This window comes from Moschus berezovskii, chromosome 14 (assembly GCF_049115385.1).
Source record: "Moschus berezovskii isolate FMDL1 chromosome 14, NW_MosBer_1.0, whole genome shotgun sequence".
In the NCBI taxonomy this organism is placed as follows: Eukaryota; Metazoa; Chordata; class Mammalia; order Artiodactyla; family Moschidae; genus Moschus; species Moschus berezovskii.
The window spans coordinates 82,832,026-82,976,204 of record NC_142473.1 but is presented as its reverse complement, the minus strand read 5'-3'; the positions used below and the strand labels follow the sequence as shown (position 1 = coordinate 82,976,204).

At 38.6% G+C, this 144,179-nt stretch overlaps 7 protein-coding genes and 5 pseudogenes across 7 annotated transcripts; 1 reads left to right on the top strand and 11 right to left on the bottom strand.

Annotated features, from left to right (window-relative positions):
• The first annotated feature begins 9,734 nt into the window (after window positions 1-9,734).
• Window positions 9,735-10,694, top strand: LOC129554090 (olfactory receptor 8U3). The gene has a single exon (XM_055422732.1). It carries the CDS (start codon window positions 9,735-9,737, stop codon window positions 10,692-10,694), a length of 960 nt encoding a protein of 319 aa, XP_055278707.1.
• A 9,229-nt stretch (window positions 10,695-19,923) lies between these two features.
• Window positions 19,924-21,036, bottom strand: LOC129537478 (olfactory receptor 5AL1-like; annotated as a pseudogene).
• An 11,893-nt stretch (window positions 21,037-32,929) lies between these two features.
• On the bottom strand, window positions 32,930-33,871 carry LOC129537479 (olfactory receptor 5AL1-like). The gene has a single exon (XM_055396871.2). The coding sequence runs from the start codon at window positions 33,869-33,871 to the stop codon at window positions 32,930-32,932; it is 942 nt and encodes a 313-aa protein (XP_055252846.2).
• Window positions 33,872-46,443: 12,572 nt separating this feature from the next.
• On the bottom strand, window positions 46,444-47,394 carry LOC129553693 (olfactory receptor 5AL1-like; annotated as a pseudogene).
• Window positions 47,395-49,937: 2,543 nt separating this feature from the next.
• Window positions 49,938-50,897, bottom strand: LOC129554089 (olfactory receptor 8U9). The gene has a single exon (XM_055422731.2). It carries the CDS (start codon window positions 50,895-50,897, stop codon window positions 49,938-49,940), a length of 960 nt encoding a protein of 319 aa, XP_055278706.1.
• Window positions 50,898-61,248: 10,351 nt separating this feature from the next.
• LOC129554088 (olfactory receptor 8U9-like) lies at window positions 61,249-62,229 on the bottom strand. The gene has a single exon (XM_055422730.2). It carries the CDS (start codon window positions 62,227-62,229, stop codon window positions 61,249-61,251), a length of 981 nt encoding a protein of 326 aa, XP_055278705.2.
• Window positions 62,230-81,052: 18,823 nt separating this feature from the next.
• On the bottom strand, window positions 81,053-87,012 carry LOC129553692 (olfactory receptor 8J3-like; annotated as a pseudogene).
• Window positions 87,013-91,555: 4,543 nt separating this feature from the next.
• On the bottom strand, window positions 91,556-92,472 carry LOC129537480 (olfactory receptor 8J3-like; annotated as a pseudogene).
• A 5,441-nt stretch (window positions 92,473-97,913) lies between these two features.
• Window positions 97,914-98,857, bottom strand: LOC129537483 (olfactory receptor 8J3-like; annotated as a pseudogene).
• Window positions 98,858-106,036: 7,179 nt separating this feature from the next.
• Window positions 106,037-106,960, bottom strand: LOC129537482 (olfactory receptor 8J3-like). Its single transcript, XM_055396875.2, has one exon. It carries the CDS (start codon window positions 106,958-106,960, stop codon window positions 106,037-106,039), a length of 924 nt encoding a protein of 307 aa, XP_055252850.2.
• Window positions 106,961-123,497: 16,537 nt separating this feature from the next.
• Window positions 123,498-124,457, bottom strand: LOC129537484 (olfactory receptor 8K1). Its single transcript, XM_055396877.2, has one exon. It carries the CDS (start codon window positions 124,455-124,457, stop codon window positions 123,498-123,500), a length of 960 nt encoding a protein of 319 aa, XP_055252852.2.
• A 6,495-nt stretch (window positions 124,458-130,952) lies between these two features.
• LOC129537481 (olfactory receptor 8K5-like) lies at window positions 130,953-131,894 on the bottom strand. Its single transcript, XM_055396874.2, has one exon. It carries the CDS (start codon window positions 131,892-131,894, stop codon window positions 130,953-130,955), a length of 942 nt encoding a protein of 313 aa, XP_055252849.2.
• Between the last annotated feature and the right edge of the window lie 12,285 nt (window positions 131,895-144,179).

The following is a 144,179-nucleotide window of genomic DNA, read 5'->3' as shown; positions in this document are numbered from 1 at the left end:
AAAGATAATAAATCTAGACAACTTCTTAAAAAGCAGAGCCATTACTTTGTTGACAAAGGTCCGTATAATCAAAGCTATGATTTTTTCAGTAGTCATGTAAGGATGTGACAGTTGAACCATAAAGAAGGCTGACTGCTAAAGAACTGATGCCTGCAAATCATGGGGCTGCAGAAGACTCAGAGTCCCTTGGACTGCGAGAACATCAAACTGGTCAATCCTAAAGCAAATCAACACTGAGCATTCACTGGAGGGACTGATGACGAAGCTCCAAAGATTTGGCCCCCTGACGTGAAGTACTGACGCACTGGGAAAGACCCCTATGCTGGGAAAGATTGAGGGCAGGAAGAAAAAGGGGGTGACAGAGGATGAGACGATTGGATGGCAATACTGACTCAATGGACATGAGTTTGAGCAAGATCCAAGACATGATGAAAGACAGGGGACCCTGGCGTGTTGCAGTCCATGGGTTTGAAAAGAGCTAGACCTGCTTAGGGGCTGATCGACAGCTCCTTCTCCTGGGTCCACAAGTCACTTCTCTATGTCTGTGTCTCTGTTCCTGCCCTGCAGATAGGCTCATCAGCACCATTTTTCTAGATTCCATATATACACACTAATATATGATATTTATTTTTCTTTTTCTGACTTACTTCATTCTGTATAACAGGTTCTAAGTTAATCAATATCACTTCAAAAATTTTACAGGAGTCCACAGAACTGGGAATGATTAGCCTGTTTATGGCTTTATGACTACATTTATCTTAATTCTTCCCCCTCCCCCCATTCCCTTCTTTCTATATATATATTTATTTTTTAATATTTTGGGGCATGCCAGCTTGCGTGTGTGTGTTCTAGGCTCCTCTGTCCATTGGATAATCCAGGCAAGAATACTGGAGTGGGTTGTCATGCCTTCCCTCAGGGAGATCTTCCCAACCCAGGGATCAAACCCATGTCTCCTATATCTCCTGCATTGGCAAACTTGTTCTTTACCACTAGAGCCACCTGGGAGACCCCGTGGTTGCATTTGCTCCCTCTGCCTAGGATGCCTTTCTTTGACTTCTCAATCTTTCACCCCCTGGACACTTTCAAGTGTGAAATGTGAGAACAGTAGAGTTAGATTATCTAGGCCCAAATTCTGGCTTGGTTGGTATGTGCCATGACAATACTTATTTATATAATGCCTTGTGTTTTGTTTTCAACATTATGGAAATAAAAATGGACATAGTAACTGCTTCTGGTGTGGCTTTGAGGATTAAATGTGTGTGTAAACTATGCAAATATAAAGGATGTAAATAAACTGTGTAAAAGATCTAGAATCATGTCTGTGTTATCATAAATGCCACATCAGCATTAATTGCTAGTACATTACTTCTCTTCCCTAACTTACTTTTTTCCCCCCAATATCATTTATCATTATACCAAACTTTTAGTTGGTTTGTTCCTTTGTCTTCTCTGTTATGTATTATGTGGGAAGAAGTTTGGGTCTCTTATCAGTCTCTTTATATGTATTTGTTGACACAAGTTGGAGATTCAATAAAGATTCTCAACAGAGTTGTAAGAGTTTATATTTTTTTCTGCACTAACATGAATAATGGAGAAGGAAATGGCAACCCACTCCAGTGTTCTTGCCTGGAGAATCCCAGGGACGGGGGAGCCTGGTTGGCTGCCGTCTATGGGGTCACACAGAGTCGGACACGACTGAAGTGACTTAGCAGCAACATGAATAATTATATATATATATAGTTTTCACTTGCCAAGCTCATTTTAAAAAAATAATATTTTATCTTTTATGCATATTAAATCATTGTTGTTTAGTTGCTATGTCATTTCCAACTCTTTTGCAACCTCAAGGACTGTAACCCACTAGTCTCCTGTGTTCATGGGATTATCCAGATAAGAATATGGAGTGGGTTGCCATTTCCTTATGCAGAAGGTCTTCTTAACCCAGGGATTGAACTCGTGTCTCCTTCTTTGGCAGGCAGATTCTTGATCACTGAGTCACCAGGGAAGCATTAAATCTTTAGTAAATTTTATGTTAATCATTATTAAAATTTAAATTTTACTAACAATTAAATAAATAAACATAAAAGAGGAAACATCCTTTGAAAATAATGAGATTGGTATTGTTGGGAGTCAATCTGTCAAAACTTTTTGAGAAATTCATTTATTGCTCAACAATAATTTATTAAGTCCACAGTTGTGTCAGGAACTACAGATAGAGTGGCTAAAAAATGACTCCATTTAGTTATGTTTTCTTTTTTGTTGTTGTTTTTTAATTCCTAAATCAAGTTACATAAAGCTTTTTATTTTCTTTACCCAGTTTTTGGTGCTTAATTTCTAATATTAGTTTCAATCTTTCTTATTTAACTATGAAGGAGGATACAGCTATTCATTAATAATTTTTTACATATACCTTCATTTGTATTTTTATCTTTTATTTGGGCTTCCCTGGTAGCTCAGATGGTAAAGAACATACCTACAGTGTAGGAGACCCTGGTATTAAACACACCCACATACACAATTATTTCTCTGATACTTTTAAGCTGAAAATTTGACTTATTCCTTGAAGCAAGTTTTTTACTGGTTTTCACAGAGTAAGTTGATTTGAGGTCTTCCCAGGCAATGATAAAGAATCTGCCTGCCAGTGCGGGAGACGCAACAGATGCAAGTTCAATCCCTGAGCTGGGAAGATTCCCTGGACTAGGAAATGGTAACCTACTCCAGTATTCTTGCTTGGAAAAGTTTGTGGACAAAGGGCCTTGGCAGGTTACAATTCATGCAGTAACAAAGATCTGGACACAGCTGGACACCAAGCAGTGGCACTGACTGGACTTCGTCTGATAATTTCATTGTCTTGTTTCCATGGTGATGAGACTTTTGTGCCCTCTCTAATTTCTAGAAAATTATCAAACCATAAGCATGAGCATTTTTAATCATATTTTGGTTCATAATTTCTATTCTAGAGTTATGAAGAAACCAAAACTTTGTCTAATTATTGCAGCTCACACACCATCACCTAATCCAAACTCTGCACACAGGGTACATGGCATCTCACATTGGCAGTACATATATTTTACATTTGCTGTCTCCATCTGAGTTAGCTTTTACCTAGCTGACTGTTTAGGATTTAATTTTTTAATTCAGGGAAATATTAAACCCATTGGTATCCTTTAATGAATTCTAGCAGGACCTTCCCTTATGTGTTAAAAATATGAATTATGAGAAAAAAATAGTAGCAGCATTGAATTTGAAAAAAATTAATAGCCAGTCCAGGTTCGATGCATGATACAGGATGCTCGGGGCTGGTGCACTGGGATGAACCAGAGGGATGGGATGAGGAGGGAGGTGGGAGGGGGGTTCAGGATGGGGAACACATGTACACCCAGGGCGGATTCATGTCAGTGTATGGAAAAACCAATAAAATATTGTAAAGTAATTAGCCTCCAATTAAAATAAATAAATTAAAAAATTAATCAGTGATTCTATTACCAAATGATTTGGTGTTAGTGAATATGAATTATCTTTCCACAAAATTTACAAGTTCCCAAGTGCCTGTTGCTTGCCTATAATATATAATATGAAAGAAACTAGGTTAATATTTCCATTTCTAGTCAGGTTGCAAAAATTCAGAATATCTGGGAAAACTAAGAAAAATATAATTTTTTTGTAGCTATCATTTTTTACTTGTCTATTTTTATTGAATAATTGCTGATCATTAAGTAAAGAGAAACTGAAGTCAGAGTGTGCTTAAGTGCCAGTGATGAAACTGTCTCTGTGGGTCTTATTACAAAACTCTTCCCTGCAAACAAAATCCCCTACTGTAATTGCTGAAAATAGAATTACCTTTTAATCAGTTTCAAGGAGACTTATTAAAATGACGTTTCTCGGCTTTTTCTTGGGAATGTATTAACAGAAACAAATTTCAACTAATAATGTTTCAACTCAGGATTAATGAATATGGGGTGCAGTTTGAGTGTGTTGAAGTGATCATCTGATTCCTCAGGGATGAATCTGTCCTCAGCCTTGAAGCATGGTCCTTTGGGAGATCAAACTGCAGACTGCAGTGGGAAGATTAGAGGTTTTGGAGCAGGATGTAAGTTTGACTCAGGCTCATCAATTACCTCCCCACACACACTTGGGAAAGTCATAAACTCTGAGTCCCAATTAAGAAAGAAAAATACTACTTATAACACCAGGCACTTTTGATGAATAAACCTTTAACGGACAGTAAATGAATTTGCAAACTGCAAATCGATGCTGCTGTAATAATTGCAAGTAGAATAATAATAATAATGGTGATAACTGTGACTAAGATTTATTGGGTCCTAATTATGTGCCAAGCAACGTCCTAAAAAGATCTACATACTTTATATTATTATTCCTTACAAAACACAGTGAAGCTGGAAAAATATTCCCATATTTTAGATAAGAGAAACTCAGATAATTTAAATACTCTGTCTTAAGTCACAGCTGATTAAATCATTAGCTAGTATCGAGAATCAAGGTCTACCTGTAGAATGGCTGGATATATCAAAATTAATGCAATCTAAAATTCTCAGGAATGCACTATTATTGTGTCCCTTTCAGAATGTCTAACACAATTCTTGGAAACTTGTGTCATTTGTAGTAGTAGTATAAAAGATGATAGATAGACAAATACATGCTTGCATATACACATGTGTATATCACTAAATTGCTTTACATATCTCAACCAAAGAAGCTATTTTCCTTTCCTCAAATAAATATCCCACTTTGGAATCCCTTATCACACCAACATAAGCCAGAGAGCAACAAACTATGAAAGTACATCTCTAAATTCTCTTGTTTTTGAAGTACACACACATCATCTGTAATACGTATATTTTTTCACTTTGAATTCCATTTTTTTCTATCACATTCAGAGGTGACAACTCTATAGTCTGAAGGTATATATATATATATTTTTTTCTTGTGTGAAGATTTGCTGATCTGCATGATAATAGTTTTAATAAATATGTATTAGCATTTCAAACCACAAGCTGAAACAACTACTTATAGATTTTCAATGATTTTTATCTTTTTACTAAAACAATAATTATCATATAATCAGATTTTTTACTATGGAAATTTTCAAACCTATACAAAATTACAAGATTGATACAATAATTTCCTCTATGAAAACTGACAGCTTCAACATGTCTGTTCATTGTCAGATGTGTTCCATCCATACCTCTTGTTGTTCAGTGGCTCGGTTCATCTCTAGGTCCATTTATGTTGTTGCAAATGGCATTATTTCATTTTTTATTTATGGCTCAGTAGTAGTATTCTATTGTATATGTTTTAATTGTAAGGACATATAGGATGGATAAACAAGGTCCCATTGTATAGCACAGGGAACTATATTCAATATTCTGTGATAAACCATAATAGAAATGAACATGAAGAATATAAAATGCATGCTCAGTCACTCAGCCATGTCCACTTCATTGCAGCCCCACAAACTAGCCTTTCAGGCATTATATATATATATATTTATACACAGAGATATGACTCACTTTGCTCTGCAGAAGAAATTAATGTCAACTATCTTTTAATAAAAAAATTAAAAAAAGAAAATGTGGCATATACATACATAGGAATATCAGCCTTAAAAAGAAATTCTGCCATATGTGACAACATAAACGAGCCTGGAGGATATTATAAGTAAAGTAAGTCAGTTAGAGTAGGATAAATTGCTCATTATTCCACTTATATAATGTATCTAAAATAGTCCTTCAAAGAAATGATCTAATGGCGGTTGCCAGGATCTGGGAGGAGGGGTCAATAAGAGTTGTTTAGGAAAGAAAAGTGTCAGTTATACAAGATGAATAGCTCTAGAGATCTCCTGTAGAACACTTTGTCTATAGTTAACAATATCTTGGTGTGTACTTAAAAATTAAAGTGGGTAGATCTTAAGTGTCCTTACTACAGGTAAAAAAAAAAGAAAGAAAGAAACAGGGACTTCCTTGGTGGCCCAGTGGTTAAGTATCTGCCTGCTAATGCAGGGGACACAGGCTCTATCCCTGGTCTGGAAAGATCCCACATGTTGCGGAGAAACTGAGCCTGTGGACCACAAACTCACAAACTTCTGAAGCCCCTGTTCCTAGAGCCCATGCTCCACAGGAGCACAGCCACTGGAATGAGAAACCCACACACTGCAATGAAGACCAAAATGAATAAATTAAAAATGACATAAAAAAGAAACAAATCAAGGAAATCGTGGTGTCATAAATGACAAGTGAGATAATGTACAACATTTTCAAATTTCAGAGGAATCTAAGCCTTGACAAAATTTTATTGTGTTTATCGATCATATAATAATCACACAAGCTAGAAAGGACTGGTGTCAGTGCTGTGGGAAAAAAACTGGGTGGAAAGGACAAAGGTTAGGAGAAACTGGAAGCAGGGGACAACTTTTTCAGGAAGTTTGTCTACTACTGTGAGTACCATTTTCTAATTTGAAATTGGTTTAAAGTTGATTTTCTAGTTTGAAATTTGTGAAAAAAAAAGAACCTGGATTTCACCATTAATGATAACATTTCCTTTACTGTGCAGATTCACCAAGATAGAGTCTGACACTGTGTTCAAGTGGTTCCATTTTTCAGGTAGTTTTTTGGAGTAAATATGTTTATTTTTTTTAATATTCTGATTTACTTCCCTTTTTAAAGTAAATATCTTTTGAATATTCTCTATCATACAGTTTACTGAGTCTTTACATACATTAATTCATTCAATATTCATTAAAACATAAAACATGTTTTACTTGATTTTACAATTGAGGAAGCTGAGATCTAAAAAGAATACGGACATTACCCACATTCCCATAATTTACTCAGAATTTAAATGTTGTTCTCACCCTTTCACAAAACTTGAGTTCTTATTTAAATGAATGAAAGTTTATGGTCTTTGTACATTGCTATCTTTAATACAGCCTACTTTTTGCCTCTGTGGAAATTTTCTGACAGGTACACTTGAAGTATAGTTCTTCAGAAATACAGGTAATTATATATTTTTTTCAAATCCCCAGTATAATTTGTTCAGCTTATCATACTTTGAGTGAAACAGAGAAGGAGATATTACATCTTTCAGATGTCTCTAGAGGTTCAAATTTAGACTCAGAGGGATCTAGGAACTATTAAATCACCCAGACAACTTCGGAATGAGTACATTCGGAGCCAGAATCATGGCTAAGCAGGTGAGGTCATGTGAAGTTTGTAGAGAGAATAGTAAACCGTCCACCTGGAACTTAGCTTTCCACTAGAAACCTTTCTCCTTTATGAACTGCAGTATTAAATGGAATCATAATACCTTTAACATCTTAACTGCATTTCTTACTTTCATATTCTCTGCATTTCAGTCCTTTCTACAGGATATCTATTTGCACTTCAAATGCTTTTAGAAAACTTTTTAGAAGTTTGATCTCCTGAAATTTTGCTTAACTACAGTTTTCATGTTTGACTTCTCTAAACTTCTCTAAACATTAGGTTCATACCAGAGCAAAATGGACATGTCTGCCTGTGCTGTCACCCACTGGGCAGCAGAGCTTGATGGGTTAGGAATATCGGCTCTGCAGTCAAGCAAGCCCAGTAACACCCCTCCTGTACCATCTACTCTCTGCTGCTGCTGCTGTTGAGTCGCTAAGTCATGTCTGTCTCCTTTGCAACTCCATGGACTGTAGCCCACCATGCTCCTCTGTCCATGGGGTTTCCCAGTCAAGAAAACAAGAGTGGATTTCCATTTCCTTTCCTAGGGGATCTTCCCAACATAGGGATTGAACCTGCATCTCGTGCACTGGCAGGCATATTCTTTCCTGCTGAGCCACCACGGAAGTCCCTACTCTCTGTGGCCATAGCTCTAAGCCTGGGTTTTTTCCACTGCTACTCAGATATGATGGGATAGAAATTTCATCAGAGTGTGTTAGCCAGAAACCATACCACAAGTGAATTCAGGTTTTGTACTAGGTAGAGTATCTGATAAGGACAGCCCTCAACTTCAACAGATAAATAATAATAGTATTAATAAATAAAATTTGAAGTATGTAGGAGTTACACACAGTAACATCTCGAGGCTCCTTTTTTTGCTAATATTACATGGTTCTACTATGTGGGAAATAAAGACAGGATCAAAAATAAAATCCAAATAGTTTAACATTGGATTTAGAGAAACTAGTCTTATTTTTTCAGGGCTGTCAGAAATACAAGTAACTGTTCTGAAGCATTCATCAAGAACTCCTATACATGCTTTCACAAAACTTTGTTTTCAACTGAAGGTAAGTACTTTGGATATTTTAAGCACCTGAAATATATTGACACTTGTTTATAGGAAAAGGTATTTATCTATATATAGTATAGAATAAATTATCTAACAGACTACTTCATTAATGTTATCTCTCAGAAACAAACTGCAAAATGTGGTAAATTTTTGAATTGGAAAATAATCCTAAGTCTCTTTAGTTCTTATGCAAACGAAATTATATTGTCCCATAGATTTGATTAATTTCTTTTTAACTTACATAGCATCAAGTACTTATTTTACAAAAGTAAGCAAGTAAGTCATGCTAGATCATTTTTGTGTTTTAAAGCTTTGGGGATTTACAGAAAATTGACAAGCAGGGAAATATAAGTGTACTTTCGTTTATCTATTAGGTATTTTTAACTGCACTGCTACTGCTGCTGCTAAGTCGCTTCAGTCGTGTCCGACTCTGTGTGACTCCATAGACGGAAGCCCACTAGGCTCCCCCGTCCCTGGAATTCTCCACTGGAGTGGGCTGCCATTTCCTTCTCCAATGTATGAAAGTGAAAAGTGAAAGTGAAGTCGCTCAGTCGTGTCCGACCCTTAGCGACCCCACGGACTGCAGCCTACCAGGCTCCTCCATCCATGGGATTTTCTAGGCAAGAGTACTGGAGTGGTTGTTACCAAATCCAAGTTCATTCTGCTTACTGCAAGGCAAAGCAATTAACTGTGAGTTTAGGTGTTGAGGCAAGGAAAATTGACTTTATTCAGAAAGCCAGCAGACCAGGAAGATAGCAGACTGATGTCTCAAAATAATCATCTAATCGGGATCTGGATGACAGGTCCTTTTATAGCACAGAGATGAGGGGAAGGTGAAGAAGTAAATGAAAAAGGCCATTAGTTTTGCAATTATCTCCTGGAATGGCAAGCCTGGGGCAGAGGATGTGTTAATTCCTTCCCTCCTGTAGCCATCCACAGGCGGACAGGGTCCTGGACAAATGCACTTTGATTTAACATTCAGGCAGAGGGGCAGGGTTTTCCGAAGTAGACCAATGTGTATGAACAGTATCTTTCAGTGAACAAATGCAACAGAAAACAGAGGTTAAAGAAAAGAAATATATCCAACACGGAGTAAGTTATTCCCTGTAACGTATATACATGGGCACCAAAACCTGGGTGACACCCAAAACACTGGACTGTTACTATCAGTTGTCCCAAGTGCTTTCTTTCAGATACTATTTGATTTTTCATCGGCATCTTCCCATATTTTCTACATCACAAAGCAAAGAAGCGCCGCTTCTTTGTAAAGCAAAGTAAGGTTAAGAAGACTACTCTGAGAGTGATAGATTCCTTTCCCTGGGCAAGAAGCCACTGGAGAGCGGCAGCTACCTTTTGCCCACAAGGCGGTGTGACGCAGGAGTAGAAGATGCTAATGATCACCTTCCCCAGCCCTGGCAGAACAAGCTCTACCAAATCCGTCAGATTAAATGGCTGAAGTGAATCTTACTTTTGTCACTGAATTCATTCTCAAGGGAATTACAGACCGGCCAGAGCTTCAGGTCCCCTGCTTCGTGGTGTTTTTGGTCATTTATCTGGTCACGGTGCTGGGCAACCTGGGCTTGATAACCTTGATCAGAATCGATGCTCGACTCCACACGCCTATGTACTATCTCCTCAGTCACTTGGCCTTTGTTGATCTTTGCTACTCCTCTGCTATCACACCAAAGATGATGGCGAGCTTTGTTGTGGGGCACAATACTATTGCTTTCCATGCTTGTGCAACGCAACTGGGCTGTTTTCTCACCTTCATGATCACGGAGTGTTTCCTCCTGGCTTCCATGGCCTACGATCGCTATGTGGCCATCTGCAGTCCCCTGCGCTATTCCACACTGATGTCAAAGAGAGTCTGCATTCAACTAGTGGCAGTTCCATATGTGTACAGCTTTCTGGTTGCCCTGTCCCACACCATCATCACCTTCCGTCTAACTTACTGTGGCCCCAATGTTATTAACCATTTCTACTGCGATGACCTCCCTCTCTTGGCTCTGTCCTGCTCAGACACACGCGTGAAGGAAATACTGATCTTTGCCTTTGCTGGTTTTGATATGATCTGTTCGTCTTCCATTGTCCTCACCTCCTACCTCTTCATCATCACCGCCATCTTAAGGATCCGCTCCACCCAGGGGCGACGCAAGGCCATCTCTACCTGTGGCTCCCACATGGTGGCTGTTACTATTTTTTATGGCACGCTGATCTTCATGTACCTGCAACCCAAGGCAAACCACTCACTGGACACAGACAAAATGGCATCTGTGTTTTACACTGTGGTGATCCCCATGTTGAACCCACTCATCTATAGTCTAAGAAACAAAGAGGTGAAAGATGCCTCCATGAAAGTCTTGGGCAAAGGTTGTGACACTTTAAAGATATTAAAATTAAGAAAATAGCAATATTGTATTAAATACAAGAAGAAAAATAAGTCAGTCTTTCCCTTCTTGACATTGCCTGTAATTTCTTTACCAGTAAACTGAAAATGTGATTATTACTTCAACAGACCCTGATAATTACTACAAGGACCCAGGTCAATTCTGGAAAGTAAGTTTGATTCTGAGTCCTGCTCAGGACGTAGTAGCATTTAAAGACCATGAAATCATCTTCAAAAGCAAACACAAATATACTCCCAAACACATATACATGTATCCCAAACAAAGGTAGCAGCATCTTTTTCTTAGAACTCAGGACTCTAGAACCAAGACTGCATGAGGTTGAATTCTATCTTCTTCTTTTATTAGCTGTGAAACTCAGGACAATTGACCTGAATTCTGCATGACTCTCTTTCCAACTTTACAAAATAATGGGAACCAAATGGTTGATTGGTTTCAAAGGTTAAACAGGTCAATGTTTATGAAAGGCTTAGAACAGTATCCTATTAGAGTAAGTGATATGCCTTCTAAGTCACTTCAGTCCCGTTCGACTCTTTGTGCCTCCTTGGACTACAGCCTGTCAGGCTCCTCTGTTCATGGGATTTATTGGGCAAGAATACTGCAGTGGATTGCCATACCCGCCAGGGGATCTTCCTGACCCAGAAATCAAACCTGCATCTCATCTGTCTCCTGCAGGCAGATTCTTTACCACTAGTGCCACCTGGGAAGCCTATAAATACTATGTGTTGTTATATAAATGTTTTTATGTGTAACTAAAAATCAATTAGTTAAGTTCTCAAAAGTTTATCAGTCTTAAATAAGAAAGACAAAGCTTAGTTAGATTTCTACTACCTTCCAGGATTTTAATCACCTAGTTCCACTTAATCTTATATATCAAATCTACTGGAGTGTAAAGTTTCATTTCTAGGTCTCAATAATTTATGAATTGTCTAAGGTCACATAACTAATGATAGGAATATTCTAAGTTCAAATTCAAGTCTTATTTGAAGTCTGTTTTCTTAACACTTTCGATGTTAAGAGTAAAGGGAATATCTTTTTCCAGCGCTTCACTTTCAGTCTGTATGTGCCCCTCATTTCAAGGTGGGTCTCTTGTAGACAACATGTATAGGGGTCTTGTTTTTGATTCATGTCAATGTATGACAAAACCAATACAATATTGTAAAGTAATTAGCCTCCAATTAAAGTAAATAAATTAATAAAGAAAAAAGAGTAAAGGGTATTATAGATTGCACTCTAAGTCTCTCAGTCGTGTCCAATTCTTTGCAACACTTTGGACTGTACTCTATCAGGCTTCTCAGTCCATTGGATTCTCCAGGGAAGAATTCTGGAGTGGGCTGCCATTTCCTGCTCCAGGGGATCTTTCTAACCCTGGGCTTGAATTTGCCTCTCCTATGTCTCCTGCACTGCAGGCAGAATCTTTACCACTAGAGTCACCTGGGAAGCCCTAATTATAGATCATGTGTTATTGTTATTCAGTTTGCTAAGTTTCCTCAGATTCTTTGTGACCCCGTGGACTGTAGCCTACCAGTTTCCTCTGTCCATGGGATTTCCCAGGCAAGAATACTGGAGTGGGTTGTCACTTCTTTCTCCCAGGGTTCTTCCTGACCCAAGGATTGAACTCAGGTCCCCAGCATTGGCAGGCAGATCCTTTAGCACTGAGCCAGCTGGGAAACCTAATTATAGGTTATCTACTTAAATGTGTCATTATCAGATTGTTAAATATATTTGGAAGACATGGTTTATAAGAAATTATATTTTAAAAATGAATAAATTCTTATATGTTCAAATAGTAATATTCTTAGGCTACAATGTCATTTATTCAATCACCCTTATAGGATCATGACATGAAATTTAAAAATTAGTGATTCTAAGTTCTTTCACAACCAAGGTAAGAGAAACCCAAATAAGACGGTAGGTATTGCAAGGGGGCATCAGAGGGCAGACACACTGAAATCATAATCACAGGAAACTAGTTGATCTGATCACATGGACCACAGCTGAATGTGGTCCACTGGAGAAGGGAATGGCAAACCACTTCAGTATACTTGCCTTGAGAACCCCATGAACAGTATCAAAGGGCAAAATGATAGGATACTGAATGAGGAATTCCCCAGGTCGGTAGGTGCCCAGTATGCTACTGGAGATCAGTGGAGAAGTAACTCTAGAAGGAATAAACGGATGGAGCACGAACAAAACCAATACCCAGTTGTGGATGTGACCGATGATAGAAGCAAGGTCCAGTCCTGTAAAGAGCAATATTGCATAGGAACCTGGAATGTTAGGTCCATGAATCAAGGCAAATTGGAAGTGGTCAAACAGGAGATGGCAAGAGTGAACATAGACATTCTAGGAATCAGTGAACTAAAATGGACTGGAATGGGTGAATTTAACTCAGATGACCATTATATCTACTACTGTGGGCAGGAATCCCTTAGAAGAAATGGAGTAGCCATCATGGTCAACAAAAGAGTCCGAAATGCAGTACTTGGATGCAATCTTAAAAATGACAGAATGATTTCTGTTCGTTTCCAAGGCAAACCATTCAAGATTACAGTAATCCAGGCCTATGCCCCAAACAGTAATGCTGAAGAAGCCGAAGTTGAACAGTTCTATGAAGACCTACAAGACCTTTTAGAACTAACACCCAAAAAAGATGTCCTTTTCATTATAGGGGACTGGAATGCAAAAGTAGGAAGTCAAGAAACGCCTGGAGTAACAGGCAAATTGGGCCTTGGAGCACGGAATGAAGCAGGGCAAAGGCTAATAGAGTTTTGTCAAGAGAACGCACTGGTCATAGCAAACACCCTCTTCCAACAACACAAGAGAAGACTCTACACATGGACATCACCAGATGGTCAACACCAAAATCAGATTGATTATATTCTTTGCAGCCAAAGATGGGAAAGCTCTATACAGTTAGCAAAAACAAGACCAGGAGCTGACTGTGGCTCAGATCATGAACTCCTTATTGCCAAATTCAGACTTAAATTGAAGAAAGTAGGGAAAACCACTAGACCATTCAGATATGACCTAAATCAAATCCCTTACGATTATACACTGGAAGTGAGGAATAGATTTAAGGGACTAGATCTGATAGATAGAGTGCCTGATGAACTCTGGACGGAGGTTCGTGACATTGTACAGGAGACAGGGACCAAGACCATCTCCATGGAAAAGAAATGCAAAAAAGCAAAATGGCTGTCTGAGGAGGCCTTACAAATAGCTGTGGAAAGAAGAGAAGCGAAAAGCAAAGGAGAAAAGGAAAGATATAAGCATCTGAATGCAGAGTTCCAAAGAATAGCAAGGAGAGATATGAAAGCCTTCCTCAGTGATCAACGCAAAGAAATAGAGGAAAACAACAGAATAGGAAAAACAAGAGATCTCTTCAAGAAAATTAGAGATCCCAAGGAAACATTTGATGCAAAGATGGGCTCGATAAAGGACAGAAATGGTATGGACCTAACAGAAACAGAAGATATTAAGAAGAGGTGGCAAGAATACACAGAAGAACTGTACAAAAAAGATCTTCACGACCAAGATAGTCACGATAACATGATCGCTGACCTACAGCCAGACGTCTTGGAATGTGAAGTCAAGTGGGCCTTAGAAAGCATCACTAAGAACAAAGCTAGTGGTGGTGATGGAATTCCAGTTGAGCTATTTCAAATCTTGAAAGATGATGCTGTGAAACTGCTGCACTCAATATGCCAGCAAATTTGGAAAACTCAGCAGTGGCCACAGGACTGGAAAAGGTCAGTCTTCATTCGAATCCCAAAGAAAGGCAATGCCAAAGAATGCTCAAACTACCGCACAATTGCACTCATCTCACACGCTAGTAAAGTCATGCTCAAAATTCTCCAAGCCAGGCTTCAGCAATATGTGAACCATGAACTCCCAGATGTTCAAGCAGGTTTTAAAAAAGGCAGAGGCACCAGAGATCAAATTGCCAACATCCGCTGGATCATGGAGAAGCAAGAGAGTTCCAGAAAAGCATCTATTTCTGCTTCATTGACTATGCCAAAGCCTTTGACTGTGTGGATCACAATAAACTGTGGAACATTCTGAAAGAGATGGGAATCCCAGACCACCTGACCTGCCTCTTGAGAAACCTGTATGCAGGTCAGGAAGCAACTGTTAGAACTGGACATGGAACAACAGACTGGTTCCAAATAGGAAAAGGTGTACGTCAAGGTTGTATATTGTCACCTTGCTTATTTAACTTATATGCAGAGTACATCATGAGGAACGCTGGGCTGGAAGAAGCACAAGCTGGAATCAAGATTGCTGGGAGAAATTTCAATAACCTCAGATATGCAGATGACACTACCCTTATGGCAGAAAGTGAAGAGGAACTCAAAAGCCTCTTGATGAAAGTGAAAGAGGAGAGTGAAAAGGTTGGCTTGAAGCTCAACATTCAGAAAACAAAGATCATGGCATCTGGTCCCATCACTTCATGGGAAATAGATGGAAAACAGTGGAAACAGTGTCAGACTTTATTTTTTTGGGCTCCAAAATCACTGCAGATGCTGACTGCAGCCATGAAATTAAAAGACACTTACTCCTTGGAAGGAAAGTTATGACCAACCTTGATAATATATTAAAAAGCAGAGACATTACTTTGCCAAGAAATGTCCGTCTAGTCAAGGCTATGGTTTTTTCCGTGGTCATGTATGGATGTGAGAGTTGGACTGTGAAGAAAGCTGATCGCTGAAGAATTGATGCGTTTGAACTGTGGTGTTGGAGAAGACTCTTGCGAGTCCCTTGTACCGCAAGGAGATCCAACCAGTCCATTCTAAGGGAGATCGATCCTGGGTGTTCATTGGAGGGACTGATGCTAAAGCTGAAACTGCAATACTTTGGCCACCTCATGCGACGAGTTGACTCACTGGAAAAGACTCTGATGCTTGGAAAGGTTGGGGGCAGGAGGAGAAGGGGACGATGGAGAATGAGATGGCTGGATGGTATCACCGACTCTGTGGACATGAGTTTGAGTGAACTCCAGGAGTTGGTGCTGGACAGGGAGGCCTGGAGTGCTGTGATTCATGGGGTCGCGGAGAGTTGGACACGACTGAGCGACTGAACTGAACTGAAAGTTTTTTTATTATTTTGACAGTTCATAAAACTTAATTAAATTACTGATTTAATATTATCATTTTACCATTTTGGAAGGTGATTTTGGCAGTTACAGTCATTATATAAAATACAGTTTGAGGTTTATAATGTTGTTGTTGTTTATTTGCTCAGTCATGTCTGACTTTTTTGTGACCCTATGGATTCTAGCCCACCAGGCTCCTCTGTCCATAGCATTTTCCAGGTTAGAATACTATAGTGGTTTGCCCTTTCCTTTTCCAAGAGATCTTCCCAATCAGAGATCAAACCTGAGTCTCCTGCATTGGCAGCTGAATTCTTCACCCCTGAGCCAATGGGTAAGCCTTGAGGTATATTGTACAAGGGAATTTTTCTGCCTCTGCACTTAGTTTGTAAGGAACCCATGTATGTTGCCATGAGGTGTGTTTGGAACCTTGTGAGTTGAATAAATTCTCAGATTTTTAAATCAGGTTTGCCAGAGAACATGGTGCTTCAATTCGCAGCACTATGCCTTGTGAGTACATATTTATATGATGGACATTCACACATATGCTCACTTATCACATGCAAAACACATAGAAACTACACAGGAAGTTTCTCTTTCACAGGTAAAGAAGTTCACACCTAAAGAACCTTAATGCCTCACTTGAGGAACTCTGATCTTCTGGAGTTTCACTCTACCTTTTTGCTTCCAATGATCATTTACAACAGCAATGTTGAAACACTAATTGGAGTTTTCATGTCTATGCAATTTTAATCCCTTACCATTAGCAGTCATTTCATAAAGTAATCCTGACTTTTCTCAGGGAAATTCAAGAAGAAATTCACATATAATCAATAGTTATGTTATTCAGCTTCTTCCTAAACAGACACATACAATTCTGTGTGGCCTTTAAAACTGTACTGTGAAACATCATTCCCGCAGCTAAAATATCATAACCCACATTCTTAGGCAGTCTAAGGAGCAGCACTTCCCCAGGTCTATCCCAGGCCTGCACTCACTCTAGCTGAGTCAACCTGCCAAAGTTACCAGCTGCAAGCAGTAGACACAAGAGATGCATCCACACAAAGATACTCCTTCAAGACAAGGAGAGGTAGATGTTTTGCTTAATTCGTAGAAACAGAAATCAAATGTCAAACGTAATGAGGAGACAAAGGAATGAGTTCCAAACAAAAGAGCAAAATAAAACCCCAGAACAAACCCTAATGAAATGGTCTTTAGATAAGTGTTTACCTGATAAAGAGTTCAAAGAAATGATCAAAGGAGGCTCACCAAACTCAGAAAATGAATGGAGAGATTCAGTGAAAAGTATCAACAGAGACAGAAAATATAAGAAAGAACCAACAAAACTGAACACAATAACTGGAATTTTAAAAGATATATATATATATATATATATATATATATTTACATGAGAGGGAATCAATGTTAGAGAAAAATGATTTGGAAGATAGAATAGTGAAAATCACCCAATAAGAACAGCAACAAGAAGAAAAAATTTATAAAAATGAGGAACGTTTAGGGGACCTCTGTGTCAATATCAAGTATAATAAGATTCACATTAAAGGGGTCCCTGAAAGAGAAGAGAGAGAGACAGGGGCAGAAAATGTATTTGAAGAAATAATATTTACAGGTATTCTTTTCTCCATAGCTCCAGATATGTTTCTAATGAGTAATCATGTTTAAAAACAACTGGACTAGATGATGATCTCTTGTTTTACCTCGTTCGTTTCACTTTTTACATTTCATTTAATTTATGTTTTCCAATTTCTCCATCTCTTCTTCTTTTTCTTCTGTGCTTTCACATTTTGTTTATTTGGTTCTTTTTTTATATCATTTTTTTCTTTTTTTTAAACTTATTTATTTTAATTGGAGGCTAATTACTTTAAAATATTGCATTGGTTTTGCCATACATTGACATGAATCCGCCCTGGGTGAACATGTGTTCCCCATCTTGAAACCCCCTTCCACCTCCCTCCCTATAAACCTTTATCAAATGTAATAGAAAAGCTTTTCTATACACTTATATAAATAATATATATATATATAATATATGCATTTTAGAAAAATTAGAAATTTTTGCCTAACTAAAAATTGATGACATTTGATTCTACTTATTTTACTTTGAATAGAATGTTAAATTTCTAATTAAAAAATAGACATGCAACAAAGGTTTACTGTGTAGCAGGGAACTATATTCAATATCGTGTAGTAACCTATAATGGAAATACTTTCAAAAATAATATATTTGTACATATATATATTTTAAAAAGGCAGAAAAGTACCCTAACCTGAGGAAGAAAACAGACCCTTTGGTGCAGAAAACAATCTCCTCTCAATTCTTTTCAGTTTCTTGAGTGACAATTGAATGATTTTAAAAAGGACAGCACACTTTCTTTACAACTTATTTTAACATGATATATTTAAACAAAGACCATCACTCACTTATATAATTTATTTACTAGCAACAAAGAAAAAGAATAAAAATATCTGACATTTATTGAGTGCTGGCTATTCCTTCAACTGATTTTGAATTTTAGCAACTGATTTAATCCTCTTCAGTCAGTCAGTTCAGTTGCTCAGTTGTGTCTGACTCTTTGTGACCCCATGGATCGCAGCACGCCAGGCCTCCCTGTCCATCACCAACTCCCGGAGTTCACACAAACTCATGTCCATCGAGTCAGTGATACCATCCAGCCATCTCATTCTCTGTCGTCCCCTTCTCCTCCGCCCCCAATCCTTCCCAGCATCAGAATCTTTTCCGGTGGGTCAACTCTTCGCATGACGTGGCCAAGTATTGGGAATTTCAGCTTTAGCATCAGTCCTTCCAATGAACACCCAGGATTGATCTCCTTTATGATGGACTGGTTGGATCTCCTTGCAGTCCAAGGGACTCTCAAGAGTCTTCTCCAGCACCACAGTTCAAAAGCATCAATTCTTCGGGGATCAGCTTTCTTCACAGTCCAACACTCACATCCATACATGACCACGGGAAAAACCATAGCCTTGACTAGACGGACCTTTCTTGGCAAAGTAATGTCTCTGCTTTTTAATATGCTATCTAGGTTGGTCATAACTTTCCTTCCAAGGAGTAAGCGTCTTTTAATTTCATGGCTGCAATCAGCATCTGCAGTGATTTTGCTGCCCAGAAAAATAAAGAATGACACTGTTTCCACTGTTTCCCCATCTATTTCCCATGAAGCAATAGGACCAGATGCCATGATCTTCTTTTTCTGAATGTTGAGCTTCAAGCCAACCTTTTCACTCTCCTCTTTCACTTTCATCAAGAGGCTTTTGAGTTCCTCTTCACTTTCTGCCATAAGGGTGGTGTCATCTGCATATCTGAGGTTATTGATATTTCTCCCGGCAATCTTGATTCCAGCTTGTGCTTCTTCTAGCCCAGCGTTCCTCATGATGTACTCTGCATATAAGTTAAATAGGCAGGGTGACAATATACAATCCTGATGTACTCCTTTTCTTATTTGGAACCAGTCTGTTGTTCCATGTCCAGTTCTAACTGTTGCTTCCTGACCTGCATACAGGTTTCTTAAGAGGCAGGTCAGGTGGTCTGGGATTCCCATCTCTTTCAGAATGTTCCACAGTTTATTGTGATCCACACAGTCAAAGGCTTTGCCCAAGATAACAGCTATTACTTGGAAAAACTAAAATTGTTAGCCAAACTGTGTGAAGGAAGAGTTCATGTTCCTAATCACAATTGATACAGAACAAGCAAGGAGTTATATGGCAGGAAAGAGCTCCAGGGAACTAACCTGCCACAGGGTCAGGATCAGTGTCACCAAGAGCTCAATGTCAAGGTGGCTCTCTGATGCTACTCTTTGAGCTGAATGCAAGAAGAGGAGTGTTAGGAAGATTATTCAGTGTGTTGAAAAAAAATATTGCTATTAATCTTTGCCTTATTTTCCAGATTATCTATGCAGCAAACTTGAAATATAAGGTACCAAATGTTGGTCTATCGAAGTATGACCCATATGACACAGAATTCAGACAAAGTCACTATGCCTGATGTCCCATTTGTTTACTTATAAAGATGTCTTTTCAAGCAGATGAAGATATCGCCATCTCTGGTTCTCTCTCTATCTTTCCTGGTTTGTCAGTTTTTTTCCCCTTTTACAATTTAATACCTCAGAATTTACAAAATGCCTTTCGCGTGTAAATCACCAAGAACGACAGAGTGGGTAAGACATATTGAGTAAATATCAACATGGAAGTGAGGAATTTGGCTCTATCATTTATCAGCATTTGGACTCTAGATAAGCCACAACTCCAAGTCCTCTGATTCCTCCCTGTCCTTGATTGTTTCAGTAATTTGAAAGCCAAATGCAACTTTTCTATAATATATTCAGTGCATTCTTTACTTCCTGATTCCTCAGGCTATAGATCAATGGGTTTAACATGGGAATCACTACCATGTAGAACACCGAAGCAAATTCATCTGTGTTCAGAGAATGGCTTAATTGGGCAGGAGATACATAAAAATATGGTGCATAAAATATGGTGGTGGAGGTGAGAAGGGAAACACAGGTAGAAAAGGCTTTCCTTCAGCGGAACAGATCCTCAGAATGCAGAGGATGAAGATACAAGAAATGGTCACGATCAGTAGAGAGCAAAGGGTGTTGACCCCAGCAGTGGTCACCAGCATCAGCTCCTTGACGGGAGTGTCAGAGCAAGCCAGAGTGACCAGGGGAACATCATCACAGTAGAAGTGGTTGACCCTATTGGAGCCACAGAGAGACAAGAGGAATGTTGCGATTGTCTGCGCAAGACCCACAGCAAATCCATAAATATATGTGCTAGCAGTGATCCGATTCCAGGGTGTTTTAGGCATGAGGATGGCATACAGTAAAGGATTGCAAATGCAACATACCTATCATAGGCCATGATTCAGAGCAAATACTGTTCACAAACTACTAATGTGATGAAGCAGCACACCTGAATGGCACATGCATAAAGTGTTATACTTTTAACTTTACACAGAAAATTCGCCAAGGTGTTTGGGCTGACAGATGAAGTAAAAGAAAAATCAATAAAAACCAGATGGCTGAGAAAAAAATACATGGGTGTATGAAGCTGCGGGCTGACTTGTATTAGCACAAACAAACCAAGATTAGCCAGGACACTACCAAAATAGATTACTAGGAATACACCAAAGAAAGTAGCTTAAAGTTCTGAATTATCTGTGAGTCCCAAGAGGATAAACTCAGACACTGCAGAGTAATTGCCTTTTGCCGTAGTAGAGATTTAATATTTTTGGTTAACAATAAAACCCCCTAGAGCACACAATCTGAGTATTCTTGTCTCCCTTAGAGATAATCAAGCAGATGTTGGGAACTGATTTTGATCTACCCTGATTTTATGTTGGACACATTCAGAGGAGACACTCCATGCAAATTCTGGTTTCAGAATGAAGTGATTTGTTCTCTACAGAATTTCCAAAGTATGAAATTCTGTGGGGTTTGGAAAGATAGAAAGATGGCATTTTATTTAAAATCTAACATAATTGAATAATTTCTTATCTATTTTTAATAAAATAAAATAAAGACAGTGATTTGAGCACAAATAATTTTTTAAATTATTGAAATACTTTAAACAAACATGCTAATTCTTTGAAAATTGTTAATTAACAAAAAACAATAAATCAAAAAAATAATTTCAGAAGGGGTAGTATGAAAGGTAATTTTAAATTCTGACCATCTCTAGATCACCTGTTCAGGATGATTTTTATTTTATTTTGTTCTCTTACTATGATTTCTAGTTTTCTTTCAATTACTATGTAATATTTGGGAATTAAAGGGAGAAAAGCCCTTAGAAACATAGATAGTCCTGCTTTTTCTGAAATATGCATGGGATGATTCAAAATACATTAAAATAATTCAGAAAACATATTTATCAAGTGGCTCCTAACATATAAATGCAAAACAGGAGAAGAAAAAAAACTCAAGATAATTTTGTAGAACTATAAACTGGTTTCTGGCTTATTAAAAGAAACACTTTTAATGATCTTTATTTGAGCAGATATGTTTGGCTTTTTTAATTTTTCTACTACTTCATCTCAGATCATCTTTCCATCAACCCTATCAACTGGTGATAAGCTATCGTCTTCATTTTCAGATATGGAAGCTGAGAATGCGAGCTTAAACCCTCTTGCTGTTTCATGATTAGTGTGGGGTGAAGCAAAATAGCTCATGAACTAGTTCTGGACTCCCTGACCTCAATTCCTAGTTTATAGAAATGAACTCTTTTCATAGAGGCAAGAATTTCCCCGTTAATCAGAAAATTTTGGAAAGGCGATCTCTAAGTTTAAAATCTTGGAAAGGCGGTCTCTGGGTTTAAAATCTTGGAAAGGCGGTCTCTGGGTTTAAAATCTTGGAAAGGCGGTCTCTGGGTTTAAAATCTTGGAAAGGCGGTCTCTGGGTTTAAAATCTTGGAAAGGCGATCTCTGAGTTTGTCCACATTAAATACTTGAAATATTGCCTTTCATGCAGTGTGTGCTAAGTGAGCGAATTTTAGCTCTTCAAATGGGCTTCCCATGCGGCAGCACAGGAGCAAAGAATCCTGCTCCCAATGCAGGAGATGTGGGAGACAAGTGCTGGATCCCTGGGTTGGAAGATCTCCTGGAGGAGGAAATGGCAACTCACTCCAGCATTCTTACCTGGAAAATCCCATGGACAGAGGAGCCTGGCTGGCTGCAGTCCATGAGTCAGACACGACTGAGCACACACACATGGTTTTTCACTCCATTAGTATTAATAGTATTTAGATTTAGGCTTATTCTCAAAAGAAAAGACTGTGCAATCCCGTCATACCAGTGACTGTAGGTTATTCTTTTTGCAATATTTTGAGGTCTCTTTCCATTGCTTCATTGACTTGTGATCTCAGATCATTGCCTTTCCTGGCTCTTAATTTTTCTAGTACTTGTATTTCTCTGATGTGTTGGAGTCTGTGTAGGTCTTGCTCTGACATTACCAAACTCACCAATATCTTCAGTCATTTTAGTTTCTTCTCTTTAAACGGAAACTTGGATCATCCTTGAACATGTATGTCTCTCCAGGTTTCCAAAGGCTGTTCTTTCTGAAACTGTCAGCATATGTTAAACCTGTGAGGTGAAATAAGGCATTGTTCATGTTGGAACATTCTTTCCTGTCTTTTGCTATGTCTTGCACTCAGGTACACTTCCCTGACGCTTGGAGACTTGTCCCCATATTCACTGACATCACATATGCATCCAGGTCACTCCCTCTTATTCACTGAAGGCTCTGGTATTGATGCCATCATGTTTATCTTCCACAAATCTGCATCAGGATCATGAACACCACTTATTGCGTACCTTGGTTTCTTAGATCCTTGATCTTGGAATCAGGGACCCCACTGCTATTCCACTTGAGCATCCTACTCCTGTGACTCCATTTTGAAGCTTATTTTATGTGACAACTGATTAAAATCGTAGCTATCCAAAATCAAAAACTCATGACCACAACTTTCTGAACTTTCCTTTCACATCAGTTATGACACTACAAGCTTTTATGTATCCACTCAATCACTTTAACCCTAAGTATCCTTTACCTACTGTCACCTCCTTTATTCAATGCTCACCCTAAACAGCTTAGACTCTGTGATCAATTGCCACAATGACTATTCACAACATACAAATTCTCTTTCTAATATATAAACTTGTATTTTGGTTCACAAGCTGTTTTGTTCATCCCATAGGTTTATCCTCTACTTATTTATTTGATCTTCCCCATCAGTTCAAAAACAAGATACATGCTGAAATAATTACCAATGGCCTGTGACTTCTTTTCCTTTTCCTCTATCCACCAAACCCTCTCCTCTTCATTCTTTCAGTACCAAACATCCTGGAAAGTCATTTGCTTCATCTTTAGCACTTCTATATCAGCTTGCATTCAGAAATTGTTCTCACCATAATCACAATACAATTACTCATTCCAAGTTCACCAACAATCTCCTCCTTCCCGTAGGCAATGGAGACTTCTTTTGTGCTGTTGCTGTAGCTCCAGATATCCCTGACATTAGTTTTCATGAAAACCATTGTTTTGTTCTGGTTTGGTTTGAAAGTCATCAGAATCCCATCTTTCTGTCCACTTTTACTCTTCTTGGTGGCTCCACTCCCTGTGTTTATGTTTTAATTAAAGCATTACTTTATATTTCATTCCTAAGCCATCTTGAGTCATTTTTTGCACACTCTTGTGGAGCTCTCATCAAATGATCTAGGGATGGTTGTCACTTTTGTGTTGCAAAAGTCTAAATTTCTAGGCCAGATTTCACCTCTAATCTCTAGATATATATTCAAGAGATTCCCAGGCAACTTCACTTAGGTATTCCCAAAGTACCTAAGTATAGTATACTTAAAAGAGAATTCAGCAATTCAAAAACCATCCTATATTTTTCATCTGCTTTGAAGTGTGCATTTTCTAACTCAGTCAGTGGTGTCATCTTCCAGCCAGTCATTCAGGCACAAAGCCAAGAAAATATACTTCATATATCTTTCTAAACTCCACTGATAAAAATTAGATATTGAACATACTAATTATTTAACTTATTTTTTTTCAAACAAGTCTACTTATAATTTAGGCCTCTATCATAAGTTTGTATTATTGTCCAAACATTTATCTTATCCAGCCTTTCTCTGTTCATTGTAACTAGAGTGTACTTTCTAACATGCAAATCAGAGCTTGCTATATCTTGCTGACATAGGATAGAGTCCAAAAGGTTGGCTAACTTAACCTTTGATAAGCAATCCCTTCTTTTCAGACTAGACTCAGTTCTTGTGACATTTTTCATGCAATTCCCAGGCTTCAGCCATCATGAGTACTATCAGTTTCTCAGATGTGATCATGAATTTTGTACATAGTTGAAGCAGAAACCCATCCTTCTGTCTTTACAGTCTAGTTGGCTTTATCTTTCTATGTGTCCATCAGATCTCAGGTGGAATTTCACTTCTTCCTAGCGGTGTTTCATTACTTCTCAAGTGTTATGTCTAACTATTCCTTTACCTATTAATTACTTTGTAAAATAATCTAAATTTCAAATTTTTGAAAAAAACATACAGTTATTTTCCATCTTCCCCAAACCTTGTAGGAGCTAGCCCCGTTTAGAAACTTCAAATGTACTAGCAGAATAATGGAACACATAAATACAAGTTTTGTGTTACCCTAAACCCTTTTCTGGAGAAGGCAATGGCACCCCACTCCAGTACTCTTGCCTGGGAAATCCCATGGACGGAGGAGCCTGGTAGATTACGGTCCATGGGGTCACAGAGAGTCAGACACGACTGAGTGACTTCACTTTCACTTTTCCCTTTCATGCATTGGAGAAGGAAATGGCAACCCACCCCAGTGTTCTTGCCTGGAGAATCCCAGGGACGGGAGCCTGGTGGGCTGTCGTCTATGGGGTCTCACAGAGCCGGACACGACTGACGCGACTTAGCAGCAGCAGCAGCAAACCCTTTTCTACTACTTCAGTTACCTTGATTTTTCCTCGCTACCTGCTGCCTTTGAGCAACCCACAATGAAACCAAAAATGTGTCCAATATACCGTGTGGCAAACTCTGTGAATGTCAACAAAATTTGACATTACTTAACTGTAGTGGGTATATTTTGTATTATTTGTTGGTCCCTCCAGAATGTGTTCCATGTGTTGCATAATTTTAAGCAATTTCTGAACAAAACAATGCAATGATGTCTCACAAGCATAAACGATCATTATGGCTAATCTTTAGGAACTCAGTTTGCTTAACAGACAGGGCTTGATCACTTGAAATTTCAGATCATTCTGCTGAATCTAAGTAAAATAAAACATTAATAATTACTAGCAAAGATGATTTTAACATGTGGGAAAGCAACTCAGAAACATTTAACTGTTTTTATTTACTTTTTATAATTTAGTATGAGCTTTATTGGGGTTTGCAAGGGCACTAGTGGTAAAGAACTCTCCTGCCAATGCAGGAGACATAAAAACAAGGGTTCAAATCCTAGGTAGGGAAGATACCCTGTAGGAGGACATGGTAACCCACTTCAATATTCTTGCCTGGAAAATCCCTTGGACAGAGGAACCTGGTGGGCTAGAGTCCACAGGGTCACAAAGAGTCAGACATGATTGAGGTGACTTAGCACGCATACATGCACATGAGCCTTATTAAATTTTTAACTTTATAAGAAGTCAGTGCACATTAAAGCGGTAAGTTAGCTTTGCTGTTGGACTTTGCAAGGCTAACAAGTAATAGTTTATACTCCACCAAATATCCAGCCCTACATCTGCAACCCACTCAATTAACTGCTGAGTTGTAAGGATTAATAATTAAGCCATGAGTTTAGAAGCTTGGAGGTACAGTTTGTTCAGTCTCAGAAAATTGTTGTTTGAACATTCTGTTCAAAGAAGAAAATAATTTAAAATTAACTTTATTTTTTTCCTGAGGTCTAATGGAAAGCACTTAAAGGCATGCAAATCAGAGAGAAATGAACACTTCTTTTCTTCAAACTCTCTAACAAATTCGCCTCATTCCACACATGTATAGAGTGATAAATAGAGAGACATACAGATAGAAAGTTTGTAAACAATCTTATTACAAAGAAAGAAAGAACAGTTATTAAATGTGGACATTTTATCCTAGGAAGACTGTTATGATTTTTATAACACCATTTTCTCTAGTAGAATAAAAGCATAAATGATAAAGAACCTTAAACATAAATTGTACAGAAGTCATCATATTTGTTTGCATTTTATTTCTAGCCAATCTGTAATGATTTAACTCTGTGGTTTTCCTTAGAGGCTTGGTAGAAATTCAAGAAAGTTTGAAAGAGATCTATCTGCATGAACAAGGCTATGAGTGTCTCAAATACATTCCTAAATTATTTTAAGAATATATCTTAAACATTTTCCTTCTGTCAAAATCATAAAATCTATCTTCAGGATTTCTTATCAGAGTTCATTTCACTTCAAAATTTTTTTTCAATTCATTCTATGATCACTATTGCTTCAACTATCTAATTGTTTTTTTTAAAGAAAATCCCCAAGATTTAGAGACCTGAAGCAACAATGATTTTCTATCTCTTGTAATCCCGTGGGCTACGGACAATCTCTCTCCACATTGTGGTGTCAGCTGGGCAGTAGGCTGGCTCTATGGTCCATGAAGACCTCAGTCACATGGCTGATATTATCCTTGATGAAGCTAGACCTCAGTCACATGGGTGATATTATCCTTGATGAAGCTGACAGCTGGATGTTGTCCATGTGATGAGATGGACTTGAGATTCCAATGAAAACATGGTGGTTGAGTTCAAACATTTAAAATTTCCCTGGGAAAAAGTTCTAGCCTTAGAAGTTGTGCACTTTTAAGCATTATATTGACTAAAGCAGGTCACAGGGACGATAGCTCTGAGCTACATGTTGGATATTTCGAAAGATTAACAGATTTGATTTAATCTCAGGAAGAGTAGCTTCTGCAAGGAATCCAAAGATGTTGGAAATATCTGAGTTGGAAAGGAATGATATTTGAGTCTCTGGAAAACTGAAATCAGCATTACTGCACAGGCCTTGGAGAAAAGCCAGACATTCTGATGAAGAAATAAAATGGTTTTCTGTGTTCTAGTACACCCTGGTAGAAACTAAGTGCCAGATGATGACACAGCAAGTAAACATTTAGCATCTACTGTTTATTCTGTGCTGGATATTATAGCATCCACCAACTCAAATTTCAGTCCAGCCCAATAGCAATCCATCAAATGGAAGTCATTCGCTTACAACCTGGTTAAATTAGGTTGAGATGTTAGTAACAAATTATATGAACAAGGGATGCAGATTTTATATTGCCTGTCTCTGCCCCACAGACCCCCACACAGTCCATGCTACTGTTGAATAAGCTAGGGGATCCAAATTAGGAGGTCCCAAATAATATTTGGAGCTTAAGGGGGTTCAAAGAAAGAGGTTCCAAATAAGATTGGGGTGGCAAGAGTGGTAGCGAATCTGCCTGCCAACACGGGAGATGCAAGAGATGGGGGTTCAGTTCCTAGGTTGGATAGATTTCTTGGAGCAGAAAATGACAACTCATTGGAAAATTCCAAGAACAGAAGAGCTTGGAGGACTACAGTCCAAGGAGTCACAGAGTCTGACATGACTGAGCACACACGCACAAATAAGATTTGAGCCAAGAGCAAAGAAGGGCTTTTACACCATGTTGGAAATACAGGCGGCCCTGATTGATAGTGGTGAAAGCAGGTTATCTCAGTGGGTAGAACATTACCTTCTATTTCAAAGGGGGAGACTGTGGCCTGAAGATCACAGCCACTCTCTGACCCATAGATGGTGATAAATAACACTGGACACTTGTTAATGGGACTGAGGATACCAAGAACTTGGCACTTTGGAGAAGAGCACTTTAGATGAACTTGTGAAAAGCACAAAGCATGCTGATTTAATTTTTTTTTTTTTCTTTAACTACCAAGAAGTCACTGGGCTTAGCAGGTGACGCAGTGCTAAAGAATCTGCTTGCTAAGCAGGAGACAAGAGTTTGATCCTTGGATCAGGAAGACCCCCTGGAGAAGGAAATAGCAACCCACTGCAGCATTCTTGCCTGGGAAATCCCATGGACAGAGGAGCCTGGTGGGCTACAGTCTGTGTGGCCACAAAGAATAGAATATGGCTTAGTGACTAAACAGCAAGGAGTAACTATTGCGGAAGAGGTCTGCACAGATGAAAAGGATTGGAAAACCCATCACAGGCACACTCGCCACCTTCCCTCCTCCTCACAGCTCCGGGATCATCATGGACAGCATCGTCACAGCGTCGGGAATGAAAACCATGTGTGTTCCCGAAAACACGGCTCCTTCCTACTGCTGCCAGTGTGAGTGCCCAGTCTGTTAGGAGCAGAGACCTATGCCAAGTCCTGAGTGTGGCACCCCTCTTTTGCAATAAAAATCAGAAAAACATGATACAACAGTTATATCAGACCCCTTCAATGTTGGACGAGACAGCAGTTCGTCCTCACTGAAATCGATAGATTGAAAAGCAATTTTTTGTCCCAAGACCCATTATCCTAGGATGTGTCATCTTTCAATAGTTTAAAGGGTGTTTTGTTCTTTAAATAATAAGCCATAGAATATTCCCTCAGAAGGAATACAGTCACTCTACAGCAATGAAAGTTTGGCATGGCCATGGCATATAATGAATGTTCTTAACCAATTATCTCTTGTCACGACTCAGTTGGCTTGATTGGACTTATGAATTGCAATCTGACCACACAGCCAAGTCACCAGCTCAGAAAATGATTTGGCTGCATCGGTGCACTGTCCTCCATGATACACTGTAGGTAATGAACCAATGGGATTATATGTTATAGTGTCCCTAACAGCATGGGATCATAGGTCTGGAACCAAAGACGTGATAGTAGAATTTATCCTTCTCATCATTACATCCTGTGACCAATTTTCTGAATTTATGTCTCCTATTCCTATAATACTAGGCTCTCTGGATTGTAGGATGAGGATCCCAGAGGGCAAATATTTGCACCAGCAGCTCAATCAGTGTTTTAAGAAACTGGAATCTTTGACTACTTCAAACCAACAGACTGGCAGACAAGGAAGGACTCAGTGTGCCAGTTAAGATAATCAACTCGGATTTACTTAAGAAATTATGGACTTCCCTGGTGGCTCAGGCAGTAAAGCATCTGTCTACAATGCAGGAGACCTGGGTTCGATCCCTGGGTCAGGAAGATTCCTTGGAGAAGGAAATGGCAACCCACTCCAGTACTCTTGCCTAGAAAATCCAATGGAGGGAGGAGCCTGGTGTCCATAGGGTCACAAAGAGTCGGACACAACTGAGCGACTTCACTCACTTACACAATGGAGCCAGGAAAAATATATATGAAACACAGGAATTCATATGGCATCTTTAGAACTTCTGTGCCCAGTGATAATACCACGGCTAGTGGGAAACTTCACAAACTGTTAATATAAATTAACAAAGACGGGGCAATTAATTTCTCAGTAATAATGCAGAATAAAATTTATGTCACTGCACCCAGAAGTAATCAGTGGAGCTAAAGTGCAGGCTGAACATAGAAGGGAGAGTGCTTAAATGATCATGTTAAAATGTTCAGACAGGAGGATTTGGCTGTTTCATACAAAAACAAACACATTTTTTACCGTACAAATCAGCAATTTATCCAAAGAATTTGAAAACATGCATTTACATTAAAAATATGCATAAAAATATTTATGGCTGAGTTATTTATAATTGTTAAAATTTTGAAGCAACCAAGATGTCCTTCAGTAGGTGAACGGATAAATAAACTGGTACATCCAGATAAAGGAATGTTATACAAAGCTAAAAAGAAATGAGCTATTAGCTATGAAAAGACACAGTTCAGTTCAGTCACTCAGTCGTGTCTGACTCTCTGCGACCCCATGAATCACAGCACGCCAGGCCTCCCTGTCCATCACCAACTCCCGGAGTTCACTCAAACTCATGTCCATCAAGTCGGTGATGCCATCCAGCCATCTTATTCTCTGTCGTCCCTGTCTCCTCCTGCCCCCAATCCCTCCCAGCATCAGTGTCTTTTCCAGTGAGTCAACTCTTCGCATAAGGTGGCCAAAGTATTGGAGTTTCAGCTTTAGCATCAGTCCTTCCAATGAACACCCAGGATTGATCTCCTTCAGAATGGACTGGTTGGATCTCCTTGCAGTCCAAGGGACTCTCAAGAGTCTTCTCCAGCACCACAGTTCAAAAGCATCAAATCTTCAGCACTCAGCTTTCTTCACAGTCCAACTCTCACATCCATACATGACCATTGGAAAAACCATGGCCTTGACTAGATGAAAAAGACAACCAAAAAAAGCTACGTACTATATAATTGGGCTTCCCTGGTGGCTCAGAGGTTAAAGCGTCTGCCTCCAATGTGGGAGACCAGGGTTCGATCCCTAGGTCAGGAAGATCCCCTGGAGAAGGAAATGGTAACCCACTCCAGTATTCTTGCCTGGAGAATCCCATGGACTCTGGAGAAGCCTGGGAGGCTACAGTCCACGGGTCGCAAAGAGTCGGACACGACTGAGCGACTGAACAGACGGACGGACGGACTATATAATTACAACTTTATGACATTCTGGAAAAGGCAAAACATCAGAGACAATCAGAAAATCCATGTTTGCCATGGGTGAGGGCAGTGGGGATGAGATGAATAGACAGAGCAGAGAGGATCCTTAGAGCAATGAAAAATACTCTGTGCAGTAGTACAATGATGGATTAAATCATTACACATTTGACTAGAATCAGAGAATACACAATACCTAGAATGAAACCTAAGGTAAATTATGGACATTCCGTGATTAAGATACATCAATGAAGATTCGTCTATTGTAACAAGTGCACCATTTGGTGAGTGGTGTTGAAAACTGGGAGGTTATGCATGTGACAGTAAGGGGTATAAGACCAAAGCTCTGCATCTCCCTCTCCATTTTGAGGGAGGTGGGAGGGGGGTTCAAGATGGGGAACACGTATAAATATAAAACTTCTCTAAAAAATAAAGCCTTTCAAAACATGCCCAACCATATAAATGGAACACTGTAAAGATAATAAGTTCATTTTACAGACATTTTAAAACCAAAACACTTTAACCAAGCAATATATTATATTTAACTTTGATTCAACGTGGAGGAAAAAATTTACATGGTGTTTATACTATTTGTGTAGCTCATGTCTCTCAAGATAGCCAAAAAATCCTCAATATTAGAGAGAAATGAGACAAAATTATGATTTTAAAGTGCTTTATTTTTCATCTCTATTAACAAAGCATTTTATGATCAAAGAGAATGAATAGTTTCTATCTCTTTTTTAGAATTCGACGATTAAAATATTTATGAGATACCTACTACGTGTAAGTCAAAATAGGAAAATATCTGTTTTCAAGGAGGAAATAAAACATCAGCAAACTGAGTCACAAAGGACAAAGGCTACTCTGCCTGCTGATTCTGAATCACCGCACAAGCCTCAATTTAAAATGTGCTAAATCTGTACCCTGCGGAGAAGGCAATGGCACCCCACTCCAGTGTTCTTGCCTGGAGAATCCCAGGGATGGGGGAGCCTGGTAGGCTGCAGTCCATGGGGTCACGAAGAGTCGGACACGACTGAGCGACTTCACTTTCACTTTTCACTCTGATGCATTGGAGAAGGAAATGGCAACCCACTCCAGTGTTCTTGCCTGCAGAATCCCAGGGATGGGGGAGCCTGGTGGGCTGCCGTCTATGGGGTCACACAGAGTCGGACACGACTGAAGTGACTTAGCAGCAGCAGCAAACCTGTACCCTTATGGCAGAAAGTGAAGAGAAACTAAAGAGCCTCTTGATGAAAGTGAAAGAGGAGAGTGAAAAGTTGGCTTAAAGCTCAACATTCAGAAAACTAAGATCATGGCATCCAGTCCCATCTCTTCATGGCAGATAGATGGGTAAACAGTGGAAACAGTGGCTGATTTTTTTTTTTTTGAGGGGAGTGGCTCCAAAATCACTGCAGATGGTGATTGCAGCCATGAAATTAAAAAATGCTTACTCCTTGGAAGGAAAGTTATGACCAACCTAGAGAACATTTTAAAAATCATAGACATTACTTTCTCAACAAATGTCCATCTAGTCAAGGCTACGGTTTTTCCTGTAGTCATGTATGGATGTGAGAGTTGAACTATAAAGAAAGCTGAGTGCAGAAGAATTGATGCTTTTGAACTGTGGTGTTGGATAAGACTTTTGAGAGTCCCTTGGACTGCAAGGAGATCCAAACTGTCCATCCTGAGCTCCACTGGGAGCTCAGTCCCAGGTGTTCATTGGAAGGACTGATGTTGAAGCTGAGACTCCAATACTTTGGCCACCTGATGCGAAGAGCTGACTCATTGGAAAAGACCCTGATGTTGGGAAAGATTGAGGGCGGGAGGAGAAGGAGACGACAGAGGATGAGATGGTTGGATGGCATCACTGACTCAATGGACATGGGTTTGGGTAAACTCCAGGAGTTGGTGATGGATAGGGAGGCCTGTCGTGCTGTGGTTCATGGGGTCGCAAAGAGTTGGACATGCCTGAGTGCCTGAACTGAACTGAAATGTATACCCAGCATATCTTTAGTAACAACACACTTCTTATTTTTTATTCAAATATATATTTTCAATAATTTTTCTCAAAGCATTTTTTACCTCCCGATTCCTCAAGCTGTAGATCAATGGGTTTAGCATAGGAATCACCACTGTATAGAAAACTGAGGCAAATTTGTCTTTGTCTAGTGAGTGGCTTGACTTGGGCTGCAGGTACATAAAACTGAGGGTCCCATAATACATAGTAATAGAAAAAAGGTGAGAGGCACAGGTAGAAAAGGCTTTCTGTCTCCCTACAGCAGAATGGATCCTTATAATGGCAAAGACAATGAATACATAGGATATGAGAACGCTGATAAGAGAACAGAAGATGTTGAATCCTGCAATGGCTAATAACATCAGCTCTTTGACTCGCGTATCAGAGCAGGCCAGAGAGATCAAGGGAACATCATCACAGTAGAACTGGTTGATCACATTAGGGCCACAGAAAGTCATGTGGAATGTAGCCATTGCTTGTATGAATCCCACCAGGAATCCATAAATATAAGAGCTAGTGACCATTTGGATGCAGAGTTTCCTAGGCATGAGAGCTACATAGAATAAAGGGTGGCATATGGCCACATACCGATCATAAGCCATGACAGACAGCATTAATAATTCCCAAACTGAAAATGTGATAAAGCCACATACTTGAGTGGCACATGCATAAAGTGAAACGCTTTTAATTTCACGAAAAGTGTTTACAAGGGTGTTTGGTGTGATGGTGGAGGAACCATACAAATCCACAAAAGCCAGATGACAGAGGAAAAAATACATGGGTGTGTGAAGTTGAGGACTCACTTGTATTAGCACAATCAAACCAAGATTACCCAAGGCAGTAACCAAGTAGATCAACAATAAAACACAAAAGAAAATGAGCTGAAGCTCTGGGTTATCTGTGAGGCCCAAGAGGATGAACTCAGTAACTGCTGAATGATTGCTTTCTGCCATGAAATAAGCAATTCTACAGTAAATTCCACCAGAGCACACACTCTGAATAATCTTGACTCCGTAAGGAATGATTAAGTGTGAGAAGGTATCCCTGGCTCTCCAGGATGTTCTACTAAATTCAGTTAAAGTAGAGTCTTGATAAGGACTCTGAATTATGTGTAGATTTACTTGTGAATTTACTGTAAAAAAATCTGGTCCAGGCGGAAATTCTACTAAGAAGCTGTAAAAGAAGAAGGGGAGAATTTCAATTAAAATTTTATAATCAATACAATAGCAAAACCTGTGCTGTACTTGTCTTTAAAGAAAAAAAAAAAGCATTCAGGATATAAAGTTGCTTTAATAGCAAATACATTAACATAATTTCTTAAGTTGCAAATTTCCTTCACAGAACTCATTTTATCATTTTATAAGAATATTAAAAATTAGCTAAATCAAGCATGGAAAGTGTAAGTCAAAAATCAAAATACTAACAGTATGTATCCTTAGGGAACCAGTTCGGTATAATATTAAAATTTTCTTCATTTTGTTTATCTTCATATTCAATTTTTTCAATACATACGTAATATTGATATTTAGGAAAACGGCTTTGTGAAATTTTCTGGCTATCTTTTGGGAAAATACACACAAGTCAACAATTTTCCAGATTGTAAAATGTTTTTAAATAATTAAGATATATGTTTTTAAGCTCTATCTTGAAGTATCAAATGGTCCCAAGTGAATAGCATTTGGAGAGCATTTAGAAGAACCTCATTTCACAGAAGATTTATACAGACCCAAGGTGGATTCTCAGTGCTCAAAAACTTGTTCAATTGAAGTTGTTCCCATCCTTTCTTAACAGGGCAGAGGATAAGTTAATATGATTTTCCTTTATCACTGTATTGTCTCAGGTTACTTCACATACACCTTATAGATTTTTTAAGACAGTAAAAAACATGACAAAATACACAGAAGAGCTCCTCCCACGTTAAATCTGGATTGACATCCCCTTGAAAACTTATCTTGGTTATTCCTTTCTCTATCTGTTCCCAACACCGATTTTCAACCAAACTTATTGGAACAGGTATCTGTCCGCAATTTCTCAAATATATTTATAAGTATTTTCCGTCGCTAAGTTGTGTCTGAATCTTTGTGACCCCATGGACTGCAGCATGCCGGGCATCCCTGTCCTTCCCTGTCTCCCCGAGTTTGCTCAGATTCATGTCCTTTGAGTCATTGATGCCATCCAGCCATCGCATCCGATGTCATCCTCTTCTCCTCCTGCCTTCAGTCTTTCCCAGCGTCAGGGTCTTTATCAGTGAGGCTGCTCTTCCCGTCAGGTGGCCCAAGTACTGAAACTTCAACTTCAGCATCAGTCCTTCCAGTGAATATTCAGGGTTGATTTCCTTTAGGACTGACTGGTTTGATCTCCTTGCAGTCTAAGGGACTCTCAAGCGTCTTCTCCAGCACAACAATTTGAAGCATAATTTCTTCGGCACTAAGCCTTCTTTATGGACCGACTCTCACATTTATATACTACTGCTGGAAAAAATGATAGCTTTGACTATACGGACCTTTATCAACAAAGTGATGTCTCAGCTTTTTAATATGCTGCCTAGATCTGTCATAGCTTTTCTTCCAAGAAGCAAGCATCTTTTAATTTCAAGGCTGCAGTCACCATCTGCAGTGATTTTGGAGCCCAAGAAAGTAAAATTTGTCAGTTTCCACTGTTTCCTCTTTTATTTGCCATGAACAGCTGGGACCAGATGCCATGATCTTAGTTTTTTGAATGTTGAGTTTTAAGCCAGCTTCTTCACTCTCCTCTTTCACCCTCATCAAGAAGCAGAAAAACGCCAATACAATATGCTAACACATATATATGGAATTTAGAAAGATGGTAACAATAACCCCGTATACGAGACAGCAAAAGAGACACAGATGTATAGAACAGTCTGTTGGAATGTGGGAGAGGGCAAGGGTGGGGTGATTTGGGAGAATGGCATTGAAACATGTATGGTAACATGTGTGAAACGAATCGCCAGTCCAGGTTCGATGCATGAGACAGGGTGCTTGGGGCTGGTGCACTGGGATGACCCAGAGGGATGGGATGGGGAGGGAGGTGGGAGGGGGGTTCAGGATGGGGAACACATGTACACCTGGGGAAGATTCATGTCAATGTACGGCAAAACCAATACAATAATGTAAAGTAATTAGCCTCCAATTAAAATAAATTAAAAAAAAATAAAGCAAAGTGGGTAATTGATAAATACCATAGAACAGCACCTAGCACAATGTGGGCATATAATATAAGCTAATTCCTTCACTTATCCAACTTTTTGACTATTGAAATAAATTACACTGATCTTTAAAAAAAAAAAAGCACTTCCTGCCATTAGAGTGCCTCTTTGTGATCCAATGAATTGTAGCCCACAAGGCTCCTCTGTCCATGTGAATTTCCAGGCAAGATATTGGAGTGGGTTACCATTTCATACTCCAAGGGCTCTTCACAACTCAGATATGTGGCTTGCATCTCTTATGTCTCCTGCATTGACAGGCAGACTGTTTTACCTCGAGTGCCACCCTGGAAGCTCCATTTATAAATTAACAAGGTATAATTCACCTCTCTCATTAAAGCAAAATAATTCCCTGAGCATGTTTATTATCAACTTCTTTATTTTCATATCCAATAAAACCTGTATTTTTTGGCAGCTCTGTATTCAGCTCTATTGAATACAAGTTTGGGTTCTAAAGCAAAGCAGTGTTTTGAGCTTATTTGTTCATTTTGATTCTCAACCTTGGAGTCTGTTCCTATTACTATGCTTTAGATGGCATGTTCTCTCCAAAGCCCCTTCCTCTCATTTTGGCACCTTCTTGATCAGTTATCCAATCCTATGTGCTCAGTAGCCATCTATATGCAGATTGTGAGCAAATATATTAATAAATTAATTTTCCAGCTTTTTTCTGCTCCAGCTTTATACATCTAAATATCTCTCAGAAATTACCATTTATCAAAAGTAAAAATACTTTCATCAAAAGTATTGCCCTCAGAAAAGAACTTGATATTTCTACACATGGGACCCAAAATGCAAGACTTGGAATATGTATTTTCTAGCGCAATGAACAGGTTCCCAGATGGCATTAGTGGTAAAGAATCTGCCCGCCAATGCAAGAACCATAAGAGAAGTGGGTTCGATCCCTGGGTAGGGAAGATCCCCTGGAGGAGGAAATAGCAACTCACTACACTATTCTTGCCTGGAGAACTCCATGGACAGAGGAGCCTGGCAGGCTCTAGTCCATGGGGTCACAAACAGTTGCAATGAACAGTGTCATTATCCATTTGCTCTCCAAATCAGAGAGCAGTTTCTTTTACTATGCTTTCCTGATCCTCATGCCAATGTTCAATTTGCCCCCTTACTACTGATAAAGAATCTGCCTGTCAAAGCAGGAGACCCAGTAGATGCGGGTTCAATGCCTGGGTTGGGAAGATCCCCTGGAGGAGGAAATAGCAACCCATTCTAGTATTCTTCCTGGGAAATCCCATGGACAGAGGAGCCTGGTGGGCTACAGGTGGGCTACTCCAACGAGTCAGACACGACTGAGTGGCTAAACAATGACAACACTAGCAATTTACCCCTTACACGGTTTTCAAATCTGGTCACATTTATTGCTTTATTAGTCCAAGCACAATGATGCTTTGTTTTTGGCAAATGAAACCTAACTTTTAGTCTTGCCTTTAGTCAGTCTTATTGTTCTGTTTCTCGATTTTCAGCTTATATGAAATTTTACAGAAACTTTATTCTTATTTTGTCCTGATGAAATCCTTCAGTGTCTTCCCATTGCCATTTGGATAACTTTCAAGTTCTTTCTCACAGCTAACATAGACCTTGAAAACTTCATTTCCGCATCTCAGATCAGGTGCCTCCTGAAACATTTTTTATCTAATTTCTATGTCACAGGTATTCCAAATTGTATATATTTAAATATGAGACAAAATTTTATACACCCCTTTATTCTCTTCCTAGGACACTTTTCCTCTGCCACCATTCTTCTTATTTGCCTGATTATCCTTCTATTTAATTTTCTCTACTTTATGGAATCACTTCCTCTTAGAGGATTTCAAGGCAGTTTAAATCCTCCTCATATATACATTTTTGCAGCCACTAATTCCTTCATAACACTTACCACACTATAATGAAGACAGCTATCAATATGTCTATAACACATGCTAAGCTTCAACTCCTTTTGGCAAGCAATAATATTTCTATCTTATATTCAATTTAATCATTACCTCTAACTGTACCTAGTATACAGAAGACGGTCAATAATTATCCTTAAGTGATTAAGTGAATAAAAGTTATAGTTTTGTAAGTCCAAATTCTTTCCCCCAAAAAACAGATTGAGCACATTTTTCTACTACCTGATGCCTTTCAATATTCAATATGTCATCATTCAATTCAACAACAAACCCCTAAATAGTTCAGTGTACCTGAAAGGGATCTTTGTGAGGCCAGTAATATTTTAAATTACCTGGGTATTTATGAGACAACTTTGCATTTTGTGTATGTAGTCCCTCAGGGAGATTTCTTTTTGAACTACATTCTTTTTAACAAACATTGAAAGACAATATAATTATACATAAAAGAACATAATTATTTTAATGCTTAGTAACTGGGGGAAAACTGTTTCCCTTGAAATGGTAGATCACTTTTTCAACTATGTTTAATTAAAGAATCTAGAGTAAAGGAAAATTTTAATGATCTCTTTTGGGAAAACAATCTGATTAGTTGCTGTGTCTGCTTTGATTATTTGTTTTGAAGTCTGTCGCACTGGCTTTATATTAAAATTATAAATTTAATTAAAATAAATGTTACATCTATGGGCCCTGTATTTAGTAGCAGGTTTTGGAAACCATTGTATAAAAATGACTTTCCCAATAAGTAACTTTTATTCCTTCCTTCTGAGATTAATGTGCAAATCAATATTATGTTTGACATTTCAGTTCAGCTGCAAAGATTAAGATAATATTCATTTCTTTCTCTTCAGTATCTAGAAGGCAAAACATACAAATCATAGGTCAATTGACATTTCACAGAAATATATGGACCACTCCATTCACAACTTGCCTTCAATGTCCAGCCAGATGATACCACATGTCTAAGAAGGAAAGATAATAAGAGTTTTGCTCACATAACGGGGCTTTCTAGGGAGAGGAGCGTGAATTCCCAATCTGACCTGAAAATATGGCTAGGAGGAGCCAGTAATGGTTACGGGGCTTGAGGTCTTTTATTGTAATGAGTGAATGGGACAGAGTGAGGATGCCCATGTGCAGGAGGGTTTGAATCTTCTGCAAAGGAAGGAGCAGTCGGTTCCTTACTCCAGTTATGGACTAAAAGGACACAAAGTGGTGAAGCTGGAAAGCTGTAACTGGTCAAACAGCAAAAGACAGAGTTAGACACTGTTCTCCACACCTGTTTTTTTCATCAGGCTCCCCATCCTGTGATATCAGAGATGAATTTTACAATCACGCATTTGAATACATCCTTTTCTGTCCCAAATAAGAAAGACTCTTTCTGTGACATAGGGTGAGATTATTTGTGTAATAAAACAAAGGGAAAGAGTCAAGGAAGAGTGAGAAGAAAAATTCTATGAGTTGGGAGCTGACTGAGGTTTGGACAAAGGCACCGAAGAGGATCTGCCCACGGGGCTGCCCCAGGCCTCTCTGGTGAGCAGGCACGGCCAGTGGAGACAGCGTCCCGACCACGAGTCCCTCAGGAGCCTGTACCAGGAGTCTGCGAGGTGAGCCTGGACAACAGCCTGACCATGTCCCAGCACAGAGTCTGTCAGCTTGTCAGCTGGAAACTCCCAGGCCATGCCCAGCACATGCTGGTCCACTAGTGGTCTGCCATGGGAGGAAGGGATGACCCCCCATACTGAGGAATGGCAGTACTCAGAGCCCACAACCAACAACCAGCCCTGAGCCTGACCAGCCTCCTGAAGCCACCCTGTCCGCAGGGTTAGAGAGGGCCCACCCATCCTCAAGGAGACGCTGGTATCCAGGGAACCTTAGACAGGAGCTTGTTTTAAATGAAACAGTCTGAATTCCTTTGAAAAAAAAAAAAACTTACTATGTATTAATTATTGTATTTTTTGTTCCTGGGCTGTTGCCAATGGACTCGCTGTTTAGCTTGCCACGTGGAAAGTTGCATATAGAGAGATTTGTGGCCACACACAATGGAAGCAAGTAGTGGTTGCTGATAAATTTGTCTTGGACTTCCTCCAAGTGGGCTAAGGTGAAGTCCCTGCAATCTAACATATCCTGAGGTACTGGATTAATGTCATGAGGCAACAGGGAAGGTCACTGAAAAAATTTCAGGTGAAAAGGCATCTGCCTTTCTCAAATATACTACAAATTGGGGAAATTTTTCAGGGGCTTGGGGTGAATCTTGAAGAGCATGTTTGAGGTTTATATGAAGACTGACCCCACCCTGTTTTTTGTGATTTTGTATATGCTTGCTCTGTTGTGTCTGGTTCTTTGCAACCCCATGGAATGTAATCCACAAGGCTCCTCTGTCCATGGAATTTTCCAGGTAAGAATACTGGAGAGGGGTGCCTATTCCAATGGTAAAGAATATACCTGCAATGCAGGAGATGCAGGAGTCATGGATTTGATCCCTGGGTTGGGAAGATCCCCTGGAGGCGGAAATGGCAACCCACTCCAGTATTCTTGCCTGGAGAATCCCAAGGACAGAGGATCCTGGTGGGCGATAGTCCACAGGGTCAGAAAGAGACAGGATTAAAACAGCTGAGCACACACGCAGGCATATATATGTAATCTCCCTTTCCTTGTGCTGTGTGTATGCATATGGTGAAATACAGTGTTGTACACTTGAAACTTATATAATATTGTAAACCAGTGTTACCTCAATAAATAAAGAATGTAAACGTATCAGTTCTTTTTTTTAATTTATTTATTTTAATTGGAGGCTAATTACTTTACATTATTTACATCAATGGGAATTGTGCCTTCAAGCAAGAGACAGCATCATAAACCATTTTTAAAATTTATTTCAGCTTTGAATTTCCTTTTATAGATCATCACTATGAGTCTATAATATCTTGAAACATAATTGAGAATACCTGTCTTAGGAGTACATAGCACATAGTACCTAGTGATGCAGGCACAGTAGAATCTGTGGAAGTGACCCGGAATCTGATAGGCGGTGGCTATGATTTAAGACTTCTCTGCTTGGGCCAGGAGGCACTTCAGGCACAGTAAAAATGATACAGTGGATACAGAGGTTGGTTTTCCTCTGTCAAGCCTGCAAAATACTTGACCTCCCAACATGAAGTAATGAAATTGAGTCTAAAAGATCCGTATTTATCCTCCTAACTTAAAAGAGCTGAATACTTGAGACTCAAGAGATCTTGATATATGCATTACTTTGGCTGTAATTTTAAGGCTGATCATAAAGTTATTAACAAATATACAGCCATTTAAAATATTATACAAAATTGCAAAAAAAAACATGGTATATTGCTTTATGACAGATTGTGACAAATGAAAACTGCAATCTTAGTAATACGCCCTTATAAAGCCAAAGGTAATTATGTTAAAATAAACTTTAGGGAAGATGGATGAATTGTTTTATTTATTTTCTTAAGGAAAGATATATTACTTTTAGGTATTACTGGCAAGAAGTTATAGCCTTTTAAAGTTACAAAGGATTATGAATCAGAACATCAAAATAAGAAATGTGTTAAAAATATTGTTCAATTAAAACATTAAATTAAAATTAAATAACAAATGCTAGATGACTTATTTAACTTTTTTTTTACATAAATTCATAGTTTCAAGAAAAGGTGCTAATATATTACAAAGAATTCTGGTACAACCTTCACCCATATTCCTTAAATATTAACCATTTTAACACATTTTTTTCTTTGAACTCTTTGATTGTCAAGGACATGATACCTCCTTATTTTTATATACTACTTTTTATAACATTTATTGTCTTCTTTCTGATTATACAAACAATACTTTTCATTGCCCACAAATAGAAACACAGAAAAACCTAAAGTAAAATTAACCATCACCTATAATCTCCAGTCTCAGAGATAACCTTCATTTGCTTTTACCCCAGTGCCTACTTTTTCTTTCTTTTTAAGTTGAATTATAGAATACTTATTGAAAGGAGTGATGCTGAAGCTGAAGCTTCAGTGTTTTGGTCATCTGATGTGAGAGTTGAACCATAGAAAAAACTGAGCGCTGAAGGATTGATGCTTTGAAACTGTGGTGTTGGAGACGACTGTTGAGAGTCCATTGGGCTACAAGCAGATCAAACCAGTCCATCCTAAAGGAAATCAGTCCTGAATATTCGTTGAAGGGACTGATACTGAAGCTAAAGCTCCAATAAAATGGCCACCTGATGCAAAGAACTGACTCATTGGAAAAGACCCTGATGCTGGGAAAGATTGAAGGCGGGAGAAGGGGACGAAGGAGGGTGAGATGGTTGTGTGACATCACCGACTGGATGGACATGAGTTTGAGTGAACTCCGGGAGTTGGAGATGGACAGGGAGGCCTGGCGTGCTGCAGTCCATGGGGTCGCAAAGAGCCGGACACGACTGAGTCACTGGACTGAACTGAGCTGATGCAGATAGCTGACTCATCGGAAAAGTCACTGATTTGGGTAAAGATTGAGGGAAGAAGGGGAAGAGGGCATCAGAGGATGAGACGGCTGGATGGCATCACCGGTGCAATGGACCTGAACTTGGGCCAACTCCGGGAGATGGGGAGGGACGGGGAGGCCTGGGGTGTTGCAATCAAGGGGGTCGCAGAGAGTCGGACACAACTGGGCGACTGACGATAATAACGAGATAACTGACTTCAGCACTGTGTGGGTTCCATCCGCACAGCAGAGTGGCTGAAGACGCCTATCCGTTGCTCTTGCCAGTCTCCATGGCCTGTCTGGGTACCGTCTGTCACCACGCACGTGCATTGCAATGTGATCGCTTGTGTCCCCACGCTCGCTGCATTTCGCACAGGGACTCGTTTATTTGGTGACTGCAAGTTTGCGCTTCCTAAGGCCTCTCAGCTCGTTCGCACCTCGCCCCACTCCACTTTCCTCAAGGAACTGCTTATTCTCTGTTTCATTATGTTGGTTTTTAGATTTCACATGCCGGCTGAACTGCATGGTGTTTGTCTTTTTGTATCTGACGTTTCACTTAGCATAATACCGCCTAGGTTTAGCCACGTTATCACAAATGACAGGATTTCATTTTTTTTTTTTTTATGGCTGAGTAAAATTCCATTTTCTTGATGGATATTTATGATACTTTCATAAATCGGTTATTGTAAGTGATTCTGTAGTGAACATAAAGGCACAAGTATCTTTTCAAATAACTGCTTTATTTCCTTTAGAAAGAAACCCAGCAGTGGGGTTCTGGTCACACGATGCTCATTGTTAATTTTTGGGGAGTCTCCTGCCCTTTTCAGCAGTTGCTCTATCAATTTACATTCCTGTCAACACTGCACAGGAGCTTCCTTCTCTCTGTTCTATTGACAGCATTCCTTATTTGCTACGTTCTTGGTAATAGTCATTCTGACAGGTGTGAGGCAATATCTCATTGTGGTTTTAATTTGCATTTCCCTGCAACCCCATTTTACAAGGCAGGTATTGCCTTGATACCAAAACCAGATAAAGACAGGACCAAAAGAGATAATTACAGATTAATATCCACGATGGAAATACATGCAAAACCTTCAATGAAATATCTTCTTTTTAAAAGGAACAGTGGCAGATGATACGATATTCTGTATACATTCCAAGAGGTCACCAAAAAACTGATAGAACTCACCAATGAATACAGTTGTTGGACACAAATTTAATAAATAAAAATCTGTTATATTTCTATATAGTGATAATGAATCATCAAAAGAATTAAGAAAACACTGTCATTAACAACTGAATAAAATAATAGAATATCTAGGAATAAATCTAGCCAAAGTCTTTCCTCAGGAATCAATGACATTTATGAATAAAATTAAAGAAAAAATAAATGGAAAGATACATTCTCCTCATTAGTTTTGTTAAAATAACTATATTCTTCAAGGCAGTTTATATATTCAGTGTAATTGTTTTCATATAGTCATAGCTGTATGTTACTCAAAGCAAGGACATTCTTCAAAGACAAAATAACTTCACTAAAAATCAGCAAATTAATTATATTATTGGATCTATAAACATTACTCTTTGCAGAAGGACATGCTTCCCTTGTTAAAATTCAAGTTACTGTTTCAGTCTTTTTGTAAAATTTCTTTATTTTAATTGGAGGCTAGTTACTTTACATCATTGTATTGGTTTTGCCATACACTGACATGAATCTGCCCCAGGTGTACATATGTTCCTCATCTTGAACCCCCCTCCCCCCTCCCTCCCCATCCCATCCCTCGGGGTCATCCCAGTGCACCAGCCCCGGGCACCCTGTATCATGCATTGAACCTGGACTGGAGATTCATTTCACACATGATAATATACATGTTTCAATGCCATTCTCCCAAATCATCCCACCCTCGCCCTCTCCCACAGAGTCCAAAAGACTATTCTATACATCTGTGTCTCTTTTGCTGTCTCGCATACTGGGTTATCATTCCCATCTTTCTAAATTCCATATATATGTGTTAGTATCATGTATTGGTATTTTTCTTTCTGGCTTACTTCACTCTGTATAACAGGCTCCAGTTTCATCCACCTCATTAGAACTGATTCAAATGTATTCTTTTTAATTGCTGAGTAATACTCCATTGTATACATGTACCACAGCTTTCTTTGCCAACCAAGGTCCGTCTAGTCAAGGCAATGGTTTTTCCTGTTGTCATGTATGGATGTGAGACTTGGACTGTGAAGAAGGCTGATCGCCGAAGAATCGATGCTTTTGAACTGTGGTGTTGGAGAAGACTCTTGAGAGTCCCTTATACTGCAAGGAGATCCAACCAGTCCATTCTAAAGGAGATCAATCCTGGATGTTCATTGGAGGGACTGATGCTAAAGCTGAAACTGCACTACTTTGGCCACCTCATGCGACGAGTTGACTCACTGGAAAAGACTCTGATGCTGGGAAAGGTTGGGGGCGGGAGGAGAAGGGGACGACGGAGAATGAGATGGCTGGATGGCGTCACCGATTCTGTGGACATGAGTTTGAGTGTACTCCGGGAGTTGGTGATGGACAGGGAGGCCTGGCGTGCTGTGATTCATGGGGTCGCGGAGAGTCGGACACGACTGAGCGACTGAACTGAACTGAACTGAACCACAGCTTTCTTATCCATTCGTCTGCAGATGGACATCTAGGTTGTTTCCATGTTCTGGCTATTATAAACGGTGCTGCGATGAACATTGGAGTACATGTGTCTCTTTCACTTCTGGTTTCCTCGGTGTGTATGCCCAGCAGTGTGAATGCTGGGTCATATGGCAGTTCTATTTCCAGGTTTTTAAGGAATCTCCACACTGTTCTCCATAGTGGCTGTGATAGTTTCCGTTCCCACCAACAGTGTAAGAGGGTTCCCTTTTCTCCACACCCTCTCCAGCCTTTAATGCTTATAGATTTTTGGGTAGCAGCCATTCTGACTGGCATGAAACGGTTCCTCATTGTGGTTTTGATTTGCATTTCTCTGGTTATGAGTGATGTTGAGCATCTTTTCATGTGTTTGTTAGCCATCTGTATGTCTTCTTTAGCCATCTGTATGTCTTCTACGATATGATTTTTTATCATGTAAAATTTATGAATTGAAGCATTCAAGTCAAAATTCCACTATGAAAAAAAGAGATCTTAAGTGATCTACAAAAGAAAATTTAACCCACTATTTGCAACTGAACTTATTTCAGCCTCATATCTTTCAATATTGCTGTTGTAGTTCAGTCACTAATGCTGTCCAACTGTTTGCAACCCCATAGACTATAGCACTCCATGCTTCCCTGTCCTTCATATCTTCTGGAGTTTGCTCAGACTCACATGCATTGAGCTGAGGATGTCATCCAACCATCTCATCCTCTGTCGTTCTTTTGTCTTACTGCCTTCAATCTTCACAAGCATCAGGGTCTTTTCCATCAGTTCTTCACATCAGTTGGCCAAAATATTGAAGCTTCAGCTTCAGCATCAGTCTTTCCAATGCATATTCAGCATTATCAGAAGTTATAATTTACAAAATAATAAAAATAAAATTAAAAAACAAATGTATCTTCTGTATTAATATTAACTTTACCTTGGTGGCTCAGATGGTAAAGAATCTGCCAGCAGTGTGGGAGACTGGCTCCATCTCTGTGTCAGGAAGATCCACAGGGGAAGGGAATGGAACTCACTCCAGCCTTCTTGCCTGGAGGATTCCCTGGTCAGAGGAGCCTGGCGGGCTACAGTCCATGGGGTCTCAAAGAGTCGGACAGGACTGAGATAACCCTATCACTTTCACTTTTTAAATATTGCAGTGTTAGAAAGCATGTTACTAAAGGCATGATCATGTAGAAAAACTATTTGCTTTTTTGTTTATTTGCTTTTATTTTCTTTTGACCTCCTAAATGTGAAGGCTTTCAGTTGATGTATCACTTATATTATAGTAGAATACGCTTTTTCCATAGTTCCCTTCAAAGCAATTTTTACTTCCTTGTTCCTCAGGTTGTATATGAGAGGATTTCGCATGGGAATTACCACTATATAGAATACAGAAGATATTTTATCAGTATCCAAGGAATGGCTTGTTTCTGGTTGCATATACATGAAGATGATCGGACCATAAAATATAGTGATGGAAGTCAAGTGGGAGGCGCAAGTAGAAAATGCCTTTTTTCTGCCTTCAGCTGGTTTAATCCTTAGAATGGCAAGTAGAATGAATACATAGGAGACAAGGATGATAAAAAGAGAGAAAAAGGTATTGAACTCCGCAAGTGTGAACAATAACAGCTTTTTGATATCTTTGTGATGGGTTTCATGACAGGCCAGGGCAACCAAGGGGACATCATCGCAGTAGAAGTGATTTATTATGTTTGAATGACAGAAAGATAAGTGGAATGTAAAAAGTGCTTGTAGGAATCCCACAGAAAAGCTATACAGATATGTGCTAAGCACCATCTGAATACGGACCCTTTTGTTCATGACAATGGTGTAGAGTGAAGGATTACAAATGACCACATACCTGTCAGAAGCCATGACTGAGAGCATATAAAATTCACAAGCCACACACCTGATAAAGCGGACCAACTGAATGGTTCAAGCAGGTAAGGATATTCTCTTAGTTTCTTGGAGGAAGTTCACCAGAGTGTTAGGAGTGACTGAGGAGGTATAGCAAAAATCACCAAAAGCTAGGTGGCTAAGGAAATAATACATAGCTGTGTGAAGCTGAGGACTGACACGAATTAACATGATTAATCCAAGATCACCCATGAAGCTAATTAAGTAGATCATTAAAAAGATCCCCAAAAGAAGGGCTTGACGCTCAAGACTGTCTGTGAGTCACAGGCAGATGAACTCAGTTGCTTCTGAATTATTGTGTTTGGCCATGAATTGTATATAGAAGCATATCATACTGTTATCTCCAGAACATCCATTGCAGGTAATCTTCCACGTTGTGGATTAAGGACTTCACTCATGCTTATTTTATGGTGACCATATTGGAAAGATAAATCCTCACTGGTCAATGGGCCATTCTCAGATTTCGGTGCTGCCTGCTTTTGATTTGAAGGGATTTGCTGCAGGCAGGAATTCCAACACACTCAGTAGTCAGGATATTTGTTAAGTAAAACAGAATATCTTGAGTTAAAATATAGGATATCATGGATACAAAATTTTAGCATCATAGGTAGTATAGCAGGATAAATATTTCAAGAGTTAAAGAGATGGCCATAAATATATTAAGATGAAACACTAGGCATTTCAACTAGAATTAAGACAATCATGACTCTTACTAAATATTATTCTTAATGTGCTAGCCAATGCAATGAAGGAAAGGGTGAAATATAGTTATGTATAAAGTATGAAAGTGTATCTAATCCAATATAAATGTTTAGTGAAAAGATAATATTGGAATTTTTATGATTGTGACAATGTCTTCTATTACAATGCTATGTAATGAAAATTATAATTTTCACAAAAACGTGAAACTTCAAAGAAAAGTAAAAACATAGCTTTCAGAATTCTACTTCATATGATAAACAAAACATTTAAACATAAAGCTTAATTTAATATTGAGCTTAGCAATATTAAATTGCTATATTCATCTTATATATTCATGTTATTTATGTTTAAGTAAGTCAAATAAATTCATAGTTTCACTTTATTTTGGTAGAATGACATTCAGAAAAGAAATTCATCTATAGTCTTGGTCTCATGACAATAGATTTAGTGTTTGTTATTAGTTTTACCTTCACACTGTTTAAGAGATGGAGGCATACATAAGTGTCTGAGATGTTTTGATTCCTCTAAGGTCACACCTAGCATTCAGATTCGGGCTTTCAGACACCAAGGAATCTATGCTCTTTAATTGAAGAGCTGTGTCATGGTAAAAGCTCCATCTTGCCAAGACAGGACAGTGTGAATTCAAAGACATTAATGACAGGCTTTGAGTATATAGAATTGAGACTCAAAATTTGCTGCAGGAACCACTGAATTGTTCAAAGAGTGGGTAAATCTGTTTAAAGACCAAAAAAGAAACTTTTGAGAACTGTAGATTAAGTCAACCCTGTATCTCTATGATTCACCAAAATATATACTATATTTCCTTTCTCTGGTTATGTTTCATTAAACATTCAAATGGCACACACACATACACACACACACTCACACATATATACATTCATTAATATATATTAAAATTATATGCAAATTACAAACTCAAAACCATTTTCTGTGTAATTGCGAACTGCTAAATTATCATTACGCTTATCTGAAATTATATACGCACACCTGCATATCTGTATCTATATCACAGTTATCCATTGCGTTTGTTATCCTCACTTGTAAATTGGCCTCTCAACTATAGTATCGCTGGGACTAGAATTCAGGTTCTTTAGCAAGAGAGATGATGTGCAAATGCTTGTGATTTATAATTACTCTCTTGTGTATTCAATATTTTAGGAGACTCGAAATTTTGTAATGCCATCCTTATTTGACAAATAAGCTACAGGATGCATTGCCTACTGTGCTTATCATATTATAAACTACACAGTAATGACCAACTTGCCTGAGATCCACCCAGTATAGCCGCATAGGATCCTTGCTACTAGTAAATGATCTATGACGCTTCAAAAATTTTATGTATATTAATTTAGAATATATGATACCACTGGGATTCCATTCTTGACTTATACCTTTTTTAGATACTTTGAAAAATTATAACAAGGTCTCGTAGGCTTAAAAAAAGGAGTTCACTTAAAAATTAGTCTTCAGAGATCAGACCAGATGTCAGGCCATGTTAAATCAGTGATTCAGGTAAACTTAGGATGTAGTATTATTTTTTTCAACAAAGACAATTTGAAAAAAAAAAATAAAGACAATTTGTTAAATGTATAAATATGGAGCAGTTTTATTAATACATTCATTAATTTAAAATTATTTTTATTGAAGTATACTTGATTTATGGAACAGTTTTATAATGTTATATTTTTCCAAGAAACTAGCAAATCAGGGAAAGAAGTACAATGTGTATCTTTGCTCTTCATATGGGATATAATTAATGGAACTGGAGAATCCTGAACCAGGGATTTTAAAGTGGTGGAAAGGCGAAACCTTTGTCCTATAACTAGTTATATATCCAGATAATGGTTTGTTATACAATTATTCATTTGAGAAATTTTAAAAAATTGGTATAAATTTTTATGGAAAAAGTAATTAATTTTTTAATATAATTTCATTTGAAAATGAGAGAATTGGCAAAAAATCTTAATGGACACTTTTATATCTGAAATCTCATTCTAAGTGAAAATCTTTAGAAAATTTTATTACACAATGAACAGACATGTAGAAATCCAGTATTAAGAATAGGCATTTTGGTAGCTTAAGAGAAAAAGATTAGACTGTGAAGAAAATTCTGTTTTTATTCATTCAAGTCACTTTCTTAATTTCATGAACATAAAAGCCTGGTTTCTACTCATGATGACTTTTTTCAGGGCATCTTTCACCTCCTTATTCCTAAGGCTGTAGATTAAAGGGTTCAACATGGGAATGATCACTGTATAGAAGACAGAGGCCATCTTATCTGTGTCAAGGGAATGATTAGAACTTGGCTGTAAGTACATAAAGATGAGAGTCCCATAGAATATGGTGACTACCAGCATGTGGGAGCCACAGGTGGAAAAAGCCTTGCGCCTGCCTTCAGCGGAGCGCATCTTCAGGATGGCAGAAAAAATGGATGTGTAGGAGACAAAAACAACCAGAAGGGAGGAAATGAACATGAGGCCAGCACAGGCAAAAATCCATAGCTGCTTGGAGTGAGTGTCTGAGCTAGTGAGCCTGAGAAGAGGCATGTCATCGCAGTAGAAATGATTGATGATATTGGAATGGCAGTAGGAGAGGCGAAAGGTGAGGATGGTATGAAATAGGGCAACCAGGAAGCTGTAGCTGTAGGGGGCAGCCACAAGCTGAACGCAGATGCCTGGGGACATTACGACCATATAGAGGAGAGGGTTACAGATGGCCACATACCGGTCATAGGCCATGGAAGCCAGTAGCAAGCACTCGGCAGTCATGAAGGCCAGGAAACAGCCCAACTGGGCGGCACATCCATTGAAAGAGATAACATTTTGCTTGTACAAGAAATTCCCCAGGATTTTGGGTGTAATGACAGAAGAATAACAGAAATCAACAAAAGCCAAGTTACTAAGGAAGAAGTACATTGGTGTGTGGAGTCTTGAATCTGTCCTGATGACTAGGATCAGACCCAGGTTGCCTGCGAGTGTGAAGAGGTAGATGGATAAGAACAGGACAAAGAGGGGCATCTTCAACTCCTGACGATTTGTGAGGCCCACGAGAAGAAATTCTGTCACCTGGGTGCAATTCGTCTGGATCATGTGTCTTCAGTATGTCCGGATGAAGAGAGGATAATGAAATCCAACTTAATTAAATTCAAGTCTTAATATCCTTTAAAGCACTTGGTATTATCAACATGAAAATGCAAAAGTGCTAGCATCCTTGAGTCTGGCGATGGGACAAAGAGTAAATGGAGATGTTTTATAGGAGAGGCATATTGATCTCCCCCAAATCAAGGGCACCTTATGAAATTAACAGCTGTAGATAGGATTCAGTCTACACTGACTCTTTGCTCAAAGCTCTTATGTTGTTTAAAACTTAACACTATTTTTTCAAAGCATTAAAGCTATTGCTTTTATCAAAAACATCCTAACATTAATAATATAAAGGAAAATGAACCCCCTGCAGTGGCATCACTCTGACAGACTTGCACATGTGATACAAACCCCACATTGTTTCAGGGCTGACGGAGCGGTGAACAGCATGCTCCATCAATCTATTCTATACTCAGTACCTATTGCAGGGAGGCCACCATTGATGGCTACACAATCTTCACAAATGTGGGAATAATGCAAATGCTGAAACGGGCAACTTTATGAAGAACTATAGCTACCCATGGGTTGTTTGTTATTTTTTAAAAATAATATATATATATATATATATATATATATATATATATATATATTTTTTTTTTTGGCTGCCCTGGTCTTCCTCGGTACACTCAGGCATTCTCAGCTTCCAGTGACCAGGGCTACTCCTCTGCGTGGCACCCAGGCTTCTCGTTTGCTGGCTTTCCTGGTTGCAGAGCACAGGCTCAGTAGTTGCGTCACATGGGCTTAGCCGTCCCACGGCATGTGGGATCTTCCCGGACCAGGCATCAAACCCATGTCCCCTGCATTGGCAGGTGGATTCTTAACCACTGACCCATGAGGGAAGTCCTACTTTGCTTCTTATATCCCCATCTTATAGACAGGGAAGAAACATTGAGAGGTAAAGCAACCGAAGTAAGCTCAGACAGCCTTGTCTGCAGCACAGGGCGTTCAAACTAGTGTTCTTCTCATGCAGGAGCCCACTCACTATTAGATAACTAACAAGCATCTACCTTATAATGCAGGGTAGTCTACCCAATACTCCAAAATGGAAAAGTATCTGCAAAAGATTTGATAGATGTATAGGTACATCTGAGTCACCTTGCTGTTCAGCAGAAATTACAATCTTGGAAATCAATAAAAAATATGCTCTAATGAAAATTTAAAAATCAATGTAAAATTTATATTTTATTTCACTTATTTTATTACCTCCATGAGAAAAAAATACAATGGAGGTTCAGTAATGAACAATTGATTTTCTAATAACAGATAAATGTTGAAAAATGCCATTTCTTTGAGATTTATGCCAAGCAAGGCACAGCAGAAAGAACCTTGAATGAAATTGGGAGATCTTTATTTGAATGCTCTGTCACCCTCAAAATGCATTAATTTCAGTATGTCAAAATTCAGTTTGCTCCACATTTTCCTAATTTAAAGTGGTGCCTGTTTTCTCAAAACCAAAAATAATGTTTAAGTGAGCATGTGTGAATGTTTCTACAACTTTCTATGGGAAGAAGATAATTTTTGATGGCATTGATCAACACATGAAGCAAGTCATCAGAGTGTTTAAAAGCCTAGTTAGTGGTCCCATGAATAAATGAATTCCACTTTGAAATCATTAAGCGAGTATTGTATTGGAAGTTGGGTTCATTGTTTAGCAACTAGACGAGCTTCAGTATGCCATTCTATCTTATCTTAAAGGCAGCGCGTGCACATATTTGACAACATATTTGAAAGTATATTATATGTGATCTTTGGAGTCTAACTCTTGATGTTTTATGTTCAGATTGTGTGCACTCACATTTCTCCTGCTGCAATCCACACACGGAATTGCTGTGCGATCCTCAGTTGCAGTGTGACTTTCTGGTTTCGCTGCTTCTTCTGTGTTTTATCCTGCACTTATCTCTGCCAGGTGAATGGTAATCAAAGAGCTGGAAGAAAAATCCTATTTATTCTTCCAAGCCGATCAAAACGCAACCTTTCCTGAGAAGAGACTTCTTTAAATTCCAGTTCCTCCGTTACTTCCCAGTTTTCATTTTGATGTTCTGGAAACATTTTATACATAATTTATTTACATATAATTTATGATTTCCATCTGTTTCTATATTTCTTCTTTTGATAGACTATCTACTCCATGGATGGGAGTCATGAATTTTTTATTCATTTCTTAATACAGCCCCTTCTACATGCTTGGTGATAATGAGTTAAATATTAATTTTATCATGCTATTTCAATTTCTGCCCTGTTCATAATTCATACTTTTATTTGTATCAAATATATTAAGGGTCACAATGATGATTTAATTTAATGTGCTTATCTCTCATTCTGGGTAAAATTACTAGATTTGCTAAAATGGAAAGGAGAGTCTTGACATAGTTTACAATCTAATCAGTTAAATGCCTAACGTCTAAATGTTTGAATAGATTCTATCTCAGAGATTTCAAATATTTTTTTCACCCCAAACTACTAAAAATTCATTTTATATAATACCACATGTCTATATAACTGAAATAAGATTAGAGGAAATATTCTTTCCCTTGTTTTTAAAATGCCATCCAAAATATTTTATTCTAAAATTTATTCTATTCTAATTCATTTTAAAACTGTTCATTTGTATCCCAACTTTTAAATATACTCTTCTAAACTATACCTGGGCAGACTGTGTTCCTATTTCTTTTCCAAATAGGTCTGGGCAGCAGCAAACTGCAAGGTTTTATCACTGAGGTATCCCAAGGGATCTTTCTTACTTAGAGTAGGAGGCAAGTGAAATAATCAGAAAGCTTGGAGCCCACACCCCAAAGGGATCCCAAGGCCTGCTGGAGATCAATTAGCATTATTATTCTGTTTTGAAGAACTTCAGGTCTACAGTTCTGCATTTGATATCATTGCCCTAAGATTTTCAAATTTTTGAATTACTCTTATTTATTTGTTGCTTTAATTGTTATGTGGTTGTTGTTGTTCAACAAAAGGATTTAAATCTGTCCTTGGAAGAAAGATAAAAATTACCTTGTGAACCTTCTAACTACATCTCTTTCAAAGAAATAAAAATATAACTCCTCCAAGAATCTGTTTCTGAACATCATTGTCCTATTCTTTGAAATGTTCATGAAGTGTTCATTTTCTCTTTAGGTTGTCTCTGTCCATCATTACTTGGATTCCTTGGTGACCTAGTCTAAAGGGCACTCTCCCAGAGAGCTTTCTTAGCTCTTCTGTGTCCAAAACAAGGGTGTACAGATGGAAGATGGTTTTAAAATTCACTTGGAAACAGTGTGTCTGCTGTAAACTGAATTGTATCCTCCCCAAATTCATAGATCAAGGCCCTAAACCCAATGTGATGATATTTGCAGATGGTCCTTGGGGAGGTAGTTAAGGTTAGAAGTGAAAATGAGAATGGGATCCTCATGATAAATCAGCGCCCTTATAAGGAGAGACACTGGTTTGTTTTCTCTCTCTTTACACATAAACACACGCAAACATCGCACTCTCTGATACACACACATACACACACAGAAGAGATCATGTGAGGTGAGCACAGTTAGATAGCAGCCACATACAATCCAGCAAGAGAGTTCCTACAAAGAACCAAATTGATCAGGACCTTGATCTTGGACTTATTGGCCCCCAAAATTATGAGAAAATAACTTCCTATTGTTAAAAACCACTCATTTTTATAGTATTTTGTTATGATAGCTTGAATGGACAAAGACAGCATGTTTATGGAAACAATAATTCTCTACATTGAAACAGTTTTTGTTGGGTTTGTGGGAGTGGGTGATGAGGGAGAAAGGAACTATGGAATTATCTTTTTTTCCAATATAATGCAATTTCTGTTGCCTTCTCCGTAATTTAGGGCATCCAGCAATTAACTGAGATTTCACCAGATACTTTAATTATATCTTCCAGAGGTTTCGGATAGGAGGTGAAAAACAAAACTTCAGTTACACATAGTGAACCTAAAAGACATAAATGAGAGGTCAGTAAAACATTTTGCTGTAAACTGTGAGGCCCAAAGCAAGGACAAGTTTTCATCCCAAAGGGCTCTGGATTGATGATGGATACCCAGATTATGCTGCATATGGTTTGTGAGGACACAGTGAGGGATTTGTCTGCTTTGTGTAGTGATTTTGAATATAAACTTTACCATGTAGTTTTCTATGAAATAAATTTCCAGTGATAACTATGGGCCTTAATATAATGGCTGCAGGGGAGTGGCAGTGTTAGTATCTAACACTGTACACGATGCATTAACCTACTTGGCTCAGTGAACAGGAAAAGCAGCAAATCCTTGCATTTCACAGCTTGACATGATCACGATTTGTCAGCGTCAATCAGGACTATATGAATTAACACGAATTCTGCTTGGTAAGTTACTTAATTATTCTGTGTTTTATTTTAATGACAAACACGGCTAATGCAGTTGAAAAAATGTTCTGGACTCATTTATGTTTAACTGTAAAATGGCTTGACTTCTACTTGGTATGGGGGTGTTGGAAAATTAAAGAAGTAGAAATCTTCTGTATAAATCCCTGTATGCAAATACATTAGTTGAATTCAAGCGACAATAAAGAGGAGTTATTAACCACAACTTGTTAGGATTGAGTTCTTATAAAGCCATGTCAGCATTAGTTTTATACATATATATATATATATATATGTCATCAAGGGCTCTTCCCAGGGAAACATTTATCTTTCCATTTCTTAAACTTTAGGAGAAAGAGTTCAGTTCAGTTGATCAAAGTTTTGGGGAGGGAAGAGTATTTGACTAGGAGATACATTAAGGGAACTTTTAAGGTGAAGGAACTGTTCTGCATGTTACCTAGGGAGGGGGTTGTTATTTAACTCTGTAATTATTGTAAATTCATAGAACTGCATATTGCAAAGACTAAATTATATATATATATATAAATCAACAGAAAAGTTAGTGAGATTGTCAGACAATGCCAGGAAAAATTGCATACAAATGTATTTAACTGTATTATGAATGTATGACATAATCACACTCAAGATGGGAGATTTATTGTCATGAGTAACTTTGGAAAATGGTTATTTGATTACACATTGTAAAATTACAGGCAAAAGGAACTGAATATAAATTTTGCATTCTGGTTTATAAATCTGTTTCTCATGGTGGTCCAAGTTAATTCTGAAAGGCTGTACATGTATATTGGAGCTGAACAAGGAATTAAATGGCTTTTAAGTAGTGGGGCCAGGTTTGTCACTGCTAGAGAGAAACTTGACAAATAAGCTTGCAAATGAGATAAGCATGCTGTAGAGGCAGGAGCTTTACAAATAAACATGCAATTTAGACAGTGTTCCTGGCAACTGTTCCCTGGAAAATGGTCCTCAACAATAGGATTTTCACTTGTATACAGAGAGTTTGGAAGACTTGTGAGTTTTTTTTTCCCTCTCCTAAGATCTTCATTTGAAAGCCAGGGAAAACCTGAAAAAAGATTTCATGCCATCTCCATGAGAAAGTACCACTGGGACTCATTTATCTCACATTCCTTTCTGAGTTGTCACAAGAGACTGATCTGTGAGAACTTGGGAACTGAGCTTCTGTAAATAAAGCAAATGTGTTACTACAGTTATTTAAAAACTTTATGGAATAGATTATGACAAAAATTATGACAAATGATGATCATTGAAACCTTGAATCTCCAAACACATCAATAAAATTAACTTCATTTCAATAACACATTCGAAATCAGAACCACACAGTAATTTTCACAATTTCATGTTTTCCTTAACAGCATTATTAAAGAAAATTTATACTTAACAGTTTGAAAATCATAACTGTTTGCCAAGCAGTGCTCATCACCTAGATCTCAAAGTTTTCAAGAGATAAGCTTTCTTGGATATTCCCTGGTTGTCCAGTGGTTAGGGCTCTGGCTTCTCACTGCTGAACACCTGGGATCAATCTTTGTCCAGGGAACTAAAATCTCACAAGCCATTTGGCCAAAAACCAACAAACAAGAAAAATAATAATAATAATAAGTTCCTTTTTCAAATTTAAGTTTTTCCATTTTCAGGCTGGTGAAGTCCTGGTAGAATTTACACCCTTATGCATGATACTACATTTAAGAAAGTTTATAATTGGAACAACTGGACATTAATATTGTAAGGATTGGGGGAGATTTAGGAACAGGTCAGAAATAAGACTGGTAAGAGAGATTTCCCTTGTCAAAATAGAATTCCTATGATGCTTATAAAAAGATTAAAAATCAAAGAACTACCAAGCACCATGGGACCATAAATCATATTTAGTCTCAGAGCTTTCAGATAGTGCTATGAAAGCAACTTGGTCTTCTGGCAATGACCCAAGTTGTTTCTAAGTGACCAGAAGGAAGATCTCTGGAAAATGTATTAAGAGGAACAATTGGTCAGAGCTTTGGTTCTACCACCCCACCCCACCAGACTAATTTTAGTTATTATTGTTTATCGGGGCTTCCCAGGTGGTGTTAGTGGTAAAGAACCCACCTGCCAATGCAGAAGATGTAGAGATGTGGGTTTGAGCTCTGGGTGGGGAAGATTTCCTGGAGGAGGGCATGGCAACCCACTCCAGTATTCTTGCCTGAAGAATCCCAAGGACAGAGGAACATGGTGGGCTACAGTCCACAGGGTCGCAAAGAGTCAGACACGACTTAGCACCCATGCACACATTGATATTAATAACATAAAAAAACTCTAACCAAAATAATTCTACAAAAAATAAAATCATGCATCTAACACAACCCAATCATTTACTAATGAGAAAGCTCACATCTTAAACAGGAAATAAAGTTAATGGTTCTATCAGGAGTTAAATTTATTCCTCCTGATACCCATATCCATTTGGTTAGCTTTCTTTTTCCAGAAGAAAAGAAAGAAAATGAAGTAGCTCAGTCATGTCTGACTCTTTGAACCCCATTGACTATAGTCTACCAAGCTCCTCTATCCATGGGATTCTCCAGACAAGATTACTAAAGTGGGTTGCCATTCCCTTCTCCAGGGGATCTTCCTGACCCAGGGGTTGAACTTGTGTCTCTTGTATTGCAGACAAATTCTTTACCATCTGAGCTACCAGGGAAGGCCCCAGAAGAAAAAGGACCCAGAATTTCATGGCTAAGAGAAAACTAGGTTTGACAACATAGCCTAAATAATTCTTCACACTTTTACTTTTTCAAAGTTTTGTTTTTAAACTTCTGAGCCCTTTCTGTGATAAGAAGAGGCGCCAGAAGTACTTCATGTTAAGTAGGCTGAGAAAAGTTGATGAATATTAAACAGTTTTAATGTTTCAACATATGACTATCAAGAGGACTTTTCTTTCTGGAAAATAACACAAATAATATATCACAAAAAATTATAATACCATCCTAATTTGGGTTCCCCCAAAATGAGACACTGAATCAGTGATTGGTATAAATGTGATTTGTTAAGAATTTTTCCCAAGAATAGCTATTGGAGAATGGGAAGTGGCACCTGGTAAGAAAGTAAGCCAAGCAAGGATATAGTATCAAAGTCCCCATGATAGGGATTTTGGTTAGATTCCATGCAAGAATTCTGGAGAGAGGTAGCTCAAGTTGATCTGAGTGGGCAAAGGAGCTTGAATGTATACAGCTGACCCTTAACAACCTATAACCCATAAATGTAGGATTATTCTGTGTATAACTTAGCATTGGCCTGCTGTATCAATGATTCCTCCCCCATCACTGGATTAAAACAATCAGAGACCTTGCAGTACTGTAATATTTACTAATGGAAAATTATTCATGTGTCGGTAGACCTGTGCAGTTCAAACTTGCAATGTCCAAGGGCCACCTGTGAACTCCAGTGCTTATATCAATCATTGCTAAGGGCTATTCCCTGTGGGATGTAAATTTCCAGTTGCTTTTGTCTTACCTGGCCCTCAGGCATAACAGCTTCAGGAAACCTGATGCAGTTCTCCAATAAAGATATGTAGGCACTTACACTTAAGAGAGAAAAGCCACCAGAAGCTGAACACAGATATGGTAAAGAGGTCATCTGAGGCAATGGCTATCAAAGTGGAGCCCTGGACAAGCAACATCAAGACAACTTGGTATTGTTTTGCAAACATGAGAGTTTCCTGGGTGAAATCTCAAACTAGACGGGCACACATGGAGGGCAGGGAGAAACAAAAGAAAGAAGCAGATCAACCCACATTGGTCATTGGCGATTTTAAATAGCAAGGGAATATACCTGAGTCTTGGCTTGGGTGGCTGTAAAATGAGTAAATCTCCGCAAAGGCCCCCTGGACTCCTAAAAGTTCATATAGAAGACTTAAGATTTCACTCATGCAAACCATCCAGATGGTTTCAACACCTTAGGCTCTCCAGGCTGCATCCTTGACAATGGTTCCCGCCATGAAAGCGACAGGCAGAAAAGTGTCCTCCAAAGGCATGGAGGCAGGGATTGATAGTGAGGACCCTCTGATTGTCCAGGTTCAGTTCAAGAGTCAACCAAAGTTCACATCCTCTCAGTAACCTCATTCAACACTTGGAAACTATAAGTAGCTGTTGAAAATGCTTTTTTTTTTTGCTCTGTATCGGACCTACTGACTCATAAACTCTGCAAGTTTGATCCAGCAATACGTGTTCTAACAAGCCCTCCAGATGTCATTGAGTAGAAAGGTACTAATTACACCAATCAAAAGGCATATATATTTAGTTACTTAAAAAGGCAACATCCAACTGTCTAAAAGAGACACAATTTTCACTCAGTTTTTGCCGCTCCTAATGCAGGGGACATGGGTTCAATTGCCGGTCCAGGAAGATTCCATATGCCTCAAGGCAACTATTTCTGTGCACTTTAGCTACTGAGACCACGCTCAAGAGCCAGAACTCTGTGACAAAAGTCACCACAGTGAGAAGCCTGGATACTGTGGCTGGAGAGTAGCGACACTCACCGCAGCTAGAGAACACCAGCTCATAGCAACGAAGACCCAGTGCAGCCAAAAATAAAATAATAAATATATTTTTAAAGTAAAATGATAAAAATGATTCCATGCAAATAGTAACTATCAGAGAGCTGAAGTTTCATATTAAAGTCATAGAAATATAGGACTACAGTAAACAAAGACAGGTTTTTAATAATAATAACAGTAAAACACAGTACATTTAGCAATTATAAATTCATGAACAAGTGACACAGTAACCTCAAGATTTATGAAATAGAAAGTGACAGATGTGAACAGAAAAGCATAATTCGACTGGGGATTTAATGGCACTTGATGAAGAAAAAATATAAGGGGAAATCAGCAAGTCTATAGGAGACTTTTCAAGTGGTTCAGTTCAGTTCCCACTAAGGCAGGAGACACAGGAGGGGGAAATGGTAACCCGCCCCAGTATTCTTGCCTGGAAAAATCCATGGACAGAGGAGCATGGTGGGCTACAATCCATGGTGCCACAGGGAATCGGACATGACTGAGTGGCCAAGAACATAGGAAGCTTTAGTAACACCATTCACCAGTCTGACCAGGATGAAGTCTGCAATTCTTAGGAAACAATTGTTGAGAGCAGACTTTCTCAGCATTGAAACTTAGTGTTTAGGACTGTATAATTGTTTGTGTGTGATGAATTCTTCATGTCCACTACAGTTTATATAACAGCATCCAAAACCCTTGGGGAAGGAGATGGCAATCCATTCCAATATTCTTGCCTGGAGAATTCCATGGATGGAGAAGCCTGGCAGGTTACGGTCCATGGGGTCACAAAGAGTCAGACACGACTGAGCAACTAACACATCCACACCCTTGATTGTCTACATAGCAAGGCTACTCGTTTTCACCACCTTGTACGGTGAAAATCAATAATGTTTCCAGACATTGTGAAATAGCCCCTGGGGGGAAAATCAATTCAGATTGAAATCACTGATTTACAGTTGTCTCTTGGAATTTAATTTGGAATATATTACAAATGCACTCTGAGATACATTATTAAAGCATTTTTATAATTTTAAACTGGGTATTAAAGGGAACTCAGTTTTGTCTACCTTTGGCCTATATCTAGTTATGTTGATATCAGATGAAATGAATTTTTGTAAATATATATACTTTTATGTGTAAGTATATACATATATGCATATATAAAATTTGATAAATGGCATGTAAGTTCCTATGATACTTTCTATATATAAATTATGATTCTAAGTCAAATTTGATTACAAAGAATTCAGAGAATGAATTTACTTTAGTTTAAAGAAATCTTTATTGAACACCAAATAAGGTCATCATTTGACTAGCTTTTCATACTCAACTTAAAAAAAAAAAAATGTACCATGAGAGAATGTCCACTTTCATTTATTCGAATCATTTTTTAAATGTTGTGAACATAGAAGCCTGGTTTCTACCGGTGATGACTTTTTCCAGGGCATTTTTTACATCCTTATTTCTGAGGCTGTAGATTAAAGGGTTCAACATAGGTATGATCACTGTATAGAAGACAGAGGCCATCTTATCTGTGTCAAGAGAATGCTGAGAACTTGGCTGTAAGTACATAAAGATGAGGGTCCCGTAGAATATGGTGACTGCGAGCATGTGGGAGCTACATGTGGAGAAGGCTCTGCGCCTACCCTCAGCGGAGCGCATTCTCAGGATGGTAGAAATAATAAACACATAGGAGATAAAGACAATCAGAACAGAGGAGGTGAAAGTAACACCAGCACAGCCCAAAATCCATAGCTGTTTGGAACGTGTATCTGAGCAAGTGAGCCTGAGAAGAGGCATGTCATCGCAGTAGAAATGGTTGATGGTATTCGAGTGGCAATAGGAGAGACGAAAAGTGAAGATGGTGTGAAACAGTGCCATCAAAAAGCCATAGCTATAGGGGACAGCTACGAGCTGAATACAGGTTCCTCGGGACATGGAAGCTGTATAGAGGAGAGGGTTACAAATGGCCACGTATCGATCGTAGGCCATGGAAGCCAGCAGCAAGCACTCAGATACCATGAAGGTGAGGAAACAGCCCAACTGGGCAGCACATGAGTTGAAAGAGATAACATTTTGCTTGTGCAAGAAATTTCCAAGCATTTTGGGTGTAACGACAGAAGCATAACAGAAATCAACAAAGGCCAGGTTACTGAGGAAGAAGTACATTGGTGTGTGGAGCCTTGAATCTGTTCTGATGACTAGGATCAGACCCAGGTTGCCTGCTAGTGTGAAGAGGTAGATGGATAAGAACAGGACAAAGAGGGGCATCTTCAACTCCTGACGATCTGTGAGGCCCACGAGAATAAACTCCTTTACCTGAGTGCAGTTGATCTGTGCCATATCTCTTCCAGACGTCTGCATGAGGAAGTAGAAAAAAAGAGTTAAATTCAAGTTGCTGTTATATAAGTGGTATTCTTATGCTTTGATATCTTGTAAGGAGATTTAATGTTAGTATATAGTTAGCATACAAGGATTCTGGGAATGGGATGGAGAGTAGAAACAGATAAATGTGGGAAAGGCATAGCTCTCCTCCCGGATTCATTGCTGATACAAAGAAGGGAGCTGTGGAACAGTCTGGTTTCTGTTGAAAGTTCCTGAACATTAAGCTATTTGCAACTTTCATCTGACTTATTAAAATGTTCAGCCATTCTTTAAAGTCTTTGGTGAATTCATTACAGTATTGCTTCTGCTTTATGTTTTTTAAATTTTATTTTTTTTTCACCTCGAGTCAAGTGGTATCTTACCTAAATTTTATTTTATCCAGTTATTGCTCAGACCCTCAGTCATGTCCGAATCTTTGTGATCCAGTGGTTATGTAGCCTGCCAGTCTCCTCTATCCATGTGATTCTCCCAGCAAGAATACTGGAGAGGATTGCTATTTCCTCCTCCAGGGGATCTTCCCAACCCAGGGACAGAACCCGCTTCTCTTGAGTCTCCTGCATTGGCAGGCAGATTCCTTACCACTAGTGCCATCTGGGAACCCTTACCCCTGCATTGAAAGGCAAAGTTTTAACCACTGGAAATCCATAGCTATTGGTTTTTTTTTTTTTTTTTTTAGAAACTGTTAGCATTAATAGCATAAAGGAAATATTCTGCAGTGGTACTTGTCTTTGATGTATCTGCCATTGTACCTGTGCAGACAGAACTCCATATTATTCCAAGGTAGGCAGAAACATAGTTCTGAATTTTCTGTTTTCCTTTAATAATTTATCACTAGAAGGTCACTATCAATTACAGACTATCTTCTTTGTTATGTTAATAATGCAAATACTGAAAATAGGTAAGTATGGAAGCGACAATGACGAGTTTATTTGCTTCATTTGTTTTACCAAAACTTTAAACCTAAAATCATGTCATTATGCTCACTCTGCATATGAGGAATAAGAGATCAAAACAAGTATCCCAAACAAAGTCAGCAGGCTGGTCTGAATGTGATTAGTTGTGTTTCAAATCTGTGAGTTTCTGATTTGAGTCCACACCGAATTATTATGCTATCACTGTATCTTATTAGTTTTATTGTAAGGAGCAAATTATTTCTAGATTTTTTGTTATAATATTGCACATTTTTATCTCTAAAGTAAGAATTTACATGATCAAAATAAAATAATTTGCATTTTAAAAAATAAATGGAGAGAGGGAACAAGATGGAGGAAGAATAGGACTGGAGACCACTCTCTCCTCCACAAATTCATCAAAGAGCATTTTGAGAAGTTCACAAAACAACTTCTGAATGCTGGCAGAGGACATCAGGCACCCAGAAAAGCAGCCCATTGTCTTCGAAAGGAGGTAGAAAAAAACATAAAAGATAAATAGACAAAAGAGGCAGGGATGGAGCTCCTTCCCGGGAAGGGAGGTTTAAAAAAGAGAGAAGTTTTCTCACTGGTGAGTCTGTGGCGAGCCTTGGAATCTCAGAGGGCCACATAACAGGGAGGAAAAAGAAATAAATAATTAAACCCCACAGATCACGAGCCCAATGGTAACTCCTAGCAGAGAAGCAGTGCAGACGCCCGCATCCGCCATTAGCAAGTGGGGACTGGGCAGGGAGGAGCCGGCGGCATTGCTTAGAGAGAGGACTGGGCCTGAATGCCGCGAGGGCCATCTGAGGGAGCTAACTGGAGATAGCAAAGCAGACTGTGGGATAGCTATCCTGCGAAAAGCCCTAACCCAAGACACCGCCAGCCCTGCTCACAGAACAAAGGACCGAGCAGAGCTAGCCGGCTGTGGACGGCCCATCCACCACCGAGGCAGGCAGAAGAGGGCAGCCAGAGTTGGAAGGGGGCAATCGCGGCCCCAGAGAGGCATCTGATACCAAACTGCAGGCAGGCTTCCTTGCTAAGCAAGACTTCTTGGGTTTCTGGCTGGTCGACATCCGCCTGAGAAGGTGTGCCAGTTGTATACCCAGAAAACTGAGCGGGAGGGACCAGGGAGGTGATAAGTCGTAGCGACCGTGCTCGCCAAACACCTGGTCACCTGAGCTGCTCAGATCGGGGAAGGCACAAAACGCAGGCCCAACCAAGTCTGTGCCTTTGTGGAGTACCCAAGTACCTGAACCTGAGCAGCTTAGACCTGGGATGTGCATGCAACCCAGCGCCAGCCTCAGACAGTTCCCAGCAGAGCAACCTAGAGCCTGTGCAGTGTAGACTGGGACAGCACACACGTTGTGAGCAGGGGCAAACCCAGTGTGGCCAAGACACTGCGAGCACTTCCCACAGATGCCAGAGATATTTGTCTGCAGCGTTCCTCCCTTCCCAGAACAGGACTGAACAAGTGAGCCTTAAAAAGGGTCCACCACCACCCCCTAGTGTCAGGGCAGAAATTAGACACTGAAGAGACCAGCAAACAGAAGCTAAAACAGAGGGAACTGCCTTGGAAGTGACAGATGGAGAAGTCTAGAGGCTACTCCAAGAATAAGACTGAAAACCAGAGGCAAGAGGCTTAAGCCCGAATCCTGAGAACACCAGAGAACTCCTGACTCCAGGAAACGTTAATTGATAGGAACTCATAAAATGCCTCCGTACCTACACTGAAACCAAGCACCACCCAAGGGTCAACAAGTTCCAGAGCAAGACATACCACGCAAATTCTCCAGCAACACAGGAACATAGCCTTGAACTTCAATATACAGGCTGTCCAAAGTCACTCCAAACCCATTGACATCTCATAACTCATTATGGGAAACTTCACTGCACTCCAGAGAGAAGAAATCCAGCTCCCCCCACCAGAACACTGACACAAGCTTCCCTAACCAGGGAACCTTGACAAGCAACCTGTCCAGCCTCACCCACAGCGAGGAAACTCCACAATAAAGAGAACACCACAAACTGCCAGAAGATGGAAAGGCCACCCCAAACACAGCAATATAAGCAAGATGAAGAGACAGAGAAATACCCACCAAATAAAGGAACAGGATAAATGCCCACCAACCCAAACCAAAGAGGATGAGACAGGGAACCTACCTGATAAAGAATTCTGAATATTGATAGTGAAATTGACCCAAAATCTTGAAAACAAATTGGAGTTACAGATAAACAACCTGGAGACAAGGATTGAGAAGATGCAAGAAAGGTTTAACAAGGATCTAGAAGAAATAAAAAAGAGTCAATATACAATAAATAATGCAATAGATGAGATTTAAAACACTCTGGAGGGAACCAACAGTAGAATAACAGAGGCAGAAGATAGAATAAGTGAGTTAGAAGACAGAAGGGTAGAATTAAATGAAACAGAGAGGAAAAAAGAAAAACGAATTAAAAGAAGTGAGGACAATCTCAGAGACCTCTGGGACAATAGTAAATGCCCCAACATCCAAATCATAGGAGTCCCAGAAGAAAAAGACAAGAAGAAAGACCATGAGAAAATACTTGAGGAGTTGAAAATTACCCTAAAATGGGGAAGGAAATACTCACCCAAGTCCAATAATCCCAGAGAGTCCCAAACAGGATAAACCCAAGGCAAAATACCCCAAGACATATATTAATCAAATTAACAAAGATCAAACACAAAGACCAAATATTAAAAGCATCAAGGGAAAAGCAACAAATAACACACAAGGGGATCCCCATAAGGATAATAGCTGATCTTTCAACAGAAACTCTTCAGGCCAGGAGGGAATGGCAGGGCATACTTAAAGTGATGAAAGAAAATAACCTTCAGCCCAGATTACTGTACCTAGCAAGGATTTCATTCAAATATGAAGGAGAAATCAAAAGCTTTACAGACAAGCAAAAGCTGAGAGAATTCAGCATCACCAAACCAGCTCCCCAACAAATGCTAAAGGACCTTCTCTAGACAGGAAACACAGAAAGAGTGTATAAATTCAAACCCAAAATAATAAAGTAAATGGCAACGGGATCATACTTATCAATAATTACCTTAAATGAAATGGCAACCCACTCCAGTGTTCTTGCCTGGAGAATCCCAGGGGCAGGGGAGCCTGGTGGGCTTCCGTCTATGGGGTCACACAGAGTCAGACACGACTGAAGTGACTTAGCAGCAGCAGCAAATGGGTTGAACGCCCCAACCGAAAGACAAAGACTGCCTGGATGGATACAAAAACAAGACCCCCATATATGTTGTCTACAAGAGACCCACCTCAAAACGAGGGACACATACAGACTGAAAGTGAAGGGCTGGAAAAAGATCTTCCACGCAAATAGAGACCAAAAGAAAGCAGGAGTAGCAATACTCATATCTGATAAAATAGATTTTAAGACAAAGGCTGTGAAAAGAGACAAAGAATGACACTACATAATGATCAAAGGATCAATTCAAGAAGAAGATATAACAATTATAAATATATTTGCACCCAACATAGGAGTACTGCAATATGTAAGACAAATGCTAACAAGTATGAAAGGGGAAATTAATAACACAATAATAGTGGGAGACTTTAATACCCCACTCACACCTGTGGATAGATCAACTAAACAGAAAATTAACAAGGAAATACAAATGTTACATGATACAATAGACCGGTTAGACCTAATTGATATCTATAGGACTTTTCACCCCAAAACAATGAATTTCACCTTCTCAAGTGCACACAGAACCTTCTCCAGGATAGATCACATCCTGGGCCTTAAATCTAGCCTTGGTAAATTAAAAAAAATTGAAATCATTCCAAGCATCTTTTCTGACCACAATGCAATAAGACTAGATCTCAATTACAGAAGAAAAACTATTAAAAATTCCAACATATGGAGGCTGAACAACACGCTGCTGAATAACCAACAAATCATAGCAGAAATAAAAAATGAAATCAAAATATGCATAGAAATGAATGAAAATGCAAACACAACAACCCAAAACCTGTGGGACACTGTAAAAGCAGTGCTAAGGGGAAGGTTCATAGCAATAGAGGCATACCTCAAGAAACAAGAAAAAAGTCAACTAAATAATCTAACTCTACACCTAAAGCAACTAGAAAAGGAAGAAACGAAGAACCCCAGGGTTAGTAGAAGGAAAGAAATCGTAAAAATTAGGGCAGAAATAAATGCAAAAGAAACAAAAGAGACCATAGCAAAAATCAATAAAGCCAAAAGCTGGTTCCTTGAGAGGGTAAATAAAATTGACAAACCACTAGCCAGACTCATCAAGAAACAAAGGGAGAAAAGCCAAATCAATAAAATTAGAAATGAAAAGGGAGAGATCACAACAGACAACACAGAAATACAAAGGATCATAAGAGACTACTATCAGCCATTATATGCCAATAAAATGGACAACTTGGAAGAAATGGACAAATTCTTAGAAAAGTACAACTTTCCAAAACTGAACCAGGAAGAAAAAGAAAATCTTAATAGTCCCATCACAAGCACAGAAATTGAAACTGTAATCAGAAATCTTCCAGCAAACAAAAGCCCAGGTCCAGACGGCTTCACAGCTGAATTCTACCAAAAATTTAGAAAAAAGCTAACACATATCCTACTCAAAATCTTCCAGAAAATTGCAGAGGAAGGTAAACTTCCAAACTCATTCTATGAGACCACCATCACCCTAATACCAAAACCTGACAAAGATGCCACACAAAAAGAGAACTACAGGCCAATATCACTGATGAACATAGATGCAAAAATCCTTAATAGAATTCTAGCAATCAGAATCCAACAACACATTAAAAAGATCATACATCATGACCAAGTGGGCTTTATCCCAGGGATGCAAGGATTCTTCAATATCCAGAAATCAATCAATGTAATGCACCACATTAACAAAATGAAAAATAAAAACCATATGATTATCTCAATAGATGCAGAGAAAGCCTTTGACAAAATTCAACATCCATTTATGATAAAAACCCTCCAGAAGGCGGGAATAGAAGGAATGTTCCTCAACATAATAAAAGCCATATATGACAAACACACAGCAAACATTATCCTCAATGGTGAAAAATTGAAAGTGTTTCCCCTAAAGTCAGGAACAAGACAAGGGTGCCCAGTCTCACCACTACTCTTCAACATAGTTCTGGAAGTTTTGGCCATAGCAATCAGAGAAGAAAAAGACATAAAAGGGATCCAAACTGGAAAAGAAGAAGTAAAACTCTCATTGTTTGCAGATGACATGATCCTCTACACAGAAAACTCTCAAGACTCTACCAGAAAATTAGTAGAGCTAATCAATGAATACAGTAAAGTTGCAGGATATAAAATCAACACACAGAAATCCCTTGCATTCTTATACACTAATAATGAGAAAATAGGGAAATTAAGGAAGCAATTCCATTCACCGTTGCAATGAAAAGAATAAAATACTTAGGAATATATCTACCTAAAGAAACAAATACCTATGTATAGAAAACTATAAAACACTGGTGAAAGAAATCAGAGAGGACACTAATAGATGGAGAAATATGCCATGTTCGTGGATTGGAAGAATAAATACTGTGAAAATGAATATACTACCCAAAGTTATTTATAAGTTCAATGCAATCCCTATCAAGCTACCAATGGTGTTTTTCACCATTATATTATTTCACAAATAATTTCACAATTTGTATGGAAATACAAAAAACCTCAAATAGCCTAAGCAATCTTGAGAAAGAAGAATGGAACTGGGGGAATCAACCTGCCGGACTTCAGGCTCTACTACAAAGTCACAGTCATCAAGACAGTATGGTACTGGCATAAAGACAGAAATATAGATCAATGGAACAAAATAGAAAGCCCAGAGATAAATCCATGCGCCTATGGACACCTTATCTTTGACAAGGGAGGCAAGACTATTCAGTGGAGAAAAGACAATCTCTTTAACAAGTGGTGCTGGGAAAACTGGTCAACCACTTGTAAAAGAATGAAACTAGAACACTCCCTAAAACCATACACAAAAATAAACTCAAAATGGATTAAAGATCTAAATGTAAGACCAGAAACTATAAAACTCCTAGAGGAGAACATAGGCAAAACACTCTCCAACATAAATCACAGCAGGATCCTCCATGACACACCTCCCAGAATATTGGAAATAAAAGCAAAAATAAACAAATGGGACCTAATTAAAATTAAAAGCTTCTGCACAGCAAAAGAAACTATAAGCAAGGGAAAAAGACAGCCTTCAGAATGGGAGAAAATAATAGCAAATGAAGCAACTGACAAAGAGTTAATCTCAAAAATATACAAGCAACTCCTGAAGCTCAATTCCAGAAAAATAAACGACCCAATCAAAAAATGGGCCAAAGACCTAAACAGACATTTCTCCAAAGAAGACATACAGATGGCTAACAAACACATGAAAAGATGCTCAACATCCCTCATAATCCAAGAAATGCAAATCAAAACCACAATGAGGTACCATTTCACGCCAGTCAGAATGGCTGCTATCCAAAAGTCTACGAGCAATAAATGCTGTAGAGGGTGTGGAGAGAAGGGAACCCTCTTACACTGTTGATGGGAATGCAAACTAGTACAACCACTGTGGAGAACAGTGTGCTGCTGCTGCTGCTGCTAAGTCGCTTCAGTCGTGTCCAACTCTTAGCGACCCCATGGACTGGAGCCCACCAGGCTCCTCTGTCCATGGTATTTTCCAGTGTGGAGATTCTTTAAAAAACTAAAAATAGAATGGCCATATGACCCAGCAATCACACTCCTGGGCATACACACTGAGGAAACCAGAATTGAAAGAGACACATGTACTCCAATGTTCATCGCAGCACTGTTTGCAATAGCCAGGACATGGAAGCAGCCTAGATGTCCATCTGCAGACGAATGGATAAGAAAGCTGTGGTCCATATACACAATGGAGTATTACTCAGCAATAAGTTCTAATGAGGTGGATGAAACTGGAGCCTATTATACAGAGTGAAGTAAACCAGAAAGAAAAACACAAATACAGTATACTAACGCATATATATGGAATTTAGAAAGATGATAACGATAATCCTGTATACGAGACAGCAAAAGAGACAGATGTATAGAACAGTCTTTGGGACTCTGTGGGAGAGGGCAAGGGTGGGATGATTTGGGTGAATGGCATTGAAACATGTATATTATCACGTGTGAAACGAATCGCCAGTCCAGGTTCAATGCATGATACAGGATGCTCGGGGCTGGTGCACTTGGATGAACCAGAGGGATGGGATGAGGAGGGAGGTGGGAGGGGAGTTCAAGATGGGGAACACGTGTACACCCGGGGCAGATTCATGTTGATGTATGGCACAACCAATACAATAATGTAAAGTAATTAGCCTCCAGTTAAAATAAGTTTAAAAAAAAAAGCAAAAATAAAAATAATAAAAAATATTTTTCTCTAGGGGGAAAAAAAGAAATAAAGGGGAAAAAACAAAAAAAAAATTTTTAATTAAAAAACAAATGCAATTTTTGAGTAGATAAAAAAAAAGTTAAGAGAAAAAGAGACAAAATAATGTTTTTGTTCATAGAACTGCCCAGACAAAGCCACTTCTCTAGACAACTAGCTTTCAGACTCAAACTTTTTGACTACAAATCACAGAAATAAATACCTTTTATGTGATGGTGTAGAGCTAATAAATACATCTAGATTAATACTCTGATTACCTGGCATCACTTACCTTGCATGGTCCATTGTGTTGAATTGTAATCTGTTCTATTTTATTTTGTCCAAATTATACAGGCCAAGATTCTAAAAATTTATTTCATTATATAGAGGCCATTACAAGCACAATATCAAAACTTATAATCGAGCCCACCCCCCGCCATCACCATTTTCACAAACACAGATAAGCAACTTATAGATAAACAGGTCTAGGCTACACCTCCCACTCTGATCTATAGCCAAGACAGTGGAAACCTTATCCTTAACATTTGTCTTGGTTATGTCTAAAGGACTTCCCTGGTGGCTCAGATGGTTAAGCGTCTGCCTAAAATGTGGGAGACCTGGGTTCGATCCCTGAGTCGGGAAGAGCTCCTGTAGAAGGAAATGGCAACCCACTCCAGTACTCTTGCCTGGACAATCCCATGCACCAAGGAGCCTGGTGGGCTACAGTCCATGGGGTCTCAAAGAGTTGGATACGACTGAGCGACTTCACTTTCAGGGCTTTTCATGTCTAAATGCTGCTTCTTTAGGAGCCTATTTCAGTTCACTCATTCCCTCATTCAAGAATATATGTTGAGAATTATTAATTTCCAAATATTACTTAGAGTCTGAAAGAAAGGACAGTAGACTAGATCAGAAAGAAAAAAGAAAAAAAAAAGCTCCGTTCACAAAAAAAGCTCTTTATTTTGCTGGTCTCTTCCTTTCAGCCATATTTCTCCACTTCCAAAGCACAAAACTTTGACATTTATAAATAGATGTCATTTTGCTGTATACCAAAAATAAGGTGTGAATTATTTTAAAACATATGGGACCTTTCAAAATTGTGTCCCTGAATAGTCTTATTGTTCTGATTCCATTCAACTCTCCCAACCAATCAGGGAAGCCCACTGGTCTCTTTGTCAATAAAAACATGACTTGTCATGCTTCTCTTCCATTGTCTTTGCCATTCTTAGTACACTTCCCCACAAGAAAAATATATAAAGGGAAAACTATTTACTTTTAAGGCCTGGTTAATTATCACCTCTTCTTTGAAGTTGCTTCCCAAGTTTAGTTAACGTATTTCATATTTGTGTTGTAAAATCAGTTCAGACATACTCTATTTATATTTTCTCTTTCATTTACAAAACCAAATGTTTCCACAACTCTTTCCTTGATAGAGTTTCGATACTTTATGTTTGACAGCCTTGCTCTCTGTGCTTTTGTTATTTTCTTAAATTGTTTTTTAGTGAAGTCTCTTCTAAATGTTACTTAAAGTGTTAGTCTCTCAGTTGTGTCCAACTCTTTGCGACTCCAAGGACTGTAGCCTGCCAGACTCTTCTGTCCATGGATATCCCAGTCAAGAATACTGGAGTAGATTGCCATTTCCTCCTCCAGAGGAGCTTCCTGACCAAGGGATAAATCAAACTCAGGTCTCCTGCATTGGCAGGCAGATTCTTTTACCACTGAGCCACCAGGGTAACGGGAAATTAAATCTTATCTGGGTTAATTAAGATTCATTTCATGCTAATTGTATTTAACTATTTCTTCCCCTTATTCTTAAGTTATATTTTTCTTTTTTGTGGCTATCCTTAAGCATATAATGATGACATTTATCTGATATAATCCTCCCAAAGTAGAAAGCATAGTTTTGACATAGATTGCAACGTGGTCAATCATATGCCTGCTTTTTTCAAATCTCCTCATAGAGTCTAAACTGTAATTTTTATTTTTTAATAATAAACATATACACATATATAAGAGCAACATAAGTCATTAATTTGCAATCTGAATGCATTAAAAATCTTTACTGACTCCATATGATTAAATAGCTTTCTGTGTTTTGAGGGGACATCAAATAAAAGTCAGAGTTCAGATATCAGGAAGCAAAGACAGGAAGAGAGCAATCAAGCTTATTCGGAATAGTGAGTTACTGTATAATAACCTAATGGAGCTCAGTGCTGTACACCAGAAATATATATGAGAATAAGCCTGAAAACTAGAAGACCTTGAGGAGGGGACAGTTAAGGGAAGATTTCCCTGGATAAGCATGTCAAAATTAACACAGAAAGACTTAAGACAAGGGAAGTTTCAAGCAGAGAATATGCAAAAAAGCAACTAGATAGTTCAGTTCAGTTCAGTCTCTCAGTCGTGTCCAACTTTTTGCCACTACATGGACTGCAGCACGTCAGGCTTCCCTGTTCATCACCAACTCCCTGAGCTTACTCAAACCCATGTCCATTGAGTCGGTGATGCCATCCAACCATCTCATCCTCTGTCATCCCCTTCTCCTCCTGCCTTCAATCTTTCCCAGCATCAGAGTCTTTTCCAATGAGTCAGCTCTTCACATCAGGTGGCCAAAGTATTGGAGTTTCAGCTTCAACGTCGGTCCTTCCAATGAATATGCAGGACTGATTTTCTTTAGGATGAACTGGTTGGGTCTCCTTGTAGTCTAAGGGACAACAAGAATCTTCTCCAACACCACAGTTCAAAAGCATCAATCCTTCAGCACTCAGCTTCTAGTTAAGCTTAGGTGCTGAGCAACTAGTTAAGTACATGTATCATTCCTATAAATTCTAGACATATGCATACATCATGCTTCTTCAACTTTACCTTCTAGACTTGGTTCTGTCTTTAATTAGTTACATGAGCTTGGGAAACCCACTTGGCCATTTTGGAGTTCAATTTATTCATGTGTTGAACCAGTCAATCTTAAAGGAAATCAACCCTGATTATTCATTGGAAGGACAGATGCTGAAGCTAAAGCTCTGATATTTTGGCCACCTGATGCAAAGAGCTGACTTGTTGGAAAAAGCGCTGATGCTGGGAAAGATTGAAGGCAGGAGGAGAAGAGGATGATAGAGGATGAGATGTTTAGATAGCATCACCAACTCAGTGGACATGAATTTGCACAAACTCCAGGAGATAGTGAAGGGTAGGGGGGACCTGGCATGCTGCAGTCCATGCGGTTGCGAAGAGTCACTCACCACTTAGTGAGTGAACAACTAACAACAACAATATATATTTTAAAAGGCACTAGACTAGATTATCAGAAAAGGCAATGGCAACCCACTCCAGTGTTCTTGCCTGGAGAATCCCAGGATGGGGGAGCCTGCTGGGTTGCCGTCCATGGGGTCACACAGAGTCGGACACTACTGAAGCAACTTAGCAGCAGCAGCAGCAGCAGACTAAGTTATCTCTCCACTTTCTTCTAGTTCTTTAACTGTTTACTTGAAAAACTAGATGTTTTTGACACCTTCACCAAAACTAATACAAATACAGATAAAGCACCATCTTTAGGTTACAAAATGTATTTCAAATTGTTTTACTCTAGCCCCTGTATTAATATTATACTCTGTAATTTCTAAAATCTTATCTCGATCTACTATAGCAATGCTATTCCACATCTGTGACTCATAGCTTGCCATTTTGAAATGCATTCTTCTAACCTACCTGAGCAGAGGCCGCACAAATTTCTCCTCTTAATAGTTTGGGTAGCAGATGACTGCATGCTTTTGTCAGTATCTCTCTCCCAAAGGAGTTTACCTCAGTGCATAATGTAAGTGAGATCATCAAAAAAATTACAGTCTGTTCTCAATTGCGAGGTGAAGGGTGACTGAAGATATATTAAGACAAGTTCATTTTTGAAGAACTGCATATCTACAGCTAAAAATTTCATGGAATATCTAAAGTGCTGTTGTTCACTCAGTCATATCCAACTTTTTGTGACCCCATGGATCGCAGCACACCAGGCTTCCCTGTCCTTCACCATCCCCCGGTGTTTGCTCAAACTTATGTCCATTGAGTCGTTGATGCCATCCCACCATCTCATTCTCTGTTGTCTGCTTCTCCTCCCACCTTCAATCTTTCCCAGAATCCAGGACTTTTCCATTGAGTCGGCTCTTTGCATCATGTGGCCAAAGTATTGGAGCTTCAGCTTCAGCATCAGTCCTTTCAATGAGGCATTAAATATTTTAAAAATAGCAGCACTGGGATGATCCAGAGGGATGGGATGGGGAGGGTTGTGGGAGGGGGTTCAGGATGGGGAACACGTGTACACCCGGGGTGGATTCATGTCAATGTATGGCAAAACCAATACAATATTTTAAAGTAATTAGCCTTGAATTAAAATAAATACATTAAAAAAAATAGCAGCTTGATTATAATCTATAGGTAATGAACAGGATAGCAATCATATAGGCAGAAACAGTATATTGGAGATATGAAATATTCTATGAATATACAATGCCTGTTTTATTTCATTAATTAAATTTATAAATGAATCTATATTTGAACAAATGTCCCATCTCTGCTTGTACCTTGATACCTCAATCCCCTTTATTTCTGAATAGTATTCCATGGTATGGATGTATTACAATTTGTTTATGTATTCACCTATTAAAGGATAAATGGTTGTTTCACTATCAATTATAAATATGGCTGCAATAAATAAAATTGCAGCTTGAATAAATAAAATCTATTGGCTAACCATCTAGAAATGTCATTCTGGAGGTGTCATGAGGATCTACAGCTTTGCTGCTAAATATGGGCTAATTTAATATGATGCAGAGCTTGAAAAAAATCCATTTCTAGAGATGAGTTTCAAAGCAAATATGATCTCAGTGGCTTTTCTTGGAAACATTAAAGTTGTAGATAATGTGAAGTCACAGTACTGGTTGGTAAAACCAATAACTAGCAAATCAGCCGCCTATTTATTAGCAATATCAAACTCAAAATCACCAGACACTAAGGAAAAGCAAATTAAGACCACAGCACCATTTCACTACGAATACACTAGAAAGACTTTAATCAAAATGACTGTCAATATCAAGTGCAAAGACTCTAAAACACTCATATGTCTATTAGAATAATGCTCGGGGCTGGTGCACTGGGATGAGCCAGAGGGATGGGATGGGGAGGGAGGTGGTAGGGGGGTTCAAGATGGGGAATACATGTACACCCGGGGCAGATTCATGTCAATGTATGGAAAAACCAATACAATAATGTAATGTAATTAGCCTCCAATTAAAATAAATAAATTTAAAAAAAAGAATATTTGGAAAACTTTTATTGGTATTTTCATAAAAGATTTAACATAAGACTCTCCAATCACCCTAGCAATTCTGCTTCAAAATATCAATCCAAGAAAAATAAAAATATGAACATGAGACTGTTGCACAAATATACATACCAATAATATTCATAATAAGCAAAAATTATAATAATCCAAATGTCTACCAATCAATAAATAAAAATGGTATATTCATATAAGCAAATGCTATTCAGTAATAGAAAATAATATTTCTAACACATGCTACAACAGGAATGAAACACAAAATCTTTCATTAGTGTAAGGAGTCAGACGTAGAAGTTTGAACATTTTATGACTCTAATGAAAATTTCTAAAATGGCAAATATATCAGACAGAATATAGATCACAAGCTGCCTGGAGATATGGATGGAAGTGAAAATTAACTGGAGATCAGCAGAAAGAAACTTTATGTGGAGACAACATAAATATTTACAATTTGAACATGATTGCATATGCACAACTTTATTTATAAACATACTTTATAAACTTGCAACTTTGGAACTGAATCTGGATAATGATATGGTTGCATAATTACTAAAAATTTACTAGAATAAAAGAATACTAATTCACTTACAATTTATTTCCTCACAACATGTGCATTTTATGTTGCATATGTACACTTTAATAAAGCTGTTAAAAAATTATCAAATTCAATGTAGAGGATATTTTTTCATATCTTGGCTAAGACCCAATTTATGCAGTCATTATAAAAGTTGTATGATCAATTATGTATATACTATAAATATTTAAATTTAGTTGAATTTTGTGTAGTGAAAATATGAACTAAACATGATTTGATGCTATACAATTGTGTTTAGTTCTTGGGAGTGTGAGCTTTTGAGTCAAATTTCCATTATGAATCCCAACTTTGTCATTTATTAGCTAGAAGATTTTGGCAATTACTCTTCTCAAAGTCATAGTTATCTGAAAATCTTTTTGAAATTCAAATGCTGTTTGATTTGAGTTTTAAAAAAGGATTTAATGTAACTATTTACTAGTAAATAATGTCATGGAACAACAGACTGGTTCCAAATAGGAAAAGGAGTGTGTCAAGGTTGTATATTGTCACCCTGTTTATTTACTTATATGCAGAGTACATCATGAGGAACGCTGGGCTGGAAGAAGCACAAGCTGGAATCAAGATTGCTGGGAGAAATATCAATAACCTCAGATATGCGATGACACCACCCTTCTTTATGGCAGAAAGTGAAGAGGAACTCAAAAGCCTCTTGATGAAAGTGAAAGAGGAGAGTGAAAAGGTTGGCTTGACGCTCAACATTCAGAAAACGAAGATCATGGCATCTGGTCCCATCACTTCATGGGAAATAGATGGGGAAACAGTGGAAACAGTGTCAGACTTTGTTTTTCTGGGCTCCAAAATCACTGCAGATGCTGATTGCAGGCATGAAATTAGAAGACGCTTACTCCTTGGAAGGAAAGTTTTGACCAACCTAGATAGCATATTAAAAAGCAGAGACATTACTTTGCCAACCAAGGTCCGTCTAGTCAAGGCTATGGTTTTTCCAGTGGTCATGTATGGATGTGAGAGTTGGACTGTGAAGAAAGCTGATCGCCGAAGAATTGATGCTTTTGAACTGTGGTGCTGGAGAAGACTCTTGAGAGTCCCTTGGACTGCAAAGAGATCCAACCAGTCCATTCTAGGGGAGATCAATCCTGGGTGTTCATTGTGGAAGGACTGATGCTAAAGCTGAAACTGCAATACTTTGGCCACCTCATGCGACGAGTTGACTCACTGGAAAAGACTCTGATGCTGGGAGGGATTGGGGGCGGGAGGAGAAGGGGACGACAGAGAATGAGATGGATGGATGGATGGCATCACCGACTCGATGGATATGAGTTTGAGTGAACTCGGGGAGCTGGTGATGGACAGGGAGGGCTGGCGTGCTGTGATTCATGGGGTTGCAAAGAGTTGGACACGACTGAGTGACTGAACTGAACTGAAGTGAACTGAATGTCTATAAACTGCTTAACACTCTGTCAGAAATAGTATACTTCACAAAAATTATAGCAACCAAAAATTAATTTTTCCCATTTTTGTTTATTTAATTAAATATTTTCACATAAATTAATTCACAAGCTGAAATGAACTTTTTGTTTCAAATGTGGTCATAAGAGATGACATGACATTTTAAATTATCTTTTCTTATGTCTTCTTGTTTTAGGGATTGTGGTGACTTCTGTTGCTTGTCTAAGAATTGGTTCAACTTTGCTTTTCCATGGCCTGTAACCTGATTCTTGTTGTTTGTTAAAGGTCTTTGTGCTTTGTTTCTATTGTCACAATAAATCATGATGAACAATATCAGTTCCCACTGAATATCAGAAGCTACTAGACTGTAGGAAAGTTTTCTAAGTCAGGATATGTTAGTTTCTAAGGTTTTGCTTACATCTATGGTTCATGTAATGAAGACTCTGATTCTGGGAAAGACTGAAAGCAGAAGGAGAACGGGACAACAGCGGATGAGATGGTTGGATAAGCATCACTGACTCAATGCACATGAGTTTCAGTGAAATCCGGGAGGCTGTGAAGGACAGAGAAACGTGTCATGCTGCAGTCCATGGGGTCGAAAAGAGTCGGACATGACTTAGCCGCTGAATGACGAATGGTCAGTGTGCTCAAGTCGCCACCACACAGTCTTCTTGTGTCCTACTGCATGTCCTTGTAGTATGTTTCCCATGCATTACATCTTTCTAATTATATTCAGTCCTTCAAAACGTTTGTGTGTGTTAGTCACAGTCTTGTCCAACTCTTTGCAACCCCATGGGCTGTAGCCCACCAGGCTCCTCTGTCCATGGGATTCTCCAGACAAGAATACTGGAGTGCGTTGCCATTCCCTTCTCCTAAGAATGTTTAGGCTGTGGACCTATAGAATGTTTCCTCTGTAGGTTGCAAATGCATATAAACCCAGTTCACTTTAGTTCAGTCGCTCAGACATGTCTGACTCTTTGAAACCCCATGGACTACAGCATGTCAGGCCTCTCTGTCCATCAGTAACTCCCACAGTTACTCAAACCCATGTCCATTGAGTCAATATTGCCATCCAACCGTCTCATCCTCTGTTGTCCCCTTCTCCTCCTGCCTTCAATCTTTCCCAGCATCAGGGTCTTTTCAAATGAGTCAGCTCTTCACATCAGGTGGCCAAACTATTGGAGTTTCAGCTTCAGCATCAGTCCTTCCAATGAATATTTAGGACTGATTTCCTTTAAGATAGACTGGTTGGATCTCTTTGCAATCCAAGGGACTCTCAAGAGTCTTCTCCAACACCAAAGTTCAAAAGCATCAATTCTTCGGTGATCAGCTTTCTTCACAGTCCAACTCTCACATCCATACATGACCACGGGAAAAACCATAGCCTTGACTAGATGGACCTTGGTTGACAAAGTAATGTCTCTGCTTTTTAATATGCTATCTAGGTTGGTCATAACTTTCCTTCCAAGGAGTAAGTGTCTTTTAATTTCATGGCTACAGTCACCATCTACAGTGATTTTGGAGCCCAAAAAGTAAAGTCAGCCACTGTTTCCCCATCTATTTCCCATGAAGTGATGGGACCAGATGCCGTGATCTTAGTTTTCTGCATGTTGAGCTTTAAGCTAACTTTTTTTCACTCTTCTCTTTCACTTTCATCAAGAGGCTCTTTAGTTCTTCACTTTCTGCCATAAGGGTATTAATAGTGATATTACACATGTACAGATGTAGCAGATTCACTGTGCAATTTCTTTGTATTTTAAGTGTGACATATTTTTAAAGGCAAATGATTAATAGAAGTAAGTGACAAAACAAATTTATTCTGGTCCACAGAAGAGAGGTATAAAAGAGACACAACTGGGAAATATTTACCCAATGATGTTAAGAAGAAATTTCTGAAATTAAAAAAGGATATTCAGAGATTTTCTTCCAAATGAAGTTATACACATAGCACTGTTAGTTTCTACAACTTGATTTTTTTTAATTAACCTGATACATTTTATCATGAAACACTGAGGGTTTTAATATTCTGTATTTGAGGACCCAATGAAACTAACCTTTTTCAGGGATACTATTTGTGTACCAGGTACATGACTAGTCTAGAAATCCAGAAATTTTTAGAAAATTAGTATCAAACAGGGCTTATTGTTCTTCTTCACTGGAAATACCCAGCTTGGATACATAAACATTACTCCATTAATTTACCCTCATACTAGTTAACTCCATTCTGATTTGATAAATCTGAGATATAGTCTGGTCACCTGCATATATGCAAGTTGTATGATAAATTTTGATATGCACTCAAAAACTATCAGAAATCAAAAAAATTGCAAAAACAAATCTTTTCTTAATGATGGAAGGAACTTTCAAAAACATGATTCATTGAATGCTTACTTATATCAAAACAGTATATTTATTACACAAAGTACAGAAAACTGATGCTTAGAGTAAGGAGAAGAGAAAACTCATAAACTCCACTAAGGTTATCATACAGCAGTACTCAGAGAGAAAGCAGCCAGTGATGATGCCTTGTGTTATTCATTAATAAGTTGTATAAGTTATATTCATTGCCATAAAAATAATTTCAACTGCATTTTGGTTATCATTCAAAATACAAACGTACCAGGAGTGTACAGCTTTTCCTTCAAGCCATACTAAGAAATAGTTAGGGATTGTTTTAAATAAATTCGTCAGTTTAATTTTGCTACTTAGTGATGAAAAAGATTTAGGCCATCTGCAATTCCAGATGCAGTGATCTGCTACATGTAAACATGCACAGAAAGCCAAAGAAAGAAAAATCCACTTACTTCTCTCAGCCATTATTTTCCTTCTTCTGTTTTGACTTATTTAAAACTTTCAAATTCATATTTCTCCTCACTCCTGGAAATGTTTATTTCAATGTAGATTCTTCCATAATCCTTGAGAAAATAAGTGAATAATGCTTTGTTTCTGTATTAATTTCATACATCCAAGAACTTCAGATTATTTTTTAAATCAGTGCATCCCAAATTCTATCACCTTTTACTTCCCAGAGTAGCCTGCATATCTATTAATCAGTCATCTAACTATTGCTTTTTCTGACACAATGGCAGCTTATCTTAACTCTATTTATTTATAGATTTTTAAAACTACATCAGCTTAAAAGAACAGCATGGATTTGTCAGAAATCTCTTTAAGGCAGCCTTCACGTCCCTGTTCCTCAGGCTGTAGATCACGGGGTTCAGCAAGGGAATCACCAGAGAGTAAAACACAGAGGCCACTCTATCAGTATCGAGAATGGGCAGTCTGAGGCTGCGCATGCGTGAATGCCATCGTGCCGTAGAAGACAGCCACCGCCATCATATGTGACGCGCAGGTGGAGAAGGCTGTTTCCTTTCTTCTGATGAATGTATTTTGAGAATGGACAAACCAATGTTGAAATAAGATACAAGAACAGTAATTATGGAAAACACCAGATTTGTGGCTGCAGATATAAACACAAATGTTTCTGGAAAGGAAGTATCAGAGCAGGACAATGCTAGCAGAGGGGCGATATCACGATAGAAATGATTGATGACATTGCAAGAGCAATAAGTCGCAGAGAATACAGAAGAGGAGGCCACGATAGCTGTGGAAAAGCTGTAGAGGTCTGTGAGGGAAACCAGCAGAAGACAGATCCGCCGAGAAACCACTGCCATGTAGAGCAGGGGGCGACAAATGGCCACATAGCGGTCATAGTGGAGAAGGCAATGGCAAGCCACTCCAGTACCCTTGCCTAGAAAATCCCATGGATGGAGGAGCCTGGAAGGCTGCAGTCCGTGGGGTCGCTAAGGGTCGGACACGACTGAGCGACGTCACTTTCACACATTGGAGAAGGAAATGGCAACCCACTCCAGTGTTCTTGCCTGGAGAATCCCAGGGACGGGGGAGCCTGATGGGCTGCTGTCAGTGGGGTCACACAGAGTCGGACACGACTGAAGTGACTCAGCAGCAGCAGCAGCAGCAGCAGCAGCGGTCATAGGCCATCACAGCTGACATGAGCACCTCAGCTACGATGAAAACCAAGAACCCTCCCAGCTGGGCGGCACATTCATAGTAGGAGGTGCTGTGTTTCTTTACTAAGAAGTTGATCAGCATTTTAGGAACAATGACAGTTGAATTGCCAAGATTGGTGATGGCCAAGTGCCTGAGGAAGAAATACATGGGGGTCTGAAGCCGAGAGTCCACACTGGTGAGGGTGATGATGCTTAGGTTCCCTGTTACGGTCAGTCCATAGATGACCAGGAAGACAAAGAAGAGTGGAATCTGGAGGTCCAGACGTTCTGAGACTCCTGTGAGAATAAACTCAGTGACTCGGGTGAAATTTCCATTAGCCGTGTAAGAGTTTAGAAAGTCATCTGGGAAAGAAAGGAGAAGTGGTTACAGTTTTTAAAAATTGTATTTTCTAGGACTGTTGTTATATGACAAGGGCAATTTCTGGGGTAAGATTTCCTGGAATCATACTTTGAAAATATATTCATTCCCTTGAGTAAGTGAAAGTCACTCAGTCTTGTCTGACTCTTTGTGACCTGATGGACTTTACAGTCCATGGAATTCACCAGGTCAGAATACTGCAGCGGGTAGCTGTTCCCTTCTCCAGGGGATCTCCCCAACCCAGGAATCGAACTCAGGTCTCCCACGTTGCTGACAGGTTCTTTGCCATTTGAGCCACCAGCGAAGACCATCAGTTCCCTTAGTTCTCTGAAATCAAGCATACTGATTGTTTATAACTTCCCAGGGGGTGCAGTAGTAGAGTCTATCTGCCAATGCAGGAGACAGGGGTTCAACCCCCAGGTCAGGAAAATCCCCTGGAGGAGGGAATGGCTACCTACTCCAGTATTCTTACCTGGAGAATCCCATGGACAGAGGAGCCTACGCAGTCTGAAGTCCATGGTGTCACAAAAAGTTGGACATGACCAAGTGCCTGAGCACACAAAGGCTGGTTGTATACTTCTTAAATTGCAAAAGTAAATGTTGAGAAGCAATTGATTAAATCACAAACATTATAGTCTTCCTCTAAGTTGCTTTTAAGGCTCTATGTTGTATTTTTTGCCAATTTCCATATTTCTTTGCCTCTCAAGCACCCCTCTCCTATTTCCTTAGGTCAGGCTGTCATTAACACTGTCACGGACTACTGCATCCTTCTTGTCTTCAGGACCCCATTCTCTCAAATTTGTAGATAAGCGAGTAGGAGTCATTAAAACTTTCTGATTGATCAAACATGTAATCTGAGACATCTTTCAGGATAATTGGAAACAGCCTTGGTCTCATGTTCAATGCATTCCACACTCAGGGCAGTATCACTTTTTTGGTCAGATCATTTCCACAGACCTACACTCAGCCCTAGTCCCTCTGCTTCCCTGTTGAATTCAAAGATACCAGTTGAGCGAAGACAAGCAATCTAGAAAATAAACATTTTTTCCCTTCAGATTTATTTTCTCTTTAAGGGAAGGGAAGTGGGAGGGGGGTTCAAGATGGGGAACACATGTACACCCGGGGCAGATTCATGTCAATGTATGGCAAAACCAATACAATAATGTAAAGTAATTAGCCTCCAATTAAAATAAATAAATTAAAAATAAATAAATAAATTTAAGTATAAAATTTAAAAAAAAGATACTACAGAGGTCCTGACTTATCAAACCAGAAATCTAATCTGATCCAAGGAGTGGGGTTGAGAAGGAAAGACAATGCTGGAGATTGCTGAGCCACTGCTGTTCCTTCTTTCTAGATGGTGTTGTCTGCTGTTTCTCTACTGAGTCCCGCTTTGATTTCAGTCTCTTTCTTCAGTACAGATTAGAACCAGGGGTAACATGGCCTGCTATCATGTTTGCTTGTCTTTATAGAAAGAGAGACACATTGGATTAAGCAGTGGGATTCAGATTTATAGTATCAGTCTTACCACTCTGAAGTCTTCATTCCTACTAAGAAGCATTCTTATGTTTATTAGACATGTCTTCATTTTCAGTGTCAGTTACTACATCCTTCTACATTTCCAGATCCTTGCACCTTGCCCATTCTTCTTTTAAATTTTTATTTTAACAATGTGGTAAGAATACATAACTTGAAATCTGCCCAATTAAGAGATTTATGGCTGAACAGAACAGTGTTGTTAATTACATACAATGCTGTACAGCAGATCTCTAGATCTTATTCATCTCTTGTAACTGAAACTTTATACTTGTTGATTAGCAACTCTCTATATGGTCCAGCTTACAACTTTCGGGTATTTATCAAAAGGAATTGCTATCAGGATGTTTAAGAGAAAGTGAAACCCTACCCATTCTGCTAATTTGGGAAATGATACCTCTGGTCATTTTCTAATATCCTGATGAAATACTTTATATACTTTCATTTAGGGCTAACCATTAGAGGAGAATCCCATGGGCAGAGGAGCCTATTGGGCTGCAGTCCATGGGTTTGCAAGAGTCGGACACGACTTAGAAATTAAATCACAGAGTACAAACTTATGCAATGGGATGACTGACTTTTCAATCTTCAGACTTGGTGATAGCAGTTAGGAATTACTTGAGGTTCATAGCTTTCTCCATAACTCTTAAAAATGTCATTCTATTTATTTGCCAGTCTATTCACTCAGTTTGTAAATATCTGTCTGAAAAGAAACAAACAGATGAGCAAACCAAGCATAAGCAATCAGTAGGGAAAACAACTAAAATGTCTCTCAATTTAAGCATGGGAGTTTATTCACATATATCCAAAATCACTGCAGATGCTGATTGCAGCCATGAAATTAAAAGACGCTTGCTCCTTGGAAGGAAAGTTATGACCAACCTTGATAGTATATTAAAAAGCAGAGACATTACTTTGCCAACCAAGGTCCGTCTAGTCAAGGCAATGGTTTTTCCCGTGGTCATGTATGGATGTGAGAGTTGGACTGTGAAGAAAGCTGATCGCCGAAGAATCGATGCTTTTGAACTGTGGTGTTGGAGAAGACTCTTGAGAGTCACTTATACTGCAAGGAGATCCAACCAGTCCATTCTAAAGGAGATCAATCCTGGATGTTCATTGGAGGGACTGATGCTAAAGCTGAAACTGCAATACTTTGGCCACCTCATGCGACGAGTTGACTCACTGGAAAACACTCTGATGCTGGGAAAGGTTGGGGGCGGGAGGAGCAGGGGACGACGGAGAATGAGATGGCTGGATGGCATCACCGACTTTGTGGACATGAGTTTGAGTGAACTCCGGGAGTTGGTGATGGACAGGGAGGCCTGGCGTGCTATGATTCATGGGGTCGCGGAGAGTCGGACACGACTGAGCGACTGAACTGAACTGAGGCACATTACAGTAAAATTATTCAGTTCATAAAATGATTCATGAGTAATACATATCTTAAAATACTACTTTTCTAAGATTGCACTGGGTATTTGTTTTTGTTGCTGTTCAGTTGCTAGGTCACATTCAACTACTTGCAACCCCATGTATTGTAGACCACCAGGATCCTCCATCCATGGGATTTTCCAGGAAAGAACACTGGAGTGGGTTACCATTTCCTTCTCCAGGGGATCTTCCTGGACCTGGGATTGAATCTAAGTCTCTTGCATTGGCAGGGGAATTCTCTACCACTGATCCACCAGGGAAGACCTGTGTTGGGTATATTTATAGAAAAAAGTCAAATATTACATGCTGCTGCTGCTAAGTCGCTTCAGTTGTGTCCAACTCTGTGCAGCCCCATAGACGGCAGCCCGCCAGGCTCCCCCGTCCCTGGGATTCTCCAGGCAAGAACACTAGAGTGGGTTGCCAATTCCTTCTCCAAGTGAGCCAGATATTAAAACATGGTTATTATTTATCTGAAGTTTAAATTCAACTGAACATCCTGTATTTTATCTGGAAATCTTAACTTTACTAAATTTAACAGATTAATTTGCTGATAATTTTCAGATATTCCTAATTACTTCTGCACTTGCAATATCCAAATACCATTTTTAATTTTCATAAATAAAATGAATACATGACCTCTAGTCAATTCATAGGATTTAATGTCCTAAAACCACCATGCTCTTCCAGGGAAACCAGTTAACAAAAAAGATAATGAAATTTTTGTGATGTAACGAATAAATTGTCAGTGTTGAAAGAGTATCTATAGTTAATAATTAAATGAAATTACCAAAACTGTGGTGTTAATCATCATCTACAATTCCTATTTACTCACCTTTAATGAAGAATTCAATTTTCTGCTCTCAAATTACTCTGACTTGTCTTTGCATAGGGGCAATTGATATGTTCCCTGTCTCCTTGTGATATTCCCTGAGGAAGTAGTATGAGAATTATTCAGATGGTTCTCCCCAAATTATATGAGAGTTTTTTTTTTTAATTGCCTGTGATGTCTTCAAATTACCTAGGAAAACCTGCATATTCTCTAGTGAAAAATTGTAAGGAACAATTTAAGGAAAGGAAGAAGACACTATAAACTATCTGTACAGTTCCAGGGAGACACTTACTTAAAGACAGCTATTACACTAACAATGAAAAAGATGTATGTGCTTTCTCACAGTAAAACTACAACTGTTCCAGAAGTCATGATAAAACTGTGAACAAATCATCATTATTGGATAGGATTTTTTAAAAATAACTTATAAGTGGAAATATGGGTGAAATAATCGCATTGTGAGTTTACTTTTCATTTACTTAATGACTAATGATACTGGACATTTGTCAATGTACTTGCTGGTCATTGATATATATATACATTTTACAGTGTCTAAATTTTGTCCATTTTAAACAACTTTTTATTGATTTTTTGGACTTTTTATATGTGTGTTAGATGAAACTGCTTTTGGAGATTTTCTTCTAGAAGTTTTCTTAATTTATTTCATATGGAGGGAAATTTGCTTTGCAGTGATTTGTTGTTTTCTGCCATGTAGCAAGGCGAATCAGCCGTAATTATCCACACATCACATCCCACTGAAGTGTCCCTCTGCCCCGCCTATTCCACCCGCTAGGTCATGACAGAGCCAGTCTGGGTTCCCGTGTCACCCTGCAGCTTCTCACCAGCGGTCTGCTTCCCATAAGGCGGTGCAGACATGTCAGTACTGCTTTTTCCGTGCATCCTGTTCTCTGTTTCCTCCACCACATCCACACGTCCATTCTCTGTATCTGAGTTTGCGTTCCTTCTCTGCAACTAGATTCATCAACACCATTTTTTCTAGATTCACTCTGTGTGCGTGTTAATGTGCAATATTTGGTTTTCTCTTTATGACTTACTTCACTCTATATGACAGGTTCTAATTTCATCCATCTCCCTACAGTGGAGTTAAATTCATTCTTTTTTGTGGCTGAGTAATATTCCATTGTATATTTGTAAGACATTTTCTTTATCCATTCATCTGTCAATGGACATCTAAGTTGCTTCAACGTCCTAGCTATTGTAAATAGTGCTGCTGTGAACATTGGGGTGTCTTTATCAATTATGTGTCTTTTTCAATGATGGTTTTCTCAGGGTATGTGGCCAGTAGTTGGATCGCTGGGTCATATGGTGGTTTTACGACTAGTTTTTTTAAGGAATCTCCATACTGTTTTCCATAATGGCTGCATCAATTTACATTTCCACCAACGGTGCAATAGTGTTCCCTTTTCTCCCACATTCTCTCCAGCATTTATTGTTTGTAGATTTTTTTTTCCTGTTAATTACCCATTTTTAAAAATTTTTTTTTCTCTTTTTTTTTATTGGAGGCTAATTATTTTACAATATTATATTGGTTGGTTTTGCCATGCACTGACATGAATCCGCCCCAGGTGCACATGAGTTCCCCTTCCTGAACCCCCGTCCCCCCTCCCTCCTCCCTTTATCCTCCCTCTGGGTCATCCCCACACACCAGCCCCGAGCATCCTGTAAAATGCATCAACCCTGAACTGGTGAGTCATTTCACATATGACAACATACATATGCCATTCTCCCAAACCATCCCACCCTCACCCTCTCCCACAGAGTCCCAAAGACTGTTCTATACATCTGTGTCTCTTTTGCTGTCTAGTATACAGGGTTATCATTTGCATCTTTCTAAATTCCATATATATGCGTTAGTGTACTGTATTGGTGTTTTTCTTTCTGGCTTACTTCACTCTGTATAATAGGCTCCAGTTTCATCCACCTCATTAGAACTGATTCAAATGCATTCTTTTTAATGGCTGAGTAATACTCCATTGTGTATATGTACCAAAGCTTGTTTGTAGATTTTTTGATGATGACCATTGTGACCTGTGTGAGGTGATACCCTGTTGTGGTTTTGATTTACATTTCTCTAGCAATAAGCAATGCTAAGCTTTTTTTTTCATGTGTTTATTAGTCATTTGTATGTCTTCTTTGAAGAAATGTCTATTTAGGTCTTCTACCCATTTTTTGGGGTTGGGACAAAAACAGAAATATAGACCAATGGGATAAGATAGAAAGTCCAGAGATAAACCTGCACACCTATGGCCACCTCATTTTTGACAAAGAAAGCAATGATATACAATGGAGAAAAAGTGTCTTCAATATGTGGTGCTGGGAAAATTGGACGATTATGTGTAAAAGGATGAAATTAGAACAGTTCCTACCACCTCACGCAAAGATAAACTCAAAGTGAATTAAAAAAAAAAAACTAAATGTAAGACCAGAAGCTATAAAATTCTGAAAGGAAATGTAGACAAAACACTCTTTGACATAAGTTACAGCAAAGTCCTCTTTGACCCACCTACTAGAATAATGGAAATAAGAACAAAAATAGACAAATGGAACCTAATTAAACTTAAAAGCTTTTGCACAGCAAGGAAAACTATAAACAAGATTAAAAGACAACCCTCAGAATGGGACAAAATAGTTGCAAATGAAACAACTGACAAAGTATTAATTTCCAAAATATATAAGCAGCTGGTATAGCTCAATATTAGGAAAACAGACAACCTAATCAAGAAAATGAGCGGAAGACCTAAATAGAGATTTGTCCAAAGGAGACATCCAGATGGCCAATAAACACACAGAGGTTTTATTATTTTGATGTCTCTGTTTAGTTCTTGGCTCAAGATCCTGCAGTGATACAAAGCAGAATCGTGCACCAGTAGGGAAGGCAGTCCGTGGGATCGCTAAGTGTCGGACACGACTGAGCGACTTCACTTTCACTTTTCAATTTCACACATTGGAGAAGGAAATGGCAACCCACTCCAGTGTTCTTGCCTGGAGAATCCCAGGGACGGGGGAGCCTGGTGGGCTTCCGTCTATGGGGTCACACAGAGTCAGACACGACTGAAGTGACTTAGCAGCAGCAGCAGCAGCAGGGAAGGCAGAAAACTCTCTCCTCTGACAGCTTCTCATGTACAGGACAGATTGGGATGGAGGACACGGAGTGGGTAGGACAGGCCATAAAGCTGACAGCCCCATCTCACGGTACACAGACTAACACTGAGGCTGAGGAGGGAGAGGGAAAACTCAGAACCACTCTCTGTTATCACTGCAAGGATTGTGCTGTGTTAGAGAACTTTGGAGTCTAACCTGGAAATTGTGATAGGATGCTGTGACGATATCTAAATATTGCTATATTCTTCTTAAGAGGGCTGAATTTATTTGCTATTTTAGTTACTTATTTTTGCAGGAAATTAACAAAGTTTGTGTCAAACTGCAAACTCTGCCTCATGGATGGTTATATAAATGTTCATGCACATTTTTAGCTTTGTCTGGGGTACTTAAATCTTTCCCCCACCTACATGGCTCAGGTTTGAGTTGGACAGAGCCCTAGACATTCAGTGAGTTTTCTCACTAGAGTTTGACAGAGTTTTGATGTGTCTTCAATCCTGTGTGAAGTGGTAGTCTGCATCATCCAGACCCCCAGCCATTTCTCACTCCCTAGTAGCTGTTCCTGGCCTGGCCTTATGGAATCTCACCTTAATAGGTATGATTCAGAAGTCACCGGGCCTCTCAAGCAGAATTCAGGCTGCTGGGTAGTCACTGTGTCTGCTTAGGTGTCTCCACTCCAGCTCCCAGTGCCTCGGGCCTTCTGGTCTGGCTCTGTGCCTTCGTCTTTGCCTGAACGGTGCACTCTCTACATGCCCTCCATCACCCCGTGTGAAGGACGGTCAACTGCACCCTTTGCTCATGTCACAGTCCTGTGCTGCCAATCGTCAGATATCTGAAAGCACTTTTCACATGTGTGTCCTCTCTGTTCGCCAATTTTCCAAGAACTTTGCACACAGTGGGTCGCGCCTCTCCCTCTACCCCCATCTTGTCTCTCTCCCCTTCCTGTTCCCCACTAGTCTGCTCTTTGCTCCTATGAATCTGTTTCTATTTTGTTACAGTCATTAGTGTGATTATTTATTTTTATTTCACATATGTAGTGTTCAACTACACCTAAAACTAATATTACATTGTAAGTCAGCAACACTTTGTGAAAAATAAACTGTATCCAAATGTCCCTTATTTTCCTGATTTCACTTTCTCTCAATTGCTTTTCAGTCCTTTCAACACATAAACTTCTGATATGCGGACATAAAACCCATTTTTATATTGCATTAAAAATAAAGTGTGGTCCATTAGCCTCCAACTAAATAAATTAAAAAAAAAAAAAATAAAGTGTGGATTGTATTTGAAAGCTTATATGTGAGTCTTTACAATCTTATCTCTGAATATTTTTGTAACCCCAACTCCTTTCAACTTTTCTTAAAATATGGTTTTAGTAATATGTATATGAGTAGTCTGTGATATGGTCTGGTCATCCCTATCCATTCAGAGTTGGACAACAGATTTTAGTGTAAGTTCACTGACCAAAAATGATCAGAAAACACAACAGAACATTTTTGGAAAACAAATTGTTTTTCTAATGGTATAAAGAACTCTGAAAAAGATTGTTCATTGAATGTCCATTGTCTCACAATAAATTCCATGTATTAAACGCAATAAAGAAGACTATACTCAGTAAGAAGAAAGGAAAATCTTAATGGCAGCCACTAAGCTCATGAGTAAAATGAGAGCATATTAAAAATTTGACTATGTTTTTATGTTGATGTATAAATTATATTCATTTATAACAAATTCAAAATATAAAAAGTATATGAATGGAATAAAATAGTCAAATTTTGGTTGACATTCAGAATATAAATTCACTCCTACTATATATTTTATCAAACAAACAATATTAAGAAAGAGTAGGGAGTTTTACTTTAAAGGTAACTGGCATAATTTTGCTAAAAAGAGTAAAAAGGATTTTAGCCATCTCTAATAACAATTCTTCAAGATGTAGTTATCTACTATACCCACACATATCCACAATAATAAGAAAGATCAGTTTGCTTGTTTCATTTATAGATATTGCTCTGTTCTAGTTTACTTATTTCTTAATATATCTCTCCTGACTCTTGGAAACATTTCTTTCAATCTAGATAACTGAACACTTAGCAAAGTTAGTGCATATGCTTCATTTTTGTATTTATCTGAGAATTCCAGGAGAGCTGGTTTATTTTTTAAATCACCATTTCCTAGAAACAGAATCCTATTTAATTTCCAGGATTACTTAAGAACCTATAAACCAGACATCTAATCTCAGATTTCTCCAACCAATGGCAGCCTATCTTCATTTATCTACAAAGTTATAAAACTAGAATGACTTTAAAAACAGCATAGATTTCTAATAAATCTCTTCAATGCAGCTTTCACGTCCTTGTTCCTCAGGCTGTAGATCATGGGGTTCAGCATGGGAATCACCAGTGTATAGAACACTGAAGCCATTTTAGCAGCACATATAGAATGGTTAGTTTGAGGCTGCAAATACATAAAAAGCAGAGTTCCATAGAAGACTGACACTGCTGTCATATGTGAAGCGCATGTGGAGAAGGCTCTTTTCCTTCCTTCTGATGAACGTATCCTTAGAATGGACAGAACAATGTTGAAATAAGATGCTACAACAGTAATTATGGAAGACACCAAATTTGTGGATGCGGATATATATATTATTGCTTCTGGAACTGAAGTATCAGAGCAAGACAATGCTAACAGAGGGACGGTATCACAGTAAAAATGATTGATTACATTGGAAGAGCAATAAGTCATACAGAATACAGACGATGAAGTCACAATTGATGTACAAAAGCTGTAGAGGTATGTGAGGGAAACTAGCAGAAGACAGATCCTCCGAGACATCACTGCCATGTAGAGCAGGGGGTTACAAATGGCCACATAGCGGTCATAGGCCATCACAGCTAACATGAGCACCTCAGCTACGATGAAAACCAAGAACCCTCCCAGCTGGACAGCACATTCATAGTAGGAGGTGCTGCGTTTCTTTACTAAGAAGTTGATCAGCATTTTAGGAGCAATGACAGTTGAATTGCCAAGATTGATGATGGCCAAGTGCCTGAGGAAGAAATACATGGGGGTCTGAAGCCGAGAGTCCACACTGGTGAGGGTGATGATGCTTAGGTTCCCTGTAACGGTCAGTCCATAGATGACCAGGAAGACAAAGAAGAGTGGGATCTGGAGGTCTGGACGTTCTGAGACTCCTGTGAGAATAAACTCAGTGACTCGGGTGAAATTTTCATTAGCCATGTATGAGTTTGGAGAGTCATCTGTTTGAGCAAGAAAGAAGAACTGGTTAGAGTTTTTAAAAATTGTATTTCCTAGGATTGCCATTAAAATGCATGGACAATGTCTAGGGTGAGATTTCCTGGAATCATGATTCTAAATTATATCAGCTCCTTTATTTCTGCTGAAATTTGGTGTGTTGCTGGCTACATACACTTTATAAATTACAAAAAAAAAAAGAAATTTAAAGGAACCACTTTAAATGACAAATATTGTATCTATCCTCTAAGTTCCACATTTTATTATTTGCCAGTTTCAGTAATACGCTGCCATTCTACACACTCCTGCTTCCTTAGGTCAAGCTTTCATCAGCACTGTCATCGACAACTGTATCATTTCGATCTCATGTCATGATTCTCTCAGTTTGGCTGATAGATAAATAACAGTCTTTAATACTTTTTGAGTAGTCAAATTTGTAATCTGAGATATATTTTTAGAATAATTGAAATAAAAAAGATTTAACTTCATATTCAATACATCATTCAGCCTACACTCAGCCCTACATTTTTTTTTTTCTCTTGCCCTCTGTGTCCCTGCTGATATTCAAAACTACAAGCTGAAGAAAGAGCAACCTAGAAAATAAACATTTCTTCCTAGGTTCTATTTTCTTATTAAGATGCAGCAGAGTTTCTGTCTTATTAAATCAAGAAACAAGCCTGATCCAAAAATGGGTTTAAGGACGGAAGGCAATGCTGGGCTTTGTGGAGCCAGTTCTATTGCTTTTTCCTGGTCGACATTGTCCGCTGTTTCTCTTCTGTATCTCTTTCAGCTTTCAGGCCCTTTCCTCTTTCACAGAGAAGAATCAGGTGTTGCCTGGTCTGCTATCATGGGTTTTCTTGTGGAATGTGAGACACACTGAATTAGGCAAAGGAATTCAGGCATCTGCTACCAATCTCACTGTTTTGAAGTCTTCAGGTCTACTAAGGATTAGTCAAGCGTTTATTGAGTGTATCTTCATTTTCACTGTCTTTTATTATTTTCTTCTAAATTTCTAGATTATTTTACCCTACCCATTCATTTTTAATTTTCTCCTTAAGAATATATGAGATCTGTTCCATTAAAAAATTTATTGTTGAATAGACTAGCATTCTTAATTATAGGCACAATGCTGCTCCTCTTTAGAACTTATTCATCTTCCATTACTGAAATTTGATATCTGTTGATTAGTAATTCCTCATATGGCCTATCTTACAACTTCTGGGTACTTATCAAAAAGAATTTCTATAAGGATCTTAAAGACATAGTGATACTCTCCCCATTCTTCTTATTTTGCGAAGGATATCTTTGGTCATTTTTGACCATTCTGATGCAACATTTATATGCTTCTATTTAGGGCTAACCATTAGAACACACAGGATACAAAAAGTATGCAAAGATATCACTGATATTTCAATCTTCAGACCTGGCAATAAGAGTTAGGAACTACTTGAGTTTCATGGCTTTCTCCTTAACTCTTTTTTTTTTTTTTTAAGTTTTTTGAATGTTGAGTTTTAAGCCAGTTCTTTTTTTTTTTTTTAATTGGAGGCTAATTACTTTACATTATTGTATTGGTTTTGCCATACATTGACAAGAATCTGCCCCGGGTGTACATGTGTTCCCCATCCTGAACACCCCTCCCACCTCCCTTCCCATCCCATCCCTCTGGGTCATCCCAGTACACAAGCCCTGAGCATCCTGTAACATGCATCGAACGTGGACTGGCAATTCGTTTCACATATGATAATATACATGTTTCAATGCCATTCTCCCAAATCATCCCACCCTTGCCCTCTCCCTCAGAGTCCAAAAGACTGTTCTATACACCTATGTCTCTCCTTAACTCTTAAAAAAATATTCTATTCATTTACTAGTTTACTCAATCAGTTAGTAACGTCATTCCTGAAAAAACCAAGTAGCAAGCAATTCTCCAAGTTCATGTGTGGGAATTGATTCTCATATAGAAGAATATACATATCCTTATATTAAGATTGTTTTCAGGTATAAAATGTTTCATGGGTAATACATATCTAAAAGTGTTTTTCAAATATTGCATTGAATATATTTATAGAAAACTCAGATATTATATGAGACAGGTACTAAAAAGTATTTGTCTTTGATGTGAAATTTAAATGCAACTGAACATCTTATATTTTATCTGGAAATTCTAACTTTACTGGATTTTAATAGATTAGATTGATCATGATTTTTTCAGATATACCTAACTCCCTCTGCACTTACAATATCCACATCTGACTTTCAGCTTTCATAAATAAAGTAGATATATAATATCTAGTCAGTTCATAGGTAATGCCCTGACACTACCACAGTATTCCAGGGAAACAAGTTAACAACAACAAAGAATAATAACAGTGGAGTTTTTGTGGTTAAAGAATATCTGTCAGTGTCCATAAAAGTGTTCATAGTCAGAGTGTAAGAGACAAGGGAAATTACCGATGTCAAGGTGATAATCAAAATCAGCAACTTCTGTCTACTCACATTAATGAAGAATTGGATTTTCCCCTCTCAAATTTCTCTGACTTTTCTTTGAGTAGGGAGAATTTATGCTTTGTGTGGCTCTTTATGATGCTCCCTGAGGAAGTATTAATACCATGTGAGTTATTCAAATGATTTTGCTTAACTCTTCTGAGAGATTTAAAAAAGATTGCCTGGGTGCCTGCCTATCCTCCCGGACACCCTGCCTATCCTCTAGTGGAAAGGTGTGAGGAGTGATTTAAAGAAAGGAAGAACGCAGCGTGATGATCTTTGCAGCTCCGTGGAGACCCACATGGCATAACAGCGCTCAGTCACTGGCACAATCACTGATCAGAGTAACATGAGAAAGACTGAAGGGCTTTATTGCAGCAAACCCCGGACAGCTTCGATAGTCATGATAAAGCTGCGAATTAACCACCACCGTTGCATATAATCTTTTATTTAAGCTTATTATTCCAGTAAAAATATGTCATAGGCGCTGCATTAAAAATATACCATTTGACCTATATGAGGTGGATATTACTATTCCCAGATTCAGAGGACACTAAGCTCAGATAAACTATGTGATTTGACCAGAGACGTGTAATTGATAATCAGAAGATTTGAAATTAAAGCCTTGTCTTTAAATGAGTGATATACATGCATTTTCTTTTCACATGACAAACACGTAACAATTATTGTAATGCAATGTGTTGCAATAATAGTTGTCTAAATCGTAGTGTTTCCAGAGCTGAGATCTCCCATTTTTGCATAATGTTCATATAGCCTCATAGAAGATAAAATCTAATATAAGGAAATACATTCCCTCTCATAACATTTAACCTATCTTCTCTTCTATGAATTCCTTTTGCTTTAGAATTGAGGAAAATTTGCATACAGTAAAATATGGTGTTAAATTGTATAAATGGGTAAGTTTTGGAAAATGTGCCATTTGTTCCTAATACCTGAATCAAGATAACATTTCAACACCACAGACATTTCCCTGATACTTTATACCCCCTGCTTCTTGGCTACTCCCATCATAAAGGCAATTTTCTTCAGACCTTAACTTCCCAAACAGCACGCTGTCACCTAGAGCAAATGCTGCTCTGGTTTCTATCCCTAATCTCATCTTCCCTGTTTCTGAATTTCACATAAGTGAAACCACACAATAAATAGTCTGTATCTTGCACTCAGCTTAATTGTTTTGAAGTTCAGCTGTACTGATTTTATATAGATGCATATAGTCCTCTGCATGAATATATCCCATCTTACTTGTTCTCTTACCAATAGATATTTGAGTTTCCGTTTATTATAAAATATCTTGTATAAACACCCTTATACAAGCATATGTGTGTATATATGTATTATTTTTTACTAGTTATAGATCTAAGAGGGAATTACTGTAACATAAACATCTGCATTTTTAACTTTATAAGAACCTGCTAACTTTCTGAGCTCATGGTAACATTTTACATTACCAAAAGCCATGTATCAGAATTCTATTTGCCCCATCTCCTTGCCAATATTTGATGCAGACATTTTAAGAATAACTTATAAATGGAATTGGGATAAAATAATCTCATTGAGCATTGAATTTTCATTTTCTTGGTGGCTAGTCAAAGTGGACACTTTTCTATGTACTTGGTTATTCATATACCCACCTCTTGCAGTTCTAAAATTTGCCCATTTTAATTGTTTTCTTCTTTTTATTGATTTTTTAAATACTAAAATTTTGCTAGATAAAACTACCTTTTCAGATTTTTTTCCCTAGACTCTCTTGCTTCTGATGTTTCTGTTTAGTTCTGTCTCAAGTTGCTACATTGATACAAGGCAGAGTTGTGCAATCAATAGGAAGGGTGGAAAACCCTCTCCCTCCAAAAAGTTCCAGGCAAAGCAGTGTGGAATGCAGGCGATGAAGTCGCTAGGAGAGGCCATAAAACGGATAAAACTGCGAGGTAAGGCACAGAGAGGAACATTCTGAAGACAGGAAAGGAAGCAGGAAAACTGAGAATCTCTCTCTGCTATCACTTCAAAAGAAAGAAAGAAAAGAAAGTGAAGTCACTCAGTCGTGTCCAACTCTTTGTGATCCCATGGACGGTAGCCTATGAGGCTCCTATGTCCATGGGATTCTCCAGGCAAGAGGACTGGAGTGGGGTGCCATTTCCTTCTCCAGGGGATGTTCCTGACCCAGAGATCGAACCCGGGTCTCCCGCATTGCAGGCAGATGCTTTACCCTCTGAGACACCAGGGAAGCCCCCAAAATACTGGAGTGGATTGCCCTGCCCTCCTCCAGGGGATCTTCCCAACCCCGGGATCAAACTCAGATCTCTCATGTTGCAGACAGATTCTTTACCATCTGACCCATCAGGGAAGCCCTGTCACTTTAAACATTACTCTAATTTTGTTGCATTGAATGTACTAGTGTGTTAGGAAATCTGCAGTCTGTTTTGGACATGGTGACACTCTGCTCTGAAGATATCCGAGTATTGTCATCTTGTTAAGTGAGTTGATTTTATTTGCTCTTTTTCTTTTTTTTAATTAACAAGGTTTGCATTAAACTACAGACTCTGCTTCATGAGTGATTTCATAAATACTAGCTCATATTTTAGCCTTGTCTGTGGTACTGGAATTGTCCCCCATAGCCACATGCATCAGGATAAGTGAACTGGAAAATTCATACAAAGAATAAGAATCTGACTTTCATTGGCTCTTTTTTCTCTTCAATTCAGCCCCCAAATTCTGTGACTATTGATTCAAACATTTTTATTCTTTAGATCAGAAAACCTGGGTTGTATTCAAGATTTCTATTTGAATGGTGAAAACTAGGACCTTTCCTCAAAACAGAAATTGCAAAATGGGAAAATAACCTGTTCCTTTGGCTTCTATTCTGTACGAATCTCCTCCACACAATGGCAGCCTACCTTAACCATCTCTTCATTGACCTACAGAGTTCAAAAAGAAATCAACAGCACGAATTTGTCAGAAATCTCTTCAAGGCAGCCTTCACATCCTTGTTCCTCAGGCTGTAGATCATGGGGTTCAGCATGGGAATCACCAGTGTATAAAACACTGAAGCCATTTTATCGGTTTCTAATGAATGGTTATTTCGAGGCTGTAAATACATGAAAAGCAGAGTTCCATAGAAGACTGACACAGCTGTCATATGTGAAGCGCATGTGGAGAAGGCTCTTTTCCTCCCTTCTGATGAACGTATCCTTAGAATGGACAAAATGATGTTGAAATAAGATGCCACAACTACAGTTATGGAAAACATCAAGTTCGTAGATGCAGATATGAACACCACTGTTTCTGGAAAGGAAGTATCGGAGCAGGACAATGCTAACAGAGGGACAATATCACAATAAAAATGATTGATTACATTGAAAGAGCAATAAACCATTGAGAATACAGAAAAGGAAGTCACAATCGATGTGGAAAAGCTATAGAGGTATGTGAGAGAAACTAACAGAAAGCAGACCTGTCGAGATACCACCGTCGTGTAGAGCAGGGGGTTACAAATGGCCACATAGCGGTCATAGGCCATCACAGCCAACAGGAAGATTTCAGCTACGATGAAAACCAAGAACCCGCCTAGCTGAATGGCACATTCATAGTAGGAGGTGGTGTGTTTCTTTACTAAAAAGTTGACCAGCATTTTAGGGGCAATGACAGTTGAATTGCCAAGATTGGTGATGGCCAAGTGCCTGAGGAAGAAATACATGGGGGTCTGAAGCCGAGAGTCCACACTGGTGAGGGTGATGATGCTTAGGTTCCCTGTTACGGTCAGTCCATAGATGACCAGGAAGACAAAGAAGAGTGGGATCTGGAGGTCCGGACGTTCTGCGACTCCTGTGAGAATAAACTCAGTGACTCGGGTGAAATTTCCATTAGCCATGTAACAGTTTGGAAATTAATCTATTTGGGGAAGAAAATAAAATGTGTTTACAAACTTCCAAGTAATTATTTTCATAGATTGTCATTAGATGATAAGGGCAGTTCCTGGGGTTTCATGAAATCATGTTTCCAAATTACATCAGCTCCTCTACTTCTGCTGAAATCTATTGTACTCCAGCTTATATATTATTCCTCAATGGAAAAAAAAAAACAATGTTAAAAAGCAACCACTGAAAAGCACAAACATTGTATCCATCCTCTAATTTTCTCTGTTAGAGTTCCACATTGTATTTTTTTTTTTATTTTTTGCCAATTTTGATGATATTTGTCATCCTAAGCATCCCCTCACTCACCTCCTGTGGTCAAGCTTGCATTAACACTGTCATGGACTATTGTATCCTTCTGGTCTCCATGTCATGTTTCATATTAGCTGACAGGCAGATAGCAGGCATCACAACTTTTGTGTAGCATGTAATTTGAGATATTTTTAGAATAATTGAAAAAAGCAAAACCAATACAATAATGTAAAGTAATTAGCTTCCAATTAAAATAAATGTTAAAAAATAAAACATAAATACAAAAAAAAAGTTTTAGCCTTGTTTTCAACGCATTCTACAATCAGAAACATACTATTTTTTCTATTCTTATCACATCGGACCAGGCTTTTTGAACTCTAAATTTTCATCTGTCTTTCTGTTTCCCTACTGACATTCAAAAGTACCTGTTGAACTAAGAGCACACAACCTAGAACATAAACCTTTTATTCTTAGCTGTTATTTTCTCTTATCAAACCAGGAATCTAGTCCAATCCAAGGAGTGGGGTTGAGAAAGAAAGGCAATAGTGAAGGTTGCTGAGCCAGTTCTATTCCTCTTTCCTAGACAGTGTTTTTGGAGAAGGCAATGGCAAACCACTCCAGTACTATTGCCTAGAAAACCCCATGGATGGAGGAGCCTGGTGGGCTTCAGTCCATGGGGTCGCTGAGAGTCGGACACGACTGAGCGACTTCACTTTTCACTTTCCACTTTCACACATTGGAGAAGGAAATGGCAACCCACTCCAGTGTTCTTGCCTAGAGAATCCCAGGGACAGGGGAGCCTGGTGGGCTTCCGTCTATGGGGTCGCACAGAGTCGGACACGACTGAAGCGACTTAGCAGCAGCAGCCGTTTCTCTGGGCTTCCGCGGTGGCCCAGGTGGGAAAGAATCTGCCTGCCGGGCGGGAGACCCAGGTTCGATCCCCAGAAGTTCCCGCGGAGAAGGAAACGGCTGCTTCTCTACCGAGTCCCACTGCTTTCAGGCTCCTTCCTCGCGCACAGAGAAGGACCAGGTGTTGCCTGGTCTGCTGTCATGGGTTTCATTGTACAAAGAGAGACACACTGGATTAAGCAGAGGAATTCAGATTTCTGGTGTCAGTCCTACGACTCTGCCGTCTCCAGCTGTGCTGGGGTTATTCTAACGCTCACTGAGGCGCCTCCACGTTCAATGTCAGTTATCGTCTCCTTCTTAAATCCCAGAGTCTTTTACCTTGCCCATTCTTTAATTTTGATTTTAATTTTCTGCTTTAAGAATATGCAGCATATGATCTGCCCCAATAAATGATGTATGGGTCAATTGTACAGTATTATTAATTACAGGTACTATATTGCCCATTCTAAAGGAGATCAATCCTGGGTGTTCACTGGAAGGACTGATGCTAAGGCTGAAACTCCAATACTTTGGCCACCTCATGCGACGAGTTGACTCACTGGAAAAGACTCTGATGCTGGGAAAGGTTGGGGGCAGGAGGAGAAGGGGACGACCAAGCATGAGATGGCTGGATGGTATCACCAACTCTGTGGACATGAGTTTGAGTGTACTTCGGGAGTTGGTGATGGACAGGGAGGCCTGGCGTGCTGTGATTCATGGGGTCGCGGAGAGTCGGACACGACTGAGGGACTGAACTGAACTGAACTGATTTTACAGTGGCTCTCTAAATCTTATTCAGTCTTATGTAAATGAAACTATATTTGTTGATTAGAAATTCCCCGCGTGAGTCAACTTACAACTTCTGGTTATTTATCCAAAAGAACTGCTTCAGTATCTTAAATAGATAGGGATACCCTGCTGATTCTTCTTATTTGGGAAAAGGTATCTCTGGTCATTTTTTAAGATCCTAGTGCAGCATTTTATATCCTTCTATTGAGGACTAATATTTACAGTAGACAGAATACAAAAAGCATGCAATGGGATGACTGATTTTTCAATATTCAGTCCTGGTGATAGCAGTTAGGACTTATGAGGGGTTCATGACTTTCTCATAACTCTTAATAAATCATTGTAGTTTTTTACCAGTCTACTCACTAAGTTTGTAAAATCTTTTCTGAAAAACAAACAAACAAGTGCTAAGAAAGCAGCAAGAAAAACAAACAAGTAAAAATTATCCAAGTTTATGCATAGGAGTTATTTTCATACTGAAGGATATGCATATCCATATATTAAAATTATTTTGGGGTTTCCCTGGTGGTTCAGCTGGTAGAGAATTCCCCTGCAATGTGAGAGACCTGGGTTCAACCCCTGGGTTGGGAAGATCCCCTGGAGAAGGGAACAGCTACTCACTCCGTTATACCCACAATATTCTGGCCTGGAGAATTCCATGGACTTCATAGTCCATAGGGTCACAAACAGCTGGACATGACTGAGCAACTTTCACTTCACTTCACAGTCAATTTTAAAATAAATAAAATTATTTTAGGTATATACAATGTTTCATGAATAATACGTAGTTTAAATTATTATTTTTCAAATACGACATTGGGTATATTTATAACAAACAAATATTTGTTATTGATCTGAAATTCAAATGCCACTGAACAGCCTGCATTTTATCTGGAAATCCTAACATAAATGGATTCTCTTAAATTGGTGATGATTATTTTCAAGTACCTGTAACTTGTTCTTCACTTGCAATATCCACATACAGCTTTTGACTTTCACAAATCGAAGGATATATGGTATGTAGTCAAGTCATATGAGTAATGCCTTTAAAACTACCATCCTATTCCAGGGAAACCAGTTAGCAAAAGAAATAATGACATTTTTGTAAAGAATAAGCAGGCAGTCACCATGACAGTGTCCTCAGTCAGAATTTAAGGATCAAGGGAAATTACCAATACCAGAGTTATTATCAAAATCAATATTTTCTCTGTGCTCACCTTTATGAAGAACTGGATTTTCTGCTCTTGTGTTCTCCTGGTATTTCTTTGGGTAGGGAGAATATATGCTTTTCCTCTGTCTTTGTAATGTCCCTGAGGAAGTAGTATGTAATTTAAATCATCTGAGAGATTTGAAAGAGAAATTGCCTGTGGTGCCTACTAATTCTCCAGGATATTTTGCATATTCTCTATGGTAACTGTTGTAAGGAATAATTTAAGGAAAGAAAAAAAGCAGCATAAATGATCTATAGATTTCCACGGAGACCTACATGCCATAAAGTACTTACTCACAGGGTCAGTGATTTAAGTAACAATAAAAACATTACTCTATTTAAGCAAAACTGGAACAGTTCAAAAAGTGATAAAACTGTAAAGGAATCATCATCACGGCATAGAGTTTTTGTTGTTGTTGTTGTTTTTTAAATTTGTTTTTCCAGTAAAATAAGTAGTGGGCCCTGTGTTAAGAATATATCATTTGACCTGTATGATATAGATATTACTATCCCCACATCCAGAGGACACTGAGCTAAGACAGACTACATCATTTGATCAAAAACATGTAATTGGTGACTAGAAGATTTGAAATTAAAACCTCATCTTTGAGTGATATACATACATTGGCCTTAAATATAACAAACACATAATTCTTGCAGTACAATCAGTCAGTCAGTCAGCCAGTTCAGTCGCTCAGTCATGTCCGACTCTCCGCGACCCCATGAATCACAGCACGCCAGGCCTCCCTGTCCATCACCAACTCCCGGAGTTCACTCAAACTCATGTCCATCGAGTCGGTGATGCCATCCAGCCATCTCATTCTCCGTCGTCCCCTTCTCCTCCCGCCCCCAATCCCTCCCAGCATCAGAGTCTTTTCCAGTGAGTCAACTCGTCGCATGAGGTGGCCAAAGTATTGGGGTTTCAGGTACAATAATAATAGTCTAAATGGCAGTGTGTTCTGAGCCATCTCATCATTCTTGCATAATGTCCAGCACGACTTCATAGACATTGAAACATAACAGAAGACAATGTACTCCCTCTCATAACGTCCAGCACGACTTCATAGACATTGAAACATAACAGAAGACAATGTACTCCCTCTCATAACGTCCAGCACGACTTCATAGACATTGAAACATAACAGAAGACAATGTACTCCCTCTCATAACGTCCAGCACGACTTCATAGACATTGAAACATAACAGAAGACAATGTACTCCCTCTCATAACGTCCAGCACGACTTCATAGACATTGAAACATAACAGAAGACAATGTACTCCCTCTCATAACGTCCAGCACGACTTCATAGACATTGAAACATAACAGAAGACAATGTACTCCCTCTCATAACGTCCAGCACGACTTCATAGACATTGAAACATAACAGAAGACAATGTACTCCCTCTCATAACGTCCAGCACGACTTCATAGACATTGAAACATAACAGAAGACAATGTACTCCCTCTCATAACGTCCAGCACGACTTCATAGACATTGAAACATAACAGAAGACAATGTACTCCCTCTCATAACGCTTACCCATGATCTCATCCTCTATTACTCCCTCATGCAGAATTGAGGGGGTTCATACATAGTTAGAGACGGATCTGAAATGTGAAAACGTATGCTTCAGTAAATGCGCCATTTGTTCCTAATACCTAAATCAAGGTATAGAACATTATCAACACCAGAAATGGTCCCTGATACTTTAAATGCCCCCCAAAAATCCTACACCCTAGGCTACTCCCATTATAATGCTGAACAACATCCTCCAGCTTCCACCTACTGCTGCTGTAAGCTTATTTTCCCTGTTTCTGAATTTCATATAAGTGGAATCACACAATAAACAGTCTCAAATAAGCAGTCTTTCACTCAGCATAGTGATATTGAAATTTGTCTGTGCTGCATTTATACAGATACATAATAATTGACTGAATGCATATATCCCATGTTTAACCGTCCTCTTATTGATGGTATTTGAATTTTGGCTTGTTGTAATAAGTCTAGTGTTAACACTCCTACATAACTATCAGTTCAGTTCAGTCGCTCAGTCGTGTCCGACTCTTTGCGACCCCATGGACTGTAGCTTACCAGGCTTCTCTGTCCATGGGATTCTCCAGGCAAGAATACTGGAGTGGGTTACCGTTTCCTTCTCCAGGGGATCTTCCCGACTCAGGGATCGAACCCGGGTCTACCGCATTGGAGGCAGATTCTTTAACCTCTGAGCCACCAGGGAAGCCCGTACATAACTATATGTGTGCATATATGTGGGGCTTCGCAGGGGGTAATGAACCCGCCTGCCAATGAAGGAGACATAAGAGATGAGATGCAGTTTCCATCCCTGGGTTGGAAAGATCCTCTGGAAGAGGGCATGCAACCTGCTCCAGTATTCTTGCCTAGTGAATTCCATGGACAGAGGAGTCCATAGTGTCACAAAGAGTCAGGTGCAACTAAATTGACTTAACATGCATGTGTACAGATGTATTAATTTTCCTAGTAATAGACCTATGAGGGAAATTACTGGAACATAGATAACTATGTATTTAACTTTATAGCAAACTGTAGATTTCTAAGCTAATTGTTGTATTTTCATTACCTAAAACCATGTATAAGAATTCACACTTTCCCCCACATACTTGCCAATATTTGAAGGCAAAATTAAAAAAAATATATATATATATATAAATTGAAACTAGGATAAAAAATAATATTGTGAGTTTGATTTTCATTTACTTGATGATTAATAATACTGAACACTTTTCTATATACTTGTTCATTCATATATCTCCATCTTAAATGTCTAAATTTTGTTCATTTTAATTGAGATTTTTCTTTTCATTGATTTTAAGAATTTTTATGTGTGATAGATAAAATTACTTTTTCAAATTTTATTTGAGAAGTTTTATTTTTTGATTTTTCTGTTTAGCACTTTGACAAAGAAGAGTTTTGCTACCACTGACAAGGGCAGAACAGTCTCTCCCACCAAACAGTTCCATGTGTACAAAATGGATTGAGATGAAGAAGATGAAGTGGGAAAAAAAAAAAAAAGAAGAAGATGGAGTGGGTAGGAGGGGCATAAAGCTGAAAACATCCCAACCCAAGGTACAGAGACTGACACTTGAAGCCTGAGAAGGGAGCAGGAGAACACAGAATCACTCTCTGTTGTCACTGCAAGGATTACACTAATTTTCTTGAAAGCATTGATGTTCAGGGTGGAGTCTGTGTGGGACATGGGGACATCATACTGTGAAGATTTCTAAATATTGTTATAGTCTTAAAGAGCTGATTTTATTTGTTCTTTTTTTTTCATTTTAGAGAAAAAATAACAAGGTTGTGTCAAATTACAAACTCTGTCTCATGAATGGTTACATAAATATTACTTTATATTTTTAGCCTTGTCTGGGATTCCTGGGTAATTGAAATAAATAAATTCAAAAAAAAAAAAAAGAATCCACCTGCAGGAGACTCAGGAGATGTGTGTTTTATCCCTGGGTCAGGAAGACCTGCTGGAGGAAGAGATGGTAACCCATTTGAATATTCTTGCCTGGAAAATTCAATGGACAGAGGAGCCTGGTGGGCTACAGTCCATGGGGTCTCAAAGCGTCAGACATGACTGAGTATACGCATGCACAAACACACACACTCTTTCCTGGGATACTGAAATCTCCACACCTACGTGCCTCGAGACCAGTGAATTGCATGGATTTTGTACAAATAATATGAATCTGACTTTCACTATCTGCTTTTCCAATTTATCCCCAAAATTTCTGTGGTTGTTGTCTCATATTTTTCAGTTTTTAGATTAGAAAAAAGGGCTTGTATTCAAGATTTCTGTTTGAAAGATGAGGACTAGACCTTTTCTCCAAACAGAAATTGTAAAATGGGAAAATCATTCATTCTTTTAGCTTCTAAAGTTGTTCAAACTATATTCCACACAGTGGCAGCCTATCTTAACCATCGCTTCAGTGACCTACAGAGTTCTAACACTACATTACTAATTGGTCAGAAATTTCCTCAAGGCAGCCTTCACGTCCTTGTTCCTTAGGCTGTAGATCATGGGGTTCAGCATGGGAATCACCAGAGTGTAAAACACGGAGGCCATTTTATCAGTATCCAGTGAATGGCTATTTCGAGGCTGTAAATACATGAAAAGCAGAGTTTCATAGAAGACTGACACAGCTGTCATATGTGAAGCGCATGTGGAGAAGGGTCTTTTCCTCCCTTCTGATGAACGTATCCTTAGAATGGACAAAATGATGTTGAAATAAGATGCCACAACTACAGTTATGGAAAACATCAAGTTCGTAGATGCAGATATGAACACCACTGTTTCTGGAAAGGAAGTATCGGAGCAGGACAATGCTAACAGGGGGACAGTATCACAGTAAAAATGATTGATTACATTGGAAGAGCAGTAGGACACAGAAAATACACAGCATGAAACTACAACAGCTGTGGAAAAGCTATAGAGGTATGTGAGGGAAACTAGCAGAAAGCACACCTGCCGAGACATCACTGCCGTGTAGAGCAGGGGGTTACAAATGGCCACATAGCGATCATAGGCCATCACAGCCAACAGGAAGATTTCAGCTACGATGAAAACCAAGAACCCGCCTAGTTGAGTGGCACATTCATAGTAAGAGGTCGTATGCTTGTTTGCTAAAAAGTTGGTCAGCATTTTAGGGGCAATGACAGTTGAATTGCCAAGATTGATGATGGCCAAGTGCCTGAGGAAGAAATACATGGGGGTCTGAAGCCGAGAGTCCACACTGGTGATGGTGATGATGCTTAGGTTCCCTGTTACGGTCAGTCCATAGATGACCAGGAAGACAAAGAAGAGTGGGATCTGGAGGTCCAGACATTCTGAAACTACTGTGAGAATAAACTCAGTGACTCGGGTGAAATTTCCATTAGCCATGTATGAGTTTGGAAAGTCATCTATATAGAAGAAAAATAGACTTGGTTAGAAATTAAGGAATTATCTTCTAGGACTGTCAATAGATGGCAAAAGCATCCCTTGGATGAGATTTCCTCAAAGAATTTATTGAACTCATGTTTCTAGGTCTATTAAATCAAACTTGAAATCATCTATTAAAGAGAATATTCAAGTGTGGCAAATTAAATAGATAATCCAACTTTATGAATATTTCAAATATCCAATCCACTGAATTTTATTAAGTTATGGATATCTTATTAGCTTGAAAATATTTAAAGCCATAATTCATATCATGGCATCATACTGATATCTTCTGCACTGAGTGTGAGAAACTCTTGAGTAATTATGTGCATCCAAATAATTCAACGTTCCTTGTGATCTCTAATTTGAAAATATTTTCTTCTTCTGAATAATGTGTGATCTACTCATTTTAAATATTATTTAGTTGCTAAATCATGCCCAACTCTTCTTTTGTGACCGCATGGCCTGTAGATTGTCAGGCTACTCTGGCCCTGTGGTTTTCCAGGCAAGAATACTAGAGTGGGTTGCTGTTTCCTCCTCCAGTGATCTTCCTGACCACGGATCAAACCCACGTCTCCTGCATTGGCAGGTGGATTCGTCACCACTGTACCACTGATCCAGTCACTATTCTGCCCTCTTTTCTTTATTCCTTGCTCGTACCAACATTTGGTCAATGTAGACTGAGACAGAAAGTTCTGGCATTTTTACACTTTCGATAATTTTTATTGCTGTAATAATGCTAAACATTTTATTTTCATAAGGCGTCCCTGAAAATTACATTGCGTATAGTTGCCAAAGACTCAGAATGGAATTATATTTTTAGAAATATCTGCTTGAAGGATGGCTTCCTGTTACTAACTAAGCCAATTATAGTCCCTTCTCGCTTTTAATTGACCTCAGTGATGGTCTGTGGCCTTAAATATTCTATCACAGTCTCTTATATGAAAAGGTAAAATTTAGATCCAGAGAATCAACACTATTTCATCATTTAATATAAGATCTACCCCTTAACAAAAAGTTAATTATGTGTATGTATAAAATAATCATCATAATAAAATGGGTAGGATGATAGTTTTGGGAATGGTGGATATGTTTATGGCATAGATTTTTGGTAACTGTATCACTAATATGTCCCAGGGACAGGGGAGCCTGATGGGCTGCCGTCTATGGGGTCACACAGAGTCGGACACGACTGAAGTGACTTAGCAGCAGCAGCAGCAGTGTTTCCTTTAAGGCCAGAGTCACTAAATAATAGTGAGTGTTAGTAAAATCAGATAATGTAGGTCACAATAAATATTTGGATTTTTTTCTAAGTAAATTGTAAAACCCTGATAGGTTTTTGGGTAGGTGGGTAACAAGGTCAGCTTTACATTCATTAAAAAAAAAAAAAACAGATTAATCTTGCAGTTACAAAGATAATGAATTATATGATTGGGAAGGGGTAGAAATTATAGGTTGGAAGGGGTTAGAAAATATATATGGGAAGGGAATAGAAAATAGAAGAGGGGCATAAAATTTTAACGATGAGCTAAGCAGTGTTACGGGATTTTCGTCAGAAGATAATGAGCCAAACTAGAAAACTTGGAAATAGAGAGAAGAGGTAAATTTAACAATTGGAAGAAGAAAAAAGATAATAACTGTGACATAATTTGTGTTATATTAGGAATAGGAAAGGGATTTGATTTAGGTCATACCTGAATGGTCTAGTGGTATTCCCTACTTTCTTCAACTTATGTCTGAGTTTGGCAATAAGGAGTTCATGATCTGAGCTACAGTCAGCTCCTGGTCTTGTTTTTCTGACTGTATAGAGCTTCTCCATCTTTGGCTGCAAAGAATATTATCAATCTGATTTCAGTGTTGACCATCTAGTGATGTCCATGTGTAGAGTCTTCTCGTGTGTTGTTGGAAGAAGGTGTTTGCAATCATCAGTGCGTTCTCTTGGCAGAACTCTATTAGCCTTTGCCCTGCTTCATTCCGTGCTCCAAGGCCAAATTTGCCTGTTACTTCGGGTGTTTCTTGACTTCCTACCTTTTCATTCCAGTACCCTATAGTGAAAAGTATATCTTTTTTGGGTGTTAAGTTATAAAAGTTTTTGTAGGTCTTCATAGAACCATTCAACTTCAGCTTCTTCTGCATTACTGGTTGGGGCATAGGCTGTTGTATTGTATGGTTTGCCTTGGAAACGAACAGAGATCATTCTATCGTTTTCGAGACTGCATCCAGGTACTACATTTGGATTCTTTTGTTGACCATGATGGCTACTCCATTTCTTCTAAGGGATTCCTGCCCACAGTAGTAGATATAATGGTCATCTGAGTTAAATTCCCCAATTCCAGTCCATTTCACTTCACTCATTCCTAAAATGTCAGTGTTCACTCTTGCCATCTCCTGTTTGACCACTTGCATTTTGCCTTGATTCATGGACCTAACATTCCAGGTTCCTATGCAATATTGCTCTTTATAACATCAGGCTTTGCTTCCATCACCCATCACATCCACAACTGGATATTGTTTTTTCTTTGGCTCCATCCCTTCATTCTTTCTGGAGTTATTTCTCCACTGATCTCCAGTAGCATATTGGGCACCTACCAACCTGGGGAATTCATCTTTCAGGGTCCTATCTTTTTCCCTTTTCATGCTGTTTATAGGGTTCTCAAGGCAAGAATACTGAAGCGGTTTGCCATTCCCTTCTCCAGTGGACCACGTTTTGTCAGAACTCTCCATCATGACCCGTCTGTGTTGGGTGGCCCTACAGGGCATGGCTCATAGTTTCATTGAGTTAGACAAGGCTGTGGTCCATGTGATTAAATTGATTAGTTTTCTGTGATTGTGGTTTTCAGTCTGTCTGCCCTCTGATGTCAAGTGGGCCTTAGAAAGCATCACTACGAACAAAGCTAGTGGAGGTGATGGAATTCCAGTTGAGCTATTTCAAGTCTTGAAAGATGATGCTGTGAAAGTGCTGCACTCAATATGCCAGCAAATTTGGAAAACTCAGCAGTGGCCACAGGACTGGAAGAGGTCAGTCTTCATTCCAATCCCAAAGAAAGGCAATGCCAAAGAATGCTCAAACTACTGCACAATTGCACTCATCTCACACGCTAGTAAAGTCATGCTCAAAATTCTCCAAGCCAGGCTTCAGCAATATGTGAACTGTGAACTCCCAGATATTCAAGCAGGTTTTAGAAAAGGCAGAGGCACCAGAGATCAAATTGCCAACATCCGCTGGATCATGGAGAAAGCAAGAGAGTTCCAGAAAAACATCTATTTCTGCTTCATTGACTGTGCCAAAGCCTTTGACTGTGTTGATCACAATAAACTGTGGAACATTCTGAAAGAGTTGAGAATCCCAGACCACCTGACCTGCCTCTTGAGAAACCTGTATGCAGGTCAGGAAGCAATAGTCAGAACTGGACATGGAACATCAGACTGGTTCCAAATAGGAAAAGGTGTACGTCAAGGTTGTATATTGTCACCTTTCTTATTTAACTTATATGCAGAGTACATCATGAGGAACGCTGGGCTGGAAGAAGCACAATCTAGAATCAAGATTGCCGGGAGAAATATCAATAACATCAGATATGCAGATGACACTATCCTTATGGCAGAAAGTGAAGAGGAACTCAAAAGCCTCTTGATGAAAGTGAAAGAGGAGAGTGAAAATGTTGGCTTGAAGCTCAACATTCAGAAAACAAAGATCATGGCATCTGGTCCCATCACTTCATGGGAAATAAATGGAAAAACAGTGGAAACAGTGTCAGACTTTATTTTTTTGGGCTCCAAAATCACTGCAGATGCTGATTGAAGCCATGAAATTAAAAGACGCTTACTCCTTGGAAGGAAAGTTATGACCAGCCTAGATAGTATATTAAAAAACAGAGACATTATTTTGCCAACCAAGGTCCGTCTAGTCAAGGCTATGGTTTTTCCCGTGGTCATGTATGGATGTGAGAGTTGGACTGTGAAGAAAGCTGAGCGCCGAAGAATTGATGCTTTTGAACTGTGGTGTTGGAGAAGACTCTTGAGAGTCCCTTATACTGCAAGGAGATCCAACCAATCCATTCTAAAGGAGATCAATCCTGGATGTTCATTGGAAGGACTGATGCTGAAGCTGAAACTGCAATACTTTGGCCACCTCATGGGACGAGTTGACTCACTGGAAAAGACTCTGATGCTGGGAAAAGTTGGGGGCGGGAGGAGAAGGGGATGACAGAGAATGAGATGGCTGGATGGCATCACCGACTCTGTGGACATGAGTTTGAGTGAACTCCGGGAGTTGGGATGGACAGGGAGGCCTGGCGTGCTGTGATTCATGGGGTCGCGGAGAGTCGGACACGACTGAGCGACTAAACTGAACTGAACTGAAGTGCCTTCTGATGAAGACGGATAAGAGGTTTATGGAAGCTTCCTGATGGGAGAGACTGACTGAGGGGGAAACTGGGTCTTGTTCTGATGGGCGGGGCCATGCTCAGTAAATCTTTAATCCAGTTTTCTGTTGATGGGTGTAGCTGTGTTCCCTCCCTGCTGTTTACCTGGGGCCAAACTGTGGTACAGTCAGTTCAGTTCAGTTCAGTCAGTTCAGCAGGTAATGTATATAATGGTGACCTCCTTCAAAAGATCCCATGCAGACACTGCTACACTCAGTGCCCCAACCCTGCCGCTGGCCACCACTGACCCACGCCTCTGCTGGAGACTCCTGGACACTCACAGGCAAGTCTGGGTCAGTCTCTTGTGGGGTCACTGCTCCTTTCTCCTGGGTCCTGGTGGGCAAGGTTCTGTTTGTGCCCACCTCGAATCTTTTTCCCAGTCCTGTATAAGTTCTGGCAGCTCTCTGATAGGGTTACTGGTGACCTCCTCCAAGAGGGCTTATGCCATACCCAGGTCTGCTGCACCCAGAGCCCCTGTCCCTGTGGCAGGCCCCTGCTGACCCACGCCTCCGCAGGAGACACTCAGACACTGTTCTCAGTCTCTGCGGGGTCTCTGAGTCCTGGTGAGCACAAGGTTTGTTTGAGCCCTCTGAGCATTATGGAGGGAATGGAGTTTGATTCTAAACATGAACTCGCCCCTCCTACCACCTTTCTGGAGTTTCTTTGACCTTGGATGTGGGGTATGTCCTCACAGCTGCTCCATGCCATGCAGCTGCCATTCCAGTGCTGCAGCTAGAAAATTCAGCAGTACTTGAGCCGTGAACTTCCAGATGTTCAAGCTGGTTTTAGTAAAGACAGAAACCAGAGATCAAATTCCCAACATCCCCTGGGTCATTGAAGAAGCAAAAGAGTTCCAGAAAAATATCTACTTCTGCTTTATTGCCTATGTGAAAGGCTTTTACTGTGTAGATCACAACAAACTATGGAAAATTCTTCAAGAGATTTGAATACCAGACCCCCTGACCTGCCTCTTGAGAAATCTGTATGCAGATCAAAAAGAAACAGAACTCGACATGGAACAACAGACTGGTTCCAAATAGGAAAAGGAGTATGTCAAGGTTGCATATTGTCACTCTACTCATTTAACTTAGATGCAGAGTACACCATGAGAAACGCTGGGCTGGATGAAGCTGGAAGCAAGATTGCCAGGAGAAATATCAATGACCTCAGATATGCAGATGACTCCACCTTTATGGCAGAAAGTGAAGAAGAACTAAAGAACCTTTTGATGAAAGAGGAGAGTGAAAAAGTTGGCTTAAAGCTCAACATTCAGAAAACAAAGATCATGGCATCTGGTCCCATCACTTCATGGCAAATAGATGGGGAAACAGTGGAAACAATGTCAGACTTTATTTTTTTGGGCTCCAAAATCACCGCAGATGGTGACAGCAGCCATGAAATTAAAAGACGCTTACTCCTTGGAAGGAAAGTTATGACCAACCTAGACAGCATATTAAAAAGCAGAGACATGACTTTGCCAACAAAGGTCCATCTAGTCAAGGCTATGGTTTTTCCAGTGGTCATGTATGGATGTGAGAGTTGGACTGTGAAGAAAGCTGATCGCCGAAGAATTGATGCTTTTGAACTGTAGTTTTGGAGAAGATGCTTGAGAGTTCCTTGTACTTCAAGGAGATCCAACCAGTCCATCCTAAAGGAAATCAGTCCTGAATATCAATGGAAGGACTGGTGCTGAAACTGAAGCTCCAATACTTTGGCTACCTGATGGAAAGAATTGACTCATTGGCAAAGAGCCTGCTGCTGGGAAAGATTGAAGGCAGGAGGAGAAGGGGATGACAGAGGATGAGATGGCTGGATGGCATCACTGACTCAATGGACATGAGTTTGGGTAAACTCCGGGAATTAGTGATGGACAGGGAGGCTTGGCATGCGGTCCATGGGGTCACAAAGAGTCAGACAGGACTGAGAGACTGAACTTAACTGAAGGAATAGGAAAGACTTTTGTGATCATTTCACAGTTAGACCATTGGCCATTTCATTTTCAAATATTAAAAAATATGATTTATAATGAAGTGATCAAAGTGATATTTTGAACATAATAAGTTTTAGGTACTTATGAGACTTTTTTTTATTGTAGGGTTTTTTTTTAAATTCATTTATTTTAATTGGAGGCTAATTACTTCACATTATTGTATTGGTTTTGCCATACATTGACATGAATCTGCCCCGGATGTACATGTGTTCCCCATCTTGAACCCCCTCCCTTCTCCCTCCCCATCCCGCATTTCTCCAAAGAAGGCATACAGATGGCTTCTTTTCAAACACATGAAAAAATGCTCAACATCACTCATAATCAGAGAAGTACAAATCAAAACCACAATGAGGTACCATTTCATGCCAGTCAGAATGGCTGCTATCCAAAAGTCTGCTTCTGCTGCTGCTGCTAAGTTGCTTCAGTTGTGTCCGACTCTGTGCAACCCCAGAGATGGCAGCCCACCAGGCTCCCCCATCCCTGGGATTCTCCAGGCAAGAACACTGGAGTGGGTTGCCATTTCCCTCTCCAATGCAAGAAAGTGAAAAGTGAAAGTGACGTCGCTCACTCGTGTCTGAATCTTAGAGACCCCATGGACTGCAGCCTACCAGGCTCCTCTGTCCATGGGATTCTCCAGGCAAGACTACTGGAGTGGGGTGCCATTGCCTTCTCCGAACCAAAAGTCTACAAGCAATAAATACTGGAGAGGGTGTAGAGAAAAAGGAACCCTCTTACACTGTTGGTGGGAATGCAAACTAGTACAACCGCTATGGAGAACAGTGTGGAGATTCCTTAAAAAACTGAAATAGAACTGCCATACAACCCAGCAATTGCACTCCTGGGCACACACACCGAGGAAACCAGAATTGAAAGAGACTCATGTACCCCAATGTTCATCACAGCACTGTTTATAATAGCCAGGACATGGAAGCAACCTAGATGTCCATCTGCAGACGAATGGATAAGAAAGCTGTGGTACATATACACATTAGAGTATTACTCGGCAATTAAAAAGAATAAATTTGAATCAGTTCTAATGAGGTGGATGAAACTGGAGTCTATTATACAGAGTGAAGTAAGCCAGAAAGAAAAACACCAATACAGTACATTAACACATATATATGGAATTTAGAAAGTTGGTGGTGATAACCCTGTATATGAGACAGCAAAAGAGACACAGATGTATAGAATGGTCTTTGGGACTCTGTGGGAGAGGGTGAGGGTGGGTTGATTTGGGAGAACGGCATTATGAGACATTTATAAAACATTCAGGCAAGTTAATATTTAAGTCTGGGACACATTTGGTGTGATTAGTCTTACAGGTATTTAAGGAAATGCCAACCTTGACAGGTATACTATATTTTTTTTCATGTATTTAAAAATTATTTGATAAAGGTTGTAAGAAAAATTCCTAATATGTTCCTCAATCAACCTCCATCCTTTTCCACTGTGGACAGCCCTCTATTTTGGGATTTTAGCTTCTTTTTGCCCTCAGACGCTGAGCTACAGAACATTGATTCTGTGTTCCCCCTGTCCCCACCATGCCTCTTTTTTGTCTTGTCTTCTCCAGGTTTACAATTTTTAATGTTTTGTCTGCAATTGTCAGTCTCTCCATTGTCTCCCTTGGCAAACATGTCAACGATCAGCCCAAACAAAACTTCTAAGTTATATCAGCTCCTGTATTTCTGCTGAAGTCTAATGCCTCACTGGTTATATACTTTATCTTAAATTGTAAAATTACATTTCAAAAAACAACCATTTTAGATCACAAACATTCTACTCATCCTCTAATTTTCTTATTCAAGGTTCTTATTCAAGGTTTGCCAATTTATGTAATACTTTGCCATCCTAAGTACCCCCTCTTCTTCTTTCTTAGTCTAGGCTTCCCTGGGTCATTAACACAGCATTGACTGTGATCCTTAATGGTCGCTGTGTCACGATTCTCAGATTAGCTGGTAGGCAAATGGCAGTATCACAACTCTTTGAATCATCAATTCATGCAAACTAAGCTTTGCTTTTTGAATAATTGAAGTATCTTTAGCTTCATTTTCAGTACACTCCACAATCAGGTTCATATTATTTTTCTTATCTTACTACCTTATACCAGGATACACTGAAAACCTGAAAATAAAATCCATAAAATCAGATAATTTAGGTCACAATAAATATTTGAATTTTTTCTAGTAAATTGTAAAACTGATAGGTTTCAATGTAGGTGAATAATAAGATCAGATTTAAATTAAAAAAAAAAAAGATTATTCTTGCTGTTTTCAAGATAATGAATTATATGATTGGAAAGGATAGAAATTGTAGGATTGGAAGGGGCAGAAATTGGAAGGGAGGAGTAAAATTTTAAGAATAAGTTAAACAGTGTTACAACATTTCTGGCAGAAGATAATGTGTCAAAGTAGGGAATTTGGATTTTATTAGGATCTCTGGCCTATTGTGTCCATATTCATATTGATTTTTCAAATACATAGATTGGTGAGAGGTACCTTATTATCTGAAAATAGATTGCTCATCATTTGCAGCAATTGCCCCACGCTACCAGAAACTGCAAATGAATGTAACCTCAAAGGAGGCTACAAAGCTTGAACTTGTAGTTTTGAAAAATGTCATTCCTGATCATACTCCAGGCATTTTCAGTCTCACGAGCACCAATGAAAAACAGGAAGGCTAAAAGAGAGGGGAATTATCTTTAAATCAGCAACAACGCTTATGACTAAGGAGGAGTAATAACATATATATATAACAATGTTCTCCATGTTCTTAGAAAATTATTTTATTATAAAATTATAAGGCCAGTATTTTTCTAAGTAAATTTATTTCAGAAATCTTATTTTGGGTTACTTGAACTAAAGGTATCCCGGTAAATGAACATTCTCTGTCTTCTTGGGTTTCATTTTCTCCTTGAGAATGTTACAGAAAACCTTGTCCTATCTAACCAGAAATTTAGGTGTCTGCAGTTCTTAATGTATTGATCCTGTTTATGCACTGTCTTTTCAAACTGAAGTTTTCTTTCTGAAAACTTCTTGAGTAAAATGTTGTCAGATTAATTTTATTGTACATAGATGATTTATCTAAGTATATATTATTATAGCATTGGTTATATATTATGTTTATGGAAATAATGAGTTATAAATTTCCAAAGTTAATGGAAATTTTAAAAGAATCATCACTTAAAGTTTGGGTGATTCTGTACTGTTTTCCTTCACGAGTTTTTTTGTGTATGTGTGTGAAAGATAAATTTTTCATTTTAGTTAATATTGCAGAAACAAAACTATGATATAAATAATCTCAGTGAGCAAAAATCCATGTTTCAACAGTGGTATAAGTATATAATATCTAATGATACCTGTTGTAAGTTTGAAATATAAGCAGCTAGATAGTTTTTAATAACTTGTTTTCTCCAAAAATGTTATAAATCTTGGAAATAACCTTTACTTAAGTATAGTATTATTTGATCATACATAATGTCTGATGCATTGGAGAAGGAAATGGCAACCCACTCCAGTGTTCTTGCCTGGAGAACCCCAGGGACAGGGGAGCCTGGTGGGCTGCTGTCTATGGGGTCGCACAGAGTCGGACACAACTGAAGCGACTTAACAGCAGCAGCAGCAATGTCTGATGCCTTCCACAATGAAAGTGAAGTAGTGCACTTTGAGGTGTAGATTTCAATCCTTTGAAGGCCATTATAATCAAAATAAGATAAACATTTTCTACCCACCTCTCAGGCACATCCGTTTCAGCCTCTCAGTGAGAATTTCTACGCGGTTGTGTCAGTGAGAGGTGGTGGGGCTCTATAAACCTTTGAGAACCTGACTGAAACCCAGGTGATTCTAATATCCACAAATTGTCTTTTGCATCCTTTGGGAAGATGCCATTTGGGAGTTGCTCTTTAACAAGATCTCCCCCTAGGAGTTCAACCAGACATCTCTTCAGTCTTCTCCTTCTTTATTTTTTTGGTGGCAGTATGACCTATATTATTGAAGTGAGTTCAACTCCATGACATCTGATTAAACTGTATCTATCAAAGTAACTTCATTGCATTCAGCGACTCATTATCACAAAAATGCAAACTAATTAGCCTCCAATTAAAAAAAAGAGAAAAAAATAAATAAATGAAAAAGTCCTAGAGACCAAAAAAAAAAAAAGCAAACTGAAGAGCTAGACACCAATGGACTAACAGTGAAATAAAAACAAATTCCATCTACACATTTTGTTTTTATATGACACTATGTTTGTTTCCTACTTTTACTTCAAAGAATGCAATTTAGCACATTCATTATTTCAGGAATATGATAAATTGGATATTAAAGGTGAAGCTATGTCCTCCAAAAATATCCTATATTAAAAACTATTTTATTATTAAAATATTATTAATTGTTAATATTAATTAATATTAAAATATTATTTTAATCCTTTCTTTATAATTATATTTCAGATTAAAAAATGTAGAAGATAAATTCTAGGCAAAGATCATATATAATATTTGAAACTAAAGCTTTTTTTAATGTCTATAAATTTCCTATCACAATTTTTTTAAACACTAAATATTTTAGACATATATTTTCATGCATGTAAAGACTAAGAGAATCTTGTAGAAAGAAAAATGCCTTGGAGAAATTATCAGCTTTGGGGCTTAAGTTCTCTTTGCAGCAACACTTTATTTTTTGTCTTTTGTCATATTATTTTCCCCTTTAGGCCTTAAATTTAAAGCTGGAAGTTGGAGTAAATAGCAAAATGTGATTTATTTAAAGTATAGATACATGCACATGGAACAGTCATGTATATTTTTCAAGAACACAATAAGAGATTCACATTAAATACATTGGGATGGTTATCTAGTAAGGTTTTGTTGTTGTTTAATTACTAAGTCATGTCCAACTCTTGCCACCCCATGGACTGTAACCTGCCAGGCTCCTATGTCCATGGGGTTTCCCAAGAAAGAATACTGGAGTGGGTTGGGTTGCCATTTCCTTCTCCAGGTGATCTTCCTGACTCAGGGATCAAACTGTGTCTCCTGAGTTACAGGTGGATTCTTTACAATTGAGCCACTGGGAAGCCCACCTCGTGGGGTAAATGAATAAAGATGAAAAATATATTTATTTGCTTGAGTAGCTATAACAAAAATACCAAAAACAGGCTTCTTTAAATAAAAGAAATATGTGTTCTCAGTTCTGGAGTCTAAAAGTCCATGATCAAGGGACTTCCCTAGTGGTCCACTGGTTAAGGCTTCACACACAGAGGGTGTGGGTTTGACCCATGGTCAGGGAGTTAAGATCCCACATGGCTATGGGCCAAAAAAAGCAAAACATGAAATGGAAGCAATGCTGTAATGAATTCAATGAAGACTTTAAAAGCAGTTCATATCAAAAAGGGCTTCCCCGATAGCTCAGCAGGCAAAGAATCTCTTGCCAATACAGTTCAGTCTCTGGGTCAGAAGATTCCTGGAGGAGGAAAACAGCAACCCACTGCAGAACTCTTGCCTAAAACATCCCACGGACAGAGGAGCCTGGAGGGCTACTGTCCAAAAAGTCGCAAAGAGTCAGACACAACTGAGCAAATAAGCACACATATCAAAAAATCCTAAAATAGAATAAATAAATAAAGTCTATGAGTAGGAGGTTAGCCGATTTGATTTCTCTGGGGCCTGTCTCCTTGGCTTGCATATGGATGGTCCCCTCCTGGCTGCATCTTCATATGACTGTCACTGTGTTCGGATACATCGAAGTGTCTGGTGCCTCTCTATGTGTTTTAGCGTCTTCTTATAAGGACATCTATGATATTGGATTAGGGCTCACTCTAATAACTTGTTTTAACTAATTACTTCTTTTAAAAGCCTTATCTCTGAATACACTTAGATTCTGAGATACTGTGGATTGAGCCTTCAATATACAAATTTTGGTGGGACACAATTCTGCCCACAACAACTTGGAAGAAAAAATAAATAAGAGAAGAGGTTCTGCCTGGCCCAATAATAACAAAGTGTCACAATCTGAAAACATAATTATTCTGAGGGTCTTGTGTTGAAACCTTGCTTCTTGAAGTCTGTTCTGATGAAGTCAGTTCAAGGTATTAAGTTAATAGTGTCATGATAGTATTCTCGGTATAGAGAAATACTGCAAACTATGTATAGTTTGGAAGTTTATGCAATGAGTTATAGAAATATATTTAATATATTTTTATATATCCTTTAAATCTTTGTCTATATGAATTATATAAAAATTCTAGAAAAGTGTCTAAAAAAGTAAAAATAGTATTGAAAAGGTCATATTGCATTTTAAAGACATTAATAAGGTATATTTTAGGCACAATAGAATATAATAAATGTGAGGCATATATGTCTGACCTTGAAAAATGGTGACTTGCTACTACTGCTCCCAATAAGAGAGAATTCCCCCCATCCTGCAATGTTCCTCAGTGACTCTTTACAGTGAATTACTCCACACTCTATCACAAAGCACAGTACATTTATTAACGTTTTATTTTTTATTTTAAATTATTAAGCAAGTAGGTAAATAACTTACCAACAACACAGTTAGAATGCAGAAGAACCCTTATGCATCTATTTTATAAACAAAAAGCAATAGTGTATCATGTTCTAAGTACAAAGCTATTTATTACAGCACTTTTTATAGCGGCAAAGAAATAAAAATCTGCCAACAACTAGGTCCATCAGTAGAAGAATATCCAAATAAAAAGAGATCAATGTATACTCCACAGTTATATGCTGTGATAAAGTGTCACAATCTGGCAAACATAATTATTCTGAGGGTTTTGCTGTGGAAATCTTGCTTCTTGAAGTCTGTCCTGCTGAAGTCAATTCAAGGTATTAATTTAATATCATCATAATAGTATTATATCATGTATCACTGTATTGCTTGCCATGTATCACTGTATTAATTTTCAATAAAAATTTAAAAAGAAACTTTTATTAACTAAGAAGGATAATGTGATGCATTCTCAAATTAGGAAAGTAAATTGTAGGGAATATGATGTATCATGGTTTTTTTGATGCTTTCCTATGTGGATGAAACTAAAGATGCTTTTAATATTATTTAACTTCACTTACGGATTGTGAAAAGTAAAGGAAATGATATAATTTTGGGAAAATATGTGACCAAAAATGTCTACAGTACAATATAAAGTGTTGCTCTAGAAAATAATATTTATTCATGACAATAAATATACTACAGACAGGATCCAAATGTATTGTAGCAAGTAAAATTGATGTTCTTGGAGAATGAAATTGTGTGCTTTTTAATTTAATTTGTTATATTTTATTTCATTGATTTATTTTAAAAGGTTAATTTTTTTTCTATCTTTATAATGCTAAAATTAATAAATACAATTTGTATATATTTCCAGTGTACAAATATGATATTCTGATATACATGTATAAAGGTGAAATATTATCATAATTGCCTAATTAACTTATCCATCATCTCACAGGGGTAGTGTTTCTTTTTCTTTTGTGGTAAAACTTTCTTAATAAAGTATATTGCAGTACATTAAAGAAGGGACAAATAAATAAAATACGTGGGTCTAAGATAAAGAGACTCTGGTTCATATTTTGATTTAATTCCCCCAAATTTTCACTTTGAATGCTAGACTGAATCAAAATGTCTGGGGTAGTGTTTATAACCTTTTAAAAATCTAAAAATTGTCTATTCAAACAACTAGGGCAACACTAATGTATAAAGAATCTGTTCATTTGCTGTGTGCTAGTCGCTCAGTCATGTCTGACTCTCTGCAACCCTATGGACTGTAGCCCACCAGGCTCCTCTGTCCATGGAAATCTCCAGGCAGGAATACTAGAGTGGATAGCCATTACTTTCTTCAGGGGATTTTCCCCACCCAGGGTTTGAGCCCAGTTCTCACGCATTGCAGGCAGATTCTCTACCAGGAGCTACCAGGGAAGCCCTGAGTAAGTACAAAAGATGGAGCATTTTGTTAGCACGGAGTTCATGCAAAATACTGGGTCTGTGTATACAAGCTGATGAAGAAAGCGAAATATACATGGTGAAAGGCCAGTTAACCCTAGAGTGTGTCAGTCGTCTCTAACCTAGGTTATCGTTGCTATGGATTTGAAAGATATTTTTGTCACTTTAGTAAATTAATGTACACGCATGATTCTTCAAGCTAGGTTTCAGCAGTACTTGAATCAAGAACGTTCAGATTACAAGCTGGGTTTAAAAAAGGCAGAGAAACAAAAGATCAAATTGCCAACGGAAATTCCAGAAAAAAAACATCTATTTATGCTTCATTGATTAACTGAAAGCCTTTGACTGTGTGGATCACAACAAACTGTGGAAAATTTTTAAAGAGAAGATAATGCCAGACCACCTGACCAGTCTCCTTAGAAACCTGTATGAGATTTAACAAGCAACAGTTAGAACCTTACATGAAACAATTCACTGGATCAATGTTGGGGAAGAAGTACAACAAGGCTGCATATTGTCATCCTCTTTATTTAACTTGTATGCAGAGCACATCACGTTAAACGCCGAGCTGGATGCTACAAGCTGGAATCAAGATTGCTGGGAGAAATATCAACAACCTCAGACAAGATAAGCAGATGACACCACTCTAATGGCAGAAAGCAAAGAAGAACTAAAGAGCGTCTTGATGAGGGTGAAAGATGAGAGTGAAAAAGCTGGTTTAAAACTCAACATTCCAAAAACAAAGATCATGGCATCCAGTCCCATCACTTCATGGCAGCTAGAAGAAAAAGTAGAAACAGTGACAGATTTTCTATCCTTGGGCTCCAAAATCACTGCAGACAGTGACTTCAGCCATGAAATTAAAAGATGTTTTCTCCTTGGAAGAAAAACTATGACAAACCTAGATGGTGTAAAAAAAATTTTTTTTAATAAATAAAATAAAAAGCAAAGACGCCACTTTACTGACAAAGGTCCATATAGTCAAAGCTGTGTTTTTTCTAGGAGTCATATATGGATGTGAGAGTTGGACCATAAAGAAGGCTGAGCACCAAAGAATTGATTCTTTCAGATTGTGGTGCTGGAAAAGATTTTTGAATGTCCCTTGGTCTTCAAGGATATCAAACCAGTCAATCCTAAAGGAAATCAACCCTGAATATTCAGTGGAAGGACTGATCCTGAGGCTGAATCTCCAATACTTTGGCCACCTGATGTGAAGAGCAGACTCAATGGAAAAACCCTGATGCTGGGAAAGATTGAAGACAAAAAGAGAAGAGGGTGGCAGAGGATAGCATTTCTAACTCAATGGACATGAACTTGGGCAAACTCTGGGAGATAGTGAGGGATAGGGTGGTATGGAGTGTGGCAGTCCATGAGTGTCAAAGAGTCAGACTTAGTGACTGAAAAGCAACAACAACAAGAAAATAACCAGATAACTTATTTTTCTTGAATCTGCTAATCCTAAATAAACTTGTTTATCAGGAGACTAGCATAAACCAAACCTAACTATAGCGTGTGACTCTGTCAAGGGAGACTCAGAGTTAGCCAGTAGTCTTCTCATGGTTCTTAATTTAAATATCTTCCAGAATTTACACTGTATCCCTGAGATAGAAAATATTAACTCAATCTGACTGAAACTTTAATTCTGAGAGGCATATTTATTTTCTATATTGCATATGTTCTTGAAATAGCTTGTTCAGTTATAACCATAAACTCATTCACTTTCTTGCCTCTTGTCTAATCTACACATTATTCATGGTTTAATATTCTTTACCTTCAGTACCGTGCCTGCTTTAACATATATATTATTAAGTTTTGGTCCATTGTACTCCATTTTGACTAATAAATACTTTTTTAACGTCTGCAAGTCTGAATTTGACCAAAAATTTGGCATCATTTGCCTTATTTCGAAATAACATAGATTCCAATATGATCTTGAAAACCACTTGAGACTGACTCATCTGACACCATGTTTATTCAGGTGAAGTGGAGCAGAGCCCTGGGAGATATGAAAGGAAGCATTTGATCCTGAAAAAGATGAGAGCAATGTGGTAACACATTTCTATTTTTGATGCTTTCATTGGACTGACAGAGCATTCCACAATGATTTTGGACCCACATCTGCAACTTGTATTAAGATATTAGTTGGGAATTTTGCATCGATTAGTTAGCATTCTCCTGAAAGCGTCTTTTACTTCTTTGTTCCTTAGACCATAGATCAATGGATTGAGCATAGGGATCACCAGAGTATAAAACACGGAGGCCATTTTATCCACAGCAAAAGTATGGTTGGATTTGGGTTGCAGGTACATAAAGAGTAAGGTTCCGTAGAACACAACCACCACTGTCAGATGGCAACTACAGGTGGAGAAGGCTTTGTATCTCCCCTTGGTTGAGTTCATTCTGAGAATGGCCACGAGAATGAACACGTAGGATACAAAAACAATCAAGAGGGAACAGAGCAAATTGCAGCCTGAGAAGATCACGATGATCAATTCTAACTCGTGCGTGTCAGAACAGAGCAGAGATATCAGAGGGACAGAGTCACAGTAAAAGTAACTGATGACATTAGAGCCACAGAAGGACAGTTTAAATAACTTAATGGTGAGAAATAGTGACACGAAGGTGCTGTAGAGGTAGGGAGGAAGTACCAGCCCCCAACACACTTTCTGAGACATGACGACCAGGTAGAGAAGAGGCTTGCAGATGGCTGCATAGCGGTCATAGGCCATCGCTGACAGAATGAAGAGTTCAGTGATAATAAAAATCTCAAAGAACGCCAGTTGGGTGGCACACCAATTGTAGGAAATCGTATTTTTGTGCACCACAAAATTGACCATCATTTTTGGGCCAATGACTGTGGAGTAACCAAGATCAGTAATTGACAAATGTCTAAGGAAAAAGTACATGGGAGTATGTAGCTTGGAGTCCAGATGGGTCAGGATAACCATGCCCAGATTTCCTGTCACTGTGACCAAGTAGATAACCAGGAAGATTCCAAAGAGAGGTGCCTGCAGTTCAGGACTGTCTGTGATCCCCGTAAGAACAAATTCAGTCACCGTGTGCATGGCAGTACGATTGTGTTTCTCCCTGGGGTCCATCCTGGTTACCTGGGTATAAAATCAATACTTTGTATTTGCAATGTTATCTGTCATCTAGGAGGATTTAATACATGAAATGTGAGTCATTTTCTTTGTCTAAAATTATAAATACAGATTCATCTTCCCATCAGGTCAAGACTGCTGCTACTGCTGCTGCTAAGTCACTTCAGTCGTGTCCGACTCTGTGCGACCCCATCGACGGCAGGCCACTAGACTCCCCCGTCCCTGGGATTCTCCAGGCAAGAACATTGGAGTGGGTTGCCATTTCCTTCTCCAATGCATGAAAGTGAAAAGTGAAAGTGAAGTCGCTCAGTTGTGTCCGACTCTTCGCGACCCCATGGACTGCAGTCCACCAGGTTCCTCCGTCCACAGGATTTTCCAGGCAAGAGTACTGGAGTGGGGTGCCATTGTCTTCTCTGCAGGTCAAGACTACACCTACCTATATTCACATTGCAATATAAGTGCATAATGATCAGCTTTTTAAATTGTTATGTAAGTTCTGATATTAACCTTTTCATTGCTGAGACAATAGATTTCAAGATATACATCTCATGTAAACATATTTCTAGCTAAACACTTAGATAAATAGCTCAGCTGTCCTATCCATGAAATTTTCCTTTTAGAAAGCCCTCAATGATATAAGTAACTGCCAGCTTGATTGACACTACTTTTCCCTTTCTGAATTTTATAATCCCTGCTCTTATGTTTTGGAGAAGGCTATGGCAAGCCACTCCAGTACTCTTGCCTAGAAAATCCCATGGATGGAGCAGCCTGGTAGGCTGCAGTCTGTGGGGTCACTAAGGGTCGGACACGACTGAGCGACTTCACTTTCACTTTTCACTTTCACGGACTGGAGAAGGAAATGGCAACCCACTCCAGTGTTCTTGCCTGGAGAATCCCAGGGACGAGGGAGCCTGGTGGGCTTCCGTCTATGGGGTCACACAGAGTCGGACACGACTCAAGTGACTTAGCAGCAGTAGCAGCAGCTCTTATGTTTTAAATTAACCAATAAAAGTTTAATGTAGGCACCCCAGCCTTGATCACAATAGAGGCAGAGCCATGCTGTCCTCTCATACTCTCATTCTTTCTCTCTTTCTCTCCTTAACCTCTCTGTGTGGCCTTGGGTGTGTCATGTTCCCTCCAGAATGTGAGTAACAAGACTTGGTTTTCAAAGTTACCTGATACTTATTGCTGAGATGGATCTTGCAATCATAAAAGAATCACAAGTGCTCTTCCAGCCACAGCACCGGCTCTGACCAGGGAAATGTCTGTGCAGCTCACCACAATAATAGAGTCCACTTGAGTGCCCACTGGCAGTCCTAGTTGATAGAATCACTATCAACAGGCTGAGACCAACACAAAGCACATTCATTGAAACTTTGGGAAATTTTGCTTAAAAGGGACAAGACATTTTGAAATGATTGCTTTGATACAGCTTCTATGGCCTACTTGTTTTTACATGACCTTTAAAAATATATCAAAAGATCTGTCTATTATATTTAAACTTTTAAAAAATGTTCAGATAATTTTTAAAACAAACATCTACACTCAAACAATAAACCTTATACTATTGACAATTGTCTTATCTGTTCAAAGTTGCAAGGAATAATAAAAAGATTCTCTGTTGGTAGATTGATGAATTATGTGGTAAGTAGAAAACCTGATAATTAAACATCAGTTTCAATGTTTTTCATTTACCATAAGCTCAGCTTGTTTATACAATACAAAATCCAATGCTATAATGTCTTAATTTTCAAATTTTTCTCTTAATATCTTAATCCTCATTTGCCATATTGATTGTTTCTGACAATTGAATCGCCTCTAATGGTCTTCCAATTACACATCCCTCTTCTGAAAAAAAAGGGTTTGATCATTCTGATTATTTATGAATCTGGTTATTTATGGAGATCCATGTAAATAGATCCACTGGAAAGAAGAATGCAAATGAATACAAAGCACTGATAGGGAACTGATAATTTGCCAGAGACTTTGCATGTATTAATTCACACGATCCACACAATAACTCTAGAAACTAAATAGCACAGTTGTCCCTGGTACTTGTGGGGAATTGATTCCAGCATCCACTGAAGATAACACAATCTACAGATGCTAAAGCCCCATAGTCCACCTTCCCTTTTCCACTGGGCATACTCTATCTGAAGATTTGGCACCATCACTGGTAAACACAGTGGTGTAGGTGCTGAGAAAAAAGAAAAACAAACCTGCATATCAGTGGACCCAGATAGTCCAAAGCGTGTTGTTCACGGGTCAACTATGTGAGCATAATCCATTTACATGTCAAGAGTAAAAGAGCTCAATCAAGGTCACCCAGACAATAACTGGCAGAATTAGGATTCAGATAAAATTAACTTTCTTCAGAATGTATTCTCACAAACATGGCATTCTTCTGTTCTATCATGGTCATCCTGAGCACACAGGCAATGAAAAGTGGAGAAGGGAAGCACCCGGTAAGCAAGGACAGAAAAAGATCCTTGCTAAAATAGATGAGAGAGCTTTAAGTTCATTTGGAAAACTAAGATAGTCTAAATGCATTGCATCAGAGTCCATACAAAAGGTCAGTCCCATACATTAATCTTGTTGATCAGAAAAGTATACTGAAAGGGAAGAAACAGTTTTGCAGAGCATAATGCCTTCAGGATCTTTGGTGATGACTGGGTTTAAGCTGTATGCCCTGAGAAATTTGCAGGCCAGTTTTTTCTCCTTACCTTACTGGAGAATTTGCATTGAGTCTCTACTGTTTTAATCCACCTTGTCTACTGCAGAATGCTTTTAAGTGTTTTTCTATCCCTTTGAGATTCATTTTGTTAAAATTTTGATCTGATTCATAGATTTAAAAAAAATAAAACAACTGAACATAATTACCTTAGGGAGAGTGCCTTGGATATTTGTTAGTTATTCTCCAAATGTCTCAATAGGAAAAGTCAAAAGTATTTCATTCCCTGGTCTAATTAAACAAACTAGCAATATCACTAGACATTGGAAAACATAAATATACTTTTGTCAGCATCTCAGTTACACAATTTAATGCACATATTAAGCATGTTACACATGCACATAGTGTATGAGTAAATGAAAAATGACTTTGTAGAAAAAGATTATGCAATATTTGATAACACAGCATTCGTTAACCAAGAATGTTTTTGATCGATATAAAATTGTAGGTTGACACAAAACAATGTTTTATGACATATTGTTTCTGCAAAAAGATCAGTGATAATTTTTATTTATCTGTTCATCTTCATCTGTATCTTTCATTTCTACGTTATTAATGTTTTATCTTCAGTTTTCAGAAACTTGACATGACATGCCTTGGTGTAATTTCCTTTCTGTTTATCCTGCTTAGAATTATTTTAGCTCTGTATGTCTTAGGATTATCTTTTATAAAGTTTGGAAAAAATCCCAGCCAATATTTCTCTCACTGATTTTCAATCATATGTAATCTCTTCTTTCTACTCTCCTACACTTAAATATACAGTATTTAGTTTGCTATTGTTCTACAGATCACTGAAACTATTTTTGTGTTTATTCAGTATTTTAGCTTTTCTCTTTGAGTAACATTATTGTGATGTGTTTAAGTGTAGCCATCATTTCTTTTTCAGTACACAATATGCTGTTATGCTCATTCAATAAATATTTTGTTCCTAAGTTTAGTGTTTTTATTAAATGATTCAGTATATGGAACATATTTATAATACATTTTAAAGTCCTTGCCTGTTAATTATATCTTCACTGACATTTCAGGATCTGTTTTAATTATCTCCGGGGTGGGGGTCACGTGTTCCTGCTTTCACATTTGTTTAGTATTTGTGACTAGATGCTAAATACTGTGAAGAAATACAGAATAATGAGTGCTGCAATTTTCTGTTGTTTTCCTAAAAGAATGTTAAATGTTTTAAACAAGGATCAACTAGCTTCTTTCGACTCTTGTTTTCAAACTATGTGAGTCTAAAAAGGTTCGATGTGTGATACAGGATGCTTGGGGCTGGTTGCTGGTGCACTGGGATGAACCAGAGGGATGATATGGGGAGGGTGGTGGGAGGGGGGTTCAAGATGGGGAACACATGTACACCCGGGGTGGATTCATGTAAATGTATGGCAAAACCAATACAATAATGTAAAGTAATTAGCCTCCAATTAAAATAAATACATTTTAAAAAATAAAAATTAAATAAAGTAGCTTTTATTATACCTCTGAGATCTCTACTGGATGCCCAGGTGTGGAACAAGGATTCCACTCCCTGGCTTTTTGGAACACTGGTGTCTTCCTGTTCTGTGTGATCTCTGGGATTGTTTAGCTCACAACCGCATGATCATTATTTTAACAGACTTGTGGCCTTTCACTGTTCAGTTCAGTTGCTCAGTTGTGTCCGACTCTCTGCTACCCCATGAATCACAGCACACCAGGCCTCCCTGTCCAGCACCAACTCCTGGAGTTCACTCAAACTCATGTCCACAGAGTCGGTGATGCCATCCAGCCATCTCATTCTCTGTTGTCCCCTTCTCCTCCCGCCGCCAACCTTTCCCAGCAGCAGAGTCTTTTCCAGTGAGTCAACTTGTCACATGAGGTGGCCAAAGTATTGCAGTTTCAACCTTAGCAACAGTCCTTCCAAAGAACTCCCAGGATTGATCTCCTTTAGAATGGACTGGTTGGATCTCCTTGCAGTCCAAGGGACTCTCAAGAGTCTTCTCCAGCACCACAGTTCAAAAGCATCAATTCTTCGGCGCTCAGCTTTCTTCACAGTCCAACTCTCACATCCATACATGACCACGGGAAAAACCATAGCCTTGACTAGACGGACCTTGGTTGGCAAAGTAATGTCTCTGTTTTTTAATATACTATCTAGGTTGGTCATAACTTTCCTTCCAAGGAGTAAGTGTCTTTTAATTTCATGGCTGCAGTCAGCATCTGCAGTGATTTTGGAGTCCCCAAAAATAAAGTCTGACACTGTTTCCACTGTTTTTCCATCTATTTCCCATGAAGTGATGGGACCAGATGCCATGATCTTAGTTTTCTGAATGTTGAGCTTCAAGCCAACCTTTTCACTCTCCTCTTTCACTTTCAGCAAGAGGCTTTTGAGTTCCTCTTCACTTTCTGCCATAAGGGTAGTGTCATCTGCATATCTGAGGTTATTGATATTTCTCCCAGCAATCTTGATTCCAGCTTGTGCTTCTTCCAGCCCAGCGTTCCTCATGATGTACTCTGCATGTAAGTTAAATAAGAAAGGTGACAATATACAGCCTTGACATACTCCTTTTCCTATTTGGAACCAGTCTGTAGTTCCATGTCCAGTTCTGACTGTTGCTTCCTGACCTGCATACAGGTTTCTCAAGAGGCAGGTCAGGTGGTCTGGGATTCCCATCTTTTTCAGTATTTTCCACAGTTTATTGTGATCGACACAGTCAAAGGCTTTGGCATAGTCAATGAAGCAGAAATAGATGTTTTTCTGGAACTCTCTTGCTTTCTCCATGATCCAGCGGATGTTGGCAATTTGATCTCTGGTGCCTCTGCCTTTTCTAAAACCAGCTTGAACATCTGGGAATTCACGGTTCACATGTTGCTGAAGCCTGGCTTGGAGAATTTTGAGCATGACTTTACTAGCATGTGAGATGAGTGCAATTGTGTGGTAGTTTGAGCATTCTTTGGCATTGCCTTTCTTTGGATTGGAATGAAGACTGACCTCTTCCAGTCCTGTGGCCACTGCTGAGTTTTCCAAATTTGCTGGCATATTGAGTGCAGCCCTTTCACGGCATCATCTTTCAAGATTTGAAATAGTTCAACTGGAATTACATCACCTCCACTAGCTTTGTTTGTAGTGATGCTTTCTAAGGCCCACTTGACTTCACATCCCAAGATGTCTGGCTCTAGGTCAGTGATCACGTTATCGTGACTATCTTGGTCATGAAGGCCTTTCACTGTAGGCATGCACAAATTAGTTTCAGTCACAAATGCATGAAATCTTGTAATGTAATTACTTTAAATGAAAATGGATTAAATTTCCCAAAGGTTGAGATGAATAGAATGATTTTTTTAAAATTATGATCCAAATCTCTGCTGTACGTAAGAGACTCACTCTATCTACACACAGTTGTTTATGTTCAGGAAATCAATGCAAAATGATTGAAAGGACACCTTCCTAGGAAACAAACAAAAAGCTTGGCAGAAACAAGCACATACTTTACTAAGTAGAGTTTAATAAGAGCTTCCTTTGGGATGGATTCAGGGTTCTGTGGAATCATTAAAGAAACACTGAATCAACAGCAAGGAATGTGCGGGAGGGAGGGAGATTTCATTGAGATTTAAAGCATGAAATTTAACTGGACTGAATACAAGGGAAACAGTCTATTTCTCTGTGTATTTTAATGAGCTTTTTCTCTGGAGCCAAGAAGAATGACACATATTTTTTAGAAACATCAGGTGACATATGCCTTAATCATAGTTTATTCAAATATTATTTCTTACTTCATTATTGGATGTTAGATACAAAGTTTGCACTTATTCTTTAAGAACGTTTGGAAGGCATTTTTTACTTCTTTGTTCCTTAAGCTGTAGATGAAGGGGTTAAGCATGGGAATCAGTAAAGTATAAAACACAGAGGCTATTTTATCTGTATCAAAGGAGTGCGTGGAGTTGGGCTGCATATACATAAAGAGTAGAGACCCATAGAACACAACCACCACCATCAGATGGGAACCACATGTGGAGAAAGCCTTTTTCCTGCTCTCTGCAGAACGCATTTGAAATACCGCCATCAGGATCAGTATGTAAGACATTAGGATGACCAGGAGGGAAGAGACCAAATTAAGTGCTGAAAACAGGATGATCAACAATTCTATTTCTTGTGCATTTGAGCAGAGCATAAGTAACAAGGGAACATCATCACAGTAGAAATGACTGATGACATTAGAGCCGCAAAAAGTCAGTGTAAAAATCTTAATAGTAAACGTGAGTGCCTGAAAGGTACTGTAGAGGTATGGAACGCCTACCAGCACATGACAGAGTCTCTGGGACATGATAACACTGTACAGCAGAGGGTTACAGATGGCCAAGTAGCGGTCATAGGCCATGGCTGACAAGGTAAAAACTTCACTGATAATGAACGTAAGGAAGAAAGCCAACTGTGTGGCACACACATAATAGGAAATGGTATTTTGATCCACAACAAAATTCACCAGCATCTTGGGGCAAATGACAGTAGAGTTACCAAGATCAGTGAAAGCCAGGTGTTTGATGAAAAAGTGCATAGGTGTGTGCAGCCGGGAATCCACTCGAGTTAAGATGATCACGCCCAGATTTCCCACCACTGTGATTGTGTAGATGATGAGGAAGACCCCAAAAAGGGGAGCCTGAAGCTCAGGCTGCTTTGTGACCCCCATCAGAATGAATTCAGGCAGTGATGATTGATTCTGTTGGTCCATTTAGTCCCGTTAGCTTTTCTGGAAAGAAAGAGACAGGTTAGTTTCCCTGTGATGTCATTTAATTAAGTATAATATTTTTAGAGAGAGTAGATATTTTACTTCATGACAAGGGATAGAAAAGTAATATAATATTTTGAAACTAAAATAAAGGACAGAATCTTCTACTTTCCAAAAAGAGGAAATCATGGGAAATCACATGCACTGTTACTACAGATTAAATAGAGTCAGTGATATTTGGAAAATATCTGTTGATTTGAATTATCATATAGGTATTAACATAGAAATATAGACTTTATTTCATCTATACAAGGATATCACCTTTTTCTTTAGTAGCTTCCACTTTTATCTGAGAATTCTTTTGGATTTCTCAAATTGCACAGTACAGTATATATTGTACAATTGTACAATACAAAGCATAGCACCATAATTTTTTAAATGTTTCAGGGTTAAGTGCTGCCTTCTGCATTTCATAAAATTTACATGGGCTTCCCTGGTGGCTCAATTGGTAAAGAATCTGCCTGCAATGTAGAAGACCCAGGTTTGATCCCTGCGTGGAGAAGATGCTCTGGAGGAGGAAATGGCACCCCACTCCAGTATTCTAGCCTGGAAAATCCCATGGACAGAGAAGCCTGGCGGGCTACAGTCCATGGGGTCACAAAGAGTCAGAAACAGCGACTAAATCACCAATTAGTAAAAACAATTAGAACTTCCTTTAGCTTAATCCATCTGGATTCCCTTTCTTTCAGTTTCTCCTTCAACAAAATCTGGATCTCTGTAAGCATGACTTTCAATTGGAAGAGTAATTCAACTTAAAAAATCTCAGTCAGACAAAATATAGGATAGAATTATTTATTTTTTTGGGGGGGTACATGCATCTCTTTCTTTTTATTTCTTTTTGTTTAAATTTATTTATTTTAATTGGAGGCTAATTACTTTACATTATTGTATTGGTTTTGCCATACATTGACATGAATCTGCCCCAGGTGCACATGTGTTTCCCATCTTGAACCACCCTCCCACCTCCCTCCCCATCCCATCGCTCTGGTTAAATTATTTAAAGTAATAGAATGCTCAACTTTAGTCTGAGAAATCCAAATGGGCCAAGGAGGAAACTTCTATCAGGTGAAACTTCTGATATCTGTCAATGAAAAAATTAATCAGTTGACCTAAGAGTTACTTAGAAGATCTTATTTGAACCAGAGAGTTGGACTGTGAAGAAAGCTGATCACTGAAGAATTGATGCTTTTGAACTGTGGTGTTGGAGAAGACTCTTGAGAGTCCCTTGGAGACTGGTGACAGTAGAGTCTACTATCCAAGGAGATCCAACCAGTCCATTCTAAAGGAGATCAGTCCTGGGTGTTCACTGTAAGGACTGATGCTAAAGCTGAAGCTCCAATACTTTTGCCACCTCATGCGAAGAGTTGACTGACTGGAAAAGACTCTGATGCTGGGAGGGATTGAGGGCAGGAGGAGAAGGGGACGACAGAGAATGAGATGGCTGGATGGCATCACCGACTCGATGCACATGAGTTTGAGTGAACTGCAGGAGTTGATGATGGACAGGGAGGCCTGGCGTGCTGTGATTCATGGGGTCTCAAAGAGTCAGACACGACTGAGTGACTGAACTGAACTGAACTGAACTGAAGGATTATAACCCAGAAACAGTCTCTCAGAAAATTCTGGAGTTGTTCCATCTTTTGAAGGTCAAAGCACAGTCCAATAATTTTCTGAGATGAAGAGCTGTTCATTGAATGAAGTATTATTGATAGTGTAAACAAACCAGATCTACATGTACAGTTAGTGGTGGGTCAGGGGTCATCAAGGTGAGCCCCTTACAAGAAGGAAGGTTATTTCCTAAGGATTTATCTTGCTGATGCTAGGAGAATGTGTCTCTTCGTTGTTGAGTAGATATTTCTGCTGATGGGAGTTTCGGCTGAGGCATAATGGAGAAACACAGTGCACGGTAGAGGGCAGAGGATGCCAAAGGAAGAGAAACGAAAGTTATGTACAGAGTTTTCGGACTTGCCTCGGAACGTTCATTTTCATTTCATCAGAGCTGTCAGAGAGGGGGGAATTCTCTTCTACCATCTTCCTAAGTTCTTTTGGCTGGTTGGTAGGTCTGAGAATTAAATTTCCATGAGACAGATTTGCAGGAAGAAATGAAATAAAAGTTGTATAACATGTATACATGGAAGCAACTCAGGAAAACTGAGTAGCTCATCAAAATGGCCAAAGTCTTTACCTGAAATACTGTCTTCAGCTAGAGACAAAAGAGGATATTGAGGGTAGTGGTTTGGGACTTCAAAGGAGCAGGAGGGAATTCACATGGAGAAGGAAAAACAAATGCTTGATAAACTGATATCTGCTGTGTCTGGTTGAGACAGTGGTACAGAGTAGACTTGGATCTCTGGGCTCTGGCTGCATTTCCCTGACTACACCTAGCCGACTTTCTCTGCAGATATCAACAAGCCCTTTATCTAGTATGTTTTAGACAATCAGGGGGAAGATCAAAATTTCTTCTGGTGTCTTCTGGATCTTGATTGCTTTCAGCTGGAAATAATCCACATAACAAAGAGACATTTTGGGGGGCTGGAGGGGTCAAATATTGCTCCCATACAAAGCTGACCGGAAGGTTACCTGGAGTCTGAAGACTCTTGAGAGTCCCTTATACTGCAAGGAGATCCAACCAGTCCATTCTAAAGGAGATCAATCCTGGGTGTTCATTGGAAAGACTGATGCTAAAGCTGAAACTGCAATACTCTGGCCACCTCATGCGGCGAGTTGACTCACTGGAAAAGACTCTGATGCTGGGAAAGGTTGGGGGCGGGAGGAGAAGGGGACGACAGAGAATGAGATGGCTGGATGGCATCACCGACTCTGTGGACATGAGTTTGAGTGAGCTCTGGGAGTTGGTGATGGACAGGGAGGCCTGGCATGCTGTGATTCATGGGGTCGCGGAGAGGCGGACACGACTGAGCGAATGAACTGAACTGAACTGAACTGAAGCCACTCAGTGGCAATTTTTAGTTTTTGGTATTGATTTAGCCAGTTTGATTCAAAGACTAAGGATGCAATACTAGAGATTGCTGATTCATTTCTACCCCTTTTTCCTAGATGATGTCTTCTGCGGATTCCCCATTGAATCCCATTCTGCTTTCAGGCCCCTTCTCATTTTATGAATAAGAACCCAGTGTTTAAGATTCTACTCTCAAGGTTTTCCTGCAGAATTGGAGACACACTGAGTTCAGTTCAGTTCAGCCACTCAGTCATGTCTGACTCTTTGTGATCCCATGGGCCACAGCTCACTAGGTCTCCCTGTCCATTACCAACTCCTGGAGTTTATCCAAACTCATGTTCATTGAGTCAGTGATGCCATCCAACCATCTCATCCTCTGTCGTCCCCTTCTCCTCCTGCCCTCAATCTTTCCCAGCATCAGGGTCTTTTCCAGTGAGCCAGTTCTTCGCATCAGTTGGCCAAAGTATTGGAGTTTCAGCTTCAGCATCAGTCCTTCCAATGAACACCCAGGACTGATCTCCTTTAGAATGGACTGGTTGGATCACCTTGCAATCCAAGGGACTCTTGAGAGTCTTCTCCAACACCACAGTTCAAATGCACCAATTCTTCAGCGATCAGCTTTCTTCACAGTCCAACTCTCACATCCATACATGACCACTGGAAAAACCATAGCCTTGACTGGATGGACCTTTGTTGGCAAAGTAATGTCTCTGATTTTTAATATGCTGTTGAGGTTGGTCATAACTGAGTTAAGACAATCCAAAATTCCAGTACCCTTCCCCTGGTGGCTCATATGGTAAAGCGTCTGCCTCCAATGCTGGAGACCTGGGTTCGATCCCTGGGTGGGGAAGATCCCCTGGAGAAGGAAATAGCAACCCACTCCAGTACTCTTGCCTAGAAAATTCCATGGACAGAGGAGCCTTGTAGGCTATAGTCCATGGGGTCACAAAGAGTCGGACATAACTGAGCGACTTCACTTCACTTCTACTTGAAGTGTTCAGTGTTTGCCAAGAATTATTTCAGTGTTTACTGAGCTGATCTCCATTTTTGATGTCAGTGATTACCTCTCTGAAGATGTCTTGATTTTTTTACCCTGCTCATTCTAGTATGAGAATTTACCCCATTAAAATACTTTGAAGTGTACAATACAGTATTATTAACTATGTACACAATGGTGTACAGCATATCTTTATCCTATTCATCTTGCAAAATTGTAATTTTATACCTGTTGATTAAAAGTTCCCCATATGATCCAACAACCTAATTTCTACTGTTTATAGAAATAGCAGCTGCTAGAATCTTAAAGAGGTATTGATATCCTCGTCCATTCTTCTATTTCAGGAAAGAATATCTCGAGTCATTTTGATGCAGCATTTTATGCACTTCCATTCAGGGAATGAAGGCATACAAAATGCAAAAATTATGCAAAAGAACGACTGACTTTTCCATCTTCAGACATGATGATAGCAGTTAGGAATTATCTGAGGGTCAGGGCTTTCTCGGTAACTCTTAAATCATTCTATTTATTTGCCAGTCTATTTTTCCAGTTTGTAAAGCCTTTCCTGAAAACAAGCAAACAAAAAGCACGAATCAAGTAGTAAACAACCAGTAGGGGAAAAAAGCAGACAACTAAAAAATGTAAAAGTTCATACATATAGTTTATTTTTATATATAAGGACTTGAAACTCTTAGTCACTTAGTTGTGTGTGACTTTTTGCAAGCCCAAGGACTATAGGCTGCCATGCTCCTTTGTCGTGGAATTCTCCAGGAAAGAATACTGGAGTGGGTAGCCATTTCCTTCTCCAGAGGATCTTCCCAATTCTGAGATCAAACCCTCCTGCATTGTAGGCAGATTCTATCCTATATGAGCCACCAGGGAAGTGCTGTAAAGACTTATATTGTCATATTAAAATTGTTTTCATTTAAAATATTGAAAATTTTTAAAAATATCTTATAATGTATAATACATAATTTAATGTATTGTTTTTAAATATTGCATTGGATATGTTTATATGAATAATAATTATCAAATAGTATAAAAGACATCTAAAAATTCTTTTATCTAAAATTCAGATGTAACTGGGCATCCTATATTTTATCTAGATGAATCTTAATAGATTCTAATAGATGAGATCAGTGATGATTTTCTCAGATATATCTAACTTTTTCATCCCATGAAATATCCAAATGCACTTTCACATTTCAGAAATCAAGCGGATACATTACTTCTAGTCAATTCATAGGATCTAATACTCTAAAAAGTCCATGCTACTCCAGATAAAAAGGGAGACAATAATGTTTTTGTCATGTGAAGAATTAGTTTTCAGTGACCATTAAGAGTCATAAGAGTCCATGGTCAGAGGCCAGAAAACAGGAAATGACCAACACCCAGGTGATAATCAAAATCGACAACTTCTATCCACTCACCTTTAATGAAGAATTGGATTTTCTTCTCCAAAATTTCTTTTTGTTTGGGTAAGGAAAGTGTATGCCTTTTCTCTTCCTCTGTGATGATCCCAGAGGAAGTAGTATAATTTATTCAGATGATTACACCTAAATCATCTGAGCATTTATTAAAAACTGCCTGTGGTGACTGTTAATTATTCAGGATGTTCTACATATTCCCTATTGAAAGAAAAAAAAGTGCAAGGAATAATTCAAGGAAAGAAACCAAACGCATAAATGGTCTGTACAGCTCACGGAGAGCTCTGTATAAATACGTATCCCCTCACACAGAGTCAATTATTGAAGTAGCAATGAAAAATTCTTCCATCAGCTTTATTCCAGTAAAACTGGGACAATTACAAAACCCGTGATAAATTTTAAATGACATTATCACCATCACATACTTTTTTTTTCTTTAAATGTGTTAGTCAAGTAAAAACACTGGGTTAAAAATATATCATTTAATCTACGTGAAATAGGTATTGTTTCCATATTCAGAGGACATTAAGTTTAGGAGAACCAGATAATTTGACCAAAGCCATATAATTGATAACTAGATTAAACGGATAATATACTCTTGTCTTGTCCTTCCATACGACCAACCATAGCAACCACTGAGATGCAGTTATCTCACTGCGATGATCGTCTCACCCGCAGTGTTGCCTGACCATGCTTGGATAATGTTCAGTACAACTCATCAAGAATAAAGCCTAATATAAAATATTATATTCCCTCTCATAATACTTTACCTGTGCTCTCTTCCTCTATGACTTCTACATACAATAACTGAGGGAAGGTCATGTACAGTTAAAGATGGATCTAAATTGTACAAATGGATAAGTTCTGAAAACTGTTTTATTTGTCCCTAATACCTAAATCAATACATAGAACACTTTCAATCCCACAGAAATTGTTCTGATGCTTTATATCCTTTATCTAGACCATTTCCATTACAGAAATGTTCCTCTCCCCTTTATACCTCAAACAACACCCTCCCACCTCCAGCAACCACTGTTCTGGTTTCTTTCCATAAACTTATTTTCCCTGTTCCTGAGTTACATGTAAGTATGTATGCAATACATACTGTTAATATGGTATCCTTTACTTCATATAGTGATTTTGGAATTTATCTATGTTGTGATTTTTATAGCTACATTATATTCCAATACATGCATGTGCCACCATTCTTTAGTCATTGATGAATATTGGTGTTTTAGGTTATAATAAAAAGCTTAGTTATAGACATTTTCATTTAAATATATTTGTGGACAGATGAGTTAATTTCTTGTGGTTAGATCTAAGGGTGAAATTACCAGATCACAGGATAAATTAATATTTAAGCTTATAAGAAATTGGAAGATTTCCAAGCTTATTGTACCAACAAAATATCTATGAGAGTCCCATTTTCTGCATATCTGTGCCAATATTTGATGTAGAATTTTTAAAATTTTGAAATAGAAATTAGTTAAAATTATTTCATTGTGTTTTTTTTGTTTGATGACTAATAATAATAAACACCTTTCTGTACAATGTGTGAGTCTTTCATCCTTTTGAAGCATCTACCCTTTGGTTCATTTTAATTAGGTTGTTTTTCTGATCAATATTTTTAAAAATTTTATATCTGTGTTACTTAATAAAGCTACTTATAAATTAATTACTTATATATAAATTGCTTTATATAATAAAGCTACTTATTCAGATTTTCCTCTATACATTTCACTGTTTTATTAGTTATTTGGCCCAAGGTCCTGCAGTGATACAAAGAATTGTGCCACCACTAGGGAGGGCAGAAGACCCTCTCTCACCTATGCTCGTGTGTGCTCAGTGGCTTCAGTCTTGTCAGACTCTTTGAGACCCCATGGACTGTAGTGGTCAGGCTCCTCTGTTCATGGGGTTCTCCAGGCAAGAATACTAAGCCCTCCTCCAAGGGATCTTCCCAAACCCCTGAATTTCCTGTGTGTTCTGCCTTGCAGGTGAGATTCTTTACCACTGAGCTACCAGGGAAGCCACTCAAATATAAATGAGATTTGAGAATGAACTGGGAAGGGGAGACTGAAAAGTTAAAGCCACAACTCAAACTATACAGAAGTATCTAAAGACTAAGAAGGGAGAAAAAGAACAAAGAACCAATTTCTGCTGCCCTTTCAAGGCTTGTTCTAATTTTCTTGCACATTTGTGTGTCAACAATTTTTTTTTTTATTTTGTCTTGGATATTGTAATATCCCGCTATGCCTGAATATTGTTGTCCTTACATTAAGAGAGTTGATTTTGTTTGTTCTTTTTTGTTTTTTTTTTAATTCTTTTCACATATGATAATATAAATGTTTCAATGCCATTCTCCCAAATCATCCCACCCTCGCCCTTTCCCAAAAACTAACATGCTTTGACTCAAACTCTGTCTCATGGGTTGTAATACAAATATTACTTCATTTAGGTCGCTACGAGTCAGACTTGACTGAGCGACTTCACTTTCACTTTTCACTTTCACACATTGGAGAAGGACATGGCAACCCACTCCAGTGTTCTTGCCTGGAGAATCCCAGGGACGGGGGAGCCTGGTGGGCTGCCGTCTATGGGGTCACACAGAGTCGGACACGACTGAAGTGACTTAGCAGCAGCAGCATATGGACTCTGCACCACACTTTCACAGTTCAGGATCAGTGAACTGGACAATGTCTTACACAGGATATTAATCTCACCTTCCCCGGCTTTCTCCCACCTAGAATTCATCTCTCTCTCATTTTTTCCCTTTGACTATGTTTGTCCCAGGTCTGTCTCTTTTGTTGTTCAACTCAGAAAGACTGTGGGCTATTTACAGGGTATTCATTTGTTGCAAGATCAAGCCCTTCTCAAAACAGAATTTGTGAAGTGAGCAAATCACTTGTTCCATTCATGAATGTCTCATGCCTTTCATAATTTGCTTAATTTTCAGTCTCCAGTACTTTCAAGGTGGCTATTTCTTTTTTTTTCTCAAAGTTTTAGACTGTGATGTGATATCTTACCAAAATTTACCTGGTGATTGCCAGAAGCAGATAAGAAAAGTGTGTATTTCTTTAAGTTTCTAGATTATGTTTTTGTCTGACATAAAATTACTGTGTGCAATTTTTCCAGTGTTTTTAAATGTTTGTCCATTTTCTTTTAGTGTGCATTATTTTTCACAAAGTCTGTTTATTATTCTTTTTTTTTCTATATATGATGTATTTTTCTTAGGCCTGTCAAGTGTCTAACTTTTTAGTGATTTCTCTTTCTCTCTTGGTACTTAAATGTAGAGAGTTCTATTGCTTTGTGTCTTTTTTCACTAAGTTATTTCTTCAACATCTAATTTGCTTTTAACAAATACAGAGTAAAATATTCATTCTTGATACTCTACAGAATCCTAGTGACTCAATTTGGTTTTCTATTATAATTCTTGGTTCTAATTTTCATATTTATATTTGCCTTTGAATTCTTAAAATATTTGCTACTGCTTTTAATGTCCTTGTCTACCTTTTCTGGGGCTTCCCTGGTGGCTCGGATGATAAAGAATCTCCCTGCAGTGCAAGCGACACATGATCCCTGGGTTGGGAAGGTCTCCTGAAGAAGGAAATGGCCACCCACTCCAGTATTCTTGCCTGGAGAATTCCGTGGACAGAGGAGCCTGGCGGGCTACAGTCCATGGGGTCGCTAAGAGTCAGACACGACTGAGCGACTAACACTTTGACCACTTGTTCTCTCATCTCTGTCATTCCTGGATCTAGGAAAGATGACATATTTCTCATGATTATGGATAACATTTTCTCTTCAACTTGCATATATTTCTTTGGATGCTGGACATTGAGAACATTTTTCAGTTGAGTGCATAGTTTTTTGGTTTTTTTCTCTATCTTCAAAGTGTTGGGGTTTGTTTTGCCAGTCAGTTTATTTGCTTGCTCACCTGCTTAATCCTTTTGAGAGTTAATGTTGAGGTCTGTTAGATGGAGTATAGTGGATTATTTCCTTTGGGGCGAGTTCTCTCTTCAGCTGTCTTTATTGAAAGCTCTAGATGTTCAATGACATTCTTCAATAAGATTTGACAAATTTGAATGTATCCCAACCTTATGAGAACTGATAGTTTTCAAGGTACAAATTCTTTGCAGTTCCTTTTTTTCCTTGTAGCTGTTCTTGACTTTCTCTTTAGCTGCTAAATCTTGTCCGACTCTCGTGACCCCCATGGACTGTAGCCCACCAGGCTCCTCTGCCCATGGGATTCTCCAGGCAAGAATACTCGAGTGGGTTGTTGTTTCATTCTTCAGGGGATCTTCCCAACCCAGGAATCAGACCCGGGTCTCCTGCATTGTAGGCCGATTCTTTACCAACTGCACTAAGCGGGAAGCTCATTCTTGACTTGGCTTTATACAATCTCAATAGCTGCGATCTGGAAACCATCAGAAATGTCTCAAGCCAACTTCATGCTGATGTGAAATCACTTTGCTTAGGTGTCTCCACTCCAGTGCTCAGCCCTGCATATTCCAGGCACTATAGCCCTTCCTGATCCGACTCAGCATCTTCCTCTACAGGACTGTCACGTTCTTCACGTGCCCCGCCATCATTCCATATCAGGGCCAGTAATCACGACCCTTCTGTCATGGGCCACCAGTCGCCAAATATCTGCAAACTTTTGTTACACGTCTGTCTCTAATTTTCCAGTTATCTTTAGCAGCAGAGTTATTAAAATCCAAGATTCTGGTTACAGAGATTGGCAAAAGCCCTCAGGAAATGCATGCGACCAATTTTCCTACTTGTCTAATGTGAGCATTCTCTCATTTCTCCCCATGGTGATTATCCATTTTTTACTTTAAATTATCCATTTTAAACTCAACGTTCTATTTTAATTATAGATTTCTAGGTAATTTCAGTGTTTTTAGGAGTAAATTTATTCTCCAATCTTTCTAAAAATGAAGATTGAACCATTTTTGATAAACTGTTTATCTCTGTTTGTAAATGAAGCCTAGAATATGTTGTCCTTCAGTAAACATTAGTTTGATGAATATAAGCTTTGAATTTTCACCAGAGTTCTAGAAGGATTCCTTTGAACTCATTTTCCAATTTAAACTGAAAATAGAGATCAACAATCTCACCGCCAGAAATTCACTTTTTTATTCTCTCTGTGTTATGATGCTTTTAAAGAATCTTTAAAATTAACTGTGTTTTCAGTTTCCTCAGCTTGCATATCTGCGTAGCAAGCCTAGTGACACCTGACCATTTATCATTTAGGTAAATCTCCCTTCTGTGGAGCAAATTCTTTTCAATTATTTTTATTTTTAAATTTTACTGAATTCAAGAATCCTCCAAGCTTGACGGGTTTAAAATTCTTTATAGTGTTTTAGTCAATTACACACTTTAGGGATATTTATGAATCAGGGGAAAATGTAAAGTCCCTCAAGAATTATGTTTCCCAAGGTTTCATTTGTTAAATTTGTAACATTTAAGCTGCAGTAGAACTCATTAGAAGCTGATGTAAAAAGTGCCTGTGTATATATATATTTAGTTGTACCTTTTATTCAAATTTGTTCTTTTAGAGCAAATATTAAAAATTTGTTACTTCGTTATTCTACTTATTGCGTATTAATGACAATTTGCCTTCAGTTGTTTTACTTGGAGATATCTTCAACATATACTTTTAGTTATTGTTTTTAATAAAGTTTAAAAAAAAGAAAACATGGAAAACAACATGAAGCTTCTAAAGTGGTATTTTAAAATATTTTCTTTTGGTAAGTTAAAATTATTTTACAATAACTGACTTCTTCCTGTTCTTTTTAAATTTTTCATGTATTTTAATACATCACTTAGAAAGATTGTTTTAAATTTGACAGAATCATGAGTGTTACCTCCAAAAAAAAAAGAATATTAGAGGTCATTTAAACCAACTTCACTGTATCCACTCCACCTGTATCATCTAGTTTTATTCACAATATTGTCTTCTGTTTTACAGGGATAGGCATGCCTGATGAGTAATATAATTTATTTTCTAAATGCCATTTGGAAATCACTTTTAATTATGCTTACAATGAAAACTATCTGTAAAGTATCTTTCCTTGAGACGATGTTATTTATTTGATACTTTAGAAAGATGAGTTAGGGAGTTAGATGAGAAGTCTAGTCAATACAAATCTTTCTGCAGTGATTGAACTGTTCTTTAATATAGTTCAATATAGTGGTCATGTAGTCATGTATGACTATCAAGCACTTGAGACTAACTCAGACTGTAGAACTTTACCTACTTTTATTATGTTTCATTTCTATTTAAACATTCACATAAAGTTACTAACTACTGAATTGGATAGCTCAGATGTGATTAACTAATGTTACATTTTGTTTTGAAATGTCTAGATTTAACATTACCGTTTGAAGAACTCATGCATTTTGGCAAATGTTTTGATAGTTTCTGAGTAACATATTAGCAACTGTGAAAACTTCTAGGTTACAAACTTATGAAATATTAAAGCATCCATTTCTTTTTTAAATTTTTTTTTCTTTTTTTTTTAATTAATTATTTGTTTTTACTTTACATTATTGCATCGGTTTTGTCACACCTTGACATGAATCTGCCCCGGGTGTACATGTGTTCCCCATCTTGAACCCCCCTCCTACCTCCCTCCCCATATCCTCCCTCTGGGTCATCCCCGTGCACCAGCCCCGTGCACCAGCCCCGAGCACCCTGCCTCATGCATCAAACCTGGACTGGCGATTCATTTCACATATGATGATATATATGTTTCAATGCCATTCTCCCAAATCATCCCACCCTCGCCCTCTCTCACAGAGTCCAAAAGACCATTCTATACATCTGTGTCTCTTTTGCTGTC

Bases quoted from the DNA above. Each gene is read 5' to 3' on its own strand.
- LOC129554090 (XM_055422732.1), top strand. From the start codon at position 9,735: ATGGCTGAAGTGAATCTTACTTTTGTCACTGAATTCATTCTCAAGGGA.
- LOC129537479 (XM_055396871.2), bottom strand. From the start codon at position 33,871: ATGGCAGAAAGCAATCATTCAGCAGTTACTGAGTTCATCCTCTTGGGC.
- LOC129554089 (XM_055422731.2), bottom strand. From the start codon at position 50,897: ATGATCCAGACGAATTGCACCCAGGTGACAGAATTTCTTCTCGTGGGC.
- LOC129554088 (XM_055422730.2), bottom strand. From the start codon at position 62,229: ATGCAGACGTCTGGAAGAGATATGGCACAGATCAACTGCACTCAGGTA.
- LOC129537482 (XM_055396875.2), bottom strand. From the start codon at position 106,960: ATGGCTAATGGAAATTTCACCCGAGTCACTGAGTTTATTCTCACAGTA.
- LOC129537484 (XM_055396877.2), bottom strand. From the start codon at position 124,457: ATGGACCCCAGGGAGAAACACAATCGTACTGCCATGCACACGGTGACT.
- LOC129537481 (XM_055396874.2), bottom strand. From the start codon at position 131,894: ATGGACCAACAGAATCAATCATCACTGCCTGAATTCATTCTGATGGGG.